The sequence below is a fragment of the Hemiscyllium ocellatum genome, chromosome 26 (genome assembly GCF_020745735.1).
Source record: "Hemiscyllium ocellatum isolate sHemOce1 chromosome 26, sHemOce1.pat.X.cur, whole genome shotgun sequence".
NCBI lineage: Eukaryota > Metazoa > Chordata > Chondrichthyes > Orectolobiformes > Hemiscylliidae > Hemiscyllium > Hemiscyllium ocellatum.
Window position 1 is genome coordinate 38,492,014 of NC_083426.1, and position 144,179 is coordinate 38,636,192.

Consider the following 144,179-nt stretch of genomic DNA (forward strand, 5'->3'; position numbering starts at 1 on the left):
TGTGAAACTTGAAATGGTTCAGACAAGATTTATAGCAATGTTGCTCCAGTTGGAGGGTTTGAACTATAGGGAGAGGCTGAACAGATTGGATCTATTTTCCATGGAGTGTCAGGGGCTGAGAGATGACCTGAGTTCGATAAAATCATGAGGGGCATGAATCGGCTAAATAGACAATATTTTTCTCCAAGGTAGGGGAATCCAAGATAGGTTTAGGGTAAAGGGGAAGATTTTAAAAGGGACCTAAGGGGCAACCTTTTCATGCAAAGGTGCATGTAAAGAATGAGCTGCCAGAGGTAGGTGGTGGAGGGTGAACTGATTACAACATTTAAAAGCTATTTGGATTAGTACATGAACAGGAAAGGTTGAGAGAGAAATGGGCCAAATGCTGGCAAACGGAAGTAGATTAGATTCATTTACGATATCTGAAAGGCATGGACAAGTTGGACCAAAGGGTCAGTTTTTATGCAGAGAAATGACATACTGCTTCCACCAGTGTCTGATGCTCAACATATTCAAACATCTCTCCCGGTCCACTTTCCGTTCTTTGTGATCTACATTTATTATTTTAGTTCTGACTCAACATAACTGAAAATTCTGTTGTTTGTCACAGGGACAATCCAAGTGCAAGTCAGAAGTGAGGGGGAGAAAAAGCAATGTATTAGTTCGGTGGGGACAGCTTTCACTTTGCACAACAAATCAAATAGTTAGAAATCCATATTCAGCTCAAAGATTGAGGTATTATGGTTAAGAAGCAGCATTTCGAAAGCTAGTGCTTCCAAATAAACCTATTGGAATATACCTAGTGTTGTGTGATTTTTATTTTTGTCCACCCCAGTCCAACACCGGCATCTCCATATCATTTGAGTTTGAGTGATTGTTATGACACGTAACAAGATAGCGAAGAGTCTTATTTGCATACTATACAGGCAGATAGTGCAATACAGAATGCAGTGTTACAGGCACAGTGAAGCGCAGAAAGAAGCAGAGTAAAAATTAACATTTGAGAGGTCAGTTCCAAAGTCTGATAACGGCAGAGAAAAAGCTATTCTTGAATCTGATTGAACATGTATTCCAACTTTTATATCTTCTGCTCAACAGAAGAGGGTGAGATAGTGTAATGAGGTAAGTGAGTCTTTGACTATATTGTCTGTTTTTGAAGATGTAACTACACATTACATGGCTGGGAGCTCACAGTATCTTTCAACTGGACAAAGAAAGTGGGGAGAGATGAGTATCATTACAGAAAACAATGACAGCAGTGGAAACTATACAAATAAAACTGCAAAAGGTGCAAGTTCCTTTTTGCTTGTTAAGTCAAAGAGAAGATGCACAAGTATAAAACTCAGGAGAGCGTGAAGAATTAATATGCTTGGAAATAGACTGCACTCGATTTTTGAAATTGTTAAATTCTTTGTATTACGTCAGGAAATAGCAATATGACTGAATTTGTTAATAAGTTTGACAGATGGACGGATAGTTGAGAGCTTTAAATTTACACAAAAAAAACTGAAGGACAAGAAATTTATTTACCAAAATGAACTGAGCTGATAGCTAGGGGTAGAGCAAACCTGCAATCAAAGTAAACCTAAAACACACTGAATATGTAAAGGCATGAAACCATTGCACATCCTTAAAAGGGCAGAAGATTCACAGAATTAAGCAATGTTGCTCAACAAATAATGTGAGCCACAACTTCAAGCTAAAAATAGCTGACAAATGCAAAGGAAAATGGAAATTCAGTGGACTGGAGTAGGAGAGATATTACAAGCAATACAAGTCCCCCAAAAGCCTGTCCCACCATTCTAAGATTGCAGCTAATTTTCTACCTCAGCTACACCTATCAACATTATCCCTTGGATTCCAAATGTCCAAAAATCTGTTTATCTCTGACTTAAATAGACCGAAATATGCTTCACAATAGTCAACTCAGTGAGGAAATATTTTGATTAAATTCTATATGACGGACCTGTCATTCTCAGACTGTGATTTCTTGTACTCAACTCCCTAGCCTACAATAAAAATAAAAAATCCTTAAACAATTGAAGAAAGCACAGATAAAACTCACATTTATATCATTCATTTCAAAATGCCCCAAGATACTTGGACAAGAGCAATATTAATCAAGGCACTTCTTATTCTGACACTAAAAACTAGGAGATATCATAGACTTGATCAATGGGGTGGGCTTCAAGGAGAATCTAAAAGGAAGGGAGAGAGAAGGGAAGACAGGGAGTGTATTCCTGAGTTCAAGGCCTAGTCAACTGACTGACAACTGCGATGCAACTGAAATAAAGAATGAAAAGAAACAAACCTGAGACCTCAAAGGCCGGAAATACTGGAGAAGACTTGGAAAGTTAATGGCAAGGCACATGAAGCCATCTTAAAGTCAAACCAAACAATCTATGTCAGTTTACGGAACAGTGGAAAGAAAACAGTTTGTGTTGCAGCTCCAAGACAATTTCTGCTCATCAAGTACTGAATGTCAAACAATATGACAAATGAGTAGTGGTGGAGTGTCCAAAGCAGCAGCAAAATTGAAAGCAATTGACATATGTGGAAAATGTTGTGTTTTTGGTATTGTGCTCTCTCTTTATGCAGCTATCATAGTAATATGGGCAAAATGTAATAAAGGTATGCTCAATAAATTAAAACTTTTTGCAAAAATCTTTATAAATACTGAGTAGTAAACACAGGTGCAGACCAGCTAAATACGCAATAAGAATATGTTAGATTTGTTAAACGAACACTGAATTTTTTATGCTCTTTCTCCAACACAAAAATGAATACCAAGGGAGGTAAATATATAAGCAGGTGGGACTTGAACCTGGGCCTCCTGTTTATTTATTTTTATGTACTGAAGTAGTGTCACACAACCAAACAACATTTCCCACGATCAAATCACCTGTGGTAAATTTCATCTATTAACCACCATGAAATCACTGATGCTTCCAACTGTTCAATTTAGATTCATGGGTTGACAAGTCAATTCTTCGGATCCTAGAAAGAAATGTATGAAGAATTTGTTGATGTATTATTCATAATTTCCCTAACCTTCATAGTTAGGAACTGCCTTTGGATTAGAAGGTTGCAAACATTATTCTGACATTCAAAAGGAGTGTGGAAAATCCTAAGTACCTAAAGGACCATCAATTAAACATGACTTGTGAGAAAGTTGCAGAAATCTCTCAGAAGAAACAGTCTTACAGACAAGTATAAGCTGATTTAAGAGTCAGCATTGATTTCTTTCTTAAATGGTAAATCATGGCTGATTAATCTAGTCAATTTTATTTTGACTAGGTGATTAACATGATAGATGAAGAAATATTAAATCTATTGTCATTATGGGCTTCCAAAAAGCCCAAGAGGGCCATTAAAAAAATCAAAAGTTTGCAATTCAATATCACATCATAACATGGGTTGGTTATGGTTAAGAAAATGGTAGAAAGGAGGGAATAGATGTACAGGATTACAATGATTCGTAGGATCTACGCTGAGTTCTCAGCTTTTCAATGTATAAAGTAAGTATGTGGTAAATCATATAGATAATTTGCTGATGACATTAATTTAGAACACACAGTAAGTAATAAATGGAATCAGGAAGTTATGAAAGAAAATAGATGAGTTAAAATGAAACAATATCAGGAAATGCAGTTTACCCACTTTGGATCCAAATCAGATATAGAAGAATATTTTCTAAATGAAGACAGAAGGACCTGTGGAGAAATAAAAGTTTGCCTACTTTTATGGATCAAGACTATCACAGCAGCTTTCAGAACATCAGCGTTAGGAGAGCTAGGATAACAAAGTCAGGAAATACACCTCAGTTGCATGGACCCTAAGAAAGACCTCACCTAGATGAGTTATTTAATTGCTACCTTGTTCCTATTCTCATAGCATGCAATTCTTTCAACATTTGAAGTATTTATACAATTGTCATTTGAAAATTGCTTGACTTCTTTACATTACCACAAGTTAAAATCATACTTGCTGTGTAAAAGATCTTTTCTTTCTGTCACCTCAGATTCTTTTAGAAGAGTTTGGTGCTGGAAAAGCACAGCCAGTCAGGCAGCATCCGAGAAGCAGGAAAATCGACGTTTCAAGCAGATGCTCTTCATCAGAAAGTCCTGAAGAGCTTATGCTCAAAATGTCGATTCTCCAACTCCTCAGATGTTGCCTAACTGGCTGTGCTTTTCCAGCACACATTCTTCGACTCTGATCTCCAGCATCTGCAGTCCTCACTTTCTCCCAACTCTGATTCTTTTGACAACTTGCTTAAACCAGTCTCCAGGCCACTGAAAAGAATTTTTCCTGCTTACTCTGTTAAACTCCTCGTGATTTTGAATTTCTTAAATGCCTCCATAATCTTCAAAGCTCCAAAGAGAAGAACTCAGTTTCTCTCCACGTAGCTGACAATTTTCCTCTCTGGTTAAATATTATATTAAATCTCATCTGCACCTGCTCCAAGGCCTTGATGTCCTTCTTAGAAGTAGCTAGAGCTCATCACAATACTCTCACAGGAGCTAAACCAATGTTGAAAAGGTTTAGCATAACTTTAGACAGAGGCAGAACAAAATGTCAGAAGTCAACAATTCCTATAACTTTTTGAGCTGCCTTTTCAACTTGTCTTGCTATCTATGAAGAATTTTGGGAATCGATCCTTGTTCAAAAATGCATCATTTAGTTAAATTTATCTTGTCATTTTTCCTGACAAAACGAGTCACTTTTCTGTCTACTTCTGCACACGCTTCCCAGGTCAATTGTTATCTGCCTCATTCTTTACTGCACAAGGCTTAAAATATCACTTCTGATTGTACACAGCAATAAAAAACAATAAAACAAGTCTTCTGTATCGATACCATGGCAAAATATACATTTTTCTCAGACACTACGAAAGCAAACACATTAGAGTTACATAATTCTAAAACTGATCTGAATTCAGCTGAATGATGCCTTCTGAACTGAAGGCTAACAAAAGAGAGAAAATGTATAAAAATTAATTCCAACATGCATATTGCAGTCACAGTACCAAATTCTAATCTAAATATTCAAAAACAACTGCCAGCAACTGGAAAATTCAATTCCAAACCCAAAGAAAAGAAAAAGTTCAAATTCAAATGAAAATAAACAATAAGTACTGAAAATCTCAGCAGGTCCAGCAGCATCTGTGAAGAGAAACAGAGAGTTAGCCTACAATGACCACTACAAATAGGAACAGGAGTAGGCCATTTCACCGTTTGAGCTTGCGCCACCATTCAATAGAATCATTGCTGACCTGTCATTCCTCACATCCAACTTCCTGCATTTTCCCCCAAAACCCTTTCTTCCTCCTACTGATCAAGAATCTATCTCAGCCTTAAATATACACAAGAACTCTATCCCCACAACTCTCTATGGCAAGGAGTTCCAAAGACTCTCAACACTCAGAAGAAAACCCGCCATATCTCAGTCTTAAATTGGCACCTCATTAATCTCAAACTATACCCTCTGGTCCTAGACTCTCCCATGAGGGGAAACATTCTCTCAGAATTTACCCTGTCAAGCTCTTTAAGAATATTTCAAAGAGATCACACTTTATTCTTGTAAATTCCAATGAGTAGAATCCCAATCAGTTTAATCTTCACTCATAAGACACTCTTTCCATTACTGGGATAATCCTAATGAATTTTCTCTGAAATGCAGGTAGATAGGATAGTGAAGGAGGAGTTTGGTATGCTTTCCTTTATTGGTCAGAGTATTGAGTACAGGAGTTGGGAGGTCATGTTGCAGTTGTACAGGACATTGGTTAGGCCACTGTTGGAATATTGCGTGCAATTCTGGTCTCCTTCCTATCGGAATGATGTTGTGAATCATGAAAGAGTTCAGAAAAGATTTACAAGGATTTTGCCAGGGTTGGAGGACTTGAGCTAAAAGGGAGAGGCTGAAGAGGCTGGGACTGTTTTCCCTGGAGCATCACAGGCTGAGGGGTGAAGTTATAGAGGTTTACAAAATTATGAGGGGCATCGATAGGATAAATAGACAAAGTCTTTTCCCTGGGTTCATGGAGTCCAGAACTAGAGGGCATGGGTTTAGGGTGAGAGGGGAAAGATATATAAAAAAGAGAGGCCTACGGGGCAACCTTTTCACGCAGAGGGTGGTATGTGGATGGAATGAGCTGCCAGAGGACATGGAGGAGGCTGGTACAATTGCAGCATTTAAGAGGCATTTGGATGGGTATATGAATAGGAAGGGTTTGGACCGATATGGGCCGGGCGCTGGCAGGTGGGACTAGATTGGGTTGGGTTGTTGGCATGGACAGGTTGGACTGAAGGGTCTGTTTCCATGCTGTACATCTCTATGACTATGTCTCCAATATAATGATACCTTTCCTTAAAATATGGGGACCAAAACTGCTCACAGTACTGTTGATCTGGTCTCACCAGCACCTTGTATAGTTGCAGTAAGATGTCACTACTCTTATACTCTCACCCTCCCTTAAATAAGGGCTAACATTCCATTTGCTTTCCTGATTACCTGCTGCACCTGTGTGCAAGCTGTTATATCACAAGTGTCTTTATGTTGCAGCTTGGCTGAAGTACATTCGCTTTCGTCCTTCAAAACTATTAATATATATTGCAGTCTCAGCACCGATACTTATAGAACTCCAATGGTCCCAGGTTACCAACCCGAAAATGAACCCTGATCCCCATTTGCAGTTTCCTGCTCATGAGCCAATTCTCTAACCATGTTACCACCAACACCACGGGCTCAAGTAATTTCAGGTGAGAAATTTATCAAAATGTGCACTGACATACTTTCAAAAGGTTATACTTCACGAATAGTTGTATAATAAAAATATAATTTTTAACAGCAAAACTTATTGCAGATTTTAATTTTCTTTCCCATCGTTTTCATAAATGCAGTGATGACAGGTTTGGAAGAGATTCAGTAATAGCAACTATGTAACCACCATTGATTGTCAAAAAAACATCTGGTTCACTAACATCCTTCAGGGCAGTAAACCTACTGCCTTTATCTGATTGGCCTATATTGTTCTCCAGACCGACAGCAATGTGTTGATTTTGAACTTCCCCAGCTCTCTTTGCCATCTCAATCAATTCAAGGACAATCAAACGATGAGAAACAAATGCCAGCCTTGCTAGCAAAACCTAAAACTCTCAAGAACCTTTTTAAAAATGCCTTGCTTCAGGAATTGAATGACTTACTGTAAAACATTTAAAAAGCAAAACATGAGTGACAATGCAGGCTTTGATTTAAATTACAGTTAATCAATGACATGGCAACTCATTAACATCGACATTAACAAGGGTGACCATTTTACTGATGTTTCTATGAATACTATTTGTCACTGAAAATTAAATAGCTAGAAACTCAAGTTGCACATTTTCCCAGATGTTTTGTTTCATGACAAGCACCATACATGAGGCCAACAGATCACCACATGAACTCCAGGCCACAATTCCAAAACTATTCTAAACTATTTTGAACTACTTAAAAATGTTTTAATTGGTCTGTTTTACAAAAAAAAGCATGACCATTCTTTGCAGAGACAATTTCGACATTAGTAGACGCATGTTTAAATTATGAACATTTAGGATTGGAAGGATGTTCAGGAGAAAAATCATGGAGCTTGAGAGTAAGAAGAGGTCTTTTCTGTACTTAGAAGATTACCTGCAGCGAAACTCTCAAAGCATCTATTTCGGGACTAGATTAGATCTGGTTAAATATCTCCCTCCAACCTTCTGACACTTTGACATCCTAAAAAAAGTTCATCTTCACAAAACTGAACGCAAAATCCATCTGCCTCTATTTTAAAAATCCAAATTACAAAAATCACATCGATACATTTTTATCATAAAATGCATGTGCAGGTACACAATCCTTTATGAGAAACACTTGGGGCCAGCTAGTTTTCGGAATTTTTCAGATTTTGGAATAAATGACAGTTTCACGGTGAAATTTTTAAAATCTTACCAAACAGCAGATGCACCAGTGAGTACTGCAAGCCCTGAGACAGAATTGACGCCTGCGTGGGTCAAGTGGGTGTGGAGTTGGGTTAATTGTTTATACGCTAAACAACTGTTATGGAGAAAAAGCCTTCATGAAAAATACTTCGGATTTTGCAGCTTTTCAGATCTCAGGATTTCAGATAAAGGATTGTGATCTGTAATACCTTAGTGCTAAACAATAAAGTCTCTTTCTTCACATTTCTTTTCCCTGCCCAACAATACTAATTGGAAAGTTCTGAAAACGTTTTATCTTCACCATTTTCTATACTGGCACGTCTGAACTTCTCAGCCAAGTTTACTGTAATCTACATCAGCACCTTCTTTTACCCCACTAATTGCCGAGGTTTTTGTGATCACCTCCTAAAAATCACACTGCGCAGTAGTCACTTTGATATTAGTTTCCACCTTTGTGAACAGTCAAAAAGAAATATGCTGTTTGATACAATAAATTTCTTGCTGTGTAATCACAAACTCACTAAACAGGCCTAAGGTCATCTCTTTTGGTTTTAACAAATATGTTGTGTACCTCACATTATCCTGGAAGGGTAAGGTACATCAAAAAGTTTAAACAAAAGGTGAAGTTGGCTTTTTCTAGTGCACCATTACTAGTTTTCTTTTCTAAATCTACAGTCGTGAGAAGAGTGGGTTTTTTTGATTATATATTGAGATTGATCACTTGATTAAACTTTAAAACTATAAAAGCATCGGTACTAATCTAGCCTGAAGCAGCATTTTTACAGCAATAAGACTACGTATTTTCTGGGCCTCTAAATTGTTAAGGTGCAAAGATGGTCTTCAGTAGAGTGATGCGTTTTCTGTTGGAAATGGCAGATTGGGGAGAATTTCCAAGTTACACTTAATAAGATCCTGGGGAGTGTTGCCAAACAAACAGATCTTGGGGAGCAGGTTCATAGTTCCTTGAAAGTGGAGTCACATGTAAATAGGATAGTGAAGATGTTTGATATGCTTGCACTGAGTATAGGAATTGGGAGATCTTATTCCAGTTGTACAGGGCATTCATGAACCAGTACTGGACTTGTGTGTGCAATTCTGGTCTCTCTTCTATAGGAAGGAAAATTGTCAAACTTGAAAGGGTTCAGAAAAGATTTAGGAGGGTGTTGCCTGGGTTGAGCTATAGGAAGAGGGTGAGGAACATCAGAGGCTGAGGAGTAACCTTACAAAGGTTTATTAAATCATGAGGGGCATTGATAGGGTAAATAGACAAGGTCTTTTCCTGGGTTGGGAAAACTAGAGGACATAAGTTTAAGATGAGGGGTAGAAGGATTTCAAAGGGATCTTAGGGGCAACTTTTTCATGCAGAGAGTGACGTGTGTATATGGGATGAGCTGCCAGAGGAAGTGGTGGCTGGTATCTGGATGGGTAAATGATATAGACCAAGTGCTGGCAAATGGGACTAGACTTACTTCGGATATCTGGTCGGCATTGATGAGTTGGACTGACGGGTCCATTTCCTTGCTGATCTATGATTCTGTGTACATTTCATTGCTATCAATAAGTCCTGCATGGTTCTGGAAAAGGTTAAGGAATCATTTACCCTGGAACATCAGCCATGGAATTCTTTACTAAACTCATAAACAACCCTAAAACTGACACTGGAGAATGGCAATCTCTCCCAGAGTACCATAGCATATGCTGTCTCAAAAGGATGGATACGGTGAAGCTAGCAGTGTGAGAATGCTACCACAGTCCCCAACAAGTGGTTTTCCCACTAGCAGGATTCTGCTGCCAAGTCAAAAAAAGACATTCTGCCTTTCATACAAATTAGGTGTGGCATATGTACGTCAGTGCTTATATGATGCTAGGTATGTAAGCTGTATGTTCCAAAGACTGGTGGATCATATGACACAGTATGTCACTTAGAATGTTAGGAACAGCTGAGACACTGACCATATCTAATCAGCCAATGTTTGCAAAACTCAAAGCACAGTGTCTAACATCAGATGCAATTCTGTGATTGGACAACATTTGCTAAATAATTCTGAGTGTGCAAAGAATCAACCTGAAACCAATTTAGGATTGTTAGTCAGACTCATTGTAATTCATTTGCAAGCATTAGAAGATACAAACATTAATATAGTTTCTGATTGATCAATGCAAAGTAGGCAACAATGCTTTATTGAGAGTCAGCCTACCTTGTTTAAAATGTCAACAAATTTTGGCAATCATCTGTCAGTTATCATGAACTGGTATATTCTCCATGACAAATTTCTGCAGTTCACTTGCCAAGCAGTCACCTCTCATACAGCCTAAATGTCATCTTCCTACAAATAGCCCTGATAAATGCAATATGAAAAGCTTTGACAGAAGCGTTATTTTTAGCAATACTAAAAAGGTTTTGTAATACCAAATGACTACCTATATGATAGTCATATTTAATCCTGATACATATGTGAAAGTATGAGGAACAATGCAACATGAATCAAAACCAGAATTTTGTTTTTTTGGAGAAGGAGGTGGTCAGCAGTGCTAAGAAGCAGTACAGTAATAGAAAGGCAGACAGAAATTGGAGCCAAACCAAAACACATCATAAAATAAATAGCTATCAAGGTGAAGATATGCATGAACATGTGGGCTAGAAACCAGGACTAAATAAATTGTTAACCACTCATTCAAGTGGATATACATATATGTGAATAAGAAGTGTTAGAAACAAGATGCAACAGTAGAAATGTGTGTGTTAGGAACACAAAGAACTTGGCTTAACCAAGAGCATTAAATTGAACATAAAATGTTCAAGATGATGAATTGAAAGAGTGGTATAAAAGGTCGCTATTTTCCCATCCATGAAATCTTCATAGTTTCCATTAATCTCCTCAATTATTTTCAATGTCTGTTTATGAACACAAGTACCTTAGGCTCTCATTTGCACTGAGCCAATTTAAGTTTGTCACAAATTTATATCCAGATCTTCTTGTTCTTCCTTCAAGGAAAAGGTATCCATGTTCATCAACTAGGTTGCCTCTTAGAGTTCCACTGAGTATGCAGGTGACTGTTAAGGTCTATAATTCCAAAGTTCTGCTGCTAATAAGACAGTATACCACAGATGATCGAGTTTCAAATGAACTGCTGTCTTTTCTTTATATTTAAGTATCAGTTAAGGGTGTCATCCTTTAGGAAATTCATGTTGTGTATTCTCTCTTGTACACTTTGGAGGACAGTCACAGACCATTTTCTATGCTGTGTTCTGCCACAGTTGAATCCAATACAAGCACAAGACATGACAGTTTCATACAGAACAATGAAATGATGGAAAAGAAAGAGAGAGCTTTCTTTCATCCAAGACCACGAGTGGATAAATTGGTGCAGTACACAGTTTATGTAACCTGAAACATGTTCTAACCTTGACAACAGTCATAAATGTTCATCATTTTCCATATTATATCTTCATTGCTCTAATTTGATGCAATTGGTTTTATTGTATTACAAGATCACTCCTCGGTTGGCGTTGCTTCTCCATATGATATGATATGAGCTACCATCAAGGACTCATTGGGAACATGGTGCTCCATGTCAAAATGATATCCTAATAGGTTTTGCTTTCAATAAAGCAATCCTTTACAAAATAATTCTTGCTCGACAACAAGTCATTTTTATTGAAAATAAAAATTAAGTAAGCTCTTTTACAGTATACTGATATTAGGCTCACTTCCTATCTGAAAATGCATAGGAATTATTGTATTGAGTACATACATCTGTATATACACAGAGAAACAACACTGCAATATGATCAATAGAATGGACCTTAACTTATTTTCTATTACACAGATACACAAATAATTAATTTAAACCCAGAGTGAAAACAATAAAGATTCTTTAAATTGCTGAATCTGACAAAGTGAAATTCGAACATAAATTTAAAGGAAATAATGATTTGTAGCATTCACAAACAAATCTTGTTCTACTTCCAGCCCCCTGGTGGTAGCGTGAAGACATGCCACTGACAGGTATTTAATAGTTTAAAATCCGTTAGGTCAAGTCCCCTTGGTCCACTCATTTACCTGAAGGCAGGTGCAAAACACAATGGACTACCTTTAGAGATTCCTACGCTGATTTAAAAAAAAAGACCGACAAAGTCTAAGAAAGCTGACACAAATCACCTACAAACAGGTTCCCGTTAACCAAAATAGACTCGAGAAAAGGTGTGCAATCACCCATATAACATACTGAACATTGTTGCTAAATACTCATATGGATCACTGATGGTCCCAAATTGCTCACACGCTATGTGCTGCAACATAGCATCATTTCAGCGTTATATAATGAGGCAATGCACAAATAACAAAATAATTCCCTTGCGGTCCCTGCACCTAGTTGTCATCCCAGAACGCTGCAATTTTTCCCCCTTGCAAGATTTTTGCTGCGGCTGGTGACTTATATCTTTTTTCAAAAAAAAAGTAAAAATAAATGAAGAGCCATCAGCGGCGGCGGCGGCAGCAGAAAGCCGCCCCGGACCGGACCGTTACCTGAGGTAAAGCTGAATTCAACTGGCGCTGCAGCAGATCTCTCTCGTGGGCTACCTCTTGCATCTTCTCCTGAGTCAGGGACAAAGTTTCCTGCGTCTCCCGCAGGGTCTCCATCAGCTTGTCCCGCTCGTCCAGCATGTTCACCATCAGTTGCTCGAAATTGGCGTCCTCGGCGCCGTTCTGGGAGCCCCTCTGGGTGAGGGTGTCCTCGCTGATGGTGGGCATCACCTCGCACATCATCCTCCCTCAGCGACCCCGCTCCCCCTTCACACACAATAAAAAAAAACCCGCAGTATCGATAATCCCCGTGGCTCTCTCGACATCAATTAAACCGGTTCCTCAATTCAGCCTCGCCGTTCACCCCAAGCACCGTGAGCCGCGCTCGCGCTGCTCCACGACTCAGCCGGCAGCCACTGCGCATGCGCTCTGACTCGCCTACCCGCGCTTGCGCATCGTCCCTCATTCACGCCCCCAAAAGCCAGCACTGCGTCACCACGACGCTCTGCGCAGACTCGATAATAATTCTGCCCTTCCACCACCTCGCCCCGCCCCCCTACTTCTCCTTGTTCGCCCCGCCCCTCCACATCTTTGTCTCATCCATTCCTTCACTTCTCCCCGCCCCCTCCGCATAGCCCGCCTCTTCCATCACCTCGCTCCGCCCCTCGTCATAGACCCCGCCCCCTCTTCACCCTATTCATCTCCTTTTCATAGATTCAGAGAGATGTCAGGAACAGAAACAGACCCTCTAGTCCAACTCGTCCATGACGCCCAGATAGACTAAATTAATGTAGCCCAATTTGCCAGTCCTTGACCCATATCCTTCTCAACCCTTCCTATTTATATATCCATCAAAAATGCAGCACCTCACATTTATCTAAACTAAACGCCATCTGCCTATTGGCCCAACTGATCAAAATATCTACTATGTTCACATCCAGATCATTTCTAAATGACAAAAAGCAGAGGACCCTGCCCTGATCCTTCAAGTGCTGCCAAAGTATCTCCTGTCCTACAAGACAATCGAACATCTGGAACACTGCTACACAACCATCCCTACCATCCATCTCCTGCTAACACTTTGGAAAATCAGATCACAGTGCTGTTTTTCTCCTCCCAGCTTATAAGCAGAAGCTAAAACAGGAGGATCTTCACAAAAGGAAGTACAATGCTGGTGTGGAAGATCGTGTCCAGAATTGCTTTGAATTGGTGGATTAGAACATATTCAAGCACCCAGCAAAAGCTCATAGACGTGTACACCACTTCCATCACAGGCTTTATTAACAAATGTGTGGAGGACTGCTTAGCAAAGAAGTCAATCCTAGTGCTCTCCAACTGTAAAACCTTGAATGAACCAGGAACTTCTCTTTCTACTGAAGACTAAATGGGCAGCATCCATGTCAAATGCCCCAGATCGATTCAGGAAATCCAGATAAGACCTCCACAAATCCATCAGAGATACCAAGAAGCAGAACCAGACAAAGTTAGAAATCCAAACCTACTAAACAGACTCCTGCCGCATTTGGCAAGGGCTACACAGCACTACAGGATACAAAAGAAGCACAGCAAACTATGAATATGCTACTCCCTTAACATTGTTGGGAAACTAGCCATCTTTTGGAGCGGCACGGTGGCTCAGTGGTTAGCACTGCTGCCTCACAGCACCAGGGACCCGGTTTGTTTCCAGCCTTGGATGGCTATCTGTGTGAAGTATGCACATTCTCCCCATGTCTGCGTGAGTTTCCTCCCACAATCCAAAGATGTACAGGTTCGGTGAATTGGCCATGCTAAGTTGCCTATAGTGTTCAGGGATGTGTAGGTTAAGTCCATTAGTCAGGGGTAAATGTAGAGTAATAGGGTAAGGGAATGAGTCTGGGTGGGTTTCTCTTCAGAGAGTTGATGTGCACTTGTTGGGCCAAATTTACCACACTGCAGAGATTCTATGATTATGACCTATCAAGAAAGTAGTCATTGGGGAATTGGTGAATTCAGGCCCCTCAGTGAGCAGTTTTTGACCACTGAGAGACCTTAGTTTGTAATAAGTCAAGAAAGTCCTCAATGGATCTTTCTCTCAGAACTTAGCTGCCTTACAACAGGACCACCTCACACAATTGTTTGCCATCTCCAGGGAAGGGAAAATTCTGCTAATTGAAGTGCACAGCACAGATGAGATCTGATGGACAAGAACCGGGAGTTGTGAGATTTTTAACTGTATTGGTCTGAGCCTTGTGACACAAATACTGCCCATATGGTCTTCAGTATCTGAAACTAATCTAGTCCCATTTGCCAGCACTTGGCCGATATCCCTCTAAACCTGCCCTATTTGTCCTAAACAAACATAGAGGTTGCTGGAAAAGCTCAGCAGTTTTGGCAGCATCTGTGCAGAGAAATCAAAGTTAATGTTTCAGGTCCGGTGATTGTTCTTCAGAATGCTTTGACCTAGCCTCGCCTCTTCCTTCTCACCGTGGCCTATCTTTACCTCTCACCTTCAGGGAGCTTTCTCGACATTCTCTCAACATGTTCTGAGGATGTTATGTCACACCTTTTGAGGATGTGGGATTTGCACCCAGCTCCTCTTGTCTCAGAAATAGGACCATTGCCACAGGACCTCATACATTTGTAATCAACCTGTTCTGAAGTGTTTATAATACACTTCTAGAGCAGATGGGACTTGAATTCTGGCCTCCTGGCTCAGAGGTAGGGACACTGCCTCTGCACCCCAACAGCCATACCATGGGAGATTTTAGATTTGATTTAACATGATTAACTCAAGCTGCTGAGAAATGTTATGTACTTATTTTTAAATCAACCTGTTCACCTCTAGAGTGGGTCTCCTGGCTCAGAGGTAGGGATATCATCATTGTGTTACAAAATTATCTCTTGGGGAGTTTTTAACTCAGACCCTTGATTAAACCTGAAATTAGGGAGGCTTAATAAATTATCTCAGAGTAAAAGATCCCCTGGGATCAATAATACCAATAGATCGTATTTGGTATAAAGCAGAGAAACCTGAGTTAGTAACAACTGTGATAAACGTAAATAAGGGTAATGACAAAGGAATGAGAGTGGAGTTAACTGGAATGGACTGAAAAAGCAGTTTATCAGCAAAGGTGGTTGAGAAACAAGTGCAAATATTTAATAAAACAGTTCATGATTCACAACACAGGTATTCCCAGGCTTCGGATTTGTAGAAATAGATAATGTAACTCATTTGTAAAAGTGAAATTGCATAAAGCAAACTTTTGAAAAGTGGGGGATATCTGAAGCCCAATGAGAAAGATGGATTCTAGGAAGATTAATCATGGAAATTAAGGATAACATCAAATTGAAAGAAAAAGCATACAATGTGGCAAAGATTCATAGTAAGCCAGAAGATTGAAAAGATTTCAAAATGAACCGAGAAAACAATTAAAAAAAAAGGAGAAAATAATATTTGAGGGTAAGCTAATATTGTAATACAAAGATGAACAACACGAGCTTCTTTAAGTAAATAAAAAGGAAAGAAGGAGTCCAAAATGAACATTGGTCCATTACAGATTGAGGCTGAAAAGATAGTACTGGAACTAAAAAAAATAGCAGACGAATTCAATAAATACTTTGCATCAGGCTTCATAAAAGCAGGCACAAATACCACTCCAAAAAATACTAAATAGTCATGGCCAAAAGTAGGAAGGAAATAAGCACAATAACTATCTCTGGAGAAAATATATTAGAAAAGTATATCCAGTAAGTCCTCTGAATCTGATAGGATACATCCCAGGATATTAAAGCAAGTACTACAAAGACAGAGGATAGTCTAGTAGCAATCTTCTATATCCATAGATTCTGAAGAAGCCTTGCAGGATTAGAAAACTGCTAGTGGTAAACCCTTATTCAAAAATTAAAGAGACAAAAACAGTTAAGTACTGTGTAGATCAGTTAGTTAAATATCTGGCATTGGGAAAATGTTCCATTACAAAGGAAAGCATGTAGAACCACATAATATCATCAAGCAGAGACAGCATAGATTCATTGAAAGGGAAATTATGTCTGACACATTTATTATAATTCAGTGACGAAGTATCAAGCAGGATGCAAATAGGCAAATTAGTAGACATAATATGTTTGGATATCCAAAAGGCATTTGATAAGATACTGTATGCTAAGCTACTTAATAAGAGAAGAGCTCATTATGTTGAAGGTAGTGTATTAACGGATTAAGAATTGTCTAACTAATGGAAGACAGACAGTTGGAATAAGGAAGGCATTTTCAAAATGGTCACCTGTAATTAATGGTGCATCAGTTATTTACAATTTATATTACCGACCTGGATATAGGAAGCAAATTTACTCCAGATGAGTGTGCAGACAACACAAAAATAATGGGAAGGCGAGTAGTGAGGATGACACAAAGAACTTACAGAGGGAGAGGACAGTGTGCAAAGGTCAAGCAACTGGGATATAATGTGGGAAAATGTGAGGTTATGCACTTTGTCAGGAAGAACAGAGGAATAGAATATTGATTAAATGGAGAAAGACTGTGAAAAGCTTCAGCTAAAAGAAATTTGGAAGTCATCATTAGTAAGTCACAAAAAGCTTGGATACAAGTTCAGTAGGCAAGAAGGAAGGGAATTCAAATGTTGGTCTTTATTTCAAAGGGAATGGAGGATAAAATAAGAGAAACATTACTAAAAATGTACAAGGCATTAATTACATCAAATCTAGATAACTGAAGAGTTCTGTTTTGTTTTGTACTGGCATGGAAGGAGTTCACTAGGTTCCAAGGTATGAGGCGACTTCTTTGAGGAGAGGTTTGAGTCCATTGAGCCTGTACACAAAGTTTAGGAGAATGAGTGGTAACCTTGTTGAAACATACAAAACTCTTACAGGGAAGATGTGAAGAGGTTTTTTTGCCTCCTTGTGGGAGAGTCTCTGAGCAGAGGATATAAAATTCAGAGTAAGGATTACCCAGTTCGCACAGAGACAAGGACAAATTTCTTTTCTCAGTAGGTAGTGAATCTGTGGATATTTTTCCCAGGGAAGACTCGAGGCTGAGTCATTAGGTATAGATAGATTTTTAATCAATAAGGAAATTGAAGCTTATGGGAAAAAAAACAGGAAAGTGGAATTCAGGATTCTCAGATCAGCAGTGATCTCATTTAATGGTGGAGCAGACTTGGTGGGCAGAATACTTATTTCTGATCATGTGTTTTATTGTCTTATAGTCTTATGAGTCATAATCTTCACTGGGACTCTTCTGTGCATTGACCCGAAAGACTGGCATCAAACTTCCTTAATGTCAGAAGAAGCATCAGTAACAGCAATAACGCAACAGCACACAAATAAAGGAATCTGATTGAATAATAGGTTTGAAATGCAATAGCAAAAATGACATCAATTAAATAATAATATTGCTTTTGGCGTCTACAATACTTTCTGTGCTAACTGATTATAGAATGCCTCAAGTCGAGGTAGAATATGATTAGGTATCAGCAGTTTAATTTTAGGAATAAGAGAGCCACACATATTTGGGTATAGGAGTGTATCTTGTTTTAAAATGAACATATCTCCCCTTGTTTAAATTTCTGTTATGTACTGAAGGGGCTCAAAAATTTCTGATAAGGATATCAAGAAGGATTCCAGATATGCTTTCCAATTCTTTTCAATATTTGAATGAGTGCATGAGACAGAAACTGTCCAAATATTTAAGCAATTCTTAGGTATGCAATTGTATTGCCATAGACTCCAGAGCTTTAGGACAAGAGGTATGAAATGGGATTAGTGCATAAGTTTGTTTATGGTATGGACATGATGGGCTAATTTGAGCTGTAATCAGCTGTAAGTCTTAAGAGTCTATCTCTCCAATGGAGGTATTCTGGAAGGATTTATCATATGTAAATGTTACTAATTTTATAACACTGACAGTATCATGTAATTGATCATTTTTACCGGGTGGGAAGTTTTGTTCCATTAAAATTGGTCCTTTATCCACCATTTATATAAATAATTTGGAAAATGTGTAGCACACAATGTACAATGAAGCACTCTATCTGACGTATTTTTTTAACAGATCCCATCTCACTTCCCAACTCAGTTTGGACTCTGGAACTGTGCAATGGTGACTCAATCATTAGCTTTTACTTGAGGTAACCTGTACTTGAATCGCATACATCAAAAATAACTACCACAAACTCAATTTACCCATATTGTGAGCACACACAAACTTCTCTCTTTCCATCTTTGAGTCACTACTCACTGGGGATCTTGTCTCAGCTCAGCACCAAACATTTCTAAAACCACTTTCTTGAAATGGAGTCAAAAAAGCTGAATTAACTATTTGGTCCATAATTCCCAATCATCAGTCCCTCCCACTACATCACACCTGTTACTGCTGCTGGTGCTGTGCAAGAAGTGTGAATATTTTTGTATATTTTGTACTTTTTGTATTTTTAAAATATCTTATATGAGTTCCTGGTAGCTGAACAGTTCACCTTTGATGTATACTCCACTGAGTTTTGCCTGTGTGACTTGAGAAACCAAAATCAGAGAGTAACAGGGATAAATGCTATGATCTGATAGTGGAACTTAGAAAAAAGGAACTAGAGACAGTTTGTCAAGATGTTGCCAGTTGTGATTAAATAACATGTTCTGCAATATATAGATCAATAGACTTTGAAGCTATAATTATATGTGTAAGATGATTATAAAGTCCAGCATATGAAAAAAAAATTAACAATGGGCTGTTTTGGTGTTGAAGGCATCTTGTTCAGGTTGTAACCATTGACATATGAATTGTAACAATAAATTATAACAGTAATTTTGGAGCAGCAAGAAAATTGAAAACATAGAGAGAGAAGAACAGAAGTCTCAACTTGTCTGTAGAGACATCAGGTAGTAAGAACCGCATGAACTAGGATACTGACTGCCCTATTTTGTTAAGAATATCTTTTCGTATTTAATTAATTGTCCTCATATCACTGCATTCAGTGTCTCCTCATTCAAAATGTATTTTCTTATCTTGGACTTCCTTCATCTCATTGCAGAGGAAATGCTGGGAACGTTTATTTTACTTTCGCCCTCGATCGACCCTGTCAGAGCCCCAAATCTCCTGAATCTCTAATCACATCTCTCACCGTACATCCAAGCCCTAGTATTACTTTTTCCCAAAGACCCCATACCAGATTATCTAGTGCAATGATACTGGGTGAGAAATCAGACAAAAAAAACTTACATTTTGATCAGTTATAATCTTTAACTTCCAGGTTTTCTCCTTTAAAACAAAAAAACGACCAATCCAGGAATACCCGCAGCCAGCAAGGAGAGAAAATCAGTGGGGAAATGACCCATGCCTTTTCGATTGTAACAATTTCATATTCTGCAGTTTAAATATCCTGCAGCCACTTCAACAGCTACTGAGCAAAGACAACTATGTCAGTAAGTGTGGACATCAGCTGTCAGGTATGTGGGTCAGGGATAAGGAGGAAAAGTTGACAGGTGGGTGAGCGGACAGGGTGCCAGGTTGTTGAAGGGTGTAAGATGCAACATGGACAAGGGGGGGCAGGAGGCCATGTAGCTGAAGTGTATACAGAGCTAGGTAGGTGAGGAGGGTTGGTGAGGCATAGGGTTATGAATGGAGGAGGGATGCCAAGTGGGTGAGTTCAGGATGCCAGATCACTACCAGGAACTTCTTGGGAAGATTTATTAATGCTTGTAACTGCAATAAAGGGCACTTTGTATAACTAAATTATAATAAGTTTTTTGTTTTCTAAACATGTAATCCTGAGGAAACTAACATTTGTTTGTTCATTCATGGGATGTGGGTGGCAATAACTGGGTCAGCATTTATTGTTACCCTTGAGAAAGTGGAGATAAGCTGTTTTCTTGGACTGCTATATTCTATTTGGCATGGATACACTTAGAATACTTTTAGGGAGGGACTAGTGGGATTTAGATCCAGTGAGATCCAATGAGAAATGGAGATATATTTATTTTAGAAAAGTAAAGCAAGGGAGGACTTAGACACTTAATGGTAAGGTCCTGGGGAATGTTGCTGAACAAAGAGACCTTGGAGTGCAGGTTCATAGCTCTTTGAAGTAGAGTCGCAGGTAATAGGATAGTGAAGGTGAAGGTGGTCCTTTTTGGTCAAAGCATTGAGTAAAGGAGATTGGAGGACATGCTGCAGCTGTACAGGACATTGGTTAGGCGCTTGAGGAATATTGTGTGTAATTCTGATCTCCCTCCTACAGGAAGGATATTGTGAAACTTGAAAGAGTTCAGAAATGATTTACAAGGGCGTTGTCAGGGTTGGAGGATTTGAGCTATAAAGAGAAGCTGAAAATGCTGGGACTGTTTTCTCTGGAGACTGAGGGGTGACCTTATACAGATTTATGAAATCATGAGGGGCATGGATAGGGTAAATGGACAAAGTATTTTCCCTGGGTTGGGGGAGAGCAGAATTAGAGGGCATAGGTTTAAGGTTAGATTAGATTAGATTACCTACAGTGTGGAAACAGGCCCTTCGGCCCAACAAGTCCACACCGACCCTCTGAAGAGCAACCCACCCAGGTCATTCCCTGATATTTACCCCTAACCAACACACCTAACATTACGGGCAATTTAGCATGGCCAATTCACCTAACCTGCACATCTTTGGACTGTGGGAGGAAACCGGAGGAAACCCACACAGACACAGGGAGAATGTGCAAACTCCACACAGTAACCTCAGGCTGGAATCAAGCCCGGGACCCTGGTGCTGTGAGAAATCAGTGCTAACCACTGAGCCCCATGCTGCCCATAAGGTGAGAGGGGAAAAATTTAAAAGGGACCTAAGGGGCAACTTTCTCATGCAGAGGGTGGTGAGTGTATGGAATGACCTGCCAGGGGAAGTAGTGGATGCTGGTACAATTACAACATTTAAAAGGCAACTAGATGAGTACATGAATCAAAAGGGTTTAGAGGGATATGGGGCAAATGCTGGCAAATGGGACTAAACTGGTTTCAGATACCTGTTCGGCATGGGCAAGTTGGACCGAAGGATCTTGCTTCCATGTTGTACATTTCTATGACTCTAAGAATTATGAAGACAGCATTAATAAAGGGAAGAGTAGGCAGAGAGTAGATGAGTGCAAAAAAACTGGTGGCCTGAAATGCATCTATTTTAATGAAAGGAGTATAGGGTGTAAGGCAGATGAACTTAGGGCTTGGATTGGTGCCTGGGAGTTTGACATTACTGCAATCACAGAGACTTGGTTGAAGGAAGGGCATGATGATTGGCAACTAAACGTTCCAGGATACAGACACTTCAGACAGGACAGGAAGAGAAGCAAAAGGGGAGGTGGAGTTGCATTGCTGGTCAGGGATGATATCACGGCTCTGTTAAAGGAGCACACTATGGAAATCTTGGATAGTGAGGCATTATGGGTGGAACTGAGAAATGAGAAGGGTGCAGTTACATTGTTGGGGCTGTATTACAGGCCTAGGAGAAAGTGAGGACTGCAGATGCTGTAGATCAGAGCTTAAAAATGTGTTGCTGGAAAAACGCAGCAGGTTACGCTGCACTTTTCAATTCTCCTGCTCCTTTGATGCTGCCTGACCTGCTGCGCTTTTCCAGCAACACATTTTTAAGCTCTGTATTACAGGCCTCCCAACAGTGAGCGTGAGGTAGAAGAACAGATAGGTAAACAGATTATGGGAAGATGTAGAGGCTTAATTTTCCAACATTGACTGGGATACACTTCGTGCCAGAGGTCTGGATGGAGTAAAATTTGTAAGAAGCGTCCAGGAGAGTTTTCTAGAGCACTATGTCAATAGTCCAACGAGGGAGGGGCCATATTGGACCTGGTGCTGGGGAACAAGCCAGGACAGGTGGTAGAAGTTGCAGTGGGGGATTTCTGTGGGAACAATGACCACAATTCTATAAGTTTTAGAATATTCATAGAGAAAGAAGAGAGTAGTCCTAAGGAAAGACTAACTAAACTGGGCCAAGGCCAATTATATCAAAATTAGGCAGGAGCTCGGAAATGTGGATTGGACACAGCTATTTGAAGGGAAGTCCACATTTGAGATGTGGGAGGCTTTCAAAGATAGGTTAAAGATGGTGCAGGATAGGCATGTCGCGTTGAAGGCAAAGGATAGAATTAAGGAGAATCCCAAAGCTTCTTACATAAGAAGCAAGCGGGTAACTAGAGAAAGGATTGGTCCACTAAAGGATAATGAAGGAAGGCTGTGTTTCGACCCTGAGTGAATGGGTGAGATTCTGAATGGGTGAGATTCACTGAGGAGAGGAACATGGTGAACATTGAGATTAGAGATAGAAGTTTGATTAGTTTGGATCACGTTGATATAAGTAGGGAAGATGTGTTGGGGAGGCGAGAGATACTTATTCAGGTGGACAAATCCCCAGGACTGGATGGTAGCTATCCCAGGTTGCTGAGGGAGGTGAGAGAGGAAATAGCTGGGGCCTGACAGATATCTTTGTGGCATCCTTAAATACAGATGAGGTGCCGGAGGACTGGAGAATTGCCCATGTTGTCCCCGTGTACAAGAAGGGTAGTAGGGACATTCTGGGTAACTACAGACCAGTGAGCCTGACGTCAATGTTGGGAAAGTTGCTGGAGAAAGTACTGAGGGATAGGATCTATCTATATTTAGAAAAGAATGGCCTTATCAGTGATAGGCAACATGGTTTTGTTCAGTGGATGAGTGCAGCTCCAACAATACTCAAGAACCTTAATATCATCCAGGACAAAATAACCCACTGTGTCTCTACATCCTCAAACATCCTCAGTACCAGCACTGTGCACAAGATGTTTCATAACATTGGATGGTCCTAGTATTGACATCCTGATGAAGGTTATAAGACCAAAACATTGACTTTCTTGCTCCTCAGATGCTGCCTGACTTATAGAGTCATAAATCATTGAGATGTACAGTATGGAAACAGACCCTTCAATCCAACTGTCCATGCTGACTAGATCTAGTCTCATCTGCCAGCACCTGACCCATATACCTCCAAACCCTTCCTATTCATATAGTCATCCAGATACCTTTTAAATGTTGCAAATGTACTAGCCTCCACCACTTCCTCTGGCAGCTCATTCCATATACGTACCACCCTCTGAGTGAAAAAGTTGCCTCTTAGGTCTCTTTTATATCTTTCCCCTCTCATCCTAAGCCTATGCCCTCTAGCTCTGGACTCCCCCACCTCAGGGAAAAGACTTTGTCTATTTATCCTATCCATACCCTTCATAATTTTAAAAACCTCTATAAAGTCACCCATCAGCCTCCGCCTGTTCAGCCTCTCCCTATAGCTTAAATATATTGATCAAGTGTTTATTTTAATGTTAGCATTTTCGACCAGGTATATTTATGAGTATGTTTTGTCACTATCTTGAATTCACTTATTTCAATTATATCTCCACTTACCAATAGTGGAAACTGACCTCTGAAGAGGCAGTGTACTCGGTGGAGAAGTTAAGACTTTAGAAAAGGGCTCCAGAAAGACAAAATAAATATAGCTGAAAATTAAATATTAAAATTGCAATTTACGTATTGGCTTATTTGAAATCTGCATGAAGTTATAGCTTCCAGTAAATCCAAGTTGAATTTTAAAAGAGGTAAATGGCCTATTATGTTCTTTTTTCACCCATGTTGCTGTGCTTTTTCCAGTGCCACATTTTATCGACAAGATGTCCAGCAGAAATTCACCAAGTGACCACTATCATCTCGAAGAACAAGAGAAACAGATACATGGGCACACCTGAAAGTTCCCCTCCTTGCCACTCACCATCCTTACTTGGACATATATCACTGTTCCTTCACTGCCAAAATCATTTTGGGACAAGATCCTGGAATTTCCTTCGTTATCACATTGTGGGTCTACATACAGTGATGAACTGCAATGATTCAAGAAGGCAGCTCACCATCACCTTCTCAAGGGCAATTATAAATGCTGACCCAGACACCAATGCCCACATCCTGTGAATGATTAAAAGAAGGTATAAAGGCTTTCAACATTTGATGGTGAGCATTGGGGCAGAGTGGATGGTGCCGAAAAGCCAAATAATCAGCACCTAACATATGAGTAACACTTGAGGACTCTCAGTATATATTCAATGGAGTTTAGAAGGATGAGGTGAGATCTAATTGAAATTGACAGGATACTGAATGGTCTGGACACCTTGGATGTTGGAAAGATGTTTCCATTAGTAGCACAGAGTCGGACCCGAGGGCACAGCCTTAGAGTAAAGGGAAGACCTTTCAGAATGGAGATAAGGAAAAGCTTCTTCAGTCAGAGATGCGTGAAAGTATGGAATTCACTGCCACAGGAGGCTGTGGAGACCAGGTCACTGAGTATATTTAAGACGGAGATAGATAGGTTCTTGATTGTCAAGGGGATCAAGGGTGATGGGGAGAAAGCGGGAGAATGGGGTTGAGAAACTTATCAACCATGATTGAATGACAGAGCAGGCTTGAGCTGAGTGGTCTAATTTCTGCTCCTATGTCTTATGGTCTTATGGCCTTGTATGGTCATGCAAGGGCCACTGTGCTTCTGGTGGGGGTGGGATCTCTGTTCTTGGGTTGGAAGCCAGCGTCTGGACCTGAAACAAAACTGGAGCCTGTGATATCTGACCTTAGACCGTGTGAACATTACAGGTCATTCCAGTAATAACCTGCGTTCCATGAACACAAATTGGCTATAATGCATTTGATGAATTGTGGATACTGTTTAGATAACACGATAATGTGATTTTCTGGAGCAATCTTGTACAGAGCAATTTTCTACACTGGTTTGCGATAGCACGATTTTCTACAGCACGGGGTCACAGAGGAACACAGTTGTAGCATTATAGCAGAGCAACCTAGACGTTCAAAGATCCACGGGTGTTTTAAAAAGGTACCAGAATTTCTTTTGTATTTTGCAAACCATCAGCACTCAGACAGTATATGGTGCTTTGTAACACTTCCAGATAATTACTGAAGGCAAATTTCAAAATTTTATCACAAATATGATGTGAATGAATTATATGCCATTTACACAATTAACAAGCTCAGTTATGTGTCAGTTACTGGGCTAATAACTTCAATGCATAACAGGTCTTTGATAATTTATGTGGATCAGCTAAAAACACAATATGATTCATTATTAGATGACATAACTCACTGGAATTACAATTGTAACCTGTGCTGCTGCAAAATGAATTATGGATATCAATGTTAAAATTAATTTTGCAAATGAATATTGTACACATGCCATACATTTTACATTTGTAAGCTTTGGACAACTATTTTATTTTCATAACATTGGATGGTCCCAGTGTTGCAGTCCAAAGAGAAAATGCTTTATTAAAATCCAATTATCTGAAAATGATATAAATTATTGAAGTTATTTAAATTTCATTTATTAGATTATTCATTTTTATTATCCCTATGTTCAGATATACTTTTGTCGTTCTTAAATTTTGTGATTAGCTTTTTTTTTTAAATAAAGCAACATGAAATGGTCCTATGATAAAAGATTAAATTAATACACTTTATTCATATAATTAGTTTATTCTCTGGAGTTCATAAGAATAAGACGTGATCTCACTTAAGGATGCAATATTCTTAGAAGGTTTGACAGGGTAGATGTTTCTCCTGGATTAAGGATGCAGAATCAGACACAGTTTGAGAATAAGGACCAAGCCATTTTCAACTGAGATGAGGAGACATTCCTTCCCTCAGCAGGTGTTCTATTCCAGAAGACTGTGGAAGCTCAGTCACTGAATCCAGTCCTACCCTGGTTCATCACTGGCTCAGCCCTACCCAACCCATGGCATCTGATTCCGACCCACTCTCATCATGTTCCCTTCCCAGAAAGTTTCACTACTCAGCGGATATCCTATAATTCACAGGCATCCCTTGCACCCCCACCCCGGTCATCTACAAAAGGCCGCTGTCCACTCTGACAAACATTTAATTCCATAGCTGTATTGCATGCTGCCTAACATTTGTCCCAGACATGATAGACAGAGGGAAACTGGCACCCCATTTTGTGAGCAGGGATGTGGAATTCCTGTGTATGGAGTGGTTCAGAGGTGGGACTTCCTTTTCCATCAGGACCAGTAGTAGAATTCACGACACCAGGCCATGCCAGAGTGGTCTTGGGATGCCACCTGGGATAGGTCAATCTCAGCCATCTGGAGGAATTTATAGCATTATCAACAGAAAGTTCTTCTCCACTCTGTCAGTATAAATGCAGCCTCAGGCTATCTCTACAACTTTAACCACCTCCTTTGGGAAATCACTGTCCCTTCAAACTAAAATAATCACAGTTCCCAGTGGAGTTCTCAACTGTCGTAAGTCATCTCTCCTTTCGTACTATGTTATAAGGGTACATACGCTCAAGATTACAGTGGTGCTGGAAATGTACAGCAGGGCAGGCAGCATCCAAGGAGCAGGAGCCATTCATCAGGAATGAGGCTGGAAGCCTCGAGGATGGTGTCCCAAACATATGTGGGGAGAATAGCAAAATCTGCGGCCACAGCACCTCCCCCCCCCCCCCCCCCGCGCACCCCCGCGCCCCCCCCCCCCCCCCCCCCCGTCTCACCTCCATCCGAGGCCCCAAAGGAGACTTCCACATCCATCAACGTTTCACCTGCACTTCCACAAATGTCATTTATTGTATCTGTTGCTCCTGATGCGGTCTCCTTTACATTGGAGAGACTGGACGCCTTCATGCAGAGCACTTCAGGGAACATCTCCAGGACACCTACACCAATCAACCCCATCACCCCATGGCCAAACATTTCAACTCCCCCTCCCACTCTGCCGAGGACATCAGGTCCTGGGCCTCCTCCACCACCACATTCTCACCACCCGACACCTGCAGGAAGAAGGCCTCATCTTCCGCCTCAGAATCCTTCGACCCCAGGGCATCAATGTGGACTTCACTAGTGTCCTCATTTCCCCTCCCCACACCTTACCCCAGTTCCAAACTTCCAGCCCAGCACCATCCTCATGATCTGTCCCATCTGTCAATCTTCCTTCCCACCTATTGGCTCCATCCTCCTCTCTGACCTATCACCTTTACCCCTTCCTCCAGCCACCTATTGCATTCCCAGTTACCGTCTCCCCAGTCCCACCCCCTCCCATTTAGCTCTCCACCCCCAAGGCTTCCAGCCTCATTCCTGATGAAGAACTCCTGCCCAAAACGCTGATTTTCCTGCTCCTCGGATGCTGCCTGACCTGCTGTGCATTTCCAGCACCACTCTAATTTTGACTCTAATCTCCAACATCTGCAGTTCTCACTTTCGCCTAGGAACATATGCTATCTGTATCACTTTTACAATTTTAATACCCACTTCCTTGCCATATTCAAACTTTTCTGAGGATGCCTTAGTCATTCCTACTGCAGTAATCAGTCTCCCATTTAGCTTCCAACAACTACCTTTACTATGTCCAGTCTTACTACTTATGTTATAGCACAACATTTACGCTGTTGGTGTGAGATACCATACGCATTTGACAGAATTGCTGCTGCTCAGATCTTTGATAATTGACCCTCATCTTCATAATTCTTAATAGTTACCAGAATGCCATTTCTGAATTCTTCCATAATCATAATTCCACTCACATTCTTAAAATGTTTTTTAACTTTACTGATTGAAAGCACCGAACCTATAGCATTTTTTATTTCTCTTGCACGTAGTATAAATGTCTGATTCAGATTCGTTCTTATAGCTCTAAATTTTAATTGACAAACTTACAGGTCAAATTCAAAAGCATTGAGAATTGGTCTTTTAACCATTTTCCCTGTTTGCAGATTGCTTTTCTGACTAGTTGGTGTGCTTATTATAGCTGTATCCATCAAAACACTCTGTAATCTTAAGGTCAATTTATCTTTAGGCCACTTCATTTTCTAAGCTATCTTTTGAAATTATACAAAATATTTTTCAACTCCATCCTCTTTAAATTTAGGCACTGAACACAGATTTCTAGTGAAATCAAATCCCTCATTGGAATCAGAATCTTCCTCTGAGTCACTACTTCTTCTTTTTTCCAAGCTTTTCTCTACTTTAAGTGCATTTTGTGATTTTCCTATCCTTTGCAGTCCATGCTTTCTTAATTCAAAATTATTTCCAATGATCTTTCTTATTTTCTTTCTTTTTTCTATTACTCTTGGTTTTACTTCACCTTTCTTTCCAATACAAGCTTTCTTATTTCCATTCCTCTTTTCATTCTCCTCTCTTTCCACTGCTCTTTCCTTTTCTTTTTCTTTCAATTCAACTGTTTCACCCCTTCTCTGCTTCCTGTAGCTCAAGTTTGTATTTTTTCTAAACTGAATCTTCGCTTAATGGTGACAACTCAATTCCATGTTTTCCTCCTTTAAATTATAATCTTGCATAATCAATTTAAACATCTCAAGCTTCCTAGAACCAGGGGCAACTCACTACCACTCTCTCAGGGGCAAAAGGGACAGGCAAGAAATGGTGGTCAACCAGCAACACCCACATCCCATGAGTCAATAGAAACAAAACTGAGTCAACAAGTACAGTTGTTTCAGAAAATCAATGAACCATAAAAAAAGTTGGAATATATTATAGGCTTGTTAAAGTTAATAGCTAACTCTAAAAAGACTGAAGCTGCAAAAATCACATTTTGGTGCCTGAATAAAGCTGCTGCTGAAGTTTGCCTATGTTGGCATAATAGAATTGTTTCATATCCACAAGAGAAACTTTCAACCAAAGCTTTCCAAACAACACAACAGCATGTGAAACATGTTGACACAACAGAACAGTCAATTACAGTGAAAGAGTTAGTGTTGTGAGCAGTTAGCCTCCTGTAAAATGATTGAGAATCTGAAAAGCTCTACTTCACCAGTTTAACAATGACAAAGAGTGACTAAAGATTTCCAGCATGATCAGCAACTTGAGAAACATAAGCTGCATATCAAGTTTTGAGAAGATTTGTGGCTCAGGTTGAGGTTCTGAATGTAGGTTTACTCACTGAGCTGGAAGGTTGATTTTCAGATGTTTCATCACCATACTAGGTAACATCTTCAGTGAGCCTCCAGACAAAGCACTGCTGGTGTTTCCTGTTTTCTATTTATATGTTTGGGGTTCCTTGGGTTGGTGATGTCATTTCCTGCAGTGACATCATTTCCTGTTCTTTTACTTGTAAATGGGGTACAAGTCAATGTGTTTGTTTTTAGAGTGCCGGTTGAAATGCCATGCTTCAAAGAATTTTCGTGCGTGTCTCTGTTTGGCTTCTCCTCGGATGGATGTGTTGTCCGAGTTGAAGTGGTGTCATTCCTTATCTGTGTGTAAGGATACTAGTGAGAGAGGGTCATGTCGCTTTGTGGCAAGTTGATATTCATGTATCCTGGTGGCTAGTTCTCTGCCTGTTTGCCCAATGTAGTGTTTGTTACAGTTCTTGCATGGTATTTTGTAAATAACTTGCTTGTTGTCTGTATAGGGCCCTTCAAGTTCATTAGTAGCTGTTTTAGTGTGTTGATGGTTTTGTGGGCTACCATGATGCTAAGGGGTCTGAGTAGTCTGGCAGTCATTTCTGAGGTATCTTTGATGTAGGGGAGAGAGGCTAGAGGAGATCTAGGGGAGAGAACTACTGAAACAATCATCCCAACATCCACAAACGAAGCTGCATCAAAACATTATTTCAACAAGCCACCACACACTACAGCACAGAAGAACTATGCAAAGCAGAGGAAAATCAAACACACAGTATATTCAAAAAGAATAGGTACCCAATGAACACAGTCCACCTGTTTCTCAGCAACAAACCCAAACAAGCAGACAAAACACATCCAGAAACCCTAGCCACCTTCCCCTATATCAAAGACATCTCGGAAAGACTGTCAGACTACTCAGGTCCCTTGGCATCATGGTAGCCCACAAACCCAACAATACACTAAACCAGCAGCTAATGAACTTAAAAGACCCTATGCAGACGAAAAGCAAAACTAATGTCGTTTACAAAATACCGTGCAAGACCTGTAACAAACACTACATTGGACAAACAGGCAGAAAACTAGCCACCAGGATACATGAACAGCAACTAGCCACAAAACAATATGACCCTCTCTCACTGGTATCCTTACATACAGATAAGGAAGGACACAACTTCGACTGGGACAATACATCCAACCTAGGACAAGCCAAACAGAGACACACACGAGAATTCCTAGAAGCATGGCATTCCAACTGGATCTCTATCAACTAACACATTGACTTGGACCCCATTTACCACTCCCCTGAGAAAAATAACAGGAAATTATATCACCACAGGAAATGGCATCACCAATCCAAGGAACCCCAAACATAAATAGAAAGCAGGAAACACCAGCACTGCTTCATCTGGAGGATCACTGATGATGTTATCTAGTATGGTGATGAAAAATCTGAAAATGAACCTTCCAGTTCACCGAGCAAACCCACATCCATTAGCTTCCTTTTTTGGACAAAAGAAGAAGCTGCCTGGGCTAATCATCGAGGTCACTGCTAAAAAAGAAATCTCCTTTTCCAATTAGAAATAGATTGCCTAATTCAGAAATCCAGGAAACTACAAGGAAGAGAATACTTGTTTCACCAGCACAGCTCTGTTCCATGATGGGCATTCACGAGATTGAAGATCCCCCAGATAAGGTAATGAACAAATGACAATGTTTACAAAGAACAATGTCCTTCCTCTACAGAGGACATCCATGAGATAAAAGATCCTGCAGTCGAGAAATGACTGAAACATGACAGTCAAGGTCAGCAACCCTTAAAACGAATGATTCAAATCCAAATTGAATGTATTTTGGAAGAATTCTGAAAAATCCAGAACACTTGAATTTGAGAAATTTGAGACTTGAGGTGTGTTGTTGAAGCAGAGGTAGTGGTGAATGTAGCATAATTACATGCATAATGATGGAATGAATTGACAAAGAGAAAATAATGGCTTGGGTGCACATGATGTATAAGGCAGTGATTCTGAAAAAGGGTTAACGTTTAATCTAAAGTGAGCTCAGAGTGCTGTATCAATTGCATTCAGGCAGTCTCCTGATGGAGGTTCACATGTCCTCCATATTTTTTGTTAAAATTAAAACACCAAGCAGATAACATAGTTTATATATTATTACCATAATGTAATAAATTACATTTGATTATTTGTGGTCCATCCTCCATCACAAGCCACTGAAACCTGAACTTAAACCAACCATGGGAAAGAGGACTGATAGCAGCATTCTACTCCAACCACAAACCACCAGTGATTGATACCCTACATCACACTAGAATCCACATGCCTTTCAGCATTCATATGTAGTCCCAAAACTACATTGTGCATGCAACCAATTGCACTCTGCATCTGGGGCATTCTTGAGGCTGAGGCAAATGCTGTCACCTTTTCTGTCTGTGATGCTCCATCTTTATCAAAGGAACTCAAATCATCAACTCTGGAACAAAGACGTCAATGACTTGTTTGATGCAGCAATGATATGGGGACCCTGAGATCCCACAGAAGTCAAATGTGGAGCTTTGCAAAGAACAAGTTGCAAAGAAATTCAGGGTTAGGGTTAGGGCTGGGACAATGCCCTAAATTTCACAATGAAGGATAATTGTTCTTGTGGTAAGAACAGTTCCTACCTGTGTTCTCTAATATTGTGCTGATTTAGTATTTTATTCCTGTGTCATTCTTAAGCAGATGATGCATTAGCTATTTCATTTCTCATTATCACTGCGAGTGCTATCAAGGTTGATATTTTCATTATTACAGTCTATGCAACTGAACAGTATTGTATATAGTACATTTACTTTGTGCCATTTACAAATATCAGTTATGCTATGGTTATTTGGAAAAAAAAACAAATGCTGATTACTTTAATGATGAATAGTGCTACACAACTTGAGAATATGGAGAGAATAATTATTTTAAATCAATGGTAATTTTCCCACAGGACCTCATAAGTAGTTTCGTTATAGTGATGAAATATCAATATGTAATGAAGTTGATGATTCTGAAATGAAGGATAGTTTTAGTTGCACTATATGTGATCAGCCAGAAAGCAGTTGTGAGCTTATTTAGGAGACTTTATAGATCATGTCTTCAGAAACACTAACAATTCAGTTGCTTTTTATGGTTTAACTTAGTCTTCTATAAAGGCAAGACTTCGCAAAATATCAGAAGCACTTAAATAGTTTTACTTGATATCTTGTCATATTTGATCATTGAAACCAATTTTCTAGAAGAAATTTAAGGTTTTTTACATTTGGCAATGGTAAGTGAATCTTTATAATACCAAGAATGTAAGATAGATTCTTCAAATATTCATTATTTCATCAATAGTGGCATGTAATTAGAGAACACAAGAATTATTGGTATGTTATTATCTACAAAGAGGAGTCTATAATATGGGCCTATAGAAAAAACCCTCTGGAAAGGTCTAACAAGTTTGACAAAATCTTTTGAAGATGTTATTAGAATGGTAGGTGGAATATCCACATGGGTATAATCTATCTGGATTTTCAGAAAGCTTTTCATTTAGTGCGATGCAATGGATATGTTTTGTGAAGCCCATGCAGTGGATTAAGAATTTGTTACATACTTAAAAGTATTACAATTATATTTTGTGAGGGAAAGGCTTTTATTATATTTATAAATGACCTAAAAATATATTTTGGGCATAATCTGTAGGTTTGCAGATGGTAGAAAGATTTCTGTAACACTGCAGATTGGCCTCAGTGTGCTAGGGGAATGTCTGAATTTAAAAATTGGCCCAAATGTTGCAATTTCCAGATAACTGGTGACTACACGGAACCTGAAAGATGCACATTGGGACTTCTTGGTATCCCTGATGCACTGACTATGTGGTAACTGCCTAGAAAATTCAAAAGTCAGGTTGGCAATTCTCCCGTGCTTGGAACTCTTTGAAAAGGTCGCCACCTCTGAGTTCACATCAGAGGATTGGGGATATTTCTGACACGTTTATCTCAGTAGTAAGGCTCTAAAAGGAGGAGCTTAAAACCTGCTGTAACTGCTAACCAAAAAGCTAACCCCTCAGTCTATCCTGCTGACACCACATTAATTCATGCTGACTCCAACACCCCATCTTTAAAGACAGACCCAATCCCTCCACTAGGATCTCACACACACTTCCTTCTGCAGAGATGGAAACCATCCCCATCCCAACCAACACTGCACGCTCAACTTCCCCTGATTTGCACTGCTGAGCACTCCCAAAAGCCCTCTCCCATCCTCCTCAGTTGGACACTCAGTTGCCCCCTCTTATGTATACCCAATACCTCTATTCCAGGTACTCCAATGTTAGGAAAGTCGGAAACTTTCTGTCAGACCTCAGTCAAAAAGGTAGATTCCAACTTAAATCAGATGATTCAGGCATTTTCCATGTGGGCAGCCCAATATGATTTAGTTTACAGAGAATAGGAAGATTATGGAGCAAGAAGTTGCTGGTGTCGGAGTTCATGATAATGAAAGATACTGACTTGCATTCACAAGACAATTGAGTATAAAACCAAATATGGTGTTTTGAACTTGGTTAGTTTCATGTAGTATGTTTTGTCAAATTCTGATCTCCTGATATGGTGCATGATATTTAGGCTTTGGAAAATATTTAGAGAAGATCTTTACCACTAACTATTATACCCCCATCCCTTCCCTTGATGATATCTATTGACAATGAACTTGGCATCTTTCCTCCTGCACCTCTTTCACTTGGACATCATTTTGTGTGAACCTCAACAGAGAATTTTAGCAAGAAATTCAGTAGTGGAGTAACACAACTAAACTGAGACATCTGCCCTTATAACTCAGTAGCACACTGAGGAAAAAAAAACTTGAAAATGGAGCCATCAGTATAATCTATTGGTAACCTTTGGAAAAGCATTCTTTGCACCTCTTTCACTTGGACATTATTTTTGTGTGAACCTCAACAGAGAATTTTAGCAAGAAATTCAGTTGTGGAGTAACACAACTAAACTGAGACATCTGCCCTTATGACTCAGTAGTACACTTGGCAAAAAACTTGTGAATAGAGCCATCAGTATCTGTAGGTAACCTTTCAAGAAACATTCCTTGCAGAATTCTCAGAATTATTTGGACTGTTGCAAACGGACATTTAGAAAGTTATGTTTCGACAAACATGCAGGTCTTAAGGTTAACACAAATGCCTTTTGAAAGGAGCATCACTGGGCAGAATGACATCTATATAATATCCCAAGAATAACAGGAAGAAAGACTTCCATTTATATTATGCTTTTTATGACCATTAGATGTCCCAAAGGACTTTACACTGAATCCATTTCTGGATACATAATATGGTGCAAATTGCTTTTAAGAATGGTTCATCCATTCTTTATTGATAATTTCAGTCTTATTGCTGCAGATGAGAAAATGAAGTATTAATTAGTGAAGATGCAAAATAGCTGGAGCAGACCAATGTACATCTGAGAAGAAGAGACGGTAATGTTGCTTATGGGGTTCCTCACCCATTACTGTCTCACTGTTGTCACAAGAATTGTCGTGGTCATCCTGAGCCAACTGGATAGCATATTTCTCAAAGGGGTAAGGATACTGATGTCTGCTACGTCTCTGCTCATCTTGGCCCCTCCACACAGTTGTGTGCTAATTTGTCCTGCAATGAGATAAAGGATTATATGTGGATCTCCTTATCCATACTAGATCTCATCTGACTTGAAGGAACCCATGCACACAATAGAAATATGTCCTCACTTTAACTTTTGTACCCCATTTAATATCTTACACCCTTACTGAATCTACTGCCATGTGGTCACCTGCATCCTCCACAAGCACAGGGACAGTCACCTCAGTGGGTACGTTAGCTAAATTGAACAGGAGCAAGCACTGAAATGCATCTGCTACTGGTTGAGGAAGAAATACTGGAGGTCTCTGGTACAAAAGGACAGCTAGAGACCTGGTACTGACACAGCCCCACGCAGAGACCCAGTTTTTGGCCATTAGTGACATGGTGAACCTGAAGAGGGTCTATTGGGGCAGTGAAGCTGGAAAGATGGAGGATCTCTCCTTACTGTGGTGACTATGGCATGCAAATGCTCAACTGTTTCCATGAAAAAGATGTCAGCCGCTTTGGGGACCCAGGTCTGACAGAATACTCAATGTGCCAGATAAGTGCTCTGTTCTGCACTCCCATGCTCTAGCCATGCGTGCTTAGCATCAATGGCAAGACAAGACAAGAAAAAGTACCTTAATCTCAATTGAAGTGGCTCTTCTTCTTAAGGAGACAGGGTGATGCCACCAGGCAGAGACATGAAGGAAGAGTGATGGGCACCACAGCAACCTCTTCTCAGGACAGTTTGACGTCACTCTGCCAGTTGACCCACTGTCTCTAGCAGCTAAAGCTGAAGAAGTTCAGGACACCGGGACCAGTCAAAGGCAATAAACACCTGCCTAAGTCTTCAAAATCACCAGTCAGCAGGGTCCCTCCAACCAGCTGCAGACATGTCGACATAATGGTATGGCAAGTAAATGAATACTTCCCGAGTATGGATGTTCATTGTTTATAATCTGCACTTTTGTCAATTTTATATACTAATGTTTTATTTAGTCTTATTTTACCATTACGAGATGCAAAGGTTCTGCAAAGTGGAAATTCCTGTCATTTTTCACAACTGAAAGAATGTGCAAGGATCTCTTATAAGAAGAAAAGTAGGTAATGTAAGATCACTTGAAACTCTCATGGAACATGCACCTGTAAGTTGAGGACTTTAGTCAAGGTGATGCAGATTAGTCTTAGGGAGTTGGCTGGGGACATGGGGGTCGACATAGGATGGATGGGTTCAATTGCATGGAATATTATGGAAAAAGTTAAAAGAGGGGAGGCCTCAGCAGAGGTTATTAAAGTTTCCAGAACAGTAATAGGTCAGGAAACTATCTTCAGGCTCAGCAGATGAGGGAACAACTACAAGAAGGGGAGCAGTCAATGCAGGACTGATGGTGTTGTACTTAAGTGCAAAACTAGGTAAATGAGCTTGTAGCACAGATTGAAATTGGCAGGTACAATGTTGTAGGTATCACAGAGATATGAATGCAAGGGGAGCAGGGCTGGAAACTAAATGTCCAAAGATACACATCCTATCAATAGGACAGACAGATAGGCAGAGAGTGCAGGCTTAATTGTTAGTAAAAAAAAATGAAATTAAATCAGTAACAAGAAGTGGTATTGAATTGGAAGGCATAGAATCTGTGTGGGTAGAGTTGAGGAACTGCAAAGAAGACCCTGATGGGAATTATGTACAGGCCCCCTAGCAGTAGTCAGGATGTGGGAAAGAAATTAAATCAGGAGATAGAAAAGGCATGTAAGAAAGGCGTGATTACTATCATCATGAGCATCTGCAATATGCAGGCGGACTGGGAAAATCATGCTGGTTTCAGATTCCAAGGAAAGGAATTCATAGAATGTCCATTGATGGGTTTTTTGGAGCAGCTTGTGATAGAGCCCTCTAGGGAACAGACAATTCTAGATTTTGTGATGTGTTATGAGGCAGATTTGATTAGGGTGCTTAAGCAGTAAGTAGTGATGATGTTATGATAGAATTAACTCTGCAGTTTGAGAGGGAGAAGCTGGAATCAGATGAAATGGTAATACAGTTGAGGAAACGTAACTACAAAGACATGAGGGAGGAGCTGGCCAGAGTTGCTTGGAAGGGGAATCCAGCAGGAAAGACAGTGGAGCAGTGACAGCAGGTGCTTCTGGGGATAATTCAGGAGGCACAGCAGAAATTCAAACCAAGGAAGAAGAAACATACTAAGGAGAGGATGAGGCAACCATGGCTGACAAAGCAAGTCAGGGACAGCATGAAGCAAAAGAAAAAGCATACAATATGGTGAGCATTTGTGCCAAACTGAAGGATTGGAAAGCCTTTAAAAAACCAGCAGAAGATAACTTAAAAGCAATAATGGAGAAGAAGATGAAATATGAGAGCAAGCTAGCTATTAATATTTTAAAAATTACAGGAGTTTTTTAAGCTATCTAACATGTAAGAGAGAGGCAAGAGAGGACATTGGGTGGTGGAAAATGAGGGTGGAGAAGTGTTAAAGAGAAACAAAGAAATGGCAGAGGAACAGACTAGATAGTTTGCATTGTTTTCATGGTGGATGACACCAATAGTGTACCAGAAAATCAAGAGAGTTAAGAGGCAGAAATGAGTGTAATGGCTATCACTAAGGAGAAAGTGCTGGGGAAGCTGAAAACTCTGAAGGTGGATAAATCACCCAGACCAGATGGATTAGTTTTGAAGGAGATAGCTGCAGAGACTGTAGAAGCACTGGTGGTGATCTTTTAGTTATCACTGGAATCAGGGAGGGTCCCAGACTACTGGAAAATGGTTAATGCAACATCTTGTTTAAGAAGAGAGGAAATTATAGGCTGAATAGCCTGACTTTAGTTGTTGGTAAGATTTTAGAATCCATTATTAAGAGTGAGATTGCAGAGTATTTGGAAGTGCACAGTAAAATAGGGTGGAGTCACCACGGCTTCATCAAGGGGAGATCATGCCTGACAAACCTGTTAGAATTCTTTGAGGAGGTAATGAGCAGGTTAGACAGAGTAAAGCCAGTGAAAGTAATTTAGAGTCATAGAGATGAACAGCACGGAAACAGACCCTTCGGTCTAACTCATACATACCAACCACATATCCCAACCTAATCTAGTCCCATGTTCCAGCACCCAGCCTATACCCCTCCAACCGCTTCCTATTCATTTACCCATCCAGAGACCTTTTAAATGTTGCAATTATACCAGCCTCCACCATTTCCTCAGGCAGTTCATTCCATACACCCACCACCCTCTGCGTGAAAAGTTACCCCTTAGGTCTCTATCTTTCCCTCTCGCCCCAAACCTATGCCCTCTAGTTCTGGACTGCCCTACCCCAGGAAAAAAAAACTTTGTCTATTTATCCTATCCATGCCCTTCATGATTTTATAAACCTCTATAAGATCACCCTTCAGCCTCCAATGCTCCAGGGAAAACAACCCCAGCCTCTCCCTTTAGCTCAAATCCTCCAACCCTGGCAATATCCTTGCAAATTTTTTCTGAACTCTTCCAAGTTTCACAACATCCTTTTGATAGGAAGACCAGAATTACATGCAATATTCCAAAAGTGGCCTAATCAAAGTATTATACAGCCACCACATGACCTCCCTATACTTAATACTCTGACCAATAAAGGAAAGCATACCAAACACCTTCTTCATTATCCTATCTACCTGCGACTCTACTTTCAAGGAGCTATGGACGTGCATTCCAAGGTCTCTTTGTTCAGCAACACTCCCTAGACCTTACCATTAAGTATGTAAGTTCTGCTAAGATTTGCTTACACAAAATGCAACACCTCATAGTTATCTAAATTAAATACTATTTGCTCCTCCTCAGCCCATTGGCCATTTGATCAAGATCCTGTTGTAATCTGAGGTAACCTTCTTCGCTGTCCACTACACCTCCAATTTTGATGTCATCTGCAAACTTACTAACTATATCTCTTAAGCTCACATCCAAATCATGTATATAAATGATGAAAAATGGCCACCGATACTATTGGAACTCCAAAGGTGCCCATGCTGGGATCACAACTATTCACGTTATACGTTAATGATCTGGACTGAGGAACTGCCGGCATTGTTGTTGAGTTTGCAGATGATAAGTGGATAGATGGGGGAATGGGTCATGTTGAGGAGGCGAGAAGGCTGCAGCAGGACTTGGATAGGCTAGGAGAGTGAGCAAAGAATTGGTAGATTGAAGACAACATGAGAAAATGTGAGGTTAAGCACTTGGTAGGAAGAATAGTGGAGTAGACTATTATCTAAATGAGGAAAGGCTTTGGCAATCTGAAGCAAAAATGGACTTGGGAGATCTAATTCAGGCTTCTCTTAAGGTTAACATGCAGGTACAGTTGGCAGTTAGGAAGGCAAATGCAACGTTAGCATTCATTTCAAGAGGGCTAGAATACAAGGGCAGAAATATACTGCTCAGACTGTATAGGGCTCTGTCAGACCAGTTTGGGATATTGTGAACAATTCTAGTCCCCATTTCTAAGGAACGATGTGCTGGCATTGGAGGCTTTCCAAAGGTGGCTTATAAGAATGAGCCTGGCGTTGAAAGGCTTGTCATGTGAGGAGTGGTTGAGGACTCAATGCAGTTTAGCAGGATGAGGAGAGATCTGATTGATAGTTATTGAATACTGAGAGGTCTGGATGAAGTGGGCATGAAGAAAATGTCTCCACTAGTAGGAGAGATTAAATCTCAAAGGCACAGCACCGAGATGTCTTTAGAACCGAGATTAGGAGGAATTTCTTCAGCCAGAAGGTGGTAAATCTGTGGAATGGCTTGCCACAGAGGGCTGTGGAGGCCAAATACTTTAGTGTATTTAAGTGAGAGATGGATCAGCTCTATTAGTAAGAAGGAAGCAGGAGAATAGGTTTGAAAAACAAATCAGTTGTGAATAAAGGCCAAATAGCATAATTCTGCTTTCTGTCTTTTGGACACTAAGGGCAACAATAGGTGAGTAACAAGGGCCTGTGATGTCCAAAGGTTGCAGTCTGCACATTTTGGAGGAAGATGGAAGCCAGAAATAGTGAAGTAATCAAAGGCTTTATAGCCTTTAGTAGCAGAGGTATTGTCAGTGAGGATGCTCATTGAATAGTGAAGACTCATGGCATTCTGCAGCACTACAGAGATAGTGAGGGCATAAGGTACATAATAAGCAATCTCAGGATGTGGGGCAACTTAGTAGTATTCACTAGAGAGTGAAATCTCTAATGTGACACATATATTTTTGAATCAAAGACCCATTTTAATGCAATCACCTCGATGCATGTGGTTAGAAAAGATTTAATACAACTGCTTTAACCCTCTCACTGGTCCAAAGCATAATTTGAACATACACTTTAAGTTTTTACAGCAGAGATAAGAATCACAGTTGAAAGGAAAAGTCAACATTTCATTGCATATATAAATCTAAATGAAACCCTCAATCCTCAAGGAATGTGTCATACAGCAAGTAGGCTGAAAGCCAAAACACAATGAAATTCTGACAGGAACAGAGAAAATCTCAACCCAGCTCAGTCATCCTGGAAGCAGGTGGCCTCTCGAATCTGCTGGACCATTGTCTTGTCTTCTTGTGTTTAATGGTTATCCTAGCCCGTCTCAGGGACCTCAGCTTAATTTTCCTTGTCAGAGATTTTCTTTAGCTCCTTGTCATGTTCATGGATCATGACTAAATATCATCCATAGACATACTGAACTTTTAATTGCAACATGTGTTTTTTTTTAGAAAGCAAAGACACAGCCAAGTAATGACTATACTGGCAATCTGGAGAGGAATTATGGAGTTCACACCTTTAGTTGCCAATGAAGATTCTCAGAGAGAAATGCACTACAAACTGAACTCTGTGAATATCTGTGAATATCGTACAGGGGTTTGAAGGATAAACATTTGCATTTTACCCTTTCAAGAATACACTAGACAGGGGTTAGAAATGAACTTCAACACCTGTCTGTGCCTGCTGGTGGGCTGAAGTACTTCTTTTAGCTGGTGTGCTGAGGTATTTGTAGCTTGGATTTGACGCTGTGCTGTGAAAGTCACAGTAGGTGAGCTAACCATAAGTCTCTCCTATGTTACATGTAAAGGATTCTTTCATTCTGAGTGCCATTCAGTCAGTAAACCAGATCAAATGGAAACACAATAAAAGAACTTTGGCTAACATGCAAAGCCAAGAATTTTAAAATTGACTGTTCAACTATCTGTATTCCATTATCTACTCATCAAGAATGACCCAATGACTGATTTATATATTCTTTAAATTTATCATTTTTGGACACACTTCTTATTTCTAATCTGCATGAATGTGTATTGTGTTTTTATTTTATATAATATTTAGAGACTGATAAACTTATTGCAGGCAAAGAAAAGGAAAAGAAGTCTCTCTCTCATTCTGAATGCTGCCAGCCTGCTGCTGTCAAAAGAAACCACAACAAAAGAATTTAAATTAACCTGCAAAGCCAAGAACCTTGAAAGTGACTGTTCAACTACCAATGTCAATGCAGCCTATAACAGTCCTGATCAGGTGTTCTGCCCAAAATGGCGACTCTCCTTCTCCTCAGCTGCTGCTTGATCTGCTGTGCTTTTTCCAGTGCCATACGTCATCAACTCTGACTCTCCAGCATCTGTAGTCCTCACTATCTCTTACCTATATCAAACCGACTCTTCATGAATGACTCAGAGAGGGAATTGTATATCTATAAACTTTTAGATGTTTTTGCGCTTGCTTTCCAATCTATGTGCTTGTGTGTTGTGTTATTTTTTCATTTCATATTTCATAACAAAAAAACTCACATTTTGTCAACTCAAAACTGTCTGGTTAAATTGACTCCTGTTAAAACATAAATTCCTTTGAACTGGGAGGGAAGTATCCACAAGATAAGAGATTCTTGTTTAATTTAATCTTGTGACCAACTGAGAGAGCTGGTGAATAAAGAAGTTCATCCCTCCTCACTTAATGATATGGTTTATCCCATTTAGAACAGTACCAAATAATGGGAACCTCAGGGACTAATTGTAATATCCTACATCTCTTCCTCAGCCAATACATTGCCTAATTTGGGATCTGAGATTGTGGTGGAGACAGTATCCCACTACGATGCAAGGCACCCTGTTTGGGAGGATTGCATGGTATGGCCTGATCAGTAAAGGCATTGAAACTCAGCTTTCAAAAGCTGTTCCACAATGGCCCTGTTGCAAGTTAGTCTTGCACAAAGATCCTGACAGAGACACATATGATTTAACTGCCTCTTGACTGACTCACTCATGTTGCTTATACCTATAGCCATCATGCAATAAACTATACTTGCTATATAAAACAAATGCCTTTTCTTTTTAAAATCTTTTAGTGACTTATTCTGTGCCATTGATAATTATACCGGTTCTTAGACTCAGCTCAGAAAAGAGGAATGATGGCAGTGAACTCCCTCTATCAGCTTCCAGGGTTGCTAACCAGAGTTCATTATGATGTGGTGATCGGGCTGTGCATTGTTTCTAAAATACCTGATGGTACCAATAGTGGAGACAATCCATCTGACCCAGAAGAAAAAAAATCAAGATATGTGAATTGAACACTTCAAGAACAGTCCACTTTAAGGAGACACAGACAGTGAGCAACAAAAATGTGAAAAAAAACTACAAGCGGTCAGGAGCACTTGTAAGAGCAGCAACAGGAATAAAGAAGTACTCCAGAAGACTAGCTTCATCTCAAAGCTAGTAAGAAGTGCAAGGAAAACAGTGTGCGCGAGGGAAACAATGGAGCAATTGAAAACTCCAGGAGTAAATTTAAAACTCCCTGAGGACAATGGTGCAAAGACAATTGGAACAATTCTGAAAAGGGAAGACATAAAAGGGAGTGCTTGCTGTTATCATACAGCCATAGAGATCTATATCACATATAAGGCACTTCAGCCCGTTTTATCCCTGCTGGTCAAAAACAATTCTATTTATTCTGATCTCGCTTTTGAACACTTGGCTCATATTGCCTTGTACACCTTGGTATTGCAAGTACATACTGAAATACTTCTTAAACATTTTGAAGGTTTATGCTTCTACCATCCTTACAGGCAGAGTCCCAGATTCCAATCTCCCGTTTTCCTTTCATCTCTAAACTTTCTGCCGCTTACTCTAGATTGATACCGCCTGGTCAATAATCCCTCCTTCAAGGGGAAATGTTTCTTATTGTTAAGATAATGGATGATAATCTATGAATATTAATATGAATTGATTTCAACTTTTAATTCCAAAATGTGCTTTTTTTAAAAAGGAGGACTGCTATGGAAAAACTGTGGATTTTAATTCAGTGACTGTTTGGTTATGTCCTGTCTGAAACCCATGAAATGTTGCATATATAATCATTAGTGAAGCATCAAAAAGACTGGGCTGTTACTTCTTGTGAACACAAAGACAGCAAGGGGCAGGCAATCCTCTGCTCAACAACAAGTCACACCCTGCAGATTATGGCCCAACTGCAGACACATTTGGTGTTTTTCTTTTTGAAGAATACACAAGGACAGAGGTTAAAAAGTCAGTTTCAACTCCACTGGAGTGGGCTAGTCCGACTGAATACTCTTGCATGTATCAGCCTGCATTCGAGTATTTGCATGCTGTCGAGGTCATAGTCGAAAAATGATTCCTTACTAATCCCTATGTTGCTTACTCCTCGAGCTACAAGCCATTTAAAAAAGAAAGATAACAGCAAAGAACTGTTTCTAGCTCCAAATCACACTCCAAAGGCATCAAAATTAAAGATTTTCAATCCATATGCAAACCAAAGAATCCAGAAACCATCTGTTCATCCATCAATGTCAGTTCTGCCAGTAATCGCCACTGTAAATGTGGAGGCAAAGATGCAGTGTGTTATCACTATACTAGTGAATCCAGAACCCCAAGCTAATGTTCTAAGGACATGGGTTTGAATGCCACCATAGGAGATGCTAATATTTGAATTCTGTGAAAATCTGGAATAAAAAGCAAGTCTACTGGTGACCACGCAACCACTACTGATTGTCAGAAAAATAAAAGGGCAAAGTCAAAAGATTTTAAGAAAGAGTTTAACTGAAGTAGAGCCATCGATGTTTAGTCTTTTTAAAAAAAGTATAAAGGGTGTGTTTTATGTTTAGAGCTTGAAAGGCAGGAAAACATCCATTTTATCCTGAAGAAATGAAAAATCATCTGTCTTGGCTGCAGAAGATCTACCAGGTGATGTTATGGGAGAACCAACTTAGCTAACAGGTAAGCTTTCACCTTCAAAGGGAAATCAGGAAATCAACTGTTCTTCAGACAATGGGCAAATGATTAGGTTCAGCCGGAACAACATTCTCCATAAAAGTCATCCCAAGTTATCCAATGCATAAGCGATTTGGAAAACATCAAAATCAGAATCAATAATCCTCAAACCAAAAGCTTACCAACCTTCCATGTCAGAAGGAATTGAATTCTGGAAGAATTGGGTAACTTTAAGACTGCCTTCATTAGTGAAGTCAAAAACTTAGGCAAGATGGATGAATGGTGATTGTGAAAGTAATTAAATGCACTAATATATAATTGATAACTATGGGAAAACCATTTGGAGAGAGCTTTTGTATAAAGTAATGGTTCTGAAACAATTTATGGAGGATTAATTGTTGTTCCCTTTCAAATTGTTGTTTCATTTGAGCTTTGGTACTTTGTTATTCTGTCCTGACGAGTGCAAGATGAAAAGCTTTGACAGTATTTTTCTTTTATTAGTAAAACAAAAGAAAATTAGATGTTAACATTTCTTTTGTGTGTTTCAAAATCTTGTAAAAACTTTTTAAAGAATAATGAGAGAAAGAAATAAACCATATTTAATGAGAAAATGTTTCAGGCAAATTCTATCCATGAATTTCCATCTCTTAAAGAGAGACATGCACCATTTCCTCGAACATGACTGAATGTAAACCCTATCTCCAAAATCCTCAAGCTTCACTGCAGCTGCTTACCAACTACAAAGACACGAGGCACAATTAATTCTATACCCAAACATTCTCCAAACCCATCTCCCACGATATCCATTTCCCTCTCTGCCTCTCTCACTCTCTCCCCTGCCCTTATATGATTAGCCCCAGCTGCTCCCATAGGGTTACACCCGTAATTCTTATAAATATTCTTACAACTCCAACAAACCACCACAGTGATTCACAGATCCAGCATATAAAATAAAATTAGAGTCATAGAGATGTATAGCATGGGAACAGATCCTTCGGTCCAACTCATCCACGCTGCATAGATATCATAAATTAATCTAGTCCCATATCCCTTTAAATCTTTCCTATTCATGTACCCATCCAGGTGCCTCTTAAATGTTATAATTGTACCAGCCTCCATCACTTACTCTGGCAGCTCATTCCATACAAGCACCACCCTCTGTGTGAAAAAGCTGCCCTTTAGGTTCCTTTTAAAACTTGCCCCTCTCACCTTAAACCTATGCTTTAAACCTGTATGATTTACAATAATTACCAGCAGTGCCACGAACACTGATTACTTCATAAACATTTTATGTTCAAGTTCACCTTCCCTTTCTGAGTGATTTTTGAGCTAATTTTCCAAAGTGACAGAGTTTAGTAAAAGGTATATTTTTTTTAACATGCACCAATGCCATGCATGTACACAAATACACTTTCAAATTGAGCACATCCCCAGAACCCCTGATTAGCCAATCAGAGCATTTGATCAATGGCCAATCAGGGCACTGAAGGGCCAAACAATCAGGGCAGGGAAATACACATCCTGGACAACATGTGTCCTTTAATCAATGTCACAAAAACTGATTATCTGAATTATCACATTGCTTTTTGTGGGAGCATGCTGTGTGCCAATTGCATGTCATGTTTCCTACATTACATTATGTAAGCTACAATAATCTTAATTTTAAATGGAGGCAACTAAAAAGGTATGGGGGAGAAACTGCCTAATATTTATTGGGTAAATTGACTCTAAAATATGGCAGTAACTGAATTGTAGGAAACATTTGAAGAAACAATTTGAATCAAGAAAGATTCATCCATGTCTTAAGAGAAATGAAAGATGGTATTATATTTAGAATAGGTTTATAATGCCACAGAAAGTAAATACGAGGACTTGGAATGTTTTGGAGACCATCAAAGGCTACCAAAGAATTGATAAAATAGGAAAACATGGAATGAGTAAACTAGCTAAGGCTATAAAAATGGTATTACAGCTTTTAAGAGTATATAAAATGAAAGAGAATAGTTAAAATAAATGTTGGTTCTTTAGTAGCAGAACTGGAAGAAATTATGGGGAACTTGGAAATAGTAGTACAGTCATTTTGTATCTGGTTAACAAATGGTTAATATGCAGGTTAAAGTGACTCATGGATTTGGGGGTTGTACATTAGCATGGAAAGCAGATCAGTTAACAGACAGAAAGCAGAGAGCAATGATAAATTGGGCATTTTCAGATTAGCAAACTGTAACTGCAAGGATCTGTTTTGGGACATCAGCTGTTTACAGTCTACATTAATGACTTAGACAGACACAAGCAGGCCCTCTTGTGGTGAACTGGTTGGAATCATGATTTCAAGTCTTACTTGCTCCAGAGGTGTGTAATAACATGTTTCAGCAGTTTGATTAGAAAATATCCAAAGACTCAGGAAGTAATACATCTAAATTTCCTGGGCTGGGAATCCTGAGTTCAAGTCTCATTTGCTCCAGAAGTGTGTAATAACATATTTGAGCAGGTTGCTTAGAAAATATCCAAACAGACTCCGAGAGTAATACATCTAAATTTGCTGATGATACAGAGCTCGGTAGAAATGCAAGCTATGAAGAGGATGCAAAGTGATACAGACAGGCGAAATTAGTAACATAGTGGCAGATGGAGCATGGGAAAGGGTGAGGTTACATGATCATAATGTTCATGTTCCAGGACACTGGGATATACCTATGCAATTAGAAAAATTTCAAAAAGATCGGAGTACAATTGTACAGGGTATTGGTGAAATGACACCTGGAATATTGTGATTCCATAAGGAAGGATATATTTGGAGACAAAATGTGTTGCTGGAAAGGCGCAGCAGGTCAGGCAGCATCCAAGGAGCAGGAGAATCGATGTTTCGGGCATGAGCCCTTCTTCAGGCTCATGCCCGAAACGTCGATTCTCCTGCTCCTTGGATGCTGCCTGACCTGCTGCGCCTTTTCAGCAACACATTTTCCGCTCTGATCTCCAGCATCTGCAGTCCTCACTTTCCCCTATATTTGGAGACAATACAATGAGGGTTCACTATAAGTGGCTGACTAAATTAAATCTATATTCTCTGGAGACAAGAATAATGAGGGGTAACCTACTTCTAAATCATTCAAGATTATAAAGAGCTTGACAGATTAGACATTGAGATATTGCTTGCTCCTGCTGGAGAATCGAGAACAATGGAGCAAAGTTCCAAGCTAAAGCCCCTATCATTAGGACTGAGATGAAGAGAAATTTCTTCTTGCAAAGTTTATGAAACTAGAATTCTCTCTCCAGAGAGTTGACAATGTATAATACATGAGTATGTTTAAGGCTGAGATGAATTTCTTTTGCCTCTGAAGGGTAAGGAACTCCAGAACTAGAGAGTGTAGGTTTAGGATGCGGGGGGAACACTTAAAATGACCTAAGGGGCAACTTTGTCACTCAGAGGGTGTGTGTGAATGGAATGAGTTACCAGAGGAGGTGGTGGAGACTAGTACAGTTACAACATTGAAGAAGAATCTGGATGGATACATAAATATGAAGGGTTTAGAAGGAGAGGGGACAAATGCTGGCAAATAGGACGAGATTAATTTATGTTATCTGGTCGACATGGTCGAATTGGACCAAAGGATCTGTTTGCATGCTGAGCCTCTATGACTCTAAATCAAAGGATTTAGGGAGTGCCTAGAAAATGAAGTCCATGATCCATCCCAGACTTTACAAGTATTTGAGGCCATTCCAGGATGTGTGCTACTAGAATAATCATGGCACTGTGGCTCAGTGGTTAGTACTGCTGCCTCACAGTGGACCCAGGTTCAATTCCAGCCTCAGGCAACTGTCTATGTGGAGTTTGCACATTCTCTCCATGTCTGTGTGGGTTTCCTCCGAGTGCTCTGGTTTCATCCCACAGTCCAAAGATGTGCAGGTTAGGTGAAGTGGCCATGCAAAATTACCCATAGTGTTCAGGGATGTGTAGGTTAGGTGCATTAGTCAGGGATAATATAAAGTAAAAGATAGGGGAATGTGTCTGGGTGGAATACTCTTTGGAGGGTTGGTGTGCACTTATTGGGTCTAATGGCCTGTTTCCACACTGTAGGGATTCTCTGATCTAATCATTGTGAACCTTCTCTTTTCGTGATCTTTAATTTCCATACCAATGGATTGTGTTCTCCTTTCTGGACTCTCCTCATCCACATCCAGTCGCAGCAGCTCACCAGCAATCTTTGCTCCCTTCAACATCTGCACATCTGGACAGTGCCCCCTTGCTGTCACACAATCCGAGGGTAATTTCAAAGCTTCTTCCCTCAGAGTTGAACACCTTGGCCAGCATCAACAGTGATCAAAAACAGAAATTTCTGGAGAAACTCAGTAGGACTGGTAGCATCTGTGGAAGACGAAACCAGGTCAATGTTTCAACCCCTTCTTCAGCACTGACAGCATCTAGAAAAATGTGATACTGATGCTGATGACACAGGTGTTTTTCTTCCCCCCACCATCTTTGAGTTCAGGATTCACCTATTTGCTAACCACCAGCACCCCTACACCCCCGCCAGTCATCAGCATCAATACTGCATTTTTTTAGATGCTATCAATTCTGAAGAAGGATTATTAGACTTAAACATTAACTCTGTTTTCTCTTCACAGATGCTGCGAGATCTGTTGAGTCTCTTTAGCAATTTTGGAGAGGGGGGGAAGGGTTGGGTTATAAGCAGTTAGGTGGAGATTGAGCCCCAGAGAGAGAAAGAAATGCACCCTCTGTCCTCAGCAACAATACTACTTCTTCCTCAGCTTTCGCCTTTTTATCTCTGTTTCTCTCCTTTCCTGACTAAGGGCTCCGGCCCGAAACATTGATTCTCCTGCTACTCTGATGCTGCCTGACCTGCTGTACTTTTCCAGCAACACACTCTCGACTCTGAACTCCAGCATCTGCAGTGCTCACTTTCTCCTTCTCTCCACAGATACTGCCAGACCTGCTGAGTTTCTCCAGCAATTTCTGTTCTTGTTTCAGATTTCCAGCCGCTGTGGTTCTTCGCTTTATCAACTGTGATCACAGTTGACTGGCACAGCGGGAGCCACATACTTTTCTCTTGCTCCTACTACTCCTGGTGTGTTCAAAAGTACTTGACAGGCGCTAGATGAACGCACACCTTCACTGTGAGGAGAGACTGTCCAAGTGACGTCAGCGGGGCTCGGCGCAGGCGCCGTGGATGTGGCGCGGTGGCTGACGGGAGGCTCAGTTCCAATATGGCTGAAGATCCCGGGGGAGTGACTTTTATTCACTCAATCACTTTCTCTTTTCTTTCCTTTTCTCCTGCCGGTTCCGCAACATGGAAGAACTCTCGATAGCGTGTTTCGGTCTCGTGTTGTCGTCGCCATGCCAAAGAAAGGGAACAGAAAACGGCTGAAATACCGCGGAAACATTTCTTCTGAAACAGGTTGAGAGAAAGCGAATGGAAACGGGGATGGGATTGAAAGGGGGAGGGCGGCGGCTGCAAGTGCGTCCAAACCTGTTGGCGCGGAGTGGGCGGGGTTATACATAGCGTAGCCCGATTGGTTGGGATTGGTGTCCATTGTTCTCTGAAGTGTCCGATTGGACAGAGGAGCCGTCAGTCAGGGAGCTGAGCCCCTTGTCAAGTTCGGTTGCTCCTTTGGCTGTAAAGCCTGGGACAGAGAGGTTCCTGCTGTGCTCATGGGTCTGAGAAACAACGACAATCCGAGCCAGCAAGCAGGTATCATCGGTCAATGGATTTGTTCTTCTGCCAGGAAATGCTCCACAGTGAAACTGCTCGCCTGATTGTCCCCGGTACTGCAATCTGCACGAAAGAAACCTTTTGAAGAGAGAGGCAGGCGTAGTTTCGCAAAGACACAATACGCTGGAAATGCTCAGCAGATCTGACAGCATCTGTGGAAAGAAGGAGATGGAGGGAATGTTAGGTGAAATGAAATGGCACAAACATCTGATCGGGCAAAGTGGACGAAAATTATAATGATGAGTTAGACAATTTGGCTCATCGAGTTTACCTCGCTGTTTCGTTGTAACTGATATGTTTCACAACTCTATTCTGCTGCCTTCTCCCTGTAACCAAAGAGAGGGTCCTCTCTTTGCACTAATATTGTGCCCTTGGGTCCTAGTCTTATCTCAGTGGAAACATCATCTACATGTTCTCTGTCTTCAGGCCTGTCAGTTTTCTGAGAGTTAAGTAAAGGAACAAAGCATGAATATCAAGGAGCTGAAAGAAACAAAAGCAGAATTACAAACAGTAACTTCCACCTTGGGGGGGCGGGGGCGGGGGAATGGAGTAGTGATTCTTTCCTTCTTTCTTCCATCTGATCTCCGTTTTGTTCTTTATCCACTTTTCACTTTTTGAATTTCTAACCTGTCCCAGTTCTGTTAAAAAGCCCTTTTCCTGAAATATTAACTTTACTTTCATTATCTGCCTGCGTTACTGAGTATTTTCAACATTTTCTGTTATTGTTGCTTTACTTTACTTATATTATGCAACTTGTGCTCATCCAAACTTCTGAATGCTAATGCTCCCAGGTCACACATGTCCAACAGTTCCTGGTCCCATTGCACCTCAATATTAAAATTCTTATTTTTATTTCAAATCCTGCATATCTGATCGCCCAGCACCACAGCTTCCTACTAGTTCCTACTAATTTTATCAAGTATGACCTATTTCAAAACCTAACTTTACTTTGACCATTCCCTTTTCACCTCACAACTTATCAGATATTTACTATCCCTCCTGATGTTCTGCTCATTGATGCTGAATGTTCTGTATTCAGCAATGGTCTTAGCTTCATCCCTCTGTAACCCCACTTCAGTGAATTTTGGGCATGACAATGTTGAACACTTCCAATGCCTTTGCCTTTTTTTTTTGGACAAAAGTCCTCTTTCCCCATACCACTTGTCTACACTCAACCTGTTTATTGAGAACTGTCAACATCGTTCTCCTGAATTTCTCTGCCTCCCTTGTCCATTTGAACTTGCCTCTCTCTGACTGCACTCTTGCTCTCAGATCCAACCCTGATCTCTACATTACGGAGGTTGAATGCCAACTCTTGAATACCACCTCCTATTGTGCCCTGGACCATGACCCCATTAATAAACAACAGGCTGTTGTGTCTATGATGGTCACCTATCTTACTTGGGGACCCCACCACTTCCACCACCAGCCTCCAAACATGTATTACATCAACCCTGTACAGCCTGCTTCTGCCTTCTTCCCACGTTCCACAAACAGAACTGCATGGACAGTTCTGTTTTTTTCTGCCTGTTCTGCTTCAGGAACTTGCCTCTTCCACATTGACTCAGTTCTTTCTCCCCTTGTCCAGTCCTCTGATGCATTACGTCAGTTTCAGAATTTATTGTTCACAGGCACCACCTGTCTCCTCTTCACCATGGATGTGTAATACCTTTGCATGTCCAAATGCCATCAGGATGGTCTTGGGGGTCACCGCTTCTTCTTGGAAGAAAGGATTGAACTGTCCCCATCCTCCTCTCCTCCCCCTTGTAGAGCATGTCCTCACTTTGAACAATTTACCCTTTAACTCCTCTCATTTTCTTCAGATCAGAGATGTGGTCATGGGTACTCATCTGGGCCATAGTTGTGCCTGTCTTTTTGTAGGTTATGTGGAACATTCTTCTTCCAATTTTACTCACCTCCCTCCCAGCAACTGCTTATCTGGTGTATTGATGACATCATTAGTGCTGCTTCCCTTTCTTATCCAGAATTGGAAAAAAAATCAATTTTACTTTCTATCCAGCTGTCATCTTAATCTAGTCCATTTCTGACTTTGCTCCTTCTGTCCTCGATGTCTTGGCTTCCATTTCTGGGGACAGGCTGGCCACATATCAACTACAAATGAACTGATTCCCACAGTTGCTTGGACTATCCATCTTCACATCCTGCTTCCTGTAAAAACTTCTTTCCACTCTCCCAGTTTCTCCGTCGTCATACCTAGCGGGGGCTTCAGAAATGTCCACCTTTTTCCTCAATTGTGTATTCCCCGTCATTGTGGTTATTAGGGCCCTTCACTGTTGGAGAACCTCTATTTTCTGACTGCAAAAATGACTGAGTTTCCAGTGGCCAGCCATTTCAATACACCAATGTTCCCTGACCAAATTTCTGTTTCTGGCCCCCTGCAGTGTTCTAGTGAGGCTTAGCATAAGCTGAAAGAACAGTATTTTATTTTCCACTTGGCTACCTTGCTGACGTTAGGACTCAATATTAAGTTAATTATATTAGAACCTGAACACCAGCTTCCTTGTCCTTTACCTACTTCCCACATCTCAGGCCCTGTCATGACATGGGCTGGTTTTAGCATAGCCATTCAATTTTTATTTGCTTATGATCCTCATTATCAGCTTTTCTTTCTCCCTGACATAGCGTTATTCATCCCTTTCCCCAAATGTCTTTACCTCCCTCTGGGCTCTGTTTTTCTCTTTCTCTGTCTTCCCCCACCCATGTTCAGCATATACCACCTATTGCTAGCTGCAATCAGTTCTGAAAGAGGGTCATCAAACCTGAAATGTTAACTCTGTTTTCTGTCCACAGATGCTGTCAGACCTGCTGAGTTTTTCCAGCAGTTTTTGCTTTTGTTTACATTGGCTGTGTCTTGAGCTATTTAGGGCGTATACGCTGGATATCTGTCCCTTTTATTATTTTCTCAATCTCACCCTTCCTTAAGGCATACCTTAAAACTTGATCAGAGATGAGTTTTTGCCTCCTATCCTAATATCTCTAAGTTTTTCTGGTAAGGCTTCCTTGAAGGAGTTTGAGATCTTTTATTGCATTAAAAGTGCTGTATATTGTTGGCTACTTTATGTATGGTTACCTAACCCAACACCATTTTGTGCTCTCAGGTAGTGTGTTGAAAATGGATAATTTAACATTTCTATATTGAGAGACACAAATTAGATCAAAAAAGTGTTTTATGATAATTTATTATTAAATAATTCCAGACCGACTCCACAGTCCATTGCTAATTATATTGAATGTTAATTGAATTATATTGTTTACACAATCAAGGATTTCTGATGCCAAAGATATAAAAGCAGTGTTTCTGAACTACTGATATTCTCTGTTTTAATACAGTTCTATTACATTCGGTTTATGCCTTTCAGTTTCATGCTTTTTGTTGGAATGAAGATTGAGGTTGTGGTGTTGATGCAGTCAGACAAGATTCAATTTAATTTTTATAATCAACGTCAACCTCATTGAATGTGGTTTTCTAGAAGTGAATATCTACATACTTCTGATACCTTTTCTTAACTTCAGTTTAGATAGTTTTATTTTACTCTATAGTAGAAGATTGCAGCAGTGGTTTGGATCCTGTTTAAATAGCTGGAGAGGGTAGTTTTATTGTAACTTTAAAATGAATCCCTGCAATTGCAACTATTAAAACTGTTAAGTACTGGCATTTTCTAGATTATGGTTAAGGTGGTCTGCATAATTAATGAATACTGGATTGTCAGTGATAGACTGATTCAATATCTTTGATGCAAAAAATTGTTTTCATTTCCTATGGTGTTCAATTCAATCAACTAGTTCTTGTTAATGATGCCTCCACATTTATTTGTCTTTTAAGAAATGAATATCAATTTCACCAACCTGAGGGAGAGATATTTGGCATGTCTGCCCAATTCCAAATGTTTGTATCCAGAAGAAAAAAGATGAGTAACAGACCATTTGACAGAACCAAATGAGACTTGGGAAAATGTAGTAAGATTGGTAGCCTGCCAAATGTATTCTCCTATTCTGCAAACTTCATTGAGAGCCTCAATTACACTTGTAATTGTATTTTCAGCAGGAAGTGTTTGATTTAGCATTTTCATTTCTTGTATTAATTTATTACAGTTTAAATATTTAGCTTCTGTTTCCCACTGCAGTTACTGTGGCAGATTATGCCGATTCAGATCCAGCTATTGTGAAGACTGGTAGAATAAAGAAAGCTGTAGCGAATGCAATTCAGAAAGAAGGTTGGTTTGTATGAATATTTTTCAAAGCATGATTTAAGATTTTGTAAAACTTCTAACTTTTTAATTTGAAGTTTTAGATTTCTAGTTGCATTCTGCTTCTATTCATTAAACTTGATAACTGAATAAGTTATCACTTGATTATGCTGTAGTTCTTAGACTGCAAGCAGATTGGTCACACGGTTGTTACAGGCTATATGTGTAAAAGTGAACGAATTATCTGGTCCTCACCGTTTAAGAGAGAGGCATTTTCCCCTCAAATGAAATTTATATCATTTAGTGTTCTGTCAAAGCATGTTATAGCCTTAAAAAAAGAACTTTATTGATAAAAATCGCTCACAACCTTAAAATGTTCTAATGTGATACATTAACAGGTTTTTTTTATTCTGTCATGTCACTTTGGTGAGAAAGAAATCATGGCAGCCAATTTGCATAAAACCAGCTTCGACAAAGAGCCATGATGTGAATGACTGACTGCGTAACCTGTTTTAATTTATATTGTGCATGATATAGCGAGTAAAAAGTGAAGTCTGCAGATGCTGGAGATCAGAGCTGAAAATGTGTTGCTGGTTAAAGCGCAGCAGGTCATGTTGCTGGTTAAAGCGCGCTGCGCTTTAACCAGCATGATATATTGACCACAGCATGAGGAGAATTGCCTCCTCCTCCTGAAATAGTGTCATGGGTTTTCTTTGTATGCACCTGAGGAGACAGTTAGAAATTTGGGTTTAACATATCATGCAAAGCATGACATTGGCAATTATGTAGTAGTCTGAGTTTTATGGTTGAATGTTAACCTGAGCAATGTGCTGAAGCTTCCAGATTGGGCTTGAATTTATGGTCTTGTGACTTGGATAGAAATACTCTTGGTATTGTTGAGTGACCAGTGTTAGTTCACCATTTGTTTAAAGCCATATCAACTTAATTCAATGGTTATACTTGAATAGGTTGTAGTTCTCTTGTGCTATTCCTTCCCTCCAGAACAATGTTGAAACTAGGAATTCCTGGCATAGGCCACAATGGTTGCGTTCAGTGTACTAGGGTGTATCATAGTGGTTTATGTAAATTATTAACTATAGAATTGTTCTGTTGCTTGTTGAGCAGTCCTCGATGCATGCACCTTAGTCTTTATTGAATTCAAATTCCACTATCTGCCATGGCAGAATTCAAACCTTGGTCTCAGGATTAACAGTCCAGTGATAATACTGGTAGGCCATTGTCTCCCCCCTTGTAATGATTGAGTCAGCGATATGCTGAGCTGGGAGCATGTAGAGGGCTGTTGAAGTTTCACAGTGGAAGGGAGGGTCTCCTGTACAGAAGTGGTCCACTGTGTAGTTTAAATTTGTAAGTTATCCATATGAAACCTGGAAGCTCTAGGTGTGTCTGAGTAGTGTAAGAATTAAATAGGAAGACAGTGGCATAGTGGTAGAATCAGATGATTGGATCAAATTCCAGAGACTCAGGCTAATGCTGTAGCTACTGGACTTTAAATTCAATTAATAAAATTTTAGAAAAGCAAGTTAGTCACAGTAATAGTTTACATTACATATCCGACTATTGTCATAAAAATTCACTTGGTTCACTATTATTCCTTGGAATGAAATCTGCCATCCTTACCTGGTCTCAACTATACACTATTTTAATTACCTTCTGAAATGGATGGACAACAAATACTTTCCTTGCCAGTGATATCCACATGGCATGCAAAAAAAAAAATTAGAAGGTGAAGAATCTAATTTTGTGGATTGCAATTGCTCAACAAATGTGAACACATTATTTGAAGGAGGGAATATCATCTTAATACATATTATCCGAGTGCTAATCTTGGGTTTCTTTTGATAAATTGTATTCCATAATAAAGTGACTCGTGTTGATGCTTTTCATTTTGTACTTATCAGGACTGACACTAGAATACTAAATCAATACTGCATGTGAATAGTGTGTTGATTGGTGGGTAGATAGATTCTTATTGAAGTATTGCCACAGAATATTTGCACTGGTTGAAGTACTGGCATGGGGAATGCGTAAGAGATCAGTTACTCATGAGACTCTTGTTTAATTGAAAAAGGCTGAATGCCTAGACACGTGCTGTTTGCAATGTTGAGGTCCTCTGTCTAAATATATGTAGCATCAAGGTAAAAACAAAGACTGCAAATGCTGGAAACTAGAGTCTAGATTAGAATGGTGCTGGAAAAGCACAGCAGGTCAGGTAGCATCCGAGGAGCAAGAAAATCAACGTTTTGGGCAAAAGCCCTTCATCAGGAATAGAGACAGGGTGCCTGCAGAGTGGAGAGATAAATGAGAGGGGGGTGGGGAGAAAGTAGCACAGAGTACAATAGGTGAATGGGAGTGAGGATGGAGGTGATAGGTCAGAGAGGGGGGTGGAGTGAGTAGGTGGGAAGGAAGATCGGCAGGTAGGACGGTCATGAGGGTAGTGCTGAGCTGAAAGGTTGGAGCTGGGGTGAGGTTGCAGAAGGGGAAATGAGGAAACTGGTGAAATCCACATTGATGCCATGGGGTTGAAGTGTTCCGAGGCAGAGGATGAGGCGTTCTTCCTCCAGGTGTCAGGTGGTGAGGGAGTGGTGGTGGAGGAGGCCCAGGACCTGCATGTCCTTGGCAGAGGGAGTTGAAATGTTGGGCCACAGGGCGGTGTGGTTGATTGATGCAGGTGTCCCAGAGATGTTCCACAAAGCACTCTGCTAGGAGGCGTCCAGTCTCCCCAATGTAGAGGAGACAATAAATGATATTGGTGGATGTGCAGGTAAAACTTTGGATGTGGAGGGCTCCTCTGGGGCCTTGGATTGAGGTGAGGGAGGAGGTGTGGACTGAGGTTTTGCAATTCCTGCGGTGGCAGGGGAGGGTGCCAGGAAGGGAGGGTGAGTTGTTGGGTTGCGTGGACCTGCCCAGGTAGTTACAGAGGTAATAGTCTTTGTGGAAAGCGGAAATGGGTGGCGAGGGAAATATATCCCTGGTGGTGGGGTCACTTTGGAGGTGACGGAAATGTCTTCGGATGATGTGATTTATGCGATAGTTGGTAGGGTGGAAGGTGAGCACCGGGGTTCTGTTCTTGTTATGGTTAGAGGGGTGGAGTCTGACGGTGGAGGGGCAGGATGTGGATGAGATGCATTGGAGTGCATCTTTAACCACGTGGGAAGGGAATCCAATGTAAACCCAAATTGATAATCTTAAATTAGGTTTTAGTACTGTGTCAGTTTTAACTGGCATGTTCAGTCAGTGTTACCCAATCTCACCGTTGCATTTAATGTTGGGTACCATATTCTGGGCTTTTACAAGCAAACAATAGTTGGGTACAATGTGTACTTCTGCAAACAGAATGAGTATGTCGAAGCATTGTCTTTTTTAAGTTAATCAACAACATGTGGACAATATTTCCCTGGTAAATTCCTCATGGCAGAACCTTAACCACTCCATGTTGATTTCCCTTTTTTGATTTTTAAGCAAAAGGTTGGCAGATATCTGTTCTGTAGCATGTTCTCTGTAGTGACACCTCAACCAATCAGGAGCTTTTTCTCATGGATATATTTGCCATTCCCTTTGAAATTTGGAACTCTTGCATATATCCTGATGAAAGCAAGAACAAAAAGTGTCCACAGCATATCTTTCTCAGCAATAGTCAAATTCAGTTCTAACCAGGTAACTAAAGAAAATAACAAAGCTCTTGTCAGAGTTAAGCTTATGGTTGTTGTTTCAAATTCATAGTACACTTCAGTAAAAGGCCCTGAGTATTTGTGCAACTTACGGTTGATAGTGCACTCAATGGTAAAAGTGTTATAGAAACATAGAAAATAGAAGGAGGAGTGGGCCATTCTATATGATGGTGGCTAATCATCCAACTCAGTTCCCTCTGCCCGCTTTCTCCCCAGACCTTTTGCTCCCTTTATCCCTAAGAGCAATATCTGATTCTTTTTCTTGAAAAACATTCAGTGTTTTCGCCTCAACTGATTTCTGTGGCAGAGAAATACACAGGCTCACCACTCTGGCTGAAAAAATTTCTTCACATCTCAGTCCTAAATAGCCTACTCCATATCCTTAAACCGTTGTTCCCCAACTTGGAACACCTTGGTCATTGCGAACATCCTGTACTTATCTTGACATGCTGTAAACCTGCTTATAAGCTCCTGTTGAGTGGCTGAACGTTTTATGTATGGAAGGTCTGGCTTAAGTATGTATCTTTCAGGATTTTCTTTATTTGTAGGCTTGGATCTACAGAACTAAATCTGGTATTGAACAAAAGATTAGAAAACAGTTTTATTTGCCATTCTCTCAAAATCGTAACAGTTATTTTTACTGTAGAGTGAAATTGTTATATTTCAGTTCACTGAAAATATCAGTTAAAGTCCCTTATCATGTACAAATTTATAATTTCTTTTGAATGTATATTTTGTTAACAGCTGTGACAATACTTGTATAAGATTGCATTTTAAGTCTTGTGTTTTAAATAAATAAAATCAGCCAATTTTGTATAATTTGTATTGTTTCCTGTATAGAATTATGTTTAATTAAATTGGAATCCGAATTCCTTAGAAAACATTGTATACAAGTAAGTCTCCTTCTATTGAAATGTTTAATTTGTGATATCAAATGTTCGTGACTGTCCTATAACCTCTGAAATTTTAGCATCTTAGGTATTTTCAAGGTTCTCTTTGCAGACTCAGCCAAGGGCACTAGAGAGGGTCCTCCAGAGGTATACTCTTGTGTGCTTTCAAAGTCAATATGGATAAGACACAAAAAAATTAATACTGTCTTTATCACTGAAATACTGGTGACACTGCTAGCTTTAATTAGATCACGTACATTTAAAAATGTTTTGCATGAAATAAAATTTGTAAACCCTGGGAAATTTCATGTTTTTACAGTTGATTGATGAGTGATTCCTAATATTTCATTGGTTTTATTTCAGTAAAGTTATTATGTGGTTTGGAAGCTTCTCAAGTCCCTGTGACAGAAGAGGCTCTTTCCTCTGTTTCTGTGGATCATTTGGACTGTGACAGCAGTGATGAAGTAGATGTTGATGGTCACTCAAATGACTTGAAGGTTTCTAGGAAGAAGAAAAGCAAAAGACAGCAAGGTAATACACTCTCATATTGCAACAACAAATTGTAAACAAAGCTAGAAATTTATCTGAAACTCTTGATGCTATATTTTCAATTTAAGTTAAGATTTTCCCCTTGTCATACGCTGAATGCAATATATTGACTGCCCAAAGCTCCTGATGCACTGTTATGTATGTTGCACAAATTATATTTGCATCAGTTTCCTCCTCCGCTTTGGTCTTGCGACACACTTCTGCAATCAACAGACATAGGGAACACACTTTATTCATGCAGCTTAGGGTATCATTCCATGGAGTATGGGGTTCCTTTCTCTTTACCTAACAATCCTGGAAACCCTCCTTTCTGTGTCATCCATGATGCCTCATAGATAAACACACATTTCGCAGATAACTTTGTCTAACCGCTTTGTGACAGAGTACAAAATAAACAAATACTTGGTAGTAACAAACTTAAACTACCTCAGGGAGACGAGAAGTTGAAGCTTTAACTCGTCTTGTACTTGTTACAACTAGGACCCAAGAAACAGACTGATATAAAATGGTGTTCTTTTTTCAGCATGAGAAAGAGTATGCTGATTTGTTGGACCACTGTTGGCATGGAGATGAAGCAAGAATAGTTAACCTATCAGCCTTGATTCTCAGACCAGGCAGGTAGATTCTGATTGGTCAGGGTGATGACATGGGGATGTTGCAGAGTCTGGCTCTCTCCTTGACCCCTCTTATGGAAAAAGATATGATGTATATGCAAATTCCTTTAGCCTGCATAAAACAGAGTCCTGACTATTTATGTATGTAACTTCTAGCATAGGAAGCTGTAGGCTGATGATCTTAAATTGGTTTCTGGTGTAACTCTTAGCAGTCTGGATTATTTAGTAAATGATTTTCAAGAGCAGAATTTCGTCTAATGGCAGATGTACTTTTCTGTGACTTGCAAGCACGGCTGGTTATCATGAATGGCTGCCAGCTGTGAATGGTCAACGAGAGTTATTATTTTTGTTTTGGTCGGCCACCAACTGGGATGTACAGTCTGCATATCTGGCATCACACCAGCGCAGAAACTCTTATTACATAACTCATTTGTGTGAAAGGCAAAATCTACATTGGCTTGACAGCAGCATCCTGTTAGTGGAGAAAGGCACATGAATTTACTGCAGAGTAACAGCTTGAGACACCAAGCTTCACCCGTTGTCCAGATTTTTGAAACATCTTTCCCTTCCAACGTTATCTGAGGTAGATTGGGCACCGGTCAATGCCAACAGTGATTGTATAGGTCCTTTCTTGCATTTTCATAATAAACAAGTGAAGATTTGATCAAGGTATCGTCAGAGAGAGATAATCCTGATGTGTATAATCTCATTGATAAGTTTACACAGTAAGCAAATTACTCAGGCATTATTCACAAGGTTGCCAATAAGATAGATCTTGTAGGATCCTTACTGGTCAGCACCCTTTTTTCATGCTGTATAAAATGGTATATCTCTCCTTTCAAGTTTATTTCTTGTGTATTAGTTCTGTTGAGTGTAAGACAAAAAGATTCAACTTTTTGTTCCCTATTATAATATTTATATCTCAAGGTTTTATGATTTTTGCTCCAGACCCTCCCAAGACAAGCTTGTTTTCCCCAAATTATAATGTCCATTTTATAATAAGGTCAATAAAACTCTCCTCTCTTATTTGTTACACTTGGTACTAGAGTCATACGTCAATTACCGTGGTCACCATTTGAATTGCATATTTCCTTGCACAGGCATTCATTGCATAAAAGGTATCTGGAGTGAAACCTGATTAATTCCTTGCTCACAGGCAACTCCCTATGTTTCCTTCTGTCCTTCTATCCCTGCAGCTGGTTAAACCATTGACCAGTTATGGTTTATGCAGTTCAATTTGATGAGGTCTTCAATCTACCCCATGCCTCCAAATCAAAACCTGCTATACAAATCCTGATAGCAGACAATATTATTTAAGATTTTTGGTATTTCGTAGATGATAGATTCCCAGTTTTGCAATGTTGGAAGTTCTCATGCTTTAATGCATATCCATCTCACAAATTTTTAACATCAATGCAGTGGTTTTCTTGTCCATTGGACTTCACCTGTAATTCAAGTAGCGTGCTCAAACTTCCATCATAATTGAGAGGAAGTATTGAACAAAAGTGGTTGTTTGGCACAGCAGGTAGATTGTTTAATCTCCAAATGACTGTTGACTACAGTTGTCAGACTTACGGTAATGCAGTGTGAAAAACAGTTGAACTCTGATCTTGTGCGGAGCAAAATGCAAGAAAATGTTGCAGCATGCTGTACCACCTGATTGCTGTGACATCACTGAGTAATATGATTTTACTTGCTGGAATGAACTGATGTTTTCTTTCCCTTCCCCAATAGAGAATGTTGAAGACTGTGGGCAGCAGTACCCCATAGATATTTGGTTATTTCTGGCATCCTACATACGACCTGAGGATGTTGCCAAGTTTGCTCTCATATGTAAAAATGCCTGGACTGTTACCTGTACTGCTGCATTTTGGACCAGGTTATACAGAAGGTAAAATGCATTGATTTCTTCGTGTTGAGAGAATTATTGCTCATTGTTGAGACTGATCTTTGAAGTTGTTATTACAGGGGCACAAAGAAAGTACATAAAAATTTGCTTTTTAAATTGGATTCCAAGTACACCATCTGAACAACTATAACCAAGTGGATGCAGGTTTACTCACTGAGCTGGAAGGTTTGTTTTCAGATGTTTTGTCACCATACTAGTAACATCTTCAGCGAGTCTCTGAATGAAGCACTGGTGGTGTAGCCCGCTTTCTATTTGTGTTTGGGTTTCATTGGGTTCCAATGTCATTTAATGTGGTGATGACATTTCCTGTTCTTTTTCTCAGGGGTGGTAAATGGGATCCAATTCGATGTGTTTGTTGAGAAAAATAACAGGAAATGACATCACTATAGGAAATGATGTCACCATAGTAAATTACATCACCAACCCAAGGAAACTCAAACACATCAATAGAAAGCATGCTACACCACCAGTGCTTCATCCGGAGGCTGACTGAAGATGTTACCTAATATGGTGACAAAATAGCTGAAAGCAAATCTTCCAGCTCGTGAGCAACCCTACATCCAGAATCTCAACTCGATCTACAAATCTTCTCAAAACACACTAACTACAACCATTTATCACAGGCTTACAAAACCGATCAAGTGGAAATTTTACGTGCATTTTTAAATTGTTTGCATCAATTTGTTTCTGAATATAATGTACTTGAAATTATAAGTGCAAACCACAGTGAAGAGACATCCAGCTCTGCTTTTCCACCATTTTCTTAATGTTAAGATTGTTGTGGGGGTGAATTATCAAACACTGTTGTTGATGAATAAATATTTCTCTGGGTGGCATATTGGCAAGACTGAAGCCTATCCCTTTTTGTCCTCTCTTAAATGTCAGTGCATCCTCAATACCAGATACCCTTGTTTTTTTACATGATTATTTGAACTAATCTGTGAGAAACTGCAGCTCCAGTTCCTTCAGTACAAAGTTGAATTTCGAATCCTAGATCACAAACACCTTCACAATTTTGTCTTTTTCACCTACTGCTTCCAAAAGCTATGTCCCATGAAAAAATGGCAGATGGAATCTGAATAATTGCACAGTTTTGGTACAACAAACCAGGGCAGAGCTTGTACAATTAATGGTGGGGCCTTTGATTCAGATACATAATTCTTTGAAGTTTGTATCACATATAGACAGGGTGGTTAAAAAGACATCTAGCATGCTTGCCTTCATTGCCCAGTCTTTTGAATACAGGAATTGGGAAGTCATGTTAAGGTTACACAGGACACTGCTGAGGCCTCTTCTGGAATACTCTGGTTTCCCAGTTATAGGAATAATATTACTAAGCTAGAGAGGGCTCAGAAGAAATTTACCAGGATGTTGCTGAGTGTAGTAGGTTTGAATTATAAAGAAAGGCTGGATAGGCTGGGGCTTTTTTCACTGAAGTGGGGGAGGTTGAGAGGTTACTTTATCGAGGTTTATAAAATCATGAGGGGTACAGTAGTGTTAATTGTAAGTGTCTTTTCTCTAGGATGGGATTTCAAGATTGGGACCACATTTTGAAGGTGGGAGGAGAGAGATTTAAAAAAGACACGAGAGGCAAATTCTTTACACAGATGGTGGTTTGCATGTGAAATGAACTTCGTAAGGAAGGAGTGGATGTAGAAGCAGTTACAATGCGTAAAAGTCACTTTGATAAGTACATGAATAGGACAAGTTAGTAGGGACATAGATTAAGAGCAGGCAGGTGGGACTAGTTTAATTTGGGGTTATATTTGGCATGGACTGTTGCCGCACTGTATGACTCTGTCCAGATGGTTTCTCCAGTGCCTTATTTGGTGTGCATTCCCTCCCAATTTCCAACATGCTGAGAATCCTGCCTCTGCATTTTAAGCAGCATTAACTGCCACATGACTGTCAAGTCCAAGCCTTACTGACCTACACTGACCTTCTTTTCTTAACAGCATCTAGAATTTAAAATCACTCTGATCACAACCCTCCAAACTTTACATGAAAAAAAAAACTGTGGATGCTGAAGATCTGAAACAAAAACAAATTGCTGGAGAAACTCAGGTCTGCCAGAATCTGTGAAGAGAGAGTTAAAGCTAAAAGGTCTTAAAATTGATAAATCTCCTGGCCCTGATGGGATACACCCTTGCGTTCTGAGAGAGGTGGCTGAGGAAATAGCAGAGGCATTGGTTGAGATCCTTCAAAAGTCACTGGAGTCAGGGAAAGTCCCGGATGATTGGAAGATCACTGTTGTAACCCCCTTGTTCAAGAAAGGATCAAGACAAAAGATGGAAAATTATAGGCCAATTAGCCTAACCTCACTTGTTGGTAAAATTCTAGAATCCATCATTAAGGAAGAGATTTCTAAATTCTTGGAAGAGCAGAGTCTGATTAGAACAAGTCAACGTGGATTTAGTAAGGGGAGGTCGTGTCTGACAACCTGTTGGAATTCTTTGAAGAGGTGACACGTAGGTTAGACCAGGGAAACCCGTGGATGCGGTCTATCTAGACTTCCAAAAGGCCTTTGATAAAGTGCCACACGGGAGGCTGCTGAGCAAGGTGAGGGCCCATGGTGTTCGAGGTGAGCTCCTGGTATGGATTGAGGATTGGCTGTCCAACAGAAGGCAGAGAGTTGTGATAAAAGGTTCTTTTTCGGAATGGCAGCCAGTGAAAAGCGGTGTCCTGCAGGGTTCAGTGTTGGGGTCGCAGCTGTTCACATTATATATTAATGATCTGGATGAAGGGACTGGGGGCATTCTAGCGAAGTTTGCCGATGATACGAAGTTAGGTGGACAGGCAGGTAGTACTGAGGAAGTGGGGAGGCTGCAGAAGGATCTAGACAGCTTGGGAGAGTGGTCCAGGAAATGGCTGATGGAATTCAACGTGAGCAAATGCGAGGTCTTGCACTTTGGCAAAAAGAATAAAAGCATAGACTACTTTCTAAACGGTGAGAAAATTAATAAAGCCAAAGTACAAAGGGATCTGGGAGTGCTAGTTGAGGATTCTGTAAAGGTAAACATGCAGGTTGAGTCCGTGATTAAGAGAGTGAATGCAATGTTGTCACTTATCTCAAGAGGGTTGGAATATAAAAGCACCGTTGTGCTACTGAGACTTTATAAAGCTCTGGTTAGGCCCCATTTGGAGTACTGTGTCCAGTTTTGGTCCCCACACCTCAGGAAGGACATACTGGCACTGGAACGTGTCCAGCGGAGATTCACACGGATGATCCCTGGAATGGTTGGTCTAACATACGAGGAACGGCTGAGGATCCTGGGATTGTATTCATTGGAGTTTAGAAGATTGAGAGAAGATTTAATAGAAACTTACAAGATAATACATGGCTTGGAAAGGGTGGACGCTAGGAAATTGTTTCCGTTAGGCGAGGAGACTAGGACCCGTGCGCAAAGCCTTAGAATTATAGGGGGTCAATTCAGAACAGAAATGCGGAGACATTTCTTTAGCCAGAGAGTGGTGGGCCTGTGGAATTCATTGCTGCAGAGTGCAGTGGAGGCCGGGATGCTAAATGTCTTCAAGGCAGAGACTGATGTCACAAGGAATTAAGGGCTATGGGGAGAATGCGAGTAAGTGGAGTTGAAATGCCCATCAGCCATAATTGAATGGCGGAGTGGACTCGATGGGCTGAATGGCCTTATTTTCACTCCTATGTCTTATGGTCTTAATGTTTTGAGTCCGGAATCCATCCTATTGTGATAATTCCGCTTTCTGTGAGGGTCTCAGAAATGTCCAGCTTTTTCCTCCATCAAGGATTCCCTGCCACCTTGGCTGACGGGGCCCTTAGCTGTGTCTGACCTATTTCCTGCATTCCTGCCCTCCCTCTTTCTCTTCCCTCCCTCACGTCGATAGGATCTCTCATCGTTATTCCCCACCCCACCAGTACCCACATACAAGGGGTCATAAGCTACATTTCCACCACCTCCAGCACATGCCACCACCTGACACATACTCTCCTCCCTCCCTTGTCACGATTTTGCAGGGATTCTTCCCTCTGGGACTTAGTGGACCACTAACCCTATGGCATCTTCCCATGCCATCGCAGGAAATGTAGCAGAGGCTCCAGACACCGTCCAGGTGAAGCAATGATTTATCTGCACTTCAATAAATCAATCCTACTGTCTTCATTGATCACAATGTGATGTATTCTACCCTGGGGAGATGAAATGCAGAGTGGGTGACTGCTTTGCAGAACACCTGTGTTCTTTCCATAAAATTGGCCTGAAATTTCCATTTGCGTACCACTTCAATATACAAGTGTGTTCACTGGCCCAGATTTCAGTCTTGTGCCTGCTCCAGTGAGACTCAGCACAAGCTGGAAGAACAGCACCTCATCTTCTGCTAGAGGAGAAGATGTTGTCTTTGTGATTGAATATCGAGTTCGGTAATGTGAGTGCTTGATACACCTCTTTCCATTTCCTCCATCTACCCCCACAAGCCAGGTCTTGGCATGCCATGGGCTGCTTTTAGCACAGCTAATCCAGTTTCAAGTACTCGTGGTCCCATTATCAGCTTTTCTCCTTCCCGGGTTTACTATTTGTTGAGTTTCTCCCACGATTTCTGTTTTTGTCCTTTTGCACAAAGCTAATTTGAACTTCAGTGCATCACCATTGTCTTTCCTCCACTTTCAGTGGCAAAGCAACCTTTTAGCCCTATTCTTTGCAACTTGTTCCCATAATTCCCTTTCCCCTCTGCTTCTCCTGCTGTCTTTTGCAATGTCCAGAAAAGCTTTATGCTTGACCTAGCTTTCAATCTCCTTTCAATTTTCTCACAAGGGCTCAGTATCTCAAATTTTATCTTTGTGGAATATTGTCTTTTTAAATTTTTTGTTAGAATTTTCTTCAACAATAAGGGCAAATTCAATTGATCTAAATCAAATTGTCTAATTAGATGCTTGGACCATCTTAAACATCCAACCATGCGCACAGTGGTGATATAATCAGAAAGGTGAAAGAATGTTGGCTCTTACTTCAAGGGAGGTTTGGAATATTAGATTGGGGAAATCTTACTGTAACTCTGCAAGGTGCTGGTGAGATCACATCTGGAGTACTTTGAGCATTTTTGGTTCCCTTATTTAAAGAAGGGCATCATTTTATTTGAGGCAATTCAGAGAATATTCACTAGGATGATCCCTGCTATGGAGGGATTAGCTTATAACCAAATATTAAACAGGCTGGAGCTCTACTGACTGGAATTTAGAAGAGTGAAAGCTAATCTCATTGAAAGATATAAGATTCTTAAGGGGCTTGACAGGGTAAATGCTGGGAGGATGTTTCCCCTCGTGGGAGAGTCTAGGGCCAGAGAGTGTTGTCTCAGAATAAAAGGGTGGTATTTAAGACTGGGATAAGGAGGAATTTATTCTGAGGGCTGTAAGTCTTTAGAATGCCTTGATACAGGACCTGTGGGGGCAGAACTTATGGATGTATTCAAGACTGAGAGAGAATCTTGATCCGTAGGGGAATCAAGGGTTACAGGGAAAAGGCAAGAAAGTGGATGTGAGGAATGTCAGATCAGCCATGATCCTATTGAATGACAGAGTAGGCTTAAGGGGTCGAATAGCTTACTTCTGTTCCTATTTCTTGAGGTCTTGTGTGCAAAAAGACAAATCAGGGCTGGTTCCGTGAAATGGTCCAAAGGGCAAAAAATCCATAACCAAATGAACGGATACATTTTGATATCTTGGAACCCTCATTGTCTGAATGATTGTAAATGCAGCTTCCCGTTTCTTGTGAAACTTGCATTTCTGATATGTGTAATCTTTTAGTTATTTCTCTTTGTTGTTAGAGGGAATAATATCCCTATGTTTAGTACACCTGACTGGACCTACAAACCAAGAAATGTTTGGCTACAAGTTGAACCAATTCTTTATATGCTCTTATACATTTTTAACCATTCTTTTAAGATTAGGTCATCAAAATTTTAAATATTTGGTAACGTTTCATTTTTTGATTTGCACGCAAACTAATCAGTTCTGTTTTAGAAAGCTTTGAGCTTCCAGGGACTGAGATTATATTCTGTGTGCTTGCAGATTTGAACTGAGTACTGCAAATAAACTTAATTTTTGTCTTGATCGCTTGCAATATAACCTTTACCCAGTTCTTTATTGAAATGCATTGTTTGAGACTTTTAAAACTGAATATGTGCATCATGTGTAGTGGGTACAGGCCATGTGTTTTGTGCTGTCATTGCAGACTTGTGGGTTTTATTTAAAGAAGTTTTTGCTTAAAATCTCTTCGCATAGAAGGGATGTTTCTGAACATTTTAAGAAATATAAGTGATTGTTAGAAATTTAATGTTTTGGATTTCAGTGCAATCTTTAGGAAGCAATTTTTGTTAACATAATTAGGACATAAGTAGGAACTTGTTGATACAAGCTTTGGATTGTTTGGTCTCTGGTTAAGAAAATATAATGAAATGCTATTTTTTTCCATCTTAATGGTTAACTGTGCACTAAGTTTTAGAATGAATGTAAATTAAATATTCCTTAGAATCATCAGTTATCTTTTCACATACCTTTATGCTCAAAATTGCCATAGTATCTGCTATTTCTAAAAGAAATTCTGTCAAATGGACTGTCCTTTAGTTAGTATCTATAATTGCAGAAGAAAAAAGTTCTGTCCCTGAGATAGAGCAGTGTAAGTATTTGGTCCCAAGGATCGGATAGTTTTTCTGTAGCTGCGGTGTATGGTAAGGCTGCTTATTGTGCAAAAGTCATTTGTCAAAAATTAGTTTGTGCAGATGTATATTTTCCATGTTATAGGTTATAAAAAGACTTATTCTGAAGGCTTTTCTTAAAATATTTTCTAATTGAAGGCTACAATTTAGAATTTAGTAGTCATTGTTTCAGAGTACCTCCCAGACATTTTACCAATTAATTATTTGGTTTTTATTTGGTGAGTATCTGTTTATTAAGTAATATATATGTATATTAAGAATCTACATTTTAACATCAGTCAAACATGACATTTTGCTGTGCTTTCACTTAACTGATCCACAAATGTACTTCATGTGTAGATACTACTGTTCAGATGTTTACTTGCCTGTACGTTTGCAACGCGAAGTCATAGGAAAGTTGGGTTCACTGCGTGCCTGTGTGATCCGTTCTCTGTATCACATGTATGAGCCATTTCGTATGCGCATATCAGAAAAACCTGCAATTCCTGAGTCAACTCCGAATACATTACAGAACTGTAGTGTAAGTCAAAACTTAATCCTTTGATATTTACTATTGCTTGGTACAGTGAATACTGATCAACTAAATTAAACCTTTTTGCTTGTGATTTTTAAAAAGAACTCCAAGGTGTTCTTCATTAGGTTAGTTTAACAATATATTGCAAAATGCAGATTTTGCATTTTCCTGATAGATTTAGTTATGGAAATGACATTATTTTGCTTGAAGAAGTTTAATTATTAGAGGTTAATATACTGAAAAAAATGCATTAAATTAGCACTTAAATATTGCAACTACAAAAAAATCTATGAAGTGATTGATGTATTAAATTGTGCATTCCCTCTATATTCTTCATAAAAATCTACATTAGAGGAAATGAATTGTGAGCTAGATTTTTAAAAAATCATTAAATCATGCTTTTCCAAATGCAGTCAGCACTGAACTTTGAATAATTAACTGTTTTGTGACATGCCTCTTTAAAATTACACTACTTCCTTAATCTTTGTTCATGAATGAGACACATTTTTTCTGTATTGTTGCAGAAGATTTGTTGAAACTTAAAACAATCCATTTTATGTTTTAATTAAAGCAAACTTTTGATGCAGGACTAACTTGTAGTAAAAGGGGCCAGTTAAGTTATACAAATTCTTACACCGATTAGTTACACAAGTTTGCTAATTCTCACAAAAGCTAACCACCAAGCTCAACACATCTTTTAAGACCAAAGCATCTATTTTTAATGATTTTCTTCATGAATAACATTAATACAGTTTGCACACTATTGTGCAGTTGCAATTTTTTTTAAATTTAAAAATACAAGTTTATATGTGATTAACATGTGCTTCATGACAAAATGTTGGATTCACATCATATGTTCTATTTTCAGTGCTTGCTGTACTGGTGCAAGAAGGGGACTGGAAACAGATCAGACCAAAGATGGGAATTCAACTACAAATTCAAAAAGCAGGTGTGCCTTTAAAGTTTTGTTTTTAATGGTTAATTTCTTCTAAATCTTTTATTTTCTGTGTTCCTGCTGTAACAACAATTAAGTGATATTTCAAACTACACAGGGAATACTTGAAATATTCAGTTTTAAAAGCATTGAGTACAGGGGTTGGGTTGTTATATTGCAGCTGTACAGGACATTGGTTAGGCCATTCCTGGAATATTGTGTTCAGTTCTGGTTTCCCTGCTTTCGGATAGGTTTTGTTAATCTTGAAAAGGTTCAGAAAAGATTTACAAGGTTGTTGCTGGGATTGGCGGGTTTGAGCTCTCGGAAGAGGCTGAATAGGCTGGGGGATGTTTTGCTGGAGTGTCAGAGGCTGAGGGGTGACTTCATAGAGGTTTATGAGCGGCATGGATGGGGTGAATTGCTCAAGAGAGGTGAATCCAAAACTGGAGAGCGTAGACTTAAGGGGAGAGGGGAAAGATATGAAAGGAACTTGAGGGGCAACCTTTTCACACAGTGTACTGTGCATATATGGAATGAGCTGCAGAAGAAATGTTGGATGCTGGTATAATAACGTGTAAAAGGCATCTCATTGGGTATATGGATAAGAACGGCTGAGAGACATATGGGTCAAATGCTGGCAAATGGAACTAGTTTAGGATATCTCGATCGCATGGATGAGTTGGATAGAAGGGTCTGCTTCCATGTTGTATAACACTATGACTCTATGACCTCAATTTCTGATGATTGGTAGATTGTTCTTGTGTATAAATCCTAAACTGTCTTGTTTTGTGAACTTCAGATAAAGTTTTCTAGTTCCCCATTAGATCAATAGGTTTATGCAATGAGTGCCTGAGACTTAGAATGCAAATTTGCGAAGTATTAGCTGACCTCACTGTAAGATCTTACTGTTGGTTTCTTCATTCCTGGACTATGAGGAAACATCATCAACAGAATTCCTATTTTTGTTTCACCAGATCAGAAAGGTTTTGGTTTTATGTTCCAAAATTTGCCGTCAAACCTTTGATTCCCATATTACCGTAGATGAGCTAGAGTTTTCAATGGGAACAATTTCGTTTTAAATGACTTGTATATATCTTAATTTATGTCCTTCAGTCTCCCAAGTTGAAAAATGGGTCTCGAAATGGGCTTCAATTTCCAAGACAGTATGAAGAGGTGCACACAAATCCTGACCAAGACTGCTACTTGCTGCAGATAACGACTCTCAATTTCATCTTCACGCCAGTGGTTATGGGAATGACTCTAGCATTGGTAAGGGCATTTTAATATTCCAAAGCTAAATAATCTGCATGATAAAACTTTTACAATAAGAATTGGTGTTGTTTCTTTCATCTTTCTCTTATTAAAGAACATATTAAACTGACTACAATTTCAAGGATAATTTGTGGAAGGAAATTTATTACGGGAATCTGGCTATTTTTCAATGATATGTCGCCGTTCTTAATCACCTAGTCCAACTCTTTGTATGAAAACCTTTTACAAGTGTTTTCTTGAGGTTATGAGATAATCAGGAAAATAACAAATTCCTATCGTAGACAAACTTCATTATACATTGGGTTGAAAGTACTTGATTCATACTAACTTTTCAAGGTTTTGTTTAATGTGACAGTTTTATTTTCTAGATGTTATGGCTTCTTTCTTCATACTAAATTTCATAAAGATTTTTTAAAGGATGTTCTATCAAAATGGATTTGAGAATTGCAAGCTTGGAAAATGTTTTTATTTTTATCGACTGTGAACATACAAGGATTAAGAACATTAAATGGCTAACAGATGTCAAACGCACCCAAGTTCTTGAAATATTTTGTTTAAGCTAATTTAAACTGTGTATCACCTTTATTCATAAATAATCATTATAGAGAATTAATTTGTTTGTCACTTCAGTCTGCTATGGAAATCATCCAACGTGACTAAAATTTATCTTGTATAGTGATACAAAATAGAAATCCTAAATGTAATCTGAGATTACATTCTGTAATCGGGGTCCACTACGTAGATGACACCTTTGTCATCACAAAACGAAACAAGATAAAAGAGGCATTTAACATCATCAGCCACACCCTCACAGGCATGAAGTTCACCAAGGAGGAAGAAACCGACAACAAACTCGCATTCCTGGACGTCACAGTCAAAAGAAAGGACAACGGAGAACTACAAACCTGCGTATACAGAAAACCGACAAACACTGACCAAATACTTAACTACACCAGCAACCATCCCAACACACACAAACGAAGCTATATCAGAACACTATTCCAACAAGCCACCACACACTGCAGCACTGACGAACTTCGGAAAACAGGAGAACCACCTATACAACATATTCAAGAAGAACGGATACTCAAAAAATACAGTCCACAGATTCCTCAAGAACAAACCACGACAAGCAGACCAAACACAGCCAGAAACCCTAACCACCTTAACATACATCAAAGAAGTTGCAGAAATGACAGCCAGACTACTAAGACCCCTGGGAATCTTAGTAGCACACAAACCCACCAACACTCTCAAACAAAAACTTAACAAACTTAAAAGACCCAGTACAATCCATGGACAAAATTCCATGCAAGGACTGCCACAAACACTACGTAGGACAAACAGGAAGAAAGTTAGCCACCAGGATACACGAGCACCAGCTATCCACAAAAAGACACGACCCACTCTCCCTCGTAGCCCTACACATAGATGAAAAAAACCACCAATTCGGCTGGGACAACACATTATTCCTGGGACAGGGTACGCAAAGACATGCCAGAGAATTCCTAGAGGCCTGGCACTCCAACCACAACGCCATAAACAAACACATAGATCTAGATACCATCTATCAACCCCTCAGAAAATGAACAGGAAATGACATCACCACAAACCTCAGGAACCCCATCAGGACAAACTTATAAATAGACAGCAGGAGACAACAGACAGCTTCGCTTCACTTGGAGGTCGCCACTGATGATGTTACCTAGCTAGGTAATGAAACGTCTGGATATCAAACCTACAGCTCAGCGAGCAAAACTACACCGTAATCTGAGATTGTCATTTGGTAGTACAGAATTTATATACTGTTGATAAAGACACATTTTCTACTCATCAAGACAATTCCTAAGCATACCAATGTAAACAAACAATAATTTTGTTATGTATGAGAAGTGTATGCTGATGGGTTTAAGAAACTATATAACTATGACACCTGGTTTAATTGAACAAAATAGATGACAAGCATCCTATTATTACTCTGAGGAATGAATCAATTAGACAAAGTAAAAGCCTTAGTAGTCAACTCTCATTCATCTTCTAACTGGTGCATTCTTCATAGCAATGTCTCTACTAATCAGAACCTATTTTCCAATGAATCAACACATTTTTCTTGTACAGTATAAAATTGCTGTACCTCTTTACATTGGTATTCTTGTAAATTGTCTTGCTGAGTGCAAGATGAAAAGCTTCAACAAATACGCCTTATTTCAACAATGATATAAGCTTATTGGAGGTTCCTTATTTGTTTAGGACTCGCTTTGCCAGAATATTTATGGTTCCTCTAAATTTAGGAAGCATAATCTTCTTATTGGAGTCGACTTCTATGCCGCTCAAAAGAGAAACCAGCTATGGAAGGCCAAATGTCAGCGTTTGATTTATGTTTTGAAAGAATAGTCACATTGCATCTGAAATAATTTTACGAAACTTGTATTCAGCAGAATGGGTTGGAACACTATCTTTCTTTTATGATATGACAAGTCATACAGATTTTCCTTGCATTACACTAGTGACTCAGCCTCAGGGGTATTAATTGACTGTTATGCACTTTGGGACATTGAAATTTTGAAAAGCATGATAGATTGTGTCATTTTCTTTTCTCTTGCAGTTTACAATAAGTGTAAGCACTGATATGAGGCACCACCGTGTCAGGATGCTGTTCCAAGATTCTCCACTTCCACATGGAAAGAAGCCAAAAAAGGACCAAGGACTCCAAGTTGTTTTGGACCCTGTGCATAGTGTGCGCTTACTGGACTGGTGGCATCCACAGTTTCCCTTTTCTGCCAGCATTTAGTGTTGTTTCACAACATTATGTGAAACTGCAGACACAAAATGGGTTCTGGAAAGTGCTTTGCATGGCAGATACAGAAAATGAGTTCAGTTTTAATGCTTTTTGAGATTTCTATATTTCTGTTATATAAAGGTAAGATTAGCAACTGAAGTCTAAAAGTTGAAAGCTCAAGTGTTGACAGTAATTGGAATATGGCATCTGAGAAACAGAAAAGTAATCTTAATTTAGATAAAGGCACTGTTCAGCACCACAACTTGCTTTTATTTTATATTGCAGAATGTCTAAGATGTGGTGCAGACCACTTTTGACTTGGAATTTATGAAGTTGTTTTTCAAACACTTGCAGTAATTTTCAATGGGCAGCAGGACAGTTGCTTACATATATTTGCCTCTCATTTAGAATGCGTTCATTCAATGCACTACATATATTTATCTGAATTACGGCCAATATAAAAAATCTGTTTGTAAAATGTTCCACTAAAGACTGTTGTAAAATAGGTTGCAGAACTCCCGAGAAACAGAGCTGAGTTTTGCTAAGAGCATTAAATTTAACAGGTTAAAATCACTCTCTCAGATTGTTTTGACTCACTAGAAAAATGAGTCTTTGCAGTCAACTTATTGCTGAGAAAATACTTGCATGAGCACTGTTTCAATTTCAGACCATGTTGCCCTCCAACCCCCCCCACCCTGCCCCCAACCTACCATTTTAATTCTGAAGAGTCAGAATTGAACGAAATTGAAAGCAAGTGTTTAAGTGATGGTGTGTTCACCAGATTACACCTGGAGAAGGCGCAATTAGTTAGTCACCATCATATTTAGAAATGTTCAAAAAAAATTTTAATTGTAAGGAAGTAAACTTTCATATTACCCACTCAAAAAAAAAGGCATACTTATTCTTACTTTCCATGAAGTATAGTGGAGGAATGTTTCATAATCCATCCCCAGTTTAGTTGCTGTGTAGAGTAATTTGACAAATAAATTGTCTTACCATATTATTATAGCTAGTATGGGGCAGTGATAAATATTTATCGATCCTTGCTCAGAAAGCAAGGTTAAATGTCAAGTTTTACTTACTGTCTCTGGGCAAGAATTATCAAGAGGGCTGATATATACACAATCTGAGAAATCTGATTTTTGTTTTATGCTTTCAGAATCTCTAAAAATAACTAAGCTTGTCGGTTGCAAATCTTATTTCAACTACAAAATAGTCGCTTGGTGCAGTTCGTTATTTGAATCAGAAAACCTGTTTTAAATGCTCTAAAGACTAAAACATGAAAGCGTAATGGCACATTAATATTCTGATCATCTAATTTGGAATGTTATTTAACATGCCATAAATGAAGTAAAATAAGTTAATTTCCAAGTTGGCATTACATTTGTAAACAGGCTTTGTTTCTGTAGGTGTGGAATTGTGGAATTCAAAGATAATCATTGAAGGCAATATCATGGATGAAAATAATTGTTTCTTGTTAATATTTGAAGACAAAAAATTTGTTTTCTGAAGCAAAACCAATATATACACAGATGACTTTCAGCTTGCTTGGGTTTAATAATATAAATGTTTCAGTGTAGTCTGAAGCTTACAAAGTCATGTTTTTATCCCAAATGAACATTTAAACCAATGTGTGAAAACTTAAGAGTTAAATTATTTTGAGTTTGTTATTTGTGTTAGAGCCAATGTAGTTTCTGCGTCTGTTAAAGTATTATTTCTCATTAAATATGTATAAACAGCAAGTTGAAAGATAATTTTAATTTCTGGATTGATTATAAATAGTGGTCTCAAAACAAACGTGCATACATTAATGCCCATGTTTAAACATGCAGACTCTCTGTTTAGGAGAAACTATTTGGCCTTTGCTATGTTTAAAATCAGTGACCCTGTTCTTAAAATTACTGTGCCAATTTTCTACTTATCACTTGACTCAAGATTCAGTAACTTTCTGTTACTGAAACTAAGTTCCCTGAGACTGGCATTTAAATCATTGCATTGTGAATAGGGGAAAATATCAATAACAGTCTTATTTTTAAGTGATAGCCTTTAAAGCATAGACTGTCAATTAAACTATACAATTTTCTGCTGGGAAAGATAAAATATTGATCGATGAAAACAGCATAGCTGAAAACTGCTGAAAGTCTCGTTGAATGTGAAGTTTCTGCCAACAATGTAATTCTTGTATTTAAATTTTTCTTGTAAGCATTCTAAACATTGAAACGTAGTGGAACTCATTTTTGATGAAATGTTTGATTGCTCATGCGTGCAGGTAGTTTACAATAAAGAACAGGCACATGTTTGAAGAATAATTTGGAGAATTCAAGTTGCAAGTATTGAATTTTTAAGTTAAATGAGAACCAGGTCCCCAAGTGTAACACTATCTTCAAGATATTCAAAAAAGTTTTCTGAATAATATATTTAACATGGAACTTGCTTTTTTGAAGAAATTTTCCAGTTGCTTTGATAAGATGTCTTTTTAATCTGAATATTCTTGTGCTCATCCATTTTTGCACTTCAAATAGCAAGGCTCAATTTAACAATTTGTAGCCATGATTTTTTTTTTACACAGCTTACAGGGTGGTGGTGCATTTTGAGGTAACAAGAGGACTTACTTGTATTTTTAATTTTCTGTGATACAGCATTCCAGGTTTTCTGCCACTTTGGCATTTGAGTTGAGATTTAGTATTTTCAAAAGCATAAAACACTCATTCACTTTTCCTTGGTGAGGGGAGCTAATTTGAGGAATGTAATTAAGTTTGATCATTAAAAATAACTACACATAGATTTTTGGATAGTTAGTTTTAATGCTTATGCCCATTTAAAATTGAGATTTTCACGCCAATGGAAATAGTCTCTTTCAATAAGTTGCCTTGCTGTAAGTTCATGTTTAATGAATATACTCAGTGGATAGAAACAAATGTGGGGAAAATACTTTGTAGACCTTAGTTGTTGAACATCGAATAGTACAGCACTACCTATTTATAAGTGAGGCAGAATCCATGAATTGATCAACCTGTTCATTTTGCTCACAATGTATTGCTTCTGTACTGTAAAATATCAGTAAAATCTACTGAAGTATAACCTGACTCCCTCAACTGGACTTTAAGTAAATGTTTAGCTTGATGTAGGTTGTCATCTAATGAGCTTGATTGCCTGAACTCATTTCTTGGATTTGTTTCTTTCATAATCAGTGAACCGACTGTTCATTTTTTTAAAAAATAAGTTACACTTTTCAAAAGTTGAACTGTTTCTGTGCAAGACTAAGTCATTTTCAGAAGGAATAGATTGCATTTTTACACTGTGTACAATTTCATGAGCCCAATAAAGCTTGCATAAGATTGTGTGAGCTTGTAAATTCTTTTACTTTTGTTACAATATATTGTCTACTACCGTGGAGCACATTTCAATGGAAGCAGCCTTGCTTCCCTACTGGGGGGAAAAGTCATCTGGTTTACAGATATCAGGACGACATCATGTTAAAAAGTTATTTGTTTTCAAATTTTGTTAACCCTAAATTTTTCATGCATTTGAAGGAGAGAACGGATGTTTTCAAATGAAAATGGAAAAGAAAATTCAAGTTTTCAAGATAAAAAAAACATGTAAGCATGTAAATTTTTTTAAATTTGATTGCTATCGTGCAAATTCATCACAACAGTTGTCACCTGTCTTCAATAGCAGTATGAAACAATATTTCAGTAGTTTTATAAGTACACATGTTTGAATAAACAATTTATGATCAGTTAAAGTGATCCCTAAATGGCAGACTCGTACTGTTTCCAATTCCTTGTCATCTACAGATTTAAAAATTTGATTTTATAGTTGCTTTCTTGAAAGATTGGGGTCAGTTAACGCAGTTGCACTGCGGAGTGATGACAACAGCATGTGTACAATTCCTGCCCTGGCTAAGGTTACCATGAAGCATACTTCTTCTCAACCTCTCCTCTTGAGGTATAATGATCCTCTGGTTTAACCACCACCAGTCACCTCTCGAATGAGAGAGCAGCCTATGTCTGGTAGGACCTTGTTGACTTTGTTTTTATTGAAAGATTTCAGAGGGCAGCTAATTAATGAGGGATTAATGCTGTGTAGCACAACAGACCAACAGAACTAATATGGCCATCTGCTCATATGTAGTTTCTCTAGTCTGAAGTACAGTCACCTCGTACCCAACAGATGTACAGGTAGTATTAAGTTGCTGTGAAATTCATGCAAGTTTTATTCTTTTATGTAGTTAATGCTTGGCAAGTGATCAGTGGGTTTATTCAAGACCAAGGCCTTAATACCAAATCAATCCAATGTTCAAACTACATTCCCTAATTACTGACTCTGTCTCTTCCTGCATCAATCTGGCATTAAAACATAAAATCATTGAATAGAACGCTACAGTGTGGAAGCAGGCTATTTGGCTCATCATGCACCTCCAAAGGGCATCCCACCCAGACCTAACCTCTACTCTATATCTGTAATGCTGCATTTTCCATGGCTGTTCCACTTAGCCTGCACAATTCTGGACGCTATGGTGAATGTTTGTACCATTAATGTCCCATTTCACCCTCAAGATGAGCCTGTCTTTGTGTTCCTGCTTATTTTCACCCCCAATATTGTCCCCATTTGTCCCAGTTGTAGCTTATTTTTTGCTGAATCCTGTATTCATGCCTTCATTACCTCTATTTCAATGTGCTCTTCGCTGGTCTCCTACATTCTACCTTCTGTAAAATCTTTTAAAGTTTGTGATGAACCCAGAAATAGTGGGGCTTGATTTCCAATGTGACACCTTGTTGAGGTGTAACACAAAGCAGTCTTGAGGGGCTGAAAGGCTTGCTGCTACTCCTGACTTGTATATTTGTGTTCTCGCAAATGTACTCAGCCGCAGTATGATCTCTGATTGTCTTAAATTATGGTATTGTAGCTACTGATGCAATGAGTATTGTTCAGTAAATGCTGCCCAATTGTTCAGTCACAACTAACAACATATTTTTGGTTTTGCAAGTGCAGGCTGACTAAGTACAATGTGATTATTATGAGCAACAGAAGTAACAGACTGTTAGATTTGATTGGACAGTTGTCAGATGTGCAATCTATATGCTATGTGAAATTCATACATGGTGTTGCTCAATTGTGTGGCTGGCAGAAGGTCTTTTTGGGCTGACAGCCGCTTCATGCTGATGGAAATGATCACTTGCATAGACACTGCATGGTAGCAGATATTGTGAAATTTGACATCATTTGTAAGTAAAGTTCAGAAACAAGAATTTGAAGTTACTGCTTTAAGGAAAGCGTTTAGAAGATCTCCGTTAAAGAATCACAGCTTCTTGTGAACTGGCATGAATCAATAGCCATATTATAAACTACACTTTTTCTAATCCGTGTGTATTTCTTAGAATGTTGATTGCAAATACAAAGGTATTTTGGTAATTTGTTTCTAAAGTATTTTTAAGGTTGGGTTGATTTAGTGTTCATCAGCAAAAAGAGTATGTAATCAATTCTGGCTTGTAAGCACAATAATCAATGGCATTGTTTCTCACTGTTTTTCACTTCAGTTCAACAGATTAAACCTAAATATTGTTTCTGAAGATTTAACTTCAAATTTGCATCCATGAGCAATTACAAATATGAAGAAATACTCATAGAATGGTTATGGTACAGAAGAGAGACAAATAATGTCTGTCCTGGTTTCTCTGAAGGAAGAATCCACCTTATCACACCCTGGTCTTTTTCCCATAGTCTTGCTACTTTTTTCTTTCAAATAAATAACCCAATTCCCTTTTTGAAAACATCAATTGACTGTTTCTGCACCACACACTCGGGCAGTGCATTTCTAGATCCATGCCACTTAGAATTGAATTGAATTTATTGTCATGTGCACCGAGGCACAGTGAAAAACATTGTCTTGTGAGAATCATATAGTTAAATCGCATAGATAAGTAAATAATAGTAAACAGTGGCAAAAACACAGGCACAGGCAAATGCTAAGAGTTTGAGTCGATTTCATATTCTAACAACAGTAGGGTAGAAACTGGTTGATGCATGTGTTCAGGCTTCTGTGCCCTCTCCCCGATTGTAGAGGTTGTAGAAAAACATTGCAGGGTGGGATGGATCTTTGAGAATGCTGGCAGCCTTTCCTTGACAAGCGGGCCTGGTCGATGGATTCTACAGATGGGAGGTTGGCTGTTGTGATTGTCCAGGCCAAGTTCACCACTCTCTGTAATAGACTCCGATCTTGAATGGTACAGTTGCCATACCAGGTAGTGATACATCCAGACAGAATGCTTTTGGTGGTGCACCTGTAAAAGTAGACAAGGGTATTCGCCATCATGCCAAGTTTTCTCAGCTGTCTGAGGAAGAAAAGACATTGTTGGGCCTTTGTAACCAGTGCGTCCACATGAAGAGTCCAAGGAAGCTTGTTGTTGATGACCACTTGCAGGAGCTTGACACTCATTCCACCTCTGTGCTGTTAATGTGAAGGGAGACATGAATAACATCCGCCGAAAGTCAATAATGAGTTCCTTGGTTTTGCTGGCATTGAGAGCTAGGTTGTTCTCCTTGCACTATTTTTCCAGGTCATCCACTTCCCGGCTATAGTCTGTTTCATCGCCATCTGAAATTCAACTGACTATGGTAGTGTCATCAGTGAACTTGTAAATGGCGGTAGTCTGGTATTTGGTGACGCAGTCATGGATATATAGTGAATACAGTAGGGTGCTGAGTACATACCCTGGGGGGCTCCGATTGAGTGTTAGTGAAGATGAAATATTGCTCCCAATCTCCCTGTGGTCAGGAAACTGAGGATCCAATTGCAGAGAGTGGGGCTTAGTCCGAGATCACTAAGTTTATAATCAGTCTTGAGAGGATAATAATGTTGAAGGCTGAACTATAGTCAATGATTAGGATTCTTACATAGCTGTTCTTGGTGTCAAGATGTTCTAGGGAGGCGTGAAGGATAAGTGATATGCCATCTGATGTGGATCTGTTGGTCCGATAGGCAAATTGAAGTGGGTCAAGAGTAGTGGGGAGGCTGGAGTTGATGAATGCAATGTCTAGTTTTTCAAATCACTTCATGACCACCGAAGTTAGAGCCACTGGGCAGTAGTCATGAGACATGCTGCATGGGCCTTCTCAGGCAAGGAATGATGTTGGCCCTTTTGAAACAGGCAGGGACCATAACAGGTGGCCTGCTCCAGGGAGAGGTTGAAGATGTCTGAGAAGACAACTGCCAGTTGATCTGTGCATGCTCTGAGTGCATGGCCTGGTACTCCGTCTGTCCTTGGATTCACACAAAGAAAAACTGATCTGACCTCTGATGCAGTGACTGTTGGGATAGATTCGTCAGGACTTGTCAGAATACGTATAGAAGGCGTTGAGACGATCTGGGAGGGGTGTGTCATCGTCTACTATCTTGTACTGTCTTTTTAGAACCTGTGATATCATTCCATCCTTGCCACAGTCACTGGGCATCTCTAGTTTGGATCAGTATTGTTCCTTGGTTGGCTTAATGGCTCTGCGACGGTCATACTTGGATTCATTATATTTGAGTGGGTCTCCTAATCTGACGGCCTCATGCCTGGTTTTTAGCAGGTTCTGTGTGTCCTGATTCATCCAGGGTTTCCTGTTGGGGAACACCCGGATTGACTTCCTTGGTATGCTGTCCTCGACCCACTTGCTGATAAAGTCTGTGACGGTGGTATGGTATTTGTCCAATGTACCTGCGGCCTGTTTGAACAAGGCCCAATCTGCCAATTCCAGACAGCACCAGAGTGGATCCTCTGCCTCCTCCTCCGAGCAGCACTGGACCTATATCCACGAGGGGATCTCCTGCTTAAAGTTTTGCCTGTAAGCCGGGAGAAGAAACACTCCATTGTGGTCGGAGTTCCTGAAATGAGGGTGGGAGGATGGAGTGGTAGGCATCCTTCACAGTGGTGTAGCAGTGGCCGAAAATGTTCGGGCCCCTGGTGTGGCAGGTCATGTTCTGGTGGTACTTGGGCAACACACCTTCCTTAGACTGGCTTGATTTGAAGTCGCCAGTTACAATAAACAGGGCCTCAGGGTGTTCTGTCTCCATGGTATTAGTGGTGCAATACAACATATTCAGAGCTTCCTCAACCTTTGCTTGTGGCTGTATGTACACTGCAGTTAGTATAGCAGTGGTAAATTCCTGTGGTAGATAGAAGTGTGACATTTGATGGTGAGGAATTCAAGGTTTGGGGAGCAATGGCTGCCCAGGGTTGCAATGTCTGTGCACCACAAGTTGTTGAGTTAAAAGCAAATACCTCCACCCTTTGTCTTACCAGAGGACATTGTACGGTCCAAATGATGAACCGAAAAACCATCAGCCTGAAGTGTGCAGTCAGGAATGGATAGGTTGAGCTGGGTTTCTGTGAAGCAGAGTGTGCAGCAGTCCCCCAGTTTATGCTGGAAGCTGAGCCGTGATCTGAGTTTTAGAAGAAACGTTTTTCATATGACCCCACTGCTTCTCTGTGTGTACCAATGGGAGCAGTTTAATTTTATATACCTCTATCAATTTTTCTCGACCGTTACCAAGGAACACAGTCAATCTTTTCTCACATCTGAAGTTCCTCCTTCCTGGACCCATTCTCATGAATCTTTACTGCCTCTGATGCCTTTGTATCTTTCCTAACATGTGGTGCCCAGTGCTGAACATGATATTCCAGTTGAGATCAACTGGTTTTTTATATAGGTTTAACGTTAATCTTGTATTTTGAGCCCCTAATGACCAAGTCTAGGATGCCATGTGCATATACACAGCCAGATCCTCTGCTGCTTGATCCATCAAAAGAGCTGGGTCTGCTGGAAATCAGAAACAAAACAAATTGCTAAGTATCTGTAGAGAAAGCAGAGTTAATGTTTCAGGTTGTGATATTTCTTCAGATTTGTCAAGAGGCAATGGCACCTATGCTGATGACTGGGTGGGGAGGAGGGAGGACAAGAAGTGAATGACAGGTGGAGATGGAGACCAGCAGGAGAAAAAAACAGTTGTGCAGACAAAGGGATGGATGATGATAAAACCGAGAAATAAAACTGATAATGGATAGCATTATTGGATGAAAATTGCAAGTTATAGTCCAACAGGTTTATTTGGAAGCACTAGCTTTTGGAGCGCTGCTCCTTCATCAGGTGGTTGTGGAGGACAAAATCACAAGACAGAATTTATAGCAAAAGTTTAGTGTGATGCAACTGAAATTATATATTGAAAAAGACCTGGATTGTTTACGTCTCTCAACTTTAAGAATGACTATATTGGTTTCAATTCTTTCATATGTAAATAGCAGAACTTTTTTTAATGTTACATTCATAAGTGAACTTTCCCATAGGTACCATGTTGTTTCAGATAATACATTGAAGGTGTGAGGTGCGCTATGTGAGGCTGTCTGTGCCCCAATGTTCAAACTGATTTTATTTCTAAAAAAAATGGTTTACAGAATCTTACATGGATTCATGCAGTTTTTGATCAAAATAAAATATAATTCTGCAAGTACAAGTTCACCCACAAACCTTTGTTTGTGTGTGTGTGTGTGTGTGTGTGGGGTGGGGAGGCAGTATAAGTGGCTGTGAGAGGGTATTTGAGAGTGTAAAGGGGCATAAGTCTGTGAGAGGGCACATGTGTAGGTGTGTATGTGAGTGTATAAGAGAGAGGATCTGTGAAGTGCATGGATCTGAAGGAGTGTGGGTCAGTGAGTGTATAGTATAGTGGGGTCACCTGTAGTGTGCCATGAGCCCAAGGCCCCAACTGAAGCCATTCCCATGTGCCTATTTACAAACAATCCAGGTGATGTAGGTACTATATATAAAATTTAAATTCTCATGATGATATTTTAACTGGTCGTGTTCCCTCTAGTGGCAGACATTGGTCAATGTGGGTAGAATGACTTGCACAGATCAAATTCTGCCACTAGGTGGACCGCAGAACTTCAGTGCGAGTTGAGAACAGCAGCAGGGAGAAGGCAGACACTGGAAATATTTAAAGTGAGTGTGTGGAATATGGAAGCCTGGGGATCAGTTTAGTCAGGTACCAGAGGAAAGCCACGAGTACTGAACGTGGGAGCAGAGGCATGAGGAACTTGGGAGTAGGGTGGCTGCATGTGAAGTCTGTAGAAAACAACATTAAACTGAAAAAAAACTTAAACAAATGTATTGTCACTTCGGTTATCTTTTTTTTACTTTCATATTGTTAACTGAGATAACTTTAAAGGAGAAACTTACTGTACAGTTATCAGTTCAGTTGAAGATGAGTACAAATGTTGGAGGCAGGATGACTCTTTCCTGCTGTTGACAAATCCCTCCTGCAATGCAAAACGAATGGCTAGCTGTGTCCAGCAGCCAGACTGACTCCGAGTCAGCATGTGGAGAAGGAGGATGGAAAGGAGACAGGATGTCCAATAATAACAGATACAGAGATCCGAGATTCAGGGCGTTCTAGCTGTGGAGAATTGAGCAGTGCCCGGAGAGGAGACCCAGGGTCTTCAACACCTTCAAGCATTCTACGATGACAGCTTCCACTGAAGGTGCAGGTAGCTACCTGCAGATGAATGAGTGCTAATATGACCGGCAGCTTCTCAGGGCTCAAGACACTATTGCCTTCCCCTAGTACCCTCTGCAGACAGGTCTGCAGCCATGCAGTATGGGAGGAACTGCTGTGGTGCTATAAATCGCCACAGGATTGAACTTCCTTGCCACTAGCTCCTTTCAAACTGCACCTGGTCACTTGAGTGGCATCTCCCAATTGGCCTCTGACATGTTGCATTTGTTCGTTGACAAATGGCCCAGAGAGCCTGCATTGTTGCACTTTTTAAGATCAGTGTGGTTCTGGAAAAGCACAGCAGGTCAGGCAGCATCCGATGAGCAGGAAAATCGACGTTTCGGGCAAAAGCCCTTCATCAGGAATGAGGCAGGGAGCCTCTGGGATGGACAGATAAATGGCAGGGAGTGGGGCTGGGGAGAGGGTAGCTAAGAGTACACAACAGGTGGATGAAGGTGATAGGTTAGAGAGGAGGGTGGACCGGATAGGTGGGAAGGAAGGTTGGCAGGTAGGACAGGTCATGAGGACGGTGCTGAGCTGGCAGATTGGAACAGGGGTAAGGTGGGAGGAGGGGAAATGAAACTGATGAAGTCCACATTGATGCCCTGGGGTTGAAGTGTTCCGAGGCGGAAGATGAGCATTCTTCTTCCAGGCGTCGGGTGGTGAAGGAGCGGTGGTGGAGGAGGCCCAGGACCTGCATGTGCTCGGCTGAGTGGGAGGGGTGAGTTGAAATGTTCAGCCATGGAGCGGTGTGGTTTATTGGTGCGGGTGTCCCGGAGATGCTGTTTCGGTGTATATTAATGACTTAGACAGTGATTTACGAGTCATGATCAGTCATGAAAGATGATGATGTAAAAACCAAGCAGGAAAGCCTTAGTCCATAGGACAGTATAGACAGGCTGGTCAGGTGTGCCGAACAGTGGCAAAAGTAATTTAATTCTGTAAAAAGCACCTGAGGGATAACTTTTTCATGCAGAGGGTGAGGCGTCTATGAAATGAACTTTCAGAGGAAATGGTGGAGGCTGGTACAGTTAGAACATTTAAAAGGCATCTGAATGGGTATGTGAATAGGAAGGGTTTAGAGGGAAATGGACAAAGTGCAGGCAAACAAAATGATGTCAGATTGGGCTGTCTGGTCGATGCGGATGAGTTGGACTGAAGGGTTTACATGCTGTATGATTCTATGGCTCTAAAGGTGTGAAGTAATTCATTTTGGGAGGACTGAGAAGGAAAAGGAGTATATATTGAATGTAGGACCTTAGGAAGTCCAGACAATCATAGGGACCTTGGTGTGCATGTCCATAGATCCAAGGAGGCAACAGGACAGGTAGATAAGGGGGTTAATGATGGCAAATGGGTTATTTGCTTTTATTAGTTAAGGCATTGAATAAAAGAGCAGGGAGGTGTTTCATGGAGTTATTTATAATGTTAGTAAGGTCACAGCTGGAGTAATGTGTACAGCTCTGGTCACCACACTCTTAGGAAGGATGTGGTTGCACTCAGCAAATCCCAGGAATAGCAATTTAATAATGACCTGATAATTTATTCTTGTGGTGCTGGTTGACAGAATAAATGCCAGAATGTTGGGTAACTGCCCTACATGGAATCTTACAGAAAGCGAGCAGGCAGATGGAGCCTCAACCAGTCTCCTCACCTAAGCAAATCTTAGCAGGACCTATACACTTAATGGTAAGGTCCTCGGGAGTGTTGTTGAACAAAGAGACCTTGGGGCGCAGGTTCGTAGCTCCTTGAACGTGGAGTCACAGGTAGATAGGATAGTGAAGAAGGCATTTGGTATGCTTTCCTTTATTGGTCAGAGTATTGTGTACAGGAGTTGGGTGTCATGTCGTGGCTGTACAGGACATTGGTTAGGCCACTGTTGGAATGTTGCGTGCAATTCTGGTCACCTTCCTATCGGAAAGATGTTGTGAAACTTGAAAGGATTCAGAAAAGATTTACAAGGATGTTGCCAAGGTTGGAGGATGTGAGCTATAGGGAGAGGCTGAACAGGCTGGGGCTGTTTTCCCTGGAACGTCGGAGGCTGAGGGGTGGCCTTATAGAGGTTTACAAAATTATGAGGGGCAGAGGTAGGATAAATTGACAAAGTCTTTTCCCAGGATTTGGGGAGTCCAGAACTAGAGGGCATAGGGCAGGGTCAGAGGGGAAAGATATAAAAGAAACCTAAGGGACAACTTTTTCACGGATAGGGCGGTACGTGTATGGAATGAGCTGCCAGAGGATGTGGTGGAGGTTGGTACAATTGCAACATGTAAGAGGCATTTGGATGAGTATATGAATAGAAAGGGTTTGGAGGGATATGGGCCGGGTGCTGACAGGTGGAACTAGATTGGGTTGTGATATCTGGTCGGCATGGACGGGTTGGATGAAGGGTCTGTATCCATGTTGTACATCTCTATGACTCTTACATTCTCAAGTGAACTTTTACAATTGGTGTAATTGTCAGCCCAGATAATGCATTTAGGTTGTGAGCTGCCCTGTGTGAGACGGTCTGTGCCACAATGGTCAGACGGATTCTAATATAAAAAGATGTAATTACAGAATCTCACATGGATTCATGCAGTTTTTGAGCAAAGTAAAATGTGTATGTCTGCATATGGGGGGGTGGTGTGGGGGTGGTGGTTATGAGTGTCCGTGAGAGTGTGTGTGTGTGTGTGTGTGTGTGAGTGTGTGAAGAGGTATATGTCTGTGAGAGGGTGCACATGGGAATGTATGTGTGAGCATATGAGAGAGATTCTGTGTGAGTGTATCGGTCTGTAGGGGTGTGTGTGTGTGTATAGTGCAGTGGGGTCACCTGTAGTGTGACATGAACCGAAGGTCCCGTTTGAGGCCATCCCCATGGGTGCCAGACTTGGCTATCAGCCTCTGCTTGGCCATTTTCCGTTGTTGCCTGTCCCAAAGTCCACCTTGGAGGATGTCACCGAAGGTCTGAGGTCGAATGTCCTGGACCACTGAAGTGTTCTCCAACTGGGAGTGAACGCTCCTGTCTGTCGATTGTTGTGCGGTGTCCATTCATCCGTTGCTGTAGCCTCTGTTTGGTCTTGCTAATGTACTATGCCTCAGGGCATCCTTACCTGCAGCATATGAGATAGCCATGAATACCTGCCACGTACATGTTGGGAGGTGTCCCCCTGCATAATGGAGGTATCCATGTCGACACTCCGATACATCTTGCAGCATCCACCATGACAAGGTTGCATGGTGTTGTCCTGAAAGCTGGCAGTTTTTTATGAACAATGATCTGTTTGAGGTTTGGTGGTTAAAGGTGAGTGGTGGAGGTGTGGGGAAGGTCTTGGCGACGTGCTCATCCTCATTGATAATGTGTTGCAGGCTGCGAAGAACAAAGCCTCATAGACGACTGTCTGTGTGGAGTTTGCATGTTCTCCCCTTGTCTCTGTGGGTTTCCTCCCACTGCCCAAAGATGTGTAGGTTTGGTGGATTGGCCAAGCTAAATTGCCTCTAGTATCCAGGGATCTGCAGGCTAAATGGATTTGCCATTGGAAATACAGGGTTACATAGGTGGGATGCTTTCAGAGGTTGGAGTGGACTCAATGGGCCAAATGACCTACTTCCACACTGCAGTGATTCTATAAATTACAATAATTGTAAGTAATCAAGTATTTGACTGAGGAGGATGTGAATTTCGTTATGATCCTGAAATTTGAAACAGTTGTCTTTAATTTAACACAAATAATTGTCTTCCCCTAGAAGTTTCCAGGAGATGCATGAAAAGCAACCTGTTTTCCATCTCGATACAGATACCTTCTTAAAAGTGACCTCATTCATTCTCTTCATTATTGGAGATGTTTATCGTGTTTCAGTGACCCATTGTACAATGTAACTTGGCTACTTGAAAACTGAACTTTCTATATCCGGAATAAAATAGAGGAGAAATTGAAAAATAAAGCCAGAGTAAAGGAAATTGTTTGAAAGACACATAATATGCAATTTATTACCACAACATCTGTAGCCAGGAATATTCAGCAATGAGAAGATGGCACAGTTTGAGTGAATTTAATCATGAGGAACTTTATGATATAATTACATTGGAAATCTTACATTAAGTTGTCGAATTTAATGATTATCCTGGTAATCATTAACATTTGAATTCACAGATGACTGCCCATTACTTACGTGCAGGTATCAAAATTAAAGCTAACATTGTTCTGTTTACTGAGAGAAATGACAAAATGAAATAAAGCAATAAAGTGTCTTAAATATCAAAAATGACAAGGTTGTAGAGGAACACTGAACATACGTGCCTTCTCAAAACTGGGAGAATTATTGTTAAAAATGGATGAGCAACATTGGATGATAAACCTGCAAAAAGTTTTCTACCCTCTCCTTGCTTTGATTGGAATTCCATGTAAGTATCTGCCTGCCTGGGAAAATTTTAATGTAATTAGCTTTGTTATAAAATTAATGCTGTATCTTTTGTAGGTGCTTTTTATGTAAAGAGTTCAGGAAACTGATAGATTTGCAATGAGATTAGAATATTTAGGTGATTATTTCTGGCCACAAAGATGCAATAGGCAGAAGGCCCTTTTTCTGTGCTGTAGACCACTGTGACCCCCATAACCATGCAATTACATAATAGCTCTTGCAAAAATGTCTGCAGCCCAGGCTGATTCATTTTTACCTTTATTTAGAAAAAGCGCATTTACAGCGTGCGTGAACCATTGAAACGGATGCAGGGCTGTACAGTCGCTTTCCATATGCGGCAAATCCACCAGCTTCACAGCTAGAATCTGGAGTTGGGGGTTAACTATTCCCTGCTTTTCCAAGCATTAGCATGGCAGCAAACTCAGCAATATGGTGCTCCAGTGCCTTTGCAGCTATTTAAAGTTTAACTTGTCTTTTGGGTAAAGTTAATTCGGTCACCATGATAAATCTTTAATACTAATGGGTATGATTACCATGTTAAATAAACTGCATGAATCAAATAGCTCAGATAAATGAAGGCCATTCTCTAAAAATACCTGAGATGCTTTTGATTCATAAATCTGGAAGTGATACTGCAGCAGGATTTAAAAAGTAATTAGTGTTTGAAGAGGATTTGAAATCGTTACAGATGTATTCCACTACTTATCCAGTGATACCATTTTGTTTAAAATGTTAACACAAACATTTCAAGTATTGTACTGTTAGAAATGAGAAATCCCTTCATTGAATCTTTGTGATGTTTTGAGGATGTCCTTTTCACTGTGTCCCCTCTAGTTGTCCCTCCTAAAGAGTAGTGATGCCTCTACGTACCACATCAAAGATGGATCATACCAAAAGTAGTTTTTAATCAAGACTAATTCACAAGAAACATTATTAACATTCATATTTATATGTATTGTGTCCATGGTAAAATGACTCAACGTAGCAACAGAAAATACCAATTACACTACTTGAAACTGATATAACCTTTTTTTTACGGTTTTAAAAAGATTATTATGAGCTTAAACAAATTAATCTGTATTCTGCAAACTAGCAGATTGCTCTCCTTCACAGGCTATAATTGAATGCTCAATAAAAACACTATTCCAGTTGCGTCCCATAATTATTCCAATAGTAATTATATATAATCATGAGATTTTGTGCTTATCAATAGGTAGTAATTTTGACAAAAGGGAAATCATTACAAAGTCCTGCAGACTTGCATTTATGCCAGGCATTACATGTCCCTTGGAGGTATCTTAAAGTGACTTTCTTACTCTGGGTGAACACAGCAAATATTTACTTTCTTGTGATAGTCAATTCCAATAAAAATCAATATGTTGAAACGTGTTTTTGTTAGTGCTGAGGTAAGAATATTGGTCAGTATTGTATTACCGAGTAAACCTTTATCTTCTTTAACTTGGGTCTGGCATCTTCATTCCCACCTGAAGCATTAACGTGGGATAGGCAGAGTCTCAGTTTAATGTCTCATAATAGGAATGTGATTTTAGTAGTGCAGTACCGTATCGGACTTAAATTATTTAGGACTGCAGATTTAACAAGTGTTTTAAAAATCTGAATTATAAGATGTTTATCTGTGATATAGTGTTAGATATTGTGTTAATTTTTATATTTTCTATATTTTTCAGCAAACATTGTGACCTTCTTAACATTCTGGCAAAGAAACTGTATGCTTTCCAAATCAAGCACTTATTACCTAATGGCAATTTCAGTTGCAGACACCCTGGTGCTTATTTCTATTGTAATAATTGAGCTAGTCCTCAAATTCTACATCCTTGAACCATTTTGGGCAAGACATCCATGGTGTGCTATCAGGGACATTTTTAATTATGGTGCATATAATGCTTCTGTCTGGCTTATAGTGACCTTCACAGTTGAACGTTTCATCGCTATAAGTACTTTTAGACTCAAAACTAAGTTATGTACAGCACGATGCGCCATCATGGTTATAAGTCTCACTTTTGTCTTAAGTTATTTGCTGGCTGTGCCATATTTTTGGTCCAATCATTCTCAAGCTATACAGATTTCTAACAATGTTACTGAGACCGTTGAAATTCTATACGTATGTGTCTACAAACGAAATATCTCACATTTGTTTGTGCACAGTCTAGTGTGGTTTCAAACAATTTTAGATTATATTGTTCCATTTATAATTATTTTCACATTGAATGGCTTGACACTTAGGTTAATTATGCAAAGCAATAAGGTGCACCATTCCTGTGCAGTGAAGGGAAAGGTCAATTCAGCAGGTTCTCTTTATTTCAGGGCTCAGAAAAGGAAATCTGTTGTCCTCCTGATCACAGTCTCCATGAGTTTCACACTCTTATGTGCGACAAGACTAGTCACACAGCTTATCCTCCGTATAACATATTACAATATTGACCGGACGGACTATTCACAAACCATTAATGTTGTTGCTGATATTGGGTCTATGCTTGACTTGACCAATATGGCTATCAATATGTACCTATATGCATGTACACAACCTAAATTTCGGAAAGAGTTGCTGTACTGTGCAAATGCCATGCTGTGCCCCTGTAAACACTGCAAACAACTACATGCAGACTCCCCAGCGGTTATCTTTCAATTGTGATGCCATGGACCAGGTATTGGAAGGTGCAGTATATTCCACTGGAATACTGCAAGTTCCAATTATCCTTTATCTCAAAACTAATTGGTGAAGACAAAGCAGACACAAAGCTGTGCATTTACTTTATTATACATTAAGTTAACAAAAATGTGGACCCCATAATTCAGCATCTGTAAGGTAATGGTTTAGATTGTCAGATTCATACAATGCATATTGAAGAGTTTTTGAATTGTGACAATACAGTCTGTAGGGAACAAGCCTGCTCTTTGCAACAATCTACTTCTAACTAGGTTCGCCTGTCATGATTAGATGTAGGAATTTGAGCTGTTTTGTTTTTTTCCTAAACCAGAGTTGCTGAGCAGAAATGTAACACTTCTATTAGTGTCCATTTAAGATCTAAGACAGCACAGATTGGGTCCTTCCTGGCTGATATGATTCATTTACTTGATAGATGAACTTGAGTCATTGTCACAGTAAAGGGACAGGTGATTTAACTCACCAAGTCCATGCTGACATAAACAGAGGAACTGCTAGAGAAACTCAGCAACTCTGGCAGCATCTATGGAGAGGGAAACAGAGGTGTAGCTCTGTTCTGAAAATAGCGTCATACTGGACTGAAAATATTAACTCTGTTGCTCTCTTTGCAGACCTGCTCAGTTTCCTCAACATTTCTTGTATCTGTTGTTTCAGATTTCCAGCATTCACAGTATTTTGCTTTTATTCGAGTCCGTGCTAGCTCTTTGCAGCGCAATCCAATCAGTTCCATTTTCCGCAGAGTCATGTGAGTTTACTTCCCTCTAGTGCCCAACTGACAGAATTCATTGATCACTGTTGCTTCCATCCCCTCTATCATTCACTTTGTAAAATTGTCCTTCATGCCTCACTTGCACACACAAACCTTAAATCTGTGTCTCTTGATGTGGCCATGGGAATTACAGTCTACCATATCTAAACCTGTCATCATCTTCTACACCTCAAAGAATTTTTTACTCAATCTCCTTTTCTACAAGGAGAAAAGCTTCAGCTTTTCCAGCCTAACCAGCTAAGATCCAAGGGTGGCACGGTGGCTCAGGGTTAACACTGCTGCCTCACAGCGCCAGGACTCGGGTTTGATTCCTACCTCAGGTAACTGTCTGCATGGGTTTGCTCCGGGTGCTCTGGTGTCCTCCCACAGTCCAAAGATGTGCAGGTGAGGTTAATTGGCCATGCTAAATTGCTCATAGTGATAGCGGCATTAGTCAAGGGTAAATATAGGCTCGGAGAATGGGTCTGGGTGGGTTACTCTTCGGAGTGTCGGTGTGGACTTGTTGGACCAGGGGGCCTGTTTTTATACGATAGGGAATCTAATCTAATTCCTGTGGAATAATTCACGCTCTTGGAAAGTCTTGGAAAGGGTGGACGCTAGGAAATTGTTTCCGTTAGGCGAGGAGACTAGGACCCATGGACACAGCCTTCGAATTAGAGGGGGTCAATTCAGAACAGAAATGCGGAGACATTTCTTCAGCCAGAGAGTGGTGGACCTGTGGAATTCATTGCCACAGAGTGCAGTGGAGGCCGGGACGCTAAATGTCTTCAAGGCAGAGATTGATAAATTCTTGATGTCATAAGGAATTAAGGGCTACGGGAAGAATACGGGTATGTGAAGTTGAAATGCCCATCAGCCATGATTGCATGGCGGCGTGGACTCGATGGGCCGAATGGCTTTACTTCCACTCCTATGTCTTTTGTTCTTATGGCCTCTTCCTGAAGTGTGGTGTCCAGAACCCAATGCAGTTGTAATTGTGGCCTAACCAAAGTTTTATATGCTTCAGCATAACTTCCCTCCTTTTAATAATCAATATCCCAATTGAGGAAGCTGAAGATTCCACTTACTTTGATAACTACTGACTCAATATGCACTGCTACCTTCAATAATTGGTGCATGCAAACATCTAGATCCCTCTGTTAGTCTGCCTTTTGATGCCAATTGAAACGTTCTCATTATAGTGTCATAAAGTCACACAGCAGGAAACAGAGCCTTCAGTCCAACTTGTCCATGCTAACCAAATTTCCCAAACTAAACTAATCCTACTTGCCTGCGTTTAGCCCATATCCCTCCAAATCTTTCCTATTCAGGTACCTACCCAAATGTCTTTTTTGAGATTTCTTAGGTTTAGCGCCACTGGCAATTTTGACACTTTTTTTTCTATATTTCAATAAAAGCAGTGGTCCCAACACTACCCATTGGGGAACAGCAATATGCATCACTCTCCTGTCTGAAAAAGAATCATTTACCATGACTCACTGTTTCCTGTCCTGAAGCCAATTTTTGATTTAAGCTGACATCAACCCTCCTGCTCCATTTCATTAATAAGCCTTTCAGTTATGATTTAAACAATTTCTTAAACCCATACAGATATCATCCATTGCATTCCCTTCTTCATTCTCCATAAATTTATCAGTAAGTTCATAGAGTTTGCATCATCAGTTAGATTAGTACATCTTGATACCGTTTTTGCAAATCTATGTTTACTCTCAAACTCCTCCATTTGCTTGTTCGTTACCCCCATCGTGGACAATACTAATGTAATACTGAGTGGCCTGTATTCACTAGGCCCTTATACCCTTTCTTAAATAAGAATGTCACAACCGCTGCTCCCCAGTACCTGGCACCTCCTCAATCTTACCCACATCTCCTCCTCATTGATTTGGTGCCTAGGTGAGTCTTGGGAGATCATAGCAAGTCCTTCCCCTAACTCTGCTTCCGCTTGCTTTAGCAATCACAAATACAAGCCACCCAGATCAGACAGCTCATCCGCTTTAAGTATAGCCAGTTTCATCCTGCCTATCAATTTTCATCTCGCCTGTGGTGATGGCTCAGTGGTTAGCACTACTGCCTCACAACATCAGGGACCCAGGTTCAATTCCAGCCTCGCGACACTGCCTTTGTGGAGTTTCCTCTGGGTGCTCCAGTCTCCTACCCCAGTCCAAAAATGTGTAGGTTAGGTGGATTAGTCATGGGGAATGCAGGGTTAAAGGATAGAGGAGTGGGATGCTGTTTAGAGGGGCAAGTGGACTTGATGGGCTGATTAGCCTGCTTTCACAACGTAGGGATTCTATGATTCTAATACCTCAACCAGAGGGCTTCTTAAACATTTTTCCTGGTGTGCCCCAGTTTTCACATTGTGATACCTAAGCTGAACAGTTGGGTGGACTGTATTGTTGCATGGAATTGCAGGGAATCTTTAGTTGTTGAGTGAATTGAGGTAGGGGAGTTTCAGTTGTAGCAGAGGAGTGAGAGGATTTGAATTGAATTTCTTCCTGCCTTCACTCACTACTTCATGTTTCCCCTGTCTTCGACAACCTTCAAATTTCCATCTCCTTTCACCAACTCCCATGTCCATGTCCTTAACTTCAAATCCCTACCCCATATCTCACCATGGCCACATATTTCCCTCCCACATTTCCACATTCCCCAAACACCCCCCTCCAACACACACCCTCCTTCCACTTCCTTCATGGGGCAGAATGAGCACCGATCTTTTCATACCTTGGGAATCAGGCCTCGATGGACAAACAATTAGGCCATGTCCTCCAATAGAAGAAAAGGAGCAACGTAAAGGTGCCAGGCAGATGTCTGGCTTTCATGGCAGCAATTGCTGTTTTGGAGCTCTAGACCCACAACCTTGTCTTATGGCCTTGATAGGAGGCCATGTTCTACTGCCTCTACTTCTACAGATATTTTGTCAGCATCACTTTCTTAGTTAACATTGAACAGAGTCCTCATTAACGGTTCTACCCTACCTCTAAGCATATACAACTCACTTTCTCCCTAGTGGAACTCCCTCCCTACTACTTGCTACCAATCTTATTTTCCTTTTCATATTCATTCACAAGTGTTGCAACTTGGCATGTTTCTTGCTTTATCTGACTTTATATATGTTTTTCTTTTATTCCATCACTCTTCCTGATCACTCATAGAACCCTGTTTTAATGCCTTATCTTTGTCCCTTGTTGGAAAGCTGATCCATTGTTGGGCAATCGCAAATAAATATATGCATCTGGAAAGCAGAAATCAACTAGTTGCGCACTAGTGGACCTCTCTTTCTTGTTTTAGAAATTCAAACCAATGTGAAAGATTAAAAAATAGTGATATCATGAACGTAAGCTTTATCATCTTTCAGGGTACAGTTTAACATTGTAACTCTCAAATTCATAGAGAGGCCATAACTCTCTCTATGAATCCTTAGCACTGAGTCTGTATTAAAAAAGACTTTTCAAAGATTCCGTCCACAGTCAGTTGCAATAATATTACATGCTATTATATTGAGCAGGAACATAATATGTAAAGCATTAGTGTGTTGAATAACCACCCATACATAATAGCACACAATTTCAATAAATAAAGCACATGTTACAGAGAAAGCCAATTTTGGGCTTTTAATTCAAAATTTGATCAATTCATTATGAAAAATACTATAGTTATTAAAGATACTATTTCCTAAATAAACCCCAACAGGATGTTCATTCCTGCATTATTTTACAAGATGTAACAAGCGAGTAATTTAAATTAAAAAAGAATCTTCCTTTTATCTTTAAGTGATTGTTCATTAGTGCCATTATCCTACATGTGGATTAATATGATGTTTTTGTGAGAATATGCAGGCAGTTTCATATAGTGTACTTTAACACATTCATTTTTAATGTGCAAATTAATTTAATTATGAACATAAGCAGTGAGCAATGTACATTGGTTGTGTGTAATCTTGTATATGACATAATTCTTACCACATTTTAATTGGATTTTGATTGTCTGAAAAGGTTCCTGTGTAAGTGTGATGGTATTCTGTAAAGGACAAGGTGGACCAGGTGAAAGGCCATCTTCTCAAAAAATGTGTGAAGTTATTTTGCTAGTGGTAAGAATTTATTGTTTAACAGTATTTGTATTATTTGGGAACATTCTGTACAAAAGAAGAATTCCTTGCACTGTGTCTTTCTTGTGTAACCTTTTAATTTTGTACACAGCTATTCTCTAAGGACTATGTTTGTGTGTGTAACTTGGTTACCAGTGAACAAATTTTCTGCAATGAGATTAAATAACTTTATCATATGTGTCTTTCAATTGGTTGTGACTAATACATAATGAATTCACTAAATTCTGCTAAGCACTTCTGCATGCCTTTTGCTTTTCTTCCAAGCGTCAGTTCCCTTTGCAGAATGTCCATGTACATCAAAATCAGAGCTACATTGACTTGCTGGGTGTATAAATACAACAATGACAAAACCATACACACTTCCTGAGATTTAGGCCATTGTTATAGTGCTGGAGCTTCACATTTTACATCTGATGAAATTATCCAAGTGCCTTATTTTAGTCTTTAAGTTTTTTGAAGTCTCTAATTAGCATTTAGGAACTCATTTTCAGCCATTGCAGGTTACAAATGTATCCACAGGATTTACCCAGTGTAAAGATTCAACACCATCTTGCCTTGGGGCAATTTAAATCAATTTTAGCAGGTGTTAGAAAGGAGCAATTGGCTCTGGCAGGTCTTGGAGCAGCCCACAGTCACGAAGTGGCTAGTTCTTTTTCATTCATGCTTGGGGTGCGAGGGCATTGTTGGCCAGGCCAGCATTTATTTCCCACCCCTAATTGCCCAGAGGGCAGTAACTGTCAACCAAATTGCTGTGTGTCTGATGTCACATGTAGACCAGACCCAAGTAAGGATGGCAGTTTCCTTCCCCAAAGGGCATTAGTGAACCAGATGGGTTTGTATGACAATAGATTCATTGTAATATTAGAATCTTAATTCCAGATTTTTAATTTAAAAATCTGTGTTCAAATTCCACCACCTACCAAGACAGAATTTGAACCCAGGTCCCTGGATTAACAGTGCAGCAATAACAGCACTAGGCCACTACCTTTATTTTGTTTTAAAGCCACTCATAAGTCTATATCATCAGTAACTCATTGTGTGACTCATTGTTGATTGTGTGCTTCTGTAATTTGAAGAGAACTGCAATCTTTATTGGCCATATATTGGCAGGCATTTCATGTGCCACCTAGCACTACCTTAAAAGCGTAAGATACAGGAGCAGAATTAGGCCATTGGGTCTGCTGAACCACTGTTCCACCTACAGTACTGATATAGCTGATATGATTCTCAACCCCATTCTCCTGGCTTCTTCCTGTGACCTTTCATCCCCTTCTAATCAAGAACCTCTCTGTCTCTGTCTTAAATACACTCAGTGACTTGGCTCCACAGCCTTCTGTGGCAATGTGTTCCACAGATTCACCACCCTCTGGCTAAAGAAGTTCTTTCTGATCTCTGTTCTAATGGTTTGTCCCTTCATTCTGAGGCTCTGCCTTCAGGTCTTCGTCTCTCTTCTCCACGTCCACTCTATCCAGGTCTTTCAGTACTTTATTCTGTAAGTTTGAATGAGTGCCCCTCTCATCTTACTGAACTCCAATGAGCACAGACCAAGAGTCTTGAACCGCTCTTCATATGACAAGCCCTTAATCTCCAGGATCATTCTTGTAAACCTCCTTTGGGCAGCGCATCCTTTAATAAAGGGGACCCAAAACTGCTCATGATATCCCAAATGTGACCTGGCCAGAACCTTATACAGTCTCAGCAATATACAGCTCTTGTATTCTAGTCCTCACAAAATGAATGCTAACATTGCATTTGCCTTCCAGACAATTATACCTGCACGTTAACCTGAAGAGAATACTTAACTTGTACTCCCAAGTCCCCTTGTGCTTCAGATTTCCAAACCTTTCTCCATTTAGAACATAGTCTATACCTCTATTCTTCTGAACAAAGAATATAATCTCACACTTTGCCACAATGTATTCCATATACCACTTGTTGCCCACTCTCCCAGTCTGTTCAAGTCCTTTTGCAGCCTCCCTGCTTCCTTAACACTACCCGTCCTTCCACCTATGTTTGAGACATCTGCAAACTTAACAACAATGCCCTCAGTTCTTTCTTCCAGGTTGTTAAGATATAATGTGAATAGCTATAGTCCTAACACTGAGCTCTGTAGATCTCTACCAGTCACTGGCTGTCATTCTGAAAAAGAGATAACCTTATCCCTCTAGGTGCCCTAGCACCTTGGGCCCTTACCTTATCTAGAAATCCAAATCAATCACATTCACAATTTCTCCTTTGTCTAATTTGCTTGCTATCTCCTCAAAGAATTCCAACAGATTTCTCAGGCACGCGCCTTCTTTCTCCCCCACCCCCCCCAACCATTGAAGGTCTGCAGACTTTCAAACACTCCGCAATCACATCCTTAATAATGGATTCTAAAATCTTAATGACCAAGGTCAGACTAATTGGCCTATAATTTCCTGTCTTTTGCCTCCTGCCCTTCTTAAACAGGGGCGTTATCTTAGTCATCTGGAATCCTCCCTGACTCCAGTGTTTCCTGAAAGATCATCACCAATGCCTCTACAATCTCCTTAGCAGTCCCTTTCAGAACCTTAGGCTGTAGTCCATCTCCTCTGAGTGATCTATCTACTTTCAGACCTTTTAGCTTTCCCAGCAGCTTCTTCCTACTGATAACCACTGCACTCACCTCTGCTCCCTGACTCTCTTGAAGTTCAAGTATGCCTTCCACCATGAAGGAAAGTACTTATAGAGTCATACAGCACCAAAACAGACCTTTCGGTCCAACTTGACCATGCAACTAGATATCCTAAATTGATCTAGTCCCATTTGCCAGCATTTGGCCCATATTCCTCTAAATGCTTCCCATTCATGTACCCACTGAGATGCTTTTTAAAAGTTGTAACTGTACCAGTCACCACCACCACCACCTCTGGTGGCTCATTCCATCTTTGCACCACCCTCAGCATGAAAAGTTGCCCCTCAGAATCCTTTTTTAAAGGAGAGGAAAAAGATTTAACTTTGCCCTCTAGTTTTGGCCTCCCCTACCATGGTTACTAGACCTTGAGTATTCACCCTATCCATGCCCCTCATGATTTTATAAGGGGAAGGAAAGAGAACTGGCAAGCAGTGCAGAGAACCCCAGTAGACGTTCCCCTCAATAACAAGTCTACCTTTTAGGATACTGTTTGGGCGGGGCATACTTAACAGGGGTAAGCCATCGGGTACAGGTCTCTGGCACAGAGTCTGTCCCTGTTCAGAAGGGAAGGGGGGAGAGGAGCAGGGCATTAGTCACTGGGGACTCCATAGTTAGGGGGACAGATGGGAGATTCTGTGGGAACGAGAGAGACTCACGGTTGGTGTGTTCCCTCCCAGGTGCAGGGTTTGTGATGCCTCAGATTGTGTTTTTGGGATCCTTGAGGGGGAGGGGGAGCAGCCCCAGGCCCTGGTCCACATAGGTGCTAACGATATAGGGAAAAGGGATTAGGATTTAAGGCAGAAATTCAGGGTGCTAGGGTGGAAGCTTAGTGCTAGAACAACCAGAAATGTTATCTCTGATATGTTGCTGTGCCACATGCTGGCGAGGTGAGGAATATGGAGAGAAAGAGGAGTTGAACACGTTGCTACAGGGATGTGCAGGAGAGAGGGTTTCCAATACTTGGATAATTGGGGCTCATTCTGGGAAGGTGGGACTTCTACAATCAGAATGATCTACACATGAACCAGAGGGGTACCAATATCCTACTCAGGAGGATTTAAACTAGTTCAGCAGTGGGATGGGTGCCTAAATTGTAGTTTCAGTGTCCAGGAGGTTGAGAGTATTAAGGTCAGAAATATGGTTTCAAGGTCGCAAGAGTTCACCGGCAAGCAGGAAGGTGGTTTGAAATATGTCTACTTCAATACCAGGAGTATCCGAAATAAGGTGGGTGAACTTGCAGCATGGGTATGTACCTGGGACATTGATGTTGTGGCCATTTCAGAGACACGGATAGAGCAGGGACAGGAATGGTTGTTGCAGGTTCTGGGATTTAGACGTTTCAGTAAGAACAGAGAAGATGGTAAAAGAGGTGGGGTGTGGCCTTGTTAGACAAGGACAGTGTTACGGTGGCAGGCAAGATGTTTGAGGACTCATCTACTGAGATAGTATGGGCTGAGCTTTGAAACAGAAAAGGAGAAGTAACCAGTTTGGAGTTGTCTATTGGCCTCCAAATAGTTCCAGAGATATAGAGGAAAGGAGAGCAAACATAACTGGATAGGAGTGAAAGTAACAGGGTAGATATTATGGGGTCTTTAACTTTCTAAATATTGACTAGAAATACTATAATTCAAGCACTTTAGATGAGTCAGGTTTTGTCCAAAGTGTGCAGGATGGTTTCCTGACATAGTGTGTAGACAAGCCACATTGGATTTGTTACTAGGTAATAAACCTGGGCCAGGTGTTAGATTTGAAGGCAGGTGAGCACTTTGGTGATAGTGACCACAATTTGGTTATGTTTATTTTCACGATGGAAAGGGATAGGTATATACCGCAGGGCAAGAGTTATAGCTGGGGGAAAGGCAATTATGATGCAATTAGGCAAGATTTAGGATTCATAGGATGGGGAAGGAAACTGCAGGGGATGGGCACAATTGAAAGGTGGAGCTTATACAAGGAACAGCTACTGCGTGTCCTTAAAAAGTATGCACTTGTCAGGCAGGGAGGAAGTGGTCAAGCTAGGGAGCCATGGTTTACTAAAGAAGTTGAATCTCTTGTCAAGAGGAAGAAAAGGGCTTATGATAGGATGAAACATGAAGGCTCAGTTAGGATGCTTGAGTGTTACAAGTTAGCTAAAAAGACCTAAAGAGAGCTAAGAAGAGCCAGGAGGGGACATAAGAAGTTGGCAGGTAGGATCAAGGAAAACCCTAAAGCTTTATTGATATATCAGCAATTAAACAATGATAGAGAAAAATTAGAGCCAATCAAAGATAGTAGTGGGAAGTTTTGCGTGGTGTTCAAGGAGGTAGGGGAAGCACGAAATTAATCTTTCAAGAGTATTCCCACTGGAAATAGACAATGTTGTCAAGGCAAATACTGAGATGCAGGCTATTAGACTAGATGGGATTTTTTGCAAGGAGGTGTTAACAATTCTGGAAAGTGTAAAAATAGTTTAGCCCCTTGACGGATGGGATTTATCCTAGGATTCTCTGGGAATCCATGGAGGAGATTGTAGAGCCTTTGGCTTTGATCTTTATGTTGTCATTGTCTACAGAAAAGTGCCAGAAGACTGGAGGATCGCAAATGTCCCCTTGTTCAAGAAGGGGAGTAGAGACAACACTGGTAATTATAGACCAGTGAGGCTTACTTCAGTTGTGGATAGAGTGTTGGAAAAGGTTACAAGAAATAGGATTTATAATCAACTAGAGAAGAATAAGTTGATATGGGATAGTCAATACAGTTTTGTGAAGGGTAAATCATGCCTCACAAACCTTATTGAGTTCTTTGACCAAATAGGTAGATGAGGGTAAAGCGGTTGATGTGGTGTATTTGGATTTCAGTAAGGCGTGTGATAATTTCAGTAGGCTATTGCACAAAATATGGAGGCATGGGATTGAGGGTGATTTTGTGGATTGGATCAGAAATTAGCTAGCTGAAAGAAGACAGAGGGCGGTGGTTGATGGGAAATGTTCATCCTAGAGTTCAGTTACTAGTGGTGTACCGCAAGGATCTGTTTTGGGGCCACTATTTTTTATTATTTTTGTAAATAACCTGGATGAGTTAGTAAATTTGCAGACAACACTAATGTTGGTGGGGTTGTAGATAGTGCTGAAAAATGTTGCCAGTACAGCGGGACATAGATAAGCTGCAGAGCTGGGTTGAGAGGTGGCAAATGGAGTTTAATGTTGAAAAGTGTGAGATGATTCACTTTGGAAGGAGTAACAGGAATAAAGAGTACTGGGCGAATGGTCAGATTCTTGGTAGTATAGATGAGCAGAGAGATTTCAGTGTCCATGTACGTAGATCCCTCAGAGTTGCCACCCAGGTTGATAGGGTTGTTAAGAAACCATACAGTGTGTTAGCTTTTATTGGTGGAGGGATTGAGTTTCAGACCATAAGGTCATGCAGCAGCTGTACAAAACTCTGGTGCGCTGCACTTGAAGTATTGCATGTAGTTCTGGTCACCACATTATAGGAAGGATGTGGAAGATTTGGATAGGGTTCAGAGGAGATTTACTAGGATGTTGCCTGGTATGCAGGGAAGGTCGTATGAGGAAAGTCTGAGGGACTTGAGGCTTTTTTCATTAGCGAGAAGAAAGTTGAGAGTGACTTAATTGAGACATACAAGATAAATAGAGGATTAGATAGCGTGGATAGTGAGAGCTTTCTTCCTCGAATGGTGATGGCTAGCACAAGGGGACATAGCTTTAAATTGAAGGGTGATAGTTATAGGACAGATGTCAGAGGTAGTTTCTTTACTGAGTATTAGGGTGTGGAACACACTACAACAGTAGTAGACGTGCCAACTTTAAGGTCATTTAAATGGTCATTGGATAAACATATAGATGCAACTGGAATAGTGTAAGATAGACAAGCTTCAGATTGGTTCCACAGGTGAGTGCAACATCGAGGGCCGAAGGGCCTGTACTGCGCTGTTATGTTCTATAAAGTTGCCCATTAGCCACAAATGATCCAGGGAAAAGCCCCGGCCTCTGAAGCCTCTCCCTATAACTCAAGCCCTCCAATCCTGGCAACATTCTTGTAAATCTTTTCTGAACCCTTTCAAAATTAACAATATCTTTCCTGTAGCAACAAGACTAGAATTGAAAAGTATTCTAAAAGTGGCCGGACCAGGTCCTGTACAGCTGCAACATTACATTGTAGGCAAGCTTGCCAAATGCTGCCTTCACCATCATGTCTACCTGTGACTCCACTTTCAAGGAACTATGTATCTGCATCCCTTAGATCTCTTTGTTTGGCAAGACGCCCCAGGACCTTACCATTAAGAATATAAGTCCTATCCTGATTTGCCTTTCCAAAATGCAACACCTCACATTTATCACAATTAAACTTCATCTGCCACTCCCACTCCTCAACCCATAGGCCCATCTGACCGTGGTTCCACTGTACTTTAAGATAATCTTCTACACTGTCCACTACAGCATCAATTTTGGTGTCATCTGCAAACTTACTAACCAAACCTCCTATAATCACATCCAGGTTGTTTATATAAATGATGAACAACAGTGGACACAGCACAAATCCTTGTGGTCACAAGCCTCCAGTCTGAAAAACAACCCTCTTCCACCTCGTCCTGTCTCCTGCCTTCAAGCCAATTTTGTATCTAGAGTGCTAGCTCCCCTGGATTTCGTGTGATCTAGAATGAGGCAAGTGTGTCCAGCAGGCCAAGATAAAAGGTAGGGAGGAGGGACTTGGGGGAGGGGCAATGGAGATGTGATAGGGGGAAGGAGGTCAAGGGGAGGGTGATAGGCTGGAGTGGGGTGGGGGCGGAGAGGTCAGGAAGAAGATTGCAGGTTAGGAGGACGGTGTTGAGTTCGAGGGAATCGACTGAGACAAGGTTGGGGGAGGGGAAATGAGGAAACTGGAGAAATCTGAGTTCATCCCTTGTGGTTGGAGGGCTCTTCCTCCAACCGTCATTAAAGTGTTGAGCCATGGGGTGGTTGTGTTGGTTGGTCTGGGATGCTTGGACCAACCAACCCAACCACCCCGTGGCTCAACACTTTAACTCTCCCTCCCACTCCACCAAGGGCATGCAGGTCCTTGGACTCCTCCATCGCCAGAACATAACAACACGACGCTTGGAGGAAGAGCGCCTCATCTTCCGCCTGGGAACCCTCCAACCACAAGGGATGAACTCAGATTTCTCCAGTTTCCTCATTTCCCCTCCCCCCACCTTGTCTCAGTCGATTCCCTCGAACTCAGCACCGCCCTCCTAACCTGCAATCTTCTTCCTCACCTCTCCGCCCCCACCCCACTCCAGCCTATCACCCTCACCTTGACCTCCTTTCACCTATCACATCTCCATCGCCCCTCCCCCAAGTCCCTCCTCCATACCTTTTATCTTGGCCTGCTGGACACACTTTCCTCATTCCTGATGAAGGGCTTATGCCCGAAACGTCAAATTTCCTGTTCCTCGGATGCTGCCTGACCTGCTGCGCTTTAACCAGCAACACATTTTCAGCTCTGATCTCCAGCATCTGCAGACCTCACTTTTTACTCGAAGATTTTAACCTACTGCGAATCCTCTTGCAAGGATGCCTTCCTTGAAGAAGCTCTCTTCCTCCCTCTACAAGGATTTCAGTGAGTCTCTCTCTCACTGCACCCCCCAGGTCATCTCCTCTGCACAGAAGCTCTTCAGCCACGTTCTCAAACAGACTCGCTACCACAGCCACATCTCCTTCCTCAGCACCTGCCTACGGAACCGACTGATCCCGCACGGACTCTGGACTACGTTCTGACCAACAAAATTTGGACCCAACCAGGACAACCAGTACCTACAACAAATCCGAAGCCTCCAGCAACAGACCTCCCTCCGGATCCTCCGCTCCACCCTTGCAGCCATGCGCCGCTACCTACATTCCCTGCAATCAGCCCTACCCCAGCTCAGGACAGCACTCTCACAAACTTGCAAAGGACCTCTACTGTTCATCATCTACAGAAGAATCCAAAACTAAACAAATAGTTCTTCCTAGCCATATCAGAAATTAAAGACAGTAAGTACCGAAAACTTCCATGGACTTACCCCCACACTCGTGGTTCCTCAACTGTTCCAGAATCTTCTATCGGCCTCTGCAATCTGTTGGACGCCATTACCCACGCGGCCGCTACAGCGCTCACGGCACCAACGGCCGACGACAACCGTGACGTCACTTCCGCCCCCAACGACCTCGCAGCCTCCGCGATCGCCGCCCAGACAACCGCCTCGGTGATCGCCGCCCAGACAACCGCTTCCACGATCGCCAGGAAGATCGCCGACGGATTCGCGAGTCCCGTGCTATCGGGAATGACAACGTTTCTTTTGTCGCCACAACCATTTCCGCCCCTTCGGTTGCCGTCGCCGCAGCCACTTCCGCCTCCAGTGACATCACTAACCTGCACGACCACAACGCCTCATGTGTCTCCGCCCCCACGCCGACTTTCGTCACCACGCGTAACCCCGCCCCCATGCCGACTTCTGTCACTACGCATAACCCCGCCCCACACCGACTTCCGTCACCACTCGTGACCCCGTCCCCATGCTTAACCCCGCCCCCACATCGATCTTCGTCACCACGTCTAACCCCGCACCCACGTCGATCTCCGTCCCTGCCCCTGCGCCTAACCCCGCCCTCACTCCCAGCTCCAGTCCCACACCAGGTCCTAGCTCCCAGCCTTGCTGGGTCTTCACCATCCCTCCAGACCGCCCCCTCTCTGAGGATGAAAGATCAGTCCTCAGCAGAGGCCTCACCTTTATTCCCATACGCCCTCGAATTAATGAGTTCGACACGCGCGAGACATTGAACAATTCTTCCGCCGCCTTCATCTCCGTGCCTACTTTTTCAACCAAGACTCTCGCCCACCCTCTGACGACCCCTTCTCCCGCTTCCAACACACCCCATCCACCTGGACACCCCGTGCTGGCCTCTTACCCGCCCTTGATCTCTTTATAGCCAACTCCCGCCGCGAAATTAACCAACTCAACCTGTCCACCCCTCTTACCCACTCCAACCTCTCACCCTCGGAACATGCAACCCTCCACTCCCTCCGCACCAACCCCAACCTCACCATCAAACCGGCAGACAAGGGAGGCGCGATAGTAGTTTGGCGCACCGACCTTTATACCGCTGAGGCCAAACGCCAGCTCGCGGATGCCGCCTCCTATTGCCCCCTTGACCATGACCCCACCTCCCACCACCAAGCCATCATCTCCCAGACCATCCATAACCTCATCACCTCAGGGGATCTCCCATCCACCGCCTCCAACCTCATAGTCCCACAACCCCACACCGCCCGTTTCTACCTCCTGCCCAAAATCCACAAAGCTGACTGCCCCGGCCGACCCATTGTCTCAGCCTGCTCCTGCCCCACCGAACTCATCTCCGCGTACCTCGACACAGTTCTGTCCCCCTTAGTCCAAGTACTCCCCACCTACGTTCGGGACTCCACCCACGCCCTCCACCTCCTCCATGATTTTCGCTTCCCCGGCCCCCAATGCCTTATCTTCATCATGGACATCCAGTCCCTGTACACCTCCATCCCCCATCACGAAGGACTCAAAGCCTTCCACTTCTTCCTTTCCTACCGTACCAACCAGTACCCTTCCACCGACACCCTCCTTTGACTGACTGAACTGGTCCTCACCCTGAATAACTTCTCTTTCCAATCCTCCCACTTCCTCCAAACTAAATGAGTTGCCATGGGCACCCGCATGGGCCCCAGCTATGCCTGTCTCTTTGTAGGATATGTGGAACAGTCCATCTTCCGCAACTACACTGGCACCACCCCCCACCTTGTCCTCCGCTACATCGATGACTGTATCGGCGCTGCCTCGTGCTCCCACAAGGAGGTTGAACAGTTCATCCACTTTACCAACACCTTCCACCCTGACCTCAAATTCACCTGGACTGTCTCAGACTCCTCCCTCCCCTTCCTAGACCTTTCCAATTCTATCTCGGGCGACCAAATCTACTATAAACCGACTGACTCCCACAGCTACCTAGACTACACCTCCTCCCACCCTGCCCCGTGTAAAAATACCATCCCATATTCCCAATTCCTTCGTCTCTGCCACATCTGCTCCCAGGAGGACCAGTTCCAATACCGTACAGCCCACATGGCCTCCTTCTTCAAAGACCGCAGATTCCTCCCAGACGTGATTGACCATGGCCTCCACCGCATCTCCTCCACTTGCTGCTCCTCCGCCCTTGAGCCCCGCCCCTCCAACCGCCACCAGGACAGAACCCCACTGGTTCTCACCTACCAAACTCCATATACAGTGATTCATCCGCCGTCATTTCCGCCACCTCCAAACGGACCCCACCATCAGGGATATATTTCCCTCCCCTCCCCTATCAGCATTCCAAAAAGACCACTCCCTCCGTGACTCCCTCGTCAGGTCCACACCCCCCAACAAACCAACCTCCACTCCCGGCACCTTCCCCTGCAACCGCAGGAAATGCAAAACTTGCGCCCACACCTCCTCCCTTACCTCTCTCCAAGACCCCAAGGGATCCTTCCATATCCGCCACAAATTCACCTACACCTCCACACACATCATCTATTGCATCTGCTGTACCCGATGTGGCCTCCTCTATATTGGGGAGATGGGCCGCCTACTTGCAGAACGCTTCAGGGAACACCTCTGGGACGCCCGGACCAACCAACCCAACCTCCCCGTGGCTCAACACTTTAACTCCCCCTCCCACTCCACCAAGGACATGCAGGTCCTTGGACTCCTCCATCGCCAGACCATAACAACACGACGGTTGGAGGAAGAGCGCCTCATCTTCCGCCTGGGAACCCTCGAACCACAAGGGATGAACTCAGATTTCTCCAGTTTCCTCATTTCCCCTCCCCCCACCTTGTCTCAGTCGATTCCCTCGAACTCAGCACCGCCCTCCTAACCTGCAATCTTCTTCCTCACCTCTCTGCCCCCACCCCACTCTGGCCTATCACCCTCACCTTGACCTCCTTCCACCTATCACATCTCCATCGCCCCTCCCCCAAGTCCCTCCTCCCTACCTTTTATCTTGGCCTGCTGGACACACTTTCCTCATTCCTGATGAAGGGCTTATGCCCGAATCATCAAATTTCCTGTTCCTTGGATGGTGCCTGACCTGCTGCGCTTTAACCAGCAACACATTTTCAGTTCCGTGCGATCTAACCTTACTAACCAGTCTATCGTGCGGAAGTTTGTCGAACAACTTGCTGAAGGCCATATCGACAATGCCTGATGCTCTGCCTTTATTTTACTTCTTTTTCACCTCTTCAAAAAACTCAGTCAAGTTATTTCCCATGCACAGAAACTAACCTGAATCAGTCCTTGCCTTTCCAAATACATGTAATTCCTGTCCTTCAGAATCCTCTCCAACAACTTACCCACCAATAATGTCAGGCTCACCAGTCTATAGGTCCCTGGCTTTTCCTTACCATGTTTCGTAAATAATCGCACCACATCAGCCACCCTCCAGTCTTCCAGCACCTCACATGTGGCTACTGATGATACAAATATCTCAGCAAGGGACCCAGCAATCTCTTCCCTTGCTTCCCACAAAGTTCTGGGATACACTTGATCAGGTCCTGGGGGTTTATCATTTTAAGACCTCTGGCATCACCTCTTGTGTCGTTAATCAATTCCTCTGCTATTTCCATGTTCCCCATTACTATTTCTCCAGCCTCATTTTCCAGCAGTCCAATGTCTACCTTTTCCTTTCTCTTACCTTTTGATGTCTAAAAAAAAGCTCTTGCAATCTTCTTTTATATTGCTAGCTAGCTTACCCTCATATTTAATCTTCCCACTTTATTTTTTTTTAGCTTATCCACTGCTGGTGTTTAAAGGCTTCCCCATCCTTTGGTTTCCCACTGACCTTCACCACATTGTCCGCTTTGCTTCTGCTTCAATGTGTCCATCTTCTTCCCTTGTCAGCCATGGTTGCCCCATCATCCCCTTAGTATGTTTCTTCTTCCTTGGGATGAATTTCTGCTGTGCCTCCTGAATTATCCCCAGAAACTCCTGACATTGCTGCTCCACTGTCTTCCCTGCTCAACTGGGAGAAAGTGAGGACTGAAGACATTGGAGATCAGAGTTGAGAGTGTGGTGCTGGAAAAGCATAGCAGGTCAGGCAGCATCCAAGGAGCAAGAGAATCAATGTTTTGGGCAAAAGCCCTTCATCAGGAAGACTCCCCTTCCAATCAACTCTGGACAGCTCCTCCCACATGTCTTTGTATTAACCTTTACTCAGTTGTACTACTGTTACACCTGATTCCAGCTTTTCCATCACAAACCACACGGTGAATTCTATCATATTATGATCACTGCCCTCTAGGTGCTCCTTAACCCTAAGCTACTTAATCAAGCCTGCCTCACTAAAAATCACCAAATTCAGAATTGCCTAGTCTCCAGTGGGATCTACCACTCATTCTTGTAGACATTCCCCAAATTTATTTTCTTGGGATCAGTGACCAATCTGATGTTCCCAGTCCACCAGCATGTTGGAGCCCCCCATGATTATTGTAGTAGAGTCATAGAGATGTACAGCATGGAAACAAACCCTTCGGTCCAGCCTGTCCATACCGACCAGATATCTCAACCCAATCTAGTCCCACCTGCCAGCACCCAGCCCATATCCCTCCAAACCCTTCCTATTCATATATCCATCCAAATGCCTCTTCAATGTTGCAATTGTACCAGCCTCCACCACTTCCTCTGGCAGCACATTCCATACATGTACCACCCTCTGCGTGAAAAAGTTGCCCCTTAGGTCTCTTTTATATCTTTCCTCTCTCACCCTAAACCTATGCCCTCTAGTTCTGGACTCCCCGACCCCAGTGAAAAGACTTTGTCTATTTATCCTATCCATGCCCCTCATAATTTTGTAAACCTCTATAAGGTCACCCTTCAGCCTCCGACACTCCAGGGAAAACAGCGCCAGTCTGTTCAGCCTCTCCCTTTGGCTCAAATCCTCCAACCCTGGCAACATCCTTGTAAATGTTTTCTGAACGCTTTCAAGTTTCACAACATCTTTCCGATAGGAAGAAGACTAGAATTGCATGCAACATTCCAATAGTGGCCTAACCAATGTCCTGTACAGCCACAACATCACCTCCCAACTCCTGTACTCAATACTCTGACCAATAAAGGAAAGCATACCAAACTCCTCCTTCACTATCCTATCTATCTACGACTCCAAGAAGCTATGAACCTGCATTCCAAGGTCTCTTTGTTCAGCAACACTCCTTAGGACCTTACCATTAAGTGGAAAGTCCTGCTAAGATTTGCTCTCCTAAACTACAGCACTTTGCATTAACCTGAATTAAATTCCATCTGCCACTTCTCAGCCCATTGGCCCATCTGGTTCAGATCCTGTTGGAGTCTGAGGTAACCTTCTTTGCTGTCCACTATACCTCTAATTTTGGTGTCATCCACAAACTTACTAACTGTACCTCTTATGCTCACATCCAAATCATTGATGTAAATGACAAAAAGTAGTGGACCCAGCACCGATCCTTGTGGCACTCCACTGGTCACAGTCGTTTAGTATAACAAACAACCCTCCACCACCACACCTTGTCTTCTCCCTTTGAGCCAGTACTGTATCCAAATGGCTAGTTCTCCCTGTATTCCATGAGATCTAACCTTGCTAACCTTCCCATGGGGAACCTTGTCGAACACCTTACTGAAGTCCATATAGATCACATCTACTGCTTTGCCCTCATCAATCTTCTTTGTTACTTCTTCAAAAAAACTCATTCAAGTTTGTGAGACATGATTTCCCACCCACAAAGCCTTGTTGACTATCCCTAATCAGTCCTTGCCTTTACAAATACATGTGCATCCTGTCCCTCAGGATCCCCTCCAATAACTTGCCCACCACTGAGGTCAGACTCACTGGTCTAAAGTTCACTGGCTTGTCTTTACCGCCCTTCTTTAACAGTGGCACCACGTTTGCCAACCTCCAGTCTTCCGGCGCCTCATCTGTGACTATCAATGATACAAATATCTCAGCAAGAGGTCCAGCAATCACTTCTCTAGCTTCCCACAGAGTTCTCAGGTACACCTGGTCAGGTCCTGGGGATTTATCCACCTTTACCCGTTTCAAGACATCCAACACTTCCTCCTCTGTAATCTGGACATTTTGCAAGATGTCACCATCTATTTCCCTACAGTCTATATCTTCCATATCCTTTTCCACAGTAAATTCTGATGCAAAATATTAATTTAGTATCTCCCCCATTTTCTGTGGCTCCACACAAAGGCCGCCTTGCTGATCTTTGAGGGGCCCTATTCTCTCCTTAGTTACCCTTTTGTCCTTAATATATTTGTAAAAACCCTTTGGATTCTCCTTAGTTCTGTTTGCCAAAGCTATCTCATGTCCCCATTTTGCCCTCCTGATTTCCCTCTTAAGTATACTCCTACTTCCTTTGTAATATTCTAAGGATTCACTCGATCTATCCTGTCTGTACCTGATATATGCTTCCTTCTTTTTCTTAACCAAACCCTCAATTTCTTTAGCATTCCCTATACCTACCAGCCTTCCCTTTCACCCTGACAGGAATATACTCTCTCTGGATTCTTGTTATCTTATTTCTGAAGGCTTCGCATTTTCTGACCATCCCTTTACCTGCGAACATCTGCCTCCAATCAGCTTTTGAAAGTTCTTGCCTAATACTATCAAAATTGGTCTTTCTCCAATTTAGAACTTCAACTTTTAGATCTGGTCTATCCTTTTCCATCATTATTTTAAAACAAATAGAATTATGGTCGCTGGCCCCAAAGTGCTCCCCCACAGACACCTCAGTCACCTGCCCTGCCTTATTTCCCAAGAGTAGGTCAAGTTTTGCACCTTCTCTAGTAGGTACATCCACATACTGAATCAGAAAATTTTCTTCTACACACTTAAGAAATTCCTGTCCATCTAAACCTTTAACACTATGGCAGTCCCAGTCGATATTTGGAAAGTTAAAATCCCCTACCATAACTACCCTATTATTCTTACAAATAGCTGAGATCTCCTTACAAATTTGTTTCTCAACTTCCCTCTGACTACTAGGGGGTCTATAATACAATCCCAATAAGATGATCAGCTCTTTGTTATTTCTCAGTTTCCCAAATAACTTCCCTGGATGTATTTCCGGAAATATCCTCCCTTAGCACAGCTGTAATACTATCCCTTATCAAAAATGCCATGCCCCCTCCTCTCTTGCCTTCCTTTCTCTCCTTCCTGTAGCATTTGTATCCTGGAACATTAAGCTGCCAGTCCTGCCCATCCCTGAGTCATGTTTCTGTAATTGCTATGATATCCCAGTCCCATGTTCCTAACCATGCCCTGAGTTCACCTGCCTTCCCTGTTAGGCCCCTTGCATTGAAATAAATGCAGTTTAATTTATTAGTCCTACCTTGTCCCTGCCTGCCCTGACTGTTTGACTCTTCTGATCTCAGCTGTACCTGTCAAAGATTGATCTCTTTCCTCACTATCTCCCTGGGTCTGTCCCCCCCCCCCTTACTAGTTTAAATGCTCCCAAGCAGTTCTAGCAAATTTCTTTGCCAGTATATTAGTCCCCTTCCAATTTAGGTGCAATCCGTCCTTCTTGTACAGGTCACTTCTACTCCAATGAGTAGATTCCAATGATCCAAAAATGTGAATCCTTCTCCCATACACCAGCTCCTCAGCCATGCATTCATGTGCTCTATCTTCCTATTCCTGCCCTCACTCGCTCATAGCACTGGGAGTAATCCAGATATTACTACCCTTGTGGACCTCCTTTTTAAATTTCTGCCTAACTCTCTGTAATCTCCCTTCGGAATCTCAACCTTTTCCCTTCCTATGTCGTTGGTTCCAATGTGGACAATGACCTCCTGCTGGCCCCTCTCCCCTGTGAACATTCTGCACACTCTCCAAGACATCCTTGATCCTGGCACCAGGGAAACAACACACCATTCTGCTTTTTCTCTGCTGGCCACAGAAATGTCTGTCTGTACCTCGGACTACAGAATCCCTTAACACAATTGATCTCTTGGAAGCTGCCGTAGCCCTCATTGCATTAGAGCCACTCTCAATACCAGAAACTTGGCTGTTCGTGCTACATTCCCCTGAGAATCAATCACCCCCTACATTTTCCAAAACAACATACCTGTTTGAAATGGGTATATCCACAAAAGACTCCTGCACTAAATGCTTACCTCTCTTACCCTTCCTGGAGTTAACCCGTTTATGTGACTGTATCTGAGACTTTCTCCCTTCCTATAACTGCCATCCATCACACACTGTTGCTGTTGCAAATTCCTCATCGCTTCTATCTGTCTCTCCAACCGATCCACTCGATCTGATAAGATTCGCATCCAACAACATTTATGGCAGATATAATCCCCAGTAACCCTTAAACTCTCTTTAAACTCCCACATCTGACAAGAAGTACATATCACTGCAAAGGCTATTTTTGCTCCTTCACAATCTACAGACCAAGAAAATAACACCGTCTTATTCGTCTACAAACACTGCCCCAGGTTAAATTAATAGCTTTGGCTTATATTTTAAGTTTAATCAAGATAGTTATCTCCAAAAATATATAATCAAGAAAGAACCCACTGTACTCACTAATACAGCCTTTCTCTTGGACAGACTTAATACAGCAATTAACTTATCTGATTCTGTGCTGTGAACTTCGCCCAACAGTTCCTCCAGGATTAGTTGTGAATTTCACTGTTTGTTAATTTTCCCAGATGCACTCCGATGTCCAGCGATACACAAATTCAAACAGCAAAGGTGGTAACTGTTCAGGTTCTCTCTCTCTCTCTCTCTCTCCTGCACTGACCTCACCATGTGCTTCCTTTGTCTGCTCTTCTCCCTTTTAAAACTGCTGTTTTGACTTTTTTTTCCCCCAAAGTTTCAAAACAATGCAACAGCATAAAAAACAGTAATTGCTGTTCCTGGAATTCGAGGAAATCACCTCCAACACCTAAAATACCTCAAAAAAGGAGCTGCTGTTACAGCCAGAAATTTTTCCCATCCTCCATCTTGGATTACCCATAGTAGTGTCTGTTTTATTTGCCATTTCTGATTTATTTTCTTTCCCACATCCTGATTACTGCTACGAGACCTGTACACAACTTCCATCAATGGCTTCTTTCCTTTGTGGTTTCTGAACTCTACCACACAGACTCTAAATCAGTTTTTGGTATTATTTAATTTAGTTTGTTACTAATAAGGCAACCCACCCCCTCTGTCCATCTGCCTGTCCTTTTGATAGAGCTTTATCCCCCAACATTTGGCTCCCAGCCCTGATCCCCTTGCAGCAGCATCTCCATGGTACTCACAACATCGCACCCACCAACTACAAGCTCAATGTTTCATATATCACATTCATTTAAACGCAACACCCTCAGTCCTGCATTGATTGTCCCATTTCTCATAGTTGTCCCCTTCTCTGCTGTGCCTGAAATTAGATTCTTGACCCTTTCCATACTGTCTGTCTTATTTCTTGTTCTAGAATCTTTAATAACTTCTCCTAAGTCATCCGGCCTCTAACATTTTGCATAAGTTTCCATGCAACTGAACCACCCCTCACTGTTCAGTTGCATGGAAGTCTTATCCATAGCTCTGGTAATGCAATTCACCTCTGGGCTCAGCATGATACAAGCAGGGCCTTACATTCCTCTTTCTACCTATGTCATTGGTACCAATGTGGTCCATGAGAAAGGGATCTTTCCCGTCCCACTTGGCTGTCGATTCTGGCTACAGAGAACAGTGTCTAATCCCTTGACTATAGTATCCCCAATTACAACTACGTTTCTCTACATTTTCTCCCCTCTTGAATGCCTCCCTGTGCTGTGGTCAATTTGTTCAATGCCCTTATAGTCCCAGTCTTGTCCACAAAGAGAGCAAGAACCTCAAACCTGTTTGACAAGTTAGGTTGAGGCTCCTTCAGCATTACATCCTGGATCCTTCTATCTGCCTCGCTTGTAGTCACACCCTCCTGTTCCTGACCACTTATTAAATTTGAGTTAGTTAATTGAAGGGGTGTGATTGCTGCCTGAAACCCAGCATCCAGGTAACTCTCCCCCTGCCTGATATGTCGTATTATTTGAAGCAGAGATTCCAGTTCATCAACTCTGAGCTGGAGTTCCTCAAGCAGCCAACATCTGTTACAAGATGTGGTCACTATGAACCTCAAGGGGATCTATCAGCTCCCACATCATGCAGTTACAACACCTGGCCTGGCCCTGCTCTCTATTTTTTTTTGCTAGTTCTTAATTTAGAAAAAAATTGCTACTGCTCTTTTAATTTTTAACCTGTAAATATTTATCTTATTTACCTTCAATCAATGAAACCAAAGTCCGCAGTTGTCCTAACTGATGAATCCAGGATAAAAGGAAACACTTGTCAGGTTGCTGCATTTAATAGGAAAACTGCTATTTACGACAAACAGATTATTTTTAACCAATGTCAGAAACGAAACATGAATTGGTTACGGATAACTCTCTGTGACTTAAATTCTATCCCTTTTAAAAAGTTCTCCTACACGTACAAACAGACACACAAAGAGACAAAACACAAATATTATGTCCAGGGAAGTAACAAAAGAAGCTGTCAGCAAAGCTCTTGAGTAGGCGTTGATAAGTTGTTTTCCTTCAGGTCCCTTTTGATTCTTTGATGAAAACACAGGTTATACACACCTTAAACCATATTCTCAATCTTTCATTGAGGAGTCACTCTTTCAGTGTCTCTGAAGATGGTTTTCCCTTTTATTCCTTTCAAGAAGAGAATTTGCACAGAGAGAGAGAGAGTAGCAAGCTGCTCAGGATTTTTTTACTACTCCACTCAGATAAAAAAGTAAGTTACTTTCCTCATTATTGTCTGGATGTTTCTGCTGCATGATCCAAATACAAAGCTGTAGCCACTTATCCAGGAACAAATCAAAAGGTTGTTACTATGCTGAGCATTCCTGAAAACACAGTTGGTCCTGGTTGTAAAACTAGTCAAAACTTTGTCACTGGGCAAAACTGCCCCTGCACACACAACCACCAAGCTGAAGTGTCTAGCCTCCTCTCCCCCTGCTTGAGTGAGTCAACATTGTGGATACAACACACACAATGATTTCCAGTAACTGTTTTTTCACTTAAACTGCAAACAACTACTTTCACAGTTTCCTTGGTTTAAAGCAATATCTTTTCTACAGCCCAAAATAATATGTGGTCATGACAGATGAAAGAAACATCTATATTCCCCATGTAGCACTGTCCTTTAGATTAACAAGGTTCAGTACATGTTTGTAACTCCTGTTCAATACTCGGTGGTGAATTTGAGTTCAACTCAATGATGAGATGATGTACAGTATTCTAAATATATTTACTGACTTCTTGTTTGGTTGAAGATAAGTTTAAGTATTGACATTTTTTTTTTGCCCAATGAACTGCAACCAGAACAGTGGCATTTTATGCATGCAGATAGCTACAAATACACCAGGCCATTTCAAGACTAGGGAATATTTTTAAGGTGAGAGGACAGTGTTAAAAAATACATGGGGGCAAATCTTTTACATAGAAGGTGGCTCATGTGTGGAATGAATTCCAGTGAATGTGGGTACAATTACAATATGAAGACATTTGGATAAGCACATGAATAGGAAAGATTTGGAGGGATATGGGCTAGGAACAGACAGATGAGACTAGCTTAATTTGGGATTATGTTCGGCATGGGCTGATTGGATCGATGGGTCTGTTTCCGTGCTGGACAACTCAGTGACTTTGCTTGACCGAATGCTGAAACTGATGAAAGTCAGCTACAGATGATTTCCAGACTTCACCAAGCCGTCTGCATGATGATAGGAGGAGGACAAAGAGGAAGTTTAATCCCCCTGGTAACTGACTGTGTGGTGGAAGATTGAAAACCATCCTATGCTGAAACTAAGGCATGTGTTTGCAGCATTATTGTTGTGATTGACAGACCTAAAAGCAGTAAAATGAATAGATGAATGATTATCAACTGTAAACATTTGATTTTATATTTTGTTGTTAAGTGAACGATATTAAGGCTTCTCCTAACTCCTCAGCAGCCAGCAGCTGTTGATATTCTCCTCTCATACAGCTGCTGCACTATGTCTCAGACTCCAGTAAACTCTTTTAGTCTTACGTATCAATCCTGTATATGCAGCAATGTGGAAAACAATTTAAATCGCGCAGAATAACCTAAGGTCTGCAACACATTATATCTGAAACTTGTTTGTGCACCATTGCACAGGCTGATTGTAACATGTGAATAGACAGAATTAAATAGAATTATAGGAAGTGCATAACTATGAATGAGTCATTAATCACATATAACTGTGGACTAGATTGTGTCCTATTGGTTACAAGAGGCCTACAGGCAAAAACAAAAAACTGTTCCCTGATAAAATTAATTAATTGTGACTTCATTCCCAAATTATGAATTAGCATTTTTCTAACATTGCCATAGCTCTATTTACCTTTTTTCACTGCTTGGGTATTGCATCAAAACTGGCTTCAATGGAAAGTATATTTTTATAGAACGTAGAACAGTACAGCACAGTGCAGGTCCTTTGGCTCACGATGTTGTGTCGAGCATTTATCTTAATCTAAGATCAATCTAACCTACACACCCCTCGATTTACTGTCATCCATGTGCTTGTCCAGCAGTCACTTAAATGTCCCTAATGTCTCGGACTCTACTGCCATTGCTGGCAGTGCATTCTATGCACCCACCACTCTCTGCGTCAAGAACCTACCTCTGACATCTCCCCTATACCTTCCTCCAATCACCTTAAAGTTATGACCCCTTGTGACAGCCATTCCTGCCCTGGAGATAAGTTTCTGGCTATCTACTCTATCTATGCCTATCATTACCTTGTCCACCTCTATCAAGTCACCTCTCTTCCTTCTTCTCTCTAATGTGAAAAGCCTGAGCTCACTTAACCTCTCTTCATAAGACAAGCCCTCTATCTAGGCAGCATTCTTGTAAATCTCCTCTGCACCCTCTTGAAAGCATCTACATCCTTGTATAATATGGTGACCAGAACTGGACATAATGTTCCAGGTGTGGTATCACCAGGCTCTGTAGAGCTGCGGTAAAACCTCGAGAATCTTAAACTCAAACCCCCTGTTAATGAAAGCCAAAACACCATATGCTTACCTGTTGTAGGGAAGATCATCAGTCTCAGAGTCAGAATCGGGATTCAACAACAGAGTTTATTGTACGAAGAATTGTACGGAGCTCAGGGGAGACAGAGATGTTCATCAGCACGGGTGTCAGCTGCGAGCCTCCCCTCACTCTCAGAGCACATATTTTATACATTTTGTAGTACAATAGCTCAAGTATGGAGTCTTTGTTTGTACAGCATGGTTTGTTTACAGAAAACATTACAAAATCATTGTCATTTTCAGTGGTCATGATCATTCTTCCTGAGTAGGAAGATCATTTTCCATTACTGCAGATCTGAAGTATTAACACTTGTATACAAGCTGTGTCAGGTAGTTAAAGGTGTAGCTGGACTCAGACACTTCGGCAGGCAATAGACGTTACTGATGTGCATTCTTTCCCCCACCCGCCTTAAACTAATCATCTATGGTCTGTGTCTATTGTGATGGTATCCTGTTAGCCTCAGGCAGTATCTGTATATGCTTTGCTGTATTTTTCCATGTAATGGCTCTGTGGCCACTTTGTGTGCTAAGTGACCAATTTATGGTTCAGTGGCCATCTTGTGTCTGTGTGCCCTATGTCAGCATGTCCCGTGTCAACTCCCATGTCACTTCTTAACAAACTTATCAACTTGGGTAGCAACTTTGAGGGATCTATGTACATGGATCCAAAGATCCTGCTGTTCCTCCACACTGCCAAGAATCCTGTCTCTAATCCTGTATTCAGCATTCAAATTCGACCTTCCCAAATGAATCATTTTGCATTTGTCCAGGTTGAACTCCATCTGTCACTTCTCGGCTCTGCTTCCTGTCAATGCCTTGTTGTAACCTGCAACAGCATTTGACACTATCTACAACACTACAGCCTTTGTGTATTGGCAAACTCACTAACCCATCCTCCCACTTCTTCATCCAAGTCATTTATAAAAATCACAAAGAACAGATCCCTGCGGGACACCACTGGTCACCAAGCTCCAGGTGAAATACTTTGCATCCACTACCACTCACTGTCTTCTTTTAGATTTGATTCCCTACAGTGTGGAAACAGGCCCTTCAGCCCAACAAGTTCACACTGACCCTCTGAAGAGTAACCCACCCAGACCTATTTCCTCCTGACTAATGTACCTAACACTATGGGCAATTCACCTGACTTGCACATCTTTGGACTGTGGGAGGAAACCCGACCACCAGGAGGAAGCCCATGCAGACATGGGGAGAATGTGCAAACTCCACACAGACAGTTGCCCGAGGCCAGAATTGAACCTGGGTCCCTGGTGGTGTGAAGCAGCAGTGCTAGCCACTAAGCCACCATGCCGCCCTATATCCAGATAGACAAATTTCCCTGTATCCCATACCTCCTAACTTTCTGAATGAGCCCACTGAGGGGAACTTTATCAAATGCCTTACTGAAATCCATGTACACCATAGCCACTGCTCAATCTTCGTCAACTTGTCTCATCACATCCTCAAAGAACTCAATAAGTCTTATGAGCATGACCTGTCCCTCACAAAGCCATGCTGACTATCGTTAATCAAACTATGTTTTTCCAAATAGTTATAAATTGAATCTCTCAGAATCATTTCCAGTACCTTGCTTACCATAGATATGGGGCTGGTTGGTCTGTAATTCCCAGGAGTTTCCCTATTTCCTTTCTTGAACATAGGAACATTTGCCTCCCTCCAATCATCTGGTACTATTCCAGTAAAGAGTGAGGATGGAAGGATTATCGCCAGAGATGCAGCAATCTCATTCCCCACTTCCCGTAGTAACCTTGGATATATCTGGTCTGGCCCTGGAGACTTATCCATCTTGATGCTTCCCAGAATTTCCAGAACATCCACCTCCTTAACATCAATCTGTTTCAGGCTATTAACCTGGTCCACAGTGTTCTCACGATCAACAAGGTGAATACTAAAGCAAAAAACTTATTTAGGGGCTCCCCTCCCTCCTCAGACTCTAGGCACAAGTTCCTTCCACTATTCCTGATAGGCACCCACACTCTCTCTGATCATTCTCTTATTCGTCACTAATGTGCAGAATGCCTTTGGGTATTCCCAAATTCTTCCTGCCAAGGTTTTTATGTGCCCCCTCTTAGTTCTCCTGAGTCCATTTTTGAGTTCTTTCCTAACTACCCTATAATCCTCTAAAACTGTGCCAGATCCTTGCTTCCTCAACCTTAAATAAGTTTCCTTCTTCCTTTTGACGAGAAGCTCCTCCTCTCTTGTCATCCCAAGCTCCTTCACCTTACCATTGTGTTTTAGTGGGACACAATTATCCAACACTCACAGTAAGTCCTTCTGAAATAGCCTCCACAATTCTGTTGTGCCTTTCCTGTAGAACAATTGTTCCAAATTTGAACTCCACGCTCCTGTCTCATAGCAGTATAATTTCCCCTCCCCCAATTAAATATCTTCCCTTACTGTCTGCCTCTATCCCTGTCCATGGCTGTGGTAAATGTGAGGCAGTTGTGGTCATTGTCACCAAAATGCTCTCCCACCGAGAGGTCTGACACCTGGCCTGGCTCGTTGCCTACTACCAACTCCAATATGGCCTGCTCCCAGTCAGCCTATTTACATATTGAGTCAGGAATCCTCCTGGGCACACTTGACAAAATCAGCTGCATCCAGACCATCTGCACTAAGGAGGTTCCAATCAATATTGGAGAAGTAGAAGTCACCCAAAACGACAACTGTTACATCTGCACCTTTCCAAGATTTGCTGTCCAATCCTTTCTTCCATCTCTCTGTTGCTATTGGGGGGATATATAGAAAACACCCAATAAAGTGACTGCTCCTTTCCTGTTACTGACTTCTACCTATACTGACTGTTATAATAAAATGCTGTTAGTTTATTTATATGAAGTATTCGATCAAGTCGAAAATACCGGCTATATATTTGGATTAAATATAGATCTGTGAGGTGGAAAATGAAACAAAATTGCTTGAATTGTATTGCCTGGCATCTGTAACATGGCATGATATTTTTAGACCTTAAGAACCGTATTGTTCACATATCACCTTCAGGTCCTCAGTACATTCCAAAATATATTGCAGCCAGCCAAGTCATTTTGGGGTATACTCACAATTATGAAAGAAACATGAAGTCAGTTTGCACAAATGGTATTGTGACAATGAGCACATTGTAATTTTTTTCATTTTCATTGTGAGATTAACATTGCCCAGGATATCAGAACTCCTCTGCTTTTCTTTGAAATTGCACACCTGGCAGGACCTTTCAAATGAAACACAACAGGTTGAATTTTCCCTAACTTTAGCCAAGCATCAATTTCAGGGAGTTTCACAGAGAGTTTCTGTCTGTGAGTTCCAGCACGTATTTTGTTCAGTTTTGTGCTGCTCGCCTTGTTATGTAAGCACTATGCTCCCATGATGCTGCTCTCTTACTGTCTTACACTCACCAGCAGCAGAGGTGGCCGCTGCAGCCCCACCACTCGCCGATGCCATATTGAAAGCCTAGGTGTACATCAGGTTAAACACTGGCAGCCAGGAATAGTTCTTCTCAGTTGCATTATGGGAAGAATCTGGGAAGAGTGTCCTCGCAGATGGCATCACTTTGAAACATTATGGAGGATCCAGTGGATGTAGTTTATTTGGATTTTCAGAAGGCTTTTGACAAAGTCCCACATAAGAGATTAATGTGTGAAATTAAAGCGTGTGGGATTGGGGAAAGTGCAATGAGATGGCTAGAGAATTGGTTCGTGGACAGGAAACAAAGTGAAACAATAAATGGGTCATTTCCTGAATGGCAGGCAGTGGATAGAGGGGTTCCACAGGATCCATACATGGATTCCAGTTATTCACATACAAGTAAGTTATTTAGATGAGGGAATTAATGCAATGACACAAAGGTGGGTGAGAGGGTGAGATGTTGCAGTGTAATTTGGACAGGCTGAGTGAGTGGGCAAGGTCCTGGCAGATGCATTATCATGCAGTTATTCATTTTCGCAAAAATAGGAAGCTGATTATTTTTTGGCTGTAAATTGAGAGAGGGGAATGTTTAAAGAACCTGAGTGTCCTCGCTGAAGGTAAGTGTGCAGATGTAGCAGGCAGTAAAGAAAACAAAGTGTATGTTGGCCTTCACAGTGAGAGGATTCCAGTACAGGAACAAGGATGTCGTCTTGCAATTATACAGGGCATTGGTGAGGCTGCGCCTGGATGATTGTGTGCAGTTTTGGTCACTCCTTATTTGAGGAAGGATGTTTACCAAATTGATTCCTGGGATGGCAGGACTGATGTATGAGCAGAGATTGAGTCAGTTAGGATTGTATTCATTGAAGTTTCAAAAATTGAGGGGTTATCTGATAAAAACCGATAAAATTCTAACAAGACTAAACAGGTTAGTTGAAGGAAGGGTGTTCCCAGTGTTGGGGGAGATCAAAACCAAGAATACTTTTAGGATAAGGCATAAACCTTTTCAGACTGGGATGAGGAGAAATTTCTTCACCCAGAGAGTGGTGAGCCTGTGGAATGCATTTATCACAAAAAGTGGTTGAGGCCAAACATTATGTGTTTTCGTGAAGGAAGTACGTATAGATCTTGTGGTAAAGAGATATGACGGAGGGCAGATATTGATCTCGATGGTCATCCATCATCATATTGAATAGGAGAACTGGCTTGAGGGGTTGAATGGCCTACTGCTGTTCCTATCTTCATTCTCTCTATAAAATGTCCCAGAGATGGTCAACAGAGGGAAGTTGGCACCCACCATGCTACCGGGGAAATTGAGGTCCTGATGGTTGAGACATTGCAGAGAAGGGTCATCCACTTTCTTCAGGACTGCCAGAGGAGACCATGACCACAGACCCAACTTGGTCTGAAGTTGCCTTCTAGGTCACCTATTTTCATGGCCCAGAGGAACACTCAGCAATGCGGAAAGCAGGAAAATGATCTTCTTCACTTCATAAGATTAAGTGCCACAACCTTCCCTCTGTTCCCTCACACTCGCTTTAACTCTGCTCCTGCATGCTCCTCCCATCAAGGCGCGGTGTCTACTACTGTTGCATGAAGCATCTTTTCTTGATGGATCTCATCCACCCCATCCTCCCAGATTCCTAATACCACATGGTCTCTACACATCCAACTGTGCTGGCACTTCCATCTTACTCGGTCACTGCCCTTGTCTCATTCCCAGAGAACACACCCCACATAGGGACAGAGGGCCAAGGTGGACGGTGGTGTACCCAACATTTGTGTGCTCACCAGCTAAAAGCAGAGTGCATTATTCTTCATGGGACACTACCTAACCACGCATTTGATGATGCTGAGGATGCCCCATCCCAGCAAACAAAGAAGCTTCATTCCCAGGAGCTGCACTGCATTTGTGTTACCACTACTGTGAATGTAATCTTAAAACGCCCAAGCATCTACTCCTAGTTCCCTTTCTTGTGCTTTTCAGGCATGAGTGACATACACTGCACCTCTGGCCTGATGAGATCAGGTCCCTCAGCTACCATCTCCTCCACCTCTGAGGAAGAAGGTACAGACCCTTCAGACCAAGTGTTAGCAAGGCTGTCTTCTACAATTCCTGTCAGCTCAGAAGCTGTCACCTCTATGTCATTTAGGTTAGACTTGGGAGCACATGCTGGTGAGCACATCACTTCATATCTCCATGGCTGGCCATGGGAGAAATGCCCCAGATCGCAGACACTCAGTGCTGCTGGAGACCAGACAGCCCAGGAAGGAGATGACCTCACCGTGTAGACCATTGTTGATTTTATCAATGTGCAGAACCTGATACAGGAGTAGGAGGCAGGTTTACTGGAAGCACTTCTCAAAACTGGATTGAAGCTTAAAGGAACCACTATCTTTACAATGGTGCCTCGGGTTATCTCCATAGATGGGTTACAATTGCCATGGGGAGCCAGGGATCCAGCACACTCACTCTCTGCCAAATATGTGCAAAGACCTGAAACTTGCATAGCACCAACAGTACAGCAATGGGGCCAAGAGACTTTGCTCTCACCCTAGGTTCCCCTTCTCTACAAGGAGACAGAGTGTGCCAGTTGGCACCCAATTGGAGGACGAACCATATGCAGGCTCTTTAAAAGTCTCCCCCCCCCCACCACCCCCAACCATAGGACACTGCAGAGGTGCCCATTAACCTCAGCCCTGTGGAAGTTCAAGCTGAGAAGGGTGAACCTGCATCTAGGTCATCTAGCCATGGATTATCCTGAGGTCATCTGACCAAAACTACAAGACCAACAATCTCCAGTACAGGACAGGTTCCCTCCATCCCAATTGCAGATTCCAGGATTGCATCATAAAAAGGAAATCACATTTAAAAATATCTGTTCTTTACATTATCGACTGCTGATCAATGGCCATTTTCGTTACAAGAGGAAGAATGAAAGAGGTCAGCCATCCTTAGCAGCACATGACCCTATAACATTGTCTGAAGAAAACTGATTTTTTTTTGTAGCATCTACACCAAGAAAAAAACGTTGTCGTTTTTAAACGAGGATGTGTCAGATTTTGTGAAAGCTTCCATCCGTTTGTAACGTTAATAAAATTAAATCACACGGGATTCAGGGAGAGCTTGCCAATTCAAAACAAAACTGGCTTGATGGTAGGAGACAAAGGGTGGTGGTGGAGGGTTGTTGGAATATTGCCTGAATAACTGTAACAGCATTTTGAATAATTAAATACATGCAAGCTGTTTCTGAAAGAACAATACAGATCTTTTACAATAGGGATTGTTTCTTCTTTACTAAGTGTTCTTCAGTTTGGCATCATGCTGATTTGGGTGTTATCAACAACCATTGAATTGCTACATGAAGTCTATTTCTCTGTCTGATTAAAATAAGCCTGTGTGGTGTACACATTGACATCATTGGTGTACTGTAATTAGATTGGGCAGTGATTACATACTTGTATGCTCTTCTGTTGAACCGTTCTGAATTAAATCAACCCTAGGGTTGTGCAAACATGAACATAATTAGTATATATTTACTTAAGTGCGAAAGACCTTTACTTTGTAGTCATGAATACCTGCCAAATTTCCTGTTGCTTTCTAGACAGTCTCCAAAACTCTTAAACAAAGGTTTCTAAATGCGAAACTTGTATTTTACAACAGAAATGTGCACAGTAGCCTTTTCTACTGCTTTAGAATTTCATCGTTCACAATAATTAAATAATTAATATTTCATTAATTCAAATTATGAAAGATTGCATTGTTACCTATAGCTTATTTGAATTGATCCGTTTTGGTTCCCCGAATGAGTCACTCTTATGCAAATATTTTTTGTAACAACTTTCATTGTTTACCTTCGAGTTGGTCACCCATGGATTCACAGAGAAACTACAATCGAATGAAACCGTTTTTCATTCTCCATCCTTAATGACTATAGTAGCAGCTCGCTCTGTGCTTTCTACTGGAATGCACTTAATGGCTTTTATGGGGGAGATAATGTCACTTAAATTATCACAATGTCACAGCATTTTGAAACTCCTAATGAGAGCAGAGGGAGATGACAAAAAAGTAAAATCTGTTTATTGGGCTAGAAATCACTTAAGATCACCCATGAAAAGATTATTTGAAAACTAGTAAGCTAAACAGTGGGGAGCTACCCACCAGTCTGGAGTTTCAGATGTTATATCGTCACAGCAAAGCTCCTTATCATCGTTACTTGCACTAGAATATTAGATTCTAACCTTTATATTCTTCAATATTTTAGTTCTGGTTTTACAACCTCAGTAAAATGTAATTTACAAATCAGGATCATCCCATTATGATTAAAGAAAATAAAGAACTTATATAAAGTATTAAGTTAAAAATCACTCAACACCAGGTTATAGTTCAACAGGTTTAATTGGAAGCACTAGCTATCGGAGCTCCGAAGGCTAGTGTGCTTCCAATTAAACCTGTTGGACTATAACCTAGTGTTGTGTGATTTTTAACTTTGTACACCCCAGTCCAACACTGGCTCTTCCACATCATGACTCATATATACAGTACAGTGCTTTTGATTCCACCTGATCACAGCAAAATATCTCATAGACGATGGACCAGAATATACAATGAAAACAACAGTGAAGCTATGATGCTCATCAATATATTAATGGAGGAAACTTGATAGAAATGTGCACATGTGTAGCTTAGTGCAGAAGTCTGAGCATTGCTGTCAGAAATGTCCTGTCCCCCACAGGTTATATTAGTGTAGTCCGTGCCAATCAGCTCTGCACTGAAGTCACTCTAACAGCTTGAATATGATGTACTTACCCATTAGTTTTTTACATTAAAGACGCTTGAAATGATAGAGCTATCATTCAGGAGTTAGTGAGTTTTAGTAGTAAGGATATCGTAGATTGTGGCGAAATAAATCAACATTTGCAACCACAAAAAATCCTTCGAAAAATGGTGATTGATTTGCATTCTGAGTGAACTGTTGTGTGTGTGGGTGGTCACCATGTGGAAATATGTAAAAATTGCAGAACATAAATCATGCATATTAATTTGAAATGGCACAGTTTGTTTAATGAAATAATTGCACAAAGATACCATTAAACACAACTTAAGTGTTTTAAAACAACCAAAATCATTATAGAATCATAGAGCCATAGAGATGTACAGCACAGAAACAGACCCTTCAGTCCAACTAGTCCATGCCAACCACATATCCCAACCCAATATAGTCCCACCTACCAGCACCTGGCCCATATCTCTCCAAACCCTTTCTATTCATATACTCATCCAGATGCCTTTTAAATGTTGCAATTGTACTTGCCTTCACCACTTCCTCTGGCAGCTCATTCCATACACGCACCACCTTCTGCACGAAAAAGATGTCCCTTAGGTCTCATTTATATTTTTCCCCTCTCACCCTAATCTTATGCCCTCTAGTTCTGGACTCCTCCACCCCAGTGAAAAGACATTGTCTATTTATCCTATCCATGCCTCTTATGATTTTAGAAACCTCTATAAGGTCACCCCTCAGCTTCCGACGCTCCAGGGAAAACAGCCCTAGCCTTTTCAGTCTCTACCTATAGCTCAAATCCTCCAACCCTGGCAACATCCTTCTAAATCTTTTCTCAACCCTTTCAAGTTTCACAACATCCTTCCAATAGGAAGGAGACCAGAATTGCAGGCAATATTCTGAAAAGTGGTTTCACCAATGTTCTGTACAGCCACAACATGGCCTCTCAACTCCTGTACTCAATCCTCTGACCAATAAAAGAAAGCATACCAAACACCTTCACTATCCTATCTATCTGTCACTCTACTTTTAAAGAGCTTTGAACCTGCACTCCAATGTTAAAGTACAGATTTGAGACGGCCCAGTGAATCCCTTGTGGACTCAGATCTGTATGCCTCTCTCTCTTGGTTAGTCCCGAAGATTGTACTCTTTGGAAGTCTGGAATAAAAACCCTCTTACAGACAGATTAGTTTAATTTTAGTCATCCCCTTTATTTACCAATAGCATCACTTTTACAACATAACACTGATACTTCTGAGCTAAACCAACTAGGTTCTAATAACCTAGGAGAGTAGGGTCCTAGTTCTTCAAATGCTCCAGCAGGCTACTCCAATGTACTGATACAAAATGGCTTCCTTTATACAGAAGTTTACAAAAACATTGCATGTTCTTAATTAAACAGATAACAGTGAAAGACAATAATTTGTAAGGAAGAAATGTTAATTGACAGGTCTGTGTATGCTTGACTAATCACTCTCACAGGCCCTAAGCCATTCATCAGGTGGGAAAAACATACCCAGCTGTGTTAGGTGTCTCTAGAGAGATATACTCCTATCATTAAAGAGGTACCAGTCTGAGCTAATTGGAGAGTTCATAAGGTAACCTTGCACAGCTCGCATGTCGGATACAATTGTTTTACAAAATGGCTTCTTAACAAGGTGAGCAAACTTTTGACCATAAAATGGCTTCCTGACACACAATATTAGGCCTAGAATAATTTCTAAGCTAGGAGCATACTCCTTTTTAAGCTCTGAATCATGCTGTACCTGAGGCTGAGATTAACCATAAAGTTGCATTTAAACATGTCGTTGAATTAAACATGCTTTCTTTTCAGGGTTGTGATTCAAATTTAAATAAGACATAGGATCTGATTAGTTAGAATTGTAAGTCTGTAAGTTCAGTAGAGTGTTCTGCAAGAACAGCAAGTAAGTTAAGGCTTCATCAATATTAACTTTTACACAGTTTGTATGTAATAGCTGATAATGGCTACTCAATATCATCATAAAATCTCAAAAATGCAATTAAGTTCAATCTATAGCAGGTAAGCATTAAGAGTTAATTTTCTACTGGCTTCAGCAGCCTCAGCACTAAAATGGTCTCTCTCTCTCTCTAGTGTCCTTTTGAACTCTCAAGTTTGGGAACAGCAAAGATGTTTTTCCCTCTGTGTCTGCCTTGCTTGCAAGGAGTGATAAGAATCTATTATAATTGACAGGACCTGACCTGACATTGGACCTGACAAGGCTTTTGATAGTACCGAGTTTTGTTTCAGGGTCAGAATCAAACACTGTCATTAATTTCACAAGGGAAAGTCATGAATGTTATCAGTTGATGTCCTGTTTACACAGATTCACTGATGTTAAGGCAAATGGTCTTAATTGCCTTAGAGCATCCTGTTATCACTTGGTGCATACCTTGGTGCATACATTGTATCTTCTGCATACCTTGAGCTCCCCCATCTTTTTCTGAGCCTTTCTGCCTGTCTGTTTTCTAGTGTGCAGCAAATGTGTTCAATAATTCAGCATTATATTTTAATCTAAATCTTTAAAGACATGTTTTAAGGCTATAGACTTTTTCACCAAGATGTCTTTGTTCAACAACACTTCCTCGGACCTTACTATTAAGTATATAAGTCTTGCTAAGATTTGCTTTCTCACAATGCAACACTTCACATTTATTTAAATCAAACTCCACCTGCCAGTCCTCAGCCCATTGGCCGATCTGATCGAGATCCCATTGTAATCTGAGGTAACGTTCTTCGTTGTCCACTTACACCTCCAATTTTGATGAAATCTGCAAACTTATTAAGTATACCTCCAATGTTCACATCCAAATCATTTATGTAAATGACAAAAAGCAGTGGACCCAGCACTGATGCTTGTGGCATTCCACTGGTCACGGGCTTCCAGTCTGAAAAACAGCCCTGGAGTTAGTTCTGTATCCAAATATCTAGTTCTCCTTGTATTCCATCAGATCTAACCTTACTAACCAGTCTCCCATGGGGAACCTTGTTGAACGCCTTACTGAAGTCCACATAGATCATGTCCAGTGCTCTGCCCTCATCAATCTTTTTTGTTACTTCTTCAAAAAACTCAACCAAGTTTGTGAGACATGATTTCCCACACACAAAGCCATGTTGACTATCCCTAATCAGTTCTTGCCTTTCCAAATATGTGTAAGTCCTGTTCCTCACAATTCCCTCCAACTACTTGCCAACAACGCGTCAAGCTCACCCGTCTAATGTTCCCTGGCTTGTCCTTACCAACTTTCTCAAAAAGTCATCAGCATCAGGTGCAAAGAGTTGATCAATTTTATTCTGAAGCACCTTAGCTTCAGCAACATTATACGGATCACACTCTGGATCAGAAGTGCTCCTTCAATAAAGTGTCTCCATCACCGTCTGTTGTATTGGATATTCTGCATTGTGTAGACGATCTGATGACAAAACATCAAACAAAGCAATACACTTTTGGTAAGATTTTCTTTTTGTTAAGCTTTCACTTTTTTCATTCAGTGTGAACAGAATCCTCAAATAATCCTAAATATTATTGCAGCATAATCCAAGTTTAAACGGCAGGTGTTTGACCCCTGCTGTAACTGAAACATGGAGGCTATTTCTTTGCAGACAGATTTTGATCTCATTTGTTAAAAGGGATTTGTATGTGTCCCACCTTAATAAACTGTGTTCTCTACAAGAGTCACAGAGACAGATTCCACACTGCTGATGCTCAACCTTAGCCCATCCTCATCAATCAACTGCTGTCAAAAGTGTGGACACAGTTCCTACAGGGAAGTTGTTGTTCAGTATGGTTTTACTTTGAAAAATTACAGTTCAGCTTTCATTTTATTCTGTTAGCCATGCAACCCATGACTCATCATGAATCCTTTTCACTGGAATTTTTTCAAAACTTTCCACTCCACAGTTAGACCGCTGGGCATATCGACATATATCTGTGCTCCATTCATGTTGCTAATGGCCTTCCCAGACCTCCACTGAGTGAAGTTTGTCGATATTAACCCAGAATTTGCTGAGTTAGCTGAAATTAAGCTATAATGAAATGAGAAGAAGAAATATGAAACTTGATGATGACCTAATGATAAGAAAGGTCTCAAAATTTGAAAATGCTTGTGTTAGTCTAATGGAATATGTGTATTTGATTACACCAAACATTGTAAATCAGCAGATACAGTCACAGTAACTCTGGAAAAAACTGAAGTTTTCTTTAAAACAGACACAGAGAATCGGATGTGATCATGTAGACTATTTATCGGCTGAATTTGTAATAGAATTATGCTGTGTAAATATCATACAGTTGATTGAATGTCATAATAGTGTTGGACAGTGAGTGGAAACTAAAGTATTATGTCAAAAGTCATAAAAGGCAAACGATAAGTGTCTTTTAATGAGTTAATTGATGAAACTAACAAGGCATACATGACATGTTTGTGATGCTTGTCAGTGATCAAACAGATCATTTTCTGGAGACTGGATATTGTTAAAGACTTTGAATGCATAGTTGCTTTGTACGGAGAGAACCTAAAACAATTTGCCTCACTGTAACAACTTAGCCAGGTGGGGGAGGAAGGTCGATTAACCAATGAAGGGACATTGAGATGGAGAAGGCTGATCATCAGCCCTGGTCTGACAAGTCCATGGAAGAAGGTTGACTTGTTACTGTAAGCATTGTACGGATAAGAATTTTGCAGTACCTTTTGTAGGTACTTTGCTTTAACAAAGAATATTGGATATATTCCACTGTTGGAAATGCCTTGGGTTATTGATATCCAGGGTAAACCTGATGGATCAGGGATAGTTGGTTTAAAAGTCTACTCACCCCACAAATCCAATTAAGGCTCACCTCGGGCCGTCATCTTGCCACTACTGGAGTCCAGCCAGTAGGGACTCACATGCGAGAAGTCCAAACAGCAAGACTTGTCAGAGTGCTTTGCAATGTCCTAGTTGGTGGTAAAGGGGCATGGAGAGTCCCTTGTTCAATGCCACTCAATACATTATTGAAGGAACTGGCAAGTGGGAAGGGGTGGGAAGTTGCCGTCTCCCCCACCAGCGATCCCCACCCTACAATTATGGCCCTGCCATCACTCTACTATGTTTTGGTCCATCTGCGATCGGGGTGTCAGGTGGGTGCATTACCAGCAGCTTCTCCCTGGTGGCGCCACTGTGTAATGAACAGCTGTCTGGATCACATTGGCCATCCACTATCAGGGGGCAGAATTTCCAGCCCTGTGGTTCTTGCATCTGAGAAAGGTCTATAGCTGGTTATCACTTTGCCTGATTGTCATTTAGTTCAGGGTCACTGGACCCAAACCATTAACTCTGATTTATCTCTCCACAGATGCTGCCAGACTTGATGAGTTTCTCTAGCTATTTAAAGCTTTTGTTTAATTTGGTGGGCCTTCCCAAAGGGAGGCAACAGTGGCATCTCACTGGTCACCCACTAGCGGGTGACATCCTGGTCACCTACATTAAATACTGCCCAATAAAAATGGGGATAGCTATTTGTGAGGTGAACAGTGAAGGCAAAGACCACACAGTTTGGTGCGGGCTTGAAACACTCGGGGAGACTTTCAGGCTGTTTGGGCAGCATTAGTACCCTAGAAATGGTGAGATATAAATTATCATGCTACTGTTCTGTACTGAATATATCTGCTTTCACTTTCATGCTTGCAATTATTGATGCTCTACCTGCTTAGATTTCATATTTGAGCACGTTTCCTGGCAAATCAACATACATAATAACAAGTAAAAGTCACTTGTCCTAAGAATGAACTACTTGCAGGACCATGATTTGGAGACGCCAGTATTGGACTGGGGTGTACAAAGTTAAAAATCACGCAACACCAGATTATAGTTCCACAGGGTTATTTGGATGCACTAGCTTTTGGAGCGCTGCTCCTTCATAGGTGGTTGCCTGATGAAGGAGCAGCACTGCAAAAACTAATGCATCCAAATAAACCTGTGGGACTATAACCTGGTGTTGTGAGATTTTTGACTTTGTACTGGAGGACTAGTTTTACAAGCATTGCTCTCAATTCCATCTTATTGATGAACAGATCAACCCATCAGCCACTTTGTTACTGAGACAGTGAATATGCTCCCTGGCTGTTCAGTCTGAAGAAGTGTGAGTTGAAATTGAACCAAGTCTATACCTATCTTCATATTGTCATTCATGGAAACGTCAACTTCAACCCATTAGTTATTTTTGAGTTAAAAGCTTGTGAGTTTAAATTGTAATCAACAATCCAACATTTTAAAGGTGAAAATCCATAACGTTTTTTGAACACATGAATTCTGAGGGTGCAAGGACAGAAGTTCTTGCATCCGTGAGAATTTCCTTTCTGTTTGGGGATAGGTACATGATAAGGCTGCCACACAAAGTTTTGTTTTGATGTCTTTGGCCTGGCAATTTCATGCTGAGGTCAGGCCTCTGACATTAACTCAATAAACGGAAACATGCTCATTGTAGTTCAATGAACTCCCAGCAGCAGCCGTACATTAAACTGTTTAATTTTTTATTTTCATTTCACATCCCAAAGTCTTTTCTATTGGTAGAGAAAACATTTCCTGGTTCACCAGCTGAGGGCGGTAGTGAATTGGTGTGTTCCCAAAGAAGAGCTAACGGTCACCATAAAATTCCTCTCTGAGTAAGTTCCTAACAATTTCAAATATTGCAAATTATCTGGTTTTGCTGGACCCACTTTTCTTCATGGAAGATGAATTTTAGCTTGAATTTATCTGCAAAATGGTTCAGATTGATCACATATTGGTCATTGCATTGTTGATTTCCCTCCATCGCCCCTCCTCCCTACCTTTTGTCTCAGCCTGCTTGGCTCTCTCTCTCTTATTCCTGATGAAGGGCTTATGCTCGAAACGTCGAATTCTCTATTCCTGAGATGCTGCCTGGCCTGCTGTGCTTTGACCAGCAACACATTTGCAGCTGATTTGTTGGGAAGGCAATGGCGTAGTGTAAATTCTGAGACACAGGAAATGTTCTGGGGACCTGAGTTCAAATCCCACCATAACAGATGGTGTAATTTGAACTCAGTAAAATCTGGAAGGATGAGTCTAATGATGACTGTGAATCCATTGTTAATTGTTGGAAAAACCCATCTGGTTCTCTAATGTCTGTTAGGGAAGGAATCAGCTATCCTTACCTATTCTGGCCTACATGTGACATCAGACCCACCACAATGCATTTGACTCCGGACAATAAATGCTGCCGTAGCCAGTGACACCATCATTCCATGTAAGAATATGAAAAAAAACCTGGCCAGAGAGAGGTAAAGATAGCTGATATTTGATATGGAGTTCTCTCCACAGATGCCAATGAGATGTTCTTCATTGACTATGGTAAAGCACAGCATTGAGACTTGGTAGCAGAATCTTAATTCAGTATATGCCCATAACAGGAACTTGAGACTATAAAGATGCAGTCAAGAGACTTAAACCTCAGTTTGTCATTAAAAGCCATATTATCTCTGACCTACATGGTCTGCAATGGATATTCTGTCTAATTTGGTGTAGCTCATCACTCTTGTTAGTGCTTCCTGTGTACTCTATGATAAGCCATTGACCAGCTTCATAGTCCCTCAAAATGTGCACCATATACAGTACTATGATTTCCTATGTATCTATTTGGGTATTTCTCTTATCTTTCAGAACATTAGCTGATGAGCACTCAAGCGAGAAAAAGCTAATTGAGAATAAGTCTCTTCTGCATCTGCTTACCTCATTTCCCCTGAGTACATCTCTCCTGCTTGTTTCAACTACTCCCTGTTGAAGCGAGGTCCATATTCTCACCAGTCTCTGTGGGAAGACATTTCTCAAGAATTTCTTGTTAAATACAGAGATGTTAGTGTTTGCAAAAAGACCTGCCATTGGTCATTAATGCGATGCTCATCTTTTCGCTAAAAGCTTGGGTGGAAAATCAGACTCTTCCTCTCACCACGGAGAATCTAATTTTTGTGACCTTGCCATATTTTATTATCTTCACCATTGGCCACAGTGGTCCTGATTTTGGGAACATTCTGCCCAAAGTTTTCAAATTTCAAAGGTGCCTCTATGATTGAAATGTACTAATTACTTTCTATTCCATTGATTCAAACTGTTACAACTCTGTTGGCTGCTTCAGTTTGCTCTCTAGCTGAAGGGCTTACCTAATCAATATCTTGGGATGTTCCTGGGAGTTATAGGTGTTTTATGTCTTTTTCATTTAACTTCATCAAAGCTTTATGGGTGGCATGGTGGTTCAGTAGTTAGCACTGCTGCCTCATAGCACCAGGGACCTGGGTTCAATTCACACCTTGGAAGACTGTCTGTGTGGAGTTTGCACATTCTCTCTGTTATCATGGGTTTCCTCCCATGTTCCAAAAGATGTGCAGGTCAAGTGAATTGGCCATGCTAAATTGCCCATAGTGTTAGGTGCATTAGTCAGGAGTAAATGTAGGGAAATGAGTCTGGGTGGGTTACTTTTCAGAAGGTCAGTGTGGACTTGTTGGGCACACTGTAGGAATCTAGTCTATTCTTCATTTAATATATCACTGACCAAATCTCATTCAAGCCAAAAAAGGGAATTTTCTTAACAATGGCATGCACCATAACATGTTTTTGTAGGGTTATTTTCTTAACTCTGGTAAACTAGTCAACATGATCAGCCCCTTCTGTCTTAAGTTAAAAATCACACAACACCAGATTATAGTCCATCAGATTTATTTGGAAGCACTAGCTTTCAGAGCGCTGTTCCCTCATCAGGTGGTTGTAAGTTCCTGACGAAGGAGCGGTGCTCCGAAAGCTAGTGCTTCTAAATCAGGTTGGACTATAACCTGGTGTTACATGATTTTTGACTTTGTCCACCTCAGTCCAACACCAGTACCTCCAAGTCCTGATGACCCTCTGTCTTAACAACACATCCATACATTGACTTGGCTGTATGGAAAATAATAAAATTATAATCATTCTCCTAAGTTTGGGACTGTGCCACTTGTCAGAATATCTGCAATGTGAACATTTTGATGTTTATCTTACCTTTATCCTTGAGAACACCTTTAAATAAAAACAAAAATAGAAATTGTTGGAAAACCTCAGCAGGTCTAGCAGCATCTGTGGAGAGAAATCAGAACTAAATAAAAACACCTTTAAGCTATCTGTTAACCATTGTAAAAGTTCTGATCCTCTCCTCATAGCTTTGGTGCTTACTTAATCAATGTTTTTTTTGTTTACATAATTGCCATTTTTCCGACAAGGAAAGGCTTTAGAATTTACATTATACAAACATTGACAATACAAGCAGACCAGGGACAATTGCTCAAACAAAATCACCTAGCACGCTGCAGAAATTGAAAATAACTTGCTGGGATTTGTTTTATATTTCTCTGGCCATACAGCTCTCGATTCCACTTGCAGAATGGAGTGCTGCTACATACTGATAGTTTCAGTGAGTTACGCATGAGCCCCAATAAATCACCCTCCTGTGCTGTTTCCTGGAAAATATCACGTAGTCTGCATTTCCAATGTTTATTACCATTTCCTGTTATCACACTAAATTACATCTATTGGATACCAAGCCTGTTTCACCACTCAATCAGGGCTTTCTGTGTTTAACCAACCTGTTCCCTGTTGTTTGTAATTCCTTCTAATTTAGTATGATATATAAACCTGGAGACCTTTATTTCTGTCCCCTTTTCATAGTCAGTTATGTAACCTGTAGGCACCAATATTGCCGTTAGTGATTTGCTGAGGTTGTCACAACCACCTGATGAAGGAGCAGCGCTCCGAAAGCTAGTGCTTCCAATTAAACCTGTTGGACTATAACCTGGTGTTGTGTGATTTTTAACCGCGTGAATTACAGCTGAATACAAAGATGTTATTTTCTCAATAGATCCAACAGGCATGACCTCTTGCAAATCAGACCAAGTTAGTCCTCTTTTATAAATCTGTATTCCTTCATTCAGTTGCTCATTTCTTCCTTCAGGTATCTTCAAAACCTTATCCTAGAATGGATATCAGGTTGACTGGATTATCATTTCCTGGGTTACCTTTGTCCACCATAGAGCTTACCATTATGTATCCTTTATCTGTATTTCCAGGCACAGTTCTTTCAATAAGGATTTCAGAAAGATGCCCACTAACAAATAGCCATCAATTTTCTTGATGTACTCCAAGATATTTTCCATCTGGTTTTTGACTTTAGCTTTCTTTGATTCTTTTAGATTGACTAACCCTTTACATTGTTTCATTGGTGTCTCCTCTGGGAGTGCTGCACGTTACAGTAAATGACTTTGACATTCCTCTCTCAACTGTAAATTGCAAAGTAGAAGAGTAAACAGCTTATAAACTTGGCTGTACACCACAGAATCACTTTTTGCAAATATGATCTCCTCATGGCATGCTCCAGTATATTCTGCACTTCAAAGATCTTTCTTTATTTTAAAAATAAACACCAGAGACTGCAAACTATGTCTGAGGTCCATCTGATCTCTTTTGTGGTTTGTAACCATTTCCTTTGCCTCAAGAGAAACAAAAGGAAAATTCTACACAGATTTAGAACCTTGCCCTTTCCTGAAACTAATCCAAAAAGATACTATAAAATTGAATAGGCCATTCAAACACAGACAGACTGTCTCAAACTGTCAAAATGTTAAACAATAACATAGTATGTGCTACCAAGATAAACCATCCCCTCATTTGGAAACTGCATTTTAATATATGGAAAGTCACATGATGAGGGACAAATTTGTTTTCTCCTTTTAAAATGAGCAAGAAGCTGTCTGTCTCCAGTCAGAGTTCCAACAAAAGCATTGAGGTAGCTGTAAACCAATTAACAGGCAATGTAACTAACAGTAATATCTTAAATAGCAATATCTCGAAATATGGGAGACCCCGACGAAGAGGGGATTCTCCCAACCAGTCCCAATTACAGTTGAGAACTGACCTCATAGAAATTAGATTTCAGGAAATCTCATGGCTTATTGAGAGTCTTTCACTTCACAAGACCCTCACTTCAATTTTAAAGCATCAATTTCACCTAAGAAACTACAGCCTTGCCATGAAAGAAATTGCTGATATAATTAAAAACTCTAATATTATATTAGCCTAATGCATATTTAACCTTTGAGATTTTGTAAGAGAGTGTGTGTGAGATGACTGAGTGAAACAGTGCTGGAATTTTACAGATACATGTATGAAAATAATAACCTTCCTTTAAACACACAAAAGCTTACTGCTGAAGATATTTAATTTGGGATTCATATCATGCAGTTAAGAAAATACACACCTCCTGCATACAAATGTGCCGAGCACTGAATGGATTACATGAATTATGTCCATCCAGTAAGGAGCCAGGGGTATTAACACTCATGTTTTGGCTACAGGTACTGGCAAATGGGACTAGATTGGGTTGGGATATCTGGTCAGCATGGATGAGTTGGATGGAAGGGTCTGTTTCTATTCTGTATATCTCTATGACTACTGTGACCATTTTGAGTTCATTTATATCCTCTGCAAACCTTACAATTTAAACATAGCTCTTGCAGTAGTGTATGTGCTCTGTCCCAGATAGAGTTTTTTCATCTTCCTATCTTGCTGCTCAGGGAAAGAGAATAATGGAATGTTACTATTTGGCATTGCCATCCCCACCTCCAACTATCAAGTCAAAGATGTCTTTTGAACAGAAGTACGGCTATCCTTCATTTAATACTGCTAATCTGTTCCTTACAAAGTAGCATTCTAAATAGACATGTGCTAAGCAAAAATATTTTTGCCTTAAGAAAGAATGTCATAAAATAGTTTACATTGCTGGCCGATAATTTTTACATTGAAAAACTTCTAACTGCGTTGAAACTAATTGGCCTAAAAATCCTCGTCCAACTCTCACACACCTACCAACCATTAATGCTTTCAAAAAAACTTTTAATGCTGTATTTGTTAAAAGAAATGGCTTTAGCAATTTTCCTCCATTTCTAGTGGTACAATGACTAGTCTCAACTGGCCTTTGATCAGAGCGGTGTGATTGTAATCAAGAACTCACTGTGTACAGAATCAAGGAGCAATCCTGAGAGAGTGTCGTGAGAAAGATATTGTTTGTATTTGTGATTCTTAAAAATTGGACATGTTATTGTAAATCCCATTTTTCCAATAACTTTAGTGTTGATCTGAGTTTCCTGACAACTGTTTTAACTCAATTTTGTGATAAAATTAATGAGAAACAATAAATGTTAATTGTGCAAATGAGTACAAATATATCTTTTAGGTTAAAAAGGCCTTTGTAAAATCACCAATGATCACTATGAAAGTGTTGAACTTCATGTTGTTGCAGTCAGTTTACATTAAGGATTCCTCTAGTCTAAGATTTATGAGACTTTAGTGCTACATGTTTTTATATTTATTTTTCTGAATTTAGTAGTTCTCAGAAAGGGGTGGCTCGCTCCCAACTATGTTTGAGCTGAAATATCACTGCATTGTTGGTTAGTCATAGAATAAGCAGTTCTTCCCACTGGCCTTGTAAGTATGTATCCACACTTGTGCTAATTTTAGAATGTATGCGGTCTCATGATTTGCATCTCAGAGGCTGCTGTTCTATTTTGTTGAGATGCAAGTAAATATGAATGGTCCAGTAATGCAAAGAATTACTTCCAGAGGGCAGAATATACATCAGGAAGGGATAGAGTGATCACCAGTGTTAGTTGTGTTTACACACCTGAGCTGAATATTGTTTCACATATTTCAAAGCTTTGTGGAGATACTGTGCGTATGTCTGACTGAGATCACAAGGTAATTATGGATGACAGAGTCGATTTGACCCATGATTGTACGTCTGTAACTGTTGGTTGGTTTAAAGCTACAACAGTAAACATTGGTATCCTCAGGGTAGAGACAGAAGCAATTATCTTGGGAAATAATGAAAGTTGCAACTACATAGCAGAAACAGAGGGTATCAAGGGATTAATCTGATGAGAATTACGTAATTAATATCAGCAGAAACTTAATGTAACAAAAGCTGACGAATCCTTAGGATCTAATGTTCTACACACTAGAGAGATGTTGAACCAGTTATAATTTTCCAAAATTCATCAGGTTCTAGAATGGTTTCAGCGACTGACGTTCAAAAATGTAATAGCTTTACAAGATAATGGAGCTGCGTGCAATAGATTAGTCATGGCTAGATAATGGGTTAATGGGCAGGGAGCAGAGTGAAGGGATAAATAAGCTATTTTCAAGTCCCTGTACTGTAATTTGTGGCATACAGTCAAACTGGTTAATTTTTCTGCCCAAAATCATGTTTTTGCAGCAAGGTGGCAGATGGACTGTAAGGTATGAAGAGTGAACCTGGTCAATTTGTTAACAAGGATGGAAAACCAGAATATTTTTGGAAGGTGTGAAACTTTGTTTACAAAGACCCTGATGCTTGGTGAAAGAACACACTAAGTCAGGATGTGCTTACAGTAAAAAGTTAGCATGTTGGCCTTCATAGCAAAGGGATTGAAGTATAAGTACATGGAAATATTATTACAATTGCACAGGGATTTTGTGAGGCCCACACACCTGAAGGGGAGGCAATGTTTCTCATTGCACCGCTGAAATAGTCGGCTGAGAGCCAACACTCACTTTGTGTGGCTGACTTGCAACTATATAATGCTTTCAAGTTTAATAATTGGCTGGAGATGGGATGTCTGGGATCTTAATGGATTGAGAACATGAAGTTTAGAGAGTAGGGGTGGAGGACACCTCTGAGAAGGGACAGGACCTTGGATGGGAATGCAAAGGGGTATTTCTGATAAAAAAAAGACCCTTTTGCAGCCAAAGTCCCAATAAACTACTACAAATCACCTGCATTCTCCAACTCCGCCTGCCAGCTGAAAATTGCAAATGGCCATTCATCGCTGAGACTAGGGACAAATGGGTCACCACTGAATTTACTGGTCCTGCTGCCTGTCACCCCTTGCAAAATTCTGCCCCTGAATTACTGTGCACTGTTTTGTCTCTATATCTAAGGAGGGATGTACTTGCCATCCGGTAAAATTTCATTAAATTGGCTCTTGGCATGAGAAATTGTCCTTGCATATGAGTCTGATAGAGGCTGATGGGCTGCAAAATGCATCATCCACTGTGGTGATGTGATAGGTCAGGGTAAAGAAGGAGCTTGTGGTGAATTGATCCGGGGCTCGAATGCTCCTACCAGTCTCAATAATAATGTGAAACATTTTTGTTTGAGGAAATGCATTTGTACTTCATGTACTGGCTAGCTTGTTGTAGTCATGTGACCCCTATCACTGCTGTAAGTGACTCTGTGTGCAATCTATGGCAGCCATTAAAGACTCATCACTTGAAACGTGGTGACAGCAACGGTGAACTGAAGGTGTGTGGATTTTCTGTGCTGCAAAAGAGCCAAGTACGTCAGAGCAGCAAGGAAGAAGTTTTATAAAAAAGCATTCTGGACTTTGAATTACAGGGTGAGTTAAAATGATTGTGCAGTTTCAATATCCAATTGCTACGGAAATGAAAGGAGATAAAAAGGCTGAATATGGATTTTCTTTACACTCAGGGCAAATCTGTGACATATATAAGGAATTATTATTTTGTTAAAAACCTGAGCAAAATCAAGTGGCAACTCTACCATTACGGTCTGAAAGGAGTGCTATAAGTTTTATTTCAGTCTAGATCTCATTGAGGAACAGAAAAAAAAACCAGAATGCAACAAATCTGGAGATCACAATGGGTCAGACAACATCCATGGAGAGAGAATAACCTAATGCTTTGAGTCTAGATGACTCTTCATCTGAACTGTGTGGAGGGAGCACCATTTATACTATAGTTGTGGGAGTGGGGTTGGTGTGTGGCAGTGGTGGGATGTAAAGTGATAGTGGACACAGGGTTGAGTAATGGATCCATCAGGCAGAGTACAGATGTGAGCCCTTGTCTTCCAGTAACCATCCCTGTAATGCATTGGGCTGAATGAAGCAGGAACATGAGCATTCTTAGTAATATAGGCATCATAACATCTCTCAAGGTACTGAGCACAGGCCTGTAAGTGGTTGTACTGATGATTACAGATCTCATGCAAATTGATGGAGTGAAAGGCTTTTCTACTGATGAAGTCAGTTGCATTAGGATATGATTCCAATGCCAATGTATCTTTCCTTAGATTGGAAGACCAAAACTGTTCTCACTATTTCTTCTAGGTATGATCCATTTGTATATTTTTAGCAATACTTCTCTACCATTCCATTTGTCTACTTCTGAACGTATAGACTAGCTTTGTGTAAATTATATGTGGAACACTAAATCCCTCTGTGCTGTAGTTTTCTGCAGATTTTCTCTACTTAAATAAAATTCTGTTTTTCTATTCTTTCTGCCAAAGTGTCATCTCACATTTTCCCACATTATACACAATCAACAAATACTTTTCCCACTCACCTAACCTGTTCTATACCTCTGTGGATTCTTTGTGTTATCCCTAACATTTATCTTTCCAATTATTTATGTGTCATGGCGAATGTGCATTCACCTCATTGTATAACTCATTAATATATATTACAAATAATTATGGTCCCAGTACTGATCCCTGTGGCAATCCGTTAGTTACAACTCTTCCATGCTCCCAATAATTCCATAAAAGCAGAATAATGTGGGTGCTAAAGATCTGAAGTAGGGACAAGGAAGCGTTGAATAGCTCAGCAGATTTGGCAGCATCTGTGGAGAGAAATGCAGAGTTAATGTTTTGAATCTGGTATGATGTTCCTTCCGAATGGGTTTGCTCCATTATTTCTAACTACATGTCATTTGGGAGATACAGATGGTTGCACATGACATTCGATGTTTGCAGAAGCTCCAGAAAAGTATCAACGCTGACAGCCTGAGATAGTCAGTGATCTCCCTGGAGTGGAAGCTATTGTGGATGATCTGCTCGTCTTTTGATGTTGAGGCACATTGGAAAAAGACTCAAAAGATCGCAATCAGAATCTGGTACTCAAAATAGTTCACAAAATGAAACTGAAGTTAAAGAAGAAAAAGATGCAATAGAAGATGCCTGAAATTCAATATTTGGTCACGTACTGACAACAAAAGACTTCAGCAGGATCCTGAGATGAGAGCTTTAGTAGAAATGGACTAACTAATAGATTTAGGGCGGCACGGTAGCACAGTGGTTAGCACTGCTGCCTCACAGTGCCAGAGACCTGGGTTCAATTCCCGACTCAGGCAACTGACTGTGTGGAGTTTGCACATTCTCCCCGTGTCTGCGTGGGTTTCCTCCGGGTGCTCCGGTTTCCTCCCACAGTCCAAAGATGTGCAGGTCAGGTGAATTGGCCATGCTAAATTGTCCGTAGTGTTAGGTAATAGGGTCATGGGTGGGTTGCGCTTCGGCGGGTCGGTGTGGACTTGTTGGGCCGAAGGGCCTGTTTCCACACTGTAAGTAATCTAAAGATTTGTCAGCAGTGCAATAAATCATTGGATTTGTGAGCCATAAAGCAAAATTCTTAATAATATTTTCACCTGAGTGTGAGTCTCGATGCAAGCTCAATGTTACAGATGCGCAGTGGTTTTGGGTCATAGAACAAGAAGCACCTTTCACAAAAGTCAAACAACTCACGATGGCAATGCCAGTGCTGTGGTCGAACAATGTTGATGAGGAAGTCAGATTGCAGTGTGATCCCAGGGAGACAGGGCTTGGAGAAGCCATTACTCAGCTAGATGTCCAGTTGTATTTGTATCCAGGGAGTTAAACAATCTGAACAATGCTTTTCCCAGATAGAGAAAGGTGCCTGGCTATTTGCTGGGTAAAACTTTAAGCAAGACAAAATGACAATGGAGCCTTACCACAAGCCACTCCAAAGCATCTTCCTCAATCTACAAAGAACATAATTTTGTTTTCAGAAATATGATGCGATTGTGAAATATAAGCAAGGGAAAAAATGTAAATTACTATCAAATTGTTGAGGGGAGGATTCCCTGTGAGGAAATTTGAAGATGTGAAAGCAGAGGATGCAATCTTCCAGATTCAAAGAAAAGCAATAGTTTGACCTGCTGTTGAAGTTATTAACCCAGCAGGGACGTCGAATCTAACTGGCACCAAACTGCTCAAATCAAACAAGCTGAGCAACAGGTGCAATTCTCCAAGTACTGCAGCAAATTGTGATGGAAAAATGGCCGAAGAGCATCAAGGACACACCAGCTTACCATAATGGACAGACAGAGATGAAGTGGTAACCCAAAATGTTATTTTCTAGAAAGAAAATAGATTCCAAGGAATGGGTGGCATGGTGACACGTGGTTAGCACAGCTGCCTTATGATGCCAGGGACCCAGGTTTGATTTCAACCTTAAGTGACTGTCTGTGTGGAGTTCTCCCCATGTCTGTGTGGGTTTCCTCTGGGTGCTCCGGTTTCCTCTCTCAGTCCAAAGATGTGCAGGTCAGGCAGATTGACCATGCTAAGTTGTTTTGTACTGTCCAAGGCTGTGCAGACCAGACGGGTTAGCCATGGTAAATACAGAGTTGCAGGAATGGGGTGGAGGGCTGAAGCTGGGTGGGGTGCTTTTCAGAGGGTCAATGCAGACTTGATGGGCTGAATGTCCTGTTTCCACACCCTGTTGGGATTCTCTGACAATTTCTAAGGGG

At 40.8% G+C, this 144,179-nt stretch overlaps 2 protein-coding genes across 4 annotated transcripts in view; one reads left to right on the top strand and one right to left on the bottom strand.

The window, feature by feature from the left end:
* Window positions 1-12,750, bottom strand: part of ppfia4 (PTPRF interacting protein alpha 4) — a 670,948-nt gene extending 658,198 nt beyond the window's left edge. Inside the window, exon 1 of the mRNA XM_060845158.1 lies at window positions 12,491-12,750. Within this exon, the coding sequence (XP_060701141.1) occupies window positions 12,491-12,730 (240 nt within the window). The 5' untranslated portion in view covers window positions 12,731-12,750. The remainder of the gene's footprint in view (window positions 1-12,490) is intronic.
* A 36,728-nt stretch (window positions 12,751-49,478) lies between these two features.
* tmem183a (transmembrane protein 183A) lies at window positions 49,479-77,356 on the top strand. Of its 3 annotated transcripts, none has more exons than XM_060845160.1 (8): window positions 49,479-49,682; window positions 54,143-54,232; window positions 59,148-59,315; window positions 61,682-61,838; window positions 68,883-69,063; window positions 69,926-70,006; window positions 71,105-71,260; window positions 73,869-77,356. In XM_060845160.1, the coding sequence occupies exons 1-8, from the start codon at window positions 49,622-49,624 to the stop codon at window positions 74,052-74,054; spliced, it is 1,080 nt and encodes a 359-aa protein (XP_060701143.1). In that variant the 5' UTR covers window positions 49,479-49,621; the 3' UTR covers window positions 74,055-77,356. The 3 variants fall into 3 exon arrangements, with proteins under 3 accessions (XP_060701143.1, XP_060701145.1, XP_060701144.1); XM_060845162.1 differs by lacking the exon at window positions 49,479-49,682 and adding an exon at window positions 49,922-49,976; XM_060845161.1 differs by lacking the exon at window positions 49,479-49,682 and adding an exon at window positions 49,974-50,050.
* The last annotated feature ends 66,823 nt before the right edge of the window (window positions 77,357-144,179 follow it).

Coding starts and splice junctions, on each gene's coding strand:
- tmem183a (XM_060845160.1), top strand. CDS start 49,622: ATGCCAAAGAAAGGGAACAGAAAACGGCTGAAATACCGCGGAAACATT. Junction 59,316..61,681: donor GAAAAGCAAAAGACAGCAAG/GTAATACACTCT, acceptor CTTCCCCAATAG/AGAATGTTGAAGACTGTGGG. Junction 71,261..73,868: donor TGGGAATGACTCTAGCATTG/GTAAGGGCATTT, acceptor TTTCTCTTGCAG/TTTACAATAAGTGTAAGCAC.